Raw genomic sequence first — 144179 nt, 5'->3', positions numbered from 1 at the left:
GGCTCATACCTGTAATCCTAGCACTTTGGGAGGCCAAGGCAGGCGGATCACCTAAGGTCGGCAGTTTGAGACCAGCCTGACCAACATGGAGAAACACTATCTCTACTAAACATACAAAACATTAGCCAGGCATGGTAGTGCATGCCTGTAATCCCGGCTAGGATTAGGAGGCTAAGGCAGGAGAATTGCTTGAACCTGGGAGGCAGAGGTGGCAGTGAGCCAAGATCGCACCACTGCATTCCAGCCCGGGCAATAAGAACAAAACTCTTGTCTTAAAAAAAGTGCATATATGTAAGATATACAATGTGATGTGTTGGTATATGTATACATTATGAAATGATTACCACAATCAAGCTAATTAACATAGTCATCACCTCATATAGTTACGTGTGTGTGTGTGTGTGTGTATGTGGTGAGAACATTTCACATCTACTCTTCTAGCAACAACAAATACCAGTTAAATACATTCCATGGGTCAGGAGCTCTACAGATGATCTGGTGGCTCTAGAGATGCTTCTAGAACAACCACCCCTTCCAGAGTTCACAGTGCAGAGAAGGGGATGGCCATTAAGCCTCCAGTGGCAGAGGTCTGTGTTAAGTGTATCATCCAGGGACCCAGTAAGCCAGGCACAGAAGAGCAAGTACTGCATAATCTCACTTATGTGTGGAATCTAAAAAAAAAAAAAAAAGAGCTCATAGAATAGAAGGGTGGTTACCAGGGACTAGAGGGAAGGAAAAATAGGAAGATGTTGGCCAAAGGGCACAAAATTTCAGTTATAAAATGAATAAATTCTGGAGATCTGATGTACAGCATGGTGACTGTAGTTAATAATCTCTGCACTGTGAACTCTGGAAGGGGTGGTTGTTCTAGAAGCATCTCTAGAGCCACCAGATCATCTGTAGAGCTCCTGACCCATGGAATGTATTTAACTGGTATTTGTTGTTGCTTTATCCCTCTACAGTTTCTATGTTTACATTAGTAATGATATTTCATTTGGGTCAAACTGTATTTATTAATAAATATTTCCAATCTGCTAAGTGTTTTGAGAAAAGAAATAATAATATTGTTGTCCAAGGCCAGTTCATTTCAGTTCAGGCACCGTGATTAACGACTTAAGAAATGCCACGGAAGATCACCCAACTGTTTATGTAGTAGAGATGGAACTTTGGTAGGCATACGGCCTCTCTTAGGTCAGCAAAAGCCACAATGCATGAGTAAAGAAAGGCACACAGAAGAACACAGGATCTACTTCCAATGTTGTAACCGTTCCATTAACAAAGGGATCATCGGAAAGCATCTTTTAATCCAATGTATATTTCTATTTCTCAACCTGTAAAAATAAAGAACTGAAGTAAACTGAAAACTATCATATGTTAAACTAAATAAGTTGGAAATGTGTAAAGTCCATACCTGTGGCCTTCTAATTTTGTAATTTGTAATAACATTGTCAGTATTTGGTATGAATGTTGGCAAAATGTTTTAGTCTGAACACTGCTACACAAACTAAACAGCTGCCCTGCAGAGAAAAGTGGAACTTGAGAATACTTCAAAATGAATGGTGTGTATGTGGGGAGTTCCATCTTTTCCACCACAGTGAAATCCTGTTACCCAAGTTTAGAAACTGTTTACACAAAATGAAACGAAATCTTAGAACTCCTCAGATGTGCAAACCAAAAATTAAACAACACAAATAACACAAACTGAGGGAAAAGGCTGTTAACTTTTCTCTGAAATAGGCCTTTTCATGTAAATAAAATAGGTGACTTTTTCTGAGGTTAAAATTTGCTATATTTTAACTTTAGGTGGTGATTTGTTCCTAATGTTTATTCACCATTTTCCCAGCTACAACGTCATATCTTCAGAACCTTCTTAGAAACCAAAAACCGTCTTTGATTTCCACAATTGTGGGAATTCTAGTGAGGCTTCTTCGCTCTAGTGAGAAGACAAATCCAGAGTGGGGATTTTCCATGCCCAAACACAAAGTTTGAATTCTGGAAAGAAAGCCCCACAGCCTTCCTTTTCTTAAGACCTTATTAAGATCTTCTTAATCTGATCTTACATTTTCTAATCCCAGAACAATGCAGTTGACATGCGGTGAGAGCTGGCCGTGCAAATTTATTTAGTTCTGCTAACTTACTTGAAATTGGGGCCATTGGATAAAGGAAACGTTCACTCTCTCCTGTCTCTGATGATAATAAAATGTCGGGTACTGCTCTTGCTTTCTTGTCTCCTAAATGCCAGATATAGGTGATGGGGAGGAAGGCAGCACATCACGCTGCCATGTGTGTACCTGTGCAACAGGCTTGCATATTCTTCACATGTACCCCAAAACCTAAAATGCAATTAAAAAAACCCAACAAACAAAATTAATTAATTAATTAATTAATTAAAAAAAATAAAATGCCGGGTACTGCTCTTGCTTTCTCCTCTCCTAAACCGTTTGACGAAATCATCCATCCAGCCTTGCATAGGCCTTTCTACTTTCACCTCTCTGTCTTAGCCTATTTTTGTGAGCCTTCTCCTTCGCACCTTTGGAGCTAGTATAGCTCTTTGACTCTGGTCTTTAAGTGACTTGTGGATAATTACAAACCCTTGAACACATCATAACACATCATAACCTGATAAATGTCTTTTTTTTTTTTTTTTTTTTTTTTTTTGAGATGAAGCCTCACTCTGTCACCCAGGCTGGAGTGCAGTGGCGCAATCTTGACTCACTGCAACCTCCACCTCCCCGGCCGGCTCAAGCAATTCTCAGGCATCACCCTCCCAAGTAGCTGGGACTACAGGTGTGTGTCACCACGCCTGGGTAATTTTATTTTTTATTTATTTTATTATTTTTTATTTTTTGTATTTTTGGTAGAAATGGGGTTTCGCCACATTGACCAGGCTGGGCTGGAACTCCTGACCTCGAGTATCTGCGGGTTTCCGCCTCCCAAAGTGCTGGGATTACAGATGTGAGCCACCGTGCCCGACCTGATAAATGATAGCACAGCAGTGAAAGGGTGAGCTCTGGAGTGAGACTGCAGTGGACGCAAATCCCTGATGCCACTACTCAGCAGCAGTGTGACCTATGGCAGATTACTTCACCCTGCCCAGCTTCTGTTACATCAGCTCTAAACTGGAGATAGTAATCGAACTTATCTCTTAGGGTTGCCATGAGGCTAAATGAAATAATGTTTGAAGATAGCTTAGTACATTGTCCGCTAGACAGTTAGTACTCAGTAAATGCTACCTGTTGTTTATAAGTGGGTTACCATTTCTACACAGTCTTCTAATTTTTAAAATTCTATTGGGACTTCATCCGATCCAGCCTTCATTATCATCATAACTGGGTCATCCTAAGCTATCTCTGCCAGAGAGGTGCTTCAGGCCTCACCTTGCAAAGCACTGATATTAATTCATTTCTCTTTAATTTATCAAGGGACTTTCACTAGCTACTAATTTAGCAGAGCTCAGAGTCTCCCTGTATGTCCTTGAGCTGAGATGTAGGCGATCAAGTACAAAGAAAAAAAATACTAATTACTTAGCCTTCCAGCTGTACATTTTCTTGTTTTTCAAAATGGCCCTTAGCAGCAAGCAGGAGACAGGAAAAAGGTTGTTCTGAATTGGAGCTTGATTTAATGTGTTCTAGGCACAAAACTTTCACTTTCAGCCCTCTTCAAGCCCGAAATACACAAAATACAACCTGTAATGTATTTAGTAAATGATGAGTGGCTGAGAGGTCAAAGACAATCTGGCACTAGGGAAAAATCTGATCTTGTTCAAAAGTCTCTCTTGCAGCCTGGCTTTTGGCTGGGTGTGCTTGAGTGTTCCTCGGTTCTGGGAAGGCAGTAACAGTGAGGCTAATATTGTCCTCTTTCGAGCAGGTAGAGAGAATCCTTCCCTGATTCCTTTCTCTGTCTCTTAAAAGAAAGTAGGGAGAAAAGGCCAACTTCCATTCTACTTGGGGAAAAATTGTTTATCTGTCTTATTTTTCTCTGTTTTTAATTCACTGAGTTTTATTACAGTTAAGACTCATCAAGGGATAAAATCTGAAAAATTATAAAGGATACTTATTACAGAAAAAATTTAAGGATAAATGCTTTCTTCCCCACTGTCTTTATTCAGAAAACATTACAGGAAATGTACTTAAGTTGAAATAGAGATTTTAACTGCTGAGTTCATAATTATGATACTAAATAGCTGTTTTACTTGGTGCCTTAATATTTCTGGATGTCTGCTTCCTCAGATGGAAAATGAAAGGCTTAAAATACATGAGCTATAAAGCCCCTGTCATATTTGAAAACTTTATGGTTCTACTAGACGTTTAATTTATAAATACGCTGTTCTCCTCCCCAGACGGTTCCAGATAATGTGCCATTTTTCACAAACATTGCTGATATAGCATCTATTTTCAGTTTCCAGTGAAGTGAGGAACAATGTGACCCATTTAAAAGCTGGCTCATGAGAGAATATCAGCCACGAGTTATCAATCCTTTTATTTAATTTTCTTGATAAGGACTTTATGATAGAAACATTTATTTGCTGCAAAACTAATAGCAGTCTAGACTGTATTTGATAATACTATACATGCACTCTGTAATAGCTCTGAAAAATGGATTTTATATTTGTTGCCAATTCAATTTAGATGGGTTGAGAAAAAAGAGAAAATTCACTTTTGTGCTCATCTTTCCTGAATGACTAAACAGTTAAAAAGACATATGGTTCTCTAAATCATTAAAAAGCCATAACTGTTACTTTCTATGTGGATTGCTTCTCTGTGTAGGATCCAGAAATGATTGCTATTAAGATTATAAGAAATTTCTTTTTCGTTTTAAGAAAATATTCTTCTGTTTATATACATGCTTTGTGAGAATGAGTTAACAGATATTTACCAAGAAAGATGGGAGAATATCAATAAATGGGAAACCAAATTATTTCAATGAGGAAGCAGCATTATTTCAATGAATAACTCAGTTTGTGAATGTAGTTTCCTTATTTTCACCCATCTAACAACAATCTGGCTAATGTCTAGTTGTGGTAATTAAAACAGATTTTTACATTTTGTTTTTCATTCCATGCTCATGGATAGGAAGAATCAATATTGTGAAAATGTCCATGGTACTCAAAGTAATTTATAGATTCAATGCTTTTCCCATTAAACTACCATTGACATTCTTCACAATATTAGAAAAAACTATTTTGAAATTCATTTGAAACCAAAAAAAGGCCCCAAATAGCCAAGAATATCCTAAGCAAAAAGAACAAAGCTGGAGGCATCATGCTACCTGACTTCAAACTATACTACAAGGCTACAGTAACCAAAACAGCATGGTACTGGCACAAAAACAGACACATAGACCAATGGAACAGAATAGAGAACTCAGCAATAAGACCACACACCTAAAATTATCTGATCTTCGATAAACCTGACAAAAACAAGCAATGGGGAAATAAGTCCCTATTTAATAAATGGTGCTGGGAAAATCGGCTAGCCATATGTAGAAAATTAAAACTGGACCCCTTCCTTACACCATATACAAAAATTAACTTATGATGGATTAAAGACTTAAATGTAAAACCCAAATACTATAAAAACCCTAAAAGAAAATCTAGGCAATACCATTTAGGGCATAGGCACTGGCAAAGATTTCATGATGAAAATGCCAAAAGCAATTGCAACAAAACCAAAAATTGACAAATGGGATCCAATTAAACTAAAGAGCTTCTGCATAGCAAAAGAAACTATCATCAGAGCAAACAGACAACCTACAGAGTGAAAGAAAATTTTTGCCATCTATCCACCTGACAAAGGTAAGTATGGAGAGTAGAGAATGGAGTAAATGAGGGAAGAAAAACAACCAGAGTGAGATGGAGGCTGAAGAAGAGAAAGAGGAGGGCAGGAAGAAGGGACTCGAAGATTGGCTTGGCTTGGAGGAGGGTGACTACACATTTTGGTTTGCCTGTGATTGTGGTAGTTTTAGAGTGTCCCTTTATTCTAAAACTGTCCAGTACAGATGATAAATGGTCACCCAATATACACAAATGGCCCAAATGCCAGTAGCATACCTAATGGTAGGACACCTGTCCTGGCACGCTGACTGTCAAGTGGTGCATCCAGAAAGGAAAACTGCCCAGCATTAGCAGATATTGGACAACAAATGGTGCCTGCAGGAAGAAACGTCTCTGTGTTTTTATGGTATATTTGTATAATTTAATTGACAGACTGTGGCTTAGATATGTAGAAAGGGGTTTTGTATCAAACATCACCATCTACAGTTGGATGAGACTTTTTCTTCATCAAATCTCTGCTCCTGCTTCTATCTTCCTTTGCCTCGAAGGTGCCCCAAGGGTAACCATGCTCTTGTGCTCTCCTTGCCCCTTGAGTATAGGCTAACTTCTGTGACTTACTTCTAGCCAATAGAATGGGGAGAGGTGATGGGATGCCTCTTCCAAGATTAAGGCATAAAAAGACTCAGGATTTGTCTTGGTGCTCATCAACCCCCACTTTCTCTCTAAGGGAAACTGGTGCTTTATTGTGAGGGGTATACTATGGAGAGACCCATGTGAAAAGGAAATGAAGACTCCAGGCAGAAGTCACCGAGGATCGAGGCTGCTGACAGCTGTGTGTGAACTTGGAAGCAGATCGATCCTTTCCCAAGCCTACACCTTGTCTACAGCCTTCATGAGAGACCCTGAGTCAGGGGTGGACATCCAAGCTGTGCCAAAACTGTTGACCCATGGAAACTGTGAGATGATACATGTGTTTAAGCCCCCATATTGTGGAGTCATTTATTACACAGCAAAAGATGGCTAAGACGAGCACTATTTTTATCCCTTGTGGGTTCATGGCTTGGTTTCCCTACCTCCCACTGACTGAATGTGATGAAAGCAAAATCCTATAACTTAGCTGTCTCTGAGCAATATTAACTGAATGCTTACTGCTTACTAGCATGGCAGGAATTCAAGAGGTTATGAAGGAAATGGCCACAGTGAGGCAGAGGATTTACATGCAGGAAAGGCTTCATCCTGGCAAATTACCCAGGGCAGACTTTTCCTCCTTCACTATTTAAAATATCCAACTCTTATAGCTTAAAATCCCCATCTCTCATTGTCTGTCTTATAGAAACCAACCTAACCACAAAAACACAGCCACTCCATTCCTTATGAAGCTGCTCTTTAGAGATGGGGAATCTCTTCTAGTTTTCCACTTGACTCTGGTCTTCCTCCTAGTTCCCTTCCTTCCGGGCAGAGGCTGAGGCTAGGCACATAGTACCTTTGCTCTTACTGTGTTTGCAAAAACAGTGGTTGCATTTTCCTACAGCTGACTACTAAAACTCTTGGCTGACTCGTTAAACATTTTACTTTTGTTGGTTTCAAAGCACAGCTTACATATTAATGAGATCCACCATTTCTCTTTTTGATAAGGACTTTTCCAGTTTCATGACAATAGTTCACTCTTGAGAAACAACAAAATATGGTGGTTAAGAGCTTGGCTCTGGCTCCCAACTTCCCAGTATTAGGTCCTGGTTCTAAAATTTACGAGCTGTGTGATCTTGGGCAATTTGCTTCAACTCTCTGTGCTTCCATTTACACATAAAATATTGGATAATAATGACGTAGTTGTGAACCAAAGAACACGTGTCCCTATTTGGAATGACTAGAAATGGGTAGCTGTTTTAGAATGCCACACAATCAGGAAGACATGAGCAACAGTCCTGATGCTGCTTGGACACAAGGAAGTTAATACATGTAAAGTGCTTACAGCAAGGGCTGGCTCCAAGAGAGCACCTGTGAGCCTTAGCTCCTACAATATTATCACAGTATCATTTGGAGCAAATACAAAGCAATCATTTTTTAGATCAAAATGCTTTTCTGAGCTGGGACCATCTTCTTTGATTCAAATTTATGAAATTTTCCATGAATTGTGAAATAACCCACCGGCCTATACTGGCTTCTTAGAGAGAGTGATCCATGACTCAAATTCCTCAAAAGAAATAAGATGTCTTCCTCTCTGCAAAGGCTTAAGAAGTTATTTATAGGCAAATAATAGAGATAAGGCTTGTGTTACTCCTGGAAACAGAAAGGGGACCTATTTAACAGGCAAGATGAGGACACTATGGAATCATTTACCAAACTTTCAAGCAACTGTGGTTTGTAAAATAACTGAGACACCCTGAAAAGTCAAGTCTCTTAGTCAAAGGAGAATGCAATTTAAGTTTTAGTAATCCATGTAGAAGAAATGAATACCTGCCCAGGGATGATGCATAGATATTCACAAGGGCCTCATAGATGTTATTAATAGCAATCATTTCTAGTGGAATAAGAAACAGGTATGTATACAATACTTACTTTACGGAAGTGGACAATCTATTTTGGAATAACAACTCAGAAGGGGTTGTACACACACGCATACACACATCCTCACAGTTTTCCCAAAAAAAGTTGGTTGTTTCTGCTCCTAGACTTCTTTCTTTCTCCTGCTTCCCTGATTCTGTCCCCACTCTCTTGACTTCCTGCTTTCCCTAACCTCAACCAATCTTCCTCAATCCGATCCCTTGCTCTGTTCACATTCTTAATACAAATATATGCTGATGCTAGAGTGTGTTGGTTAGAGCCTCAAGTACTCAGGTGGTGATGAGAATGTGAAGTTTGTACATAATTTTCCCAGAAGAACAGGAATAGACATAGAGAGAAAAATCTGTGAATGAGCATATTTTATTAAAAAAAACACAAAACTATAGTAGATCCTAGACCCTTGACACTCAGAGTATGGTCCCTGGAACAATCGTATTCCAGGTGTCACTTGGAAGCTTGTTAGAAATGCAGGGCATCAGACCCCAAACCAGACCATTGAAACCTAATCTGCTTTTTAACAAGATCCTCAGGGATTTGCATGAATATTAAAGTTCTAGAAGCACTTCCCTAGAAACATATTGGGTTAAAACTCAAGCCCTTGTTAGCAGCATAGCATAGCAGTGAAAGGACGGTACCTGATAATAGAGTGTCTAGGTTTAAATCTTGTTTCTACCACATACCGTCTGAATTATACTTCCTTTTTCTTTTCTTTTCTTTTCTTTCTTTTTTTTTTTTGAGATGGAGTCTCACTCTGTCACTCAGGCTGGAGTGCAGTGGTGCTGTCTTGGCTTACTGCACGCTCTGCCTCCTGGTTTCAAACAATTCTTCTTCCTCAACCTCCCAAGTAGCTGGGATTTATGCACACACCACAATGCTTGGCTAATTTTAGTATTTTTTTAGTAGAGACAGGGTTTCACCATGTTGGCCAGGCTGGTCTCGAACTCCTGACCTCAGGTTATCCACCTACCTTGGCCTCCCAAAGTGCTGGGATTACAGGTGTGAGCCACCGCCCCCAGCCCTGAATCATACTTTCTTTCTTTTTTTTTTTTTCTTTTTTTTTTTTTCTTTTTTTTTTTTCCTGAGATGGAGATTCACTCTTGTTACCCAGGCTGGAGTGCAATGGCGCGATCTCGGCTCACCGCAACCTCCGCCTCCTGGGTTCAGGCAATTCTCCTGCCTCAGCCTCCTGAGTAGCTGGGATTACAGGCACGCGCCACCACGTCCAGCTAATTTTTTGTCTTTTTTTAGTAGAGACGGGGTTTCACCATGTTGACCAGGATGGTCTCGATCTCTTGACCTCGTGATCCGCCTGCCTCAGCCTCCCAAAGTGCTGGGATTACAGGCTTGAGCCACTGCGCCCAGCTTAGATTTACTTTCTAAATCTCTTAGAGACTCAGTTTTCTCATCTATAAAATGAGAATGATAACAATACTAACCCATTGGATTGTTAATTGAATTAATAGTTATAGAATGCTTAGAACAATGACTGGCACACAGTAGTTAAGCACCATATAAGCATTGGTCAAATATATTTTCCAAAGCTAAGGGTAACATAATTAATAAATCTTAGAATTTCTTTAAATAATTAATGGAAATAATCCCCAAAGCCCACTTGACCAATTTATCCACATTCTAATCCACTACTCTCTCAACTCCATTTCTATGCTGCCTCTGCGCTTTGCACATAAGTTTTGTGTTTATTAACTCTGAAATGCAATTATTTGTTTATTGTCTGGCATAGGAAGAAGATCAACAAATGCTTGTAAAGTAAATGAATAGATATTTGATTTATCATTATTTCCAAATCTTTCTCAAAGCCCAGGCATCTCTCTCCCTCTCTCTCTCTCTCTCTCTCTCTCTCTCTCTCTCTCTCTCTTTAAAGCATTTTCCCCTTTGTAGACCAGAATATGCCACTCCAATATGTAACTATCAAATAATTCAGGATGTGTCCCCTCAAATGTAATACGAAGGCACTTGAAAAACAGCAAATTCAGGGAGAGGCTTTCTCTTAACTCCCCTTATCTGCTTAAAGACAGATCTTCCAAAAGAAGCTAAATTGTCATAAATCTGCTCTCCAGGAAATTTTATTAACCAGAGAAGATTGACTCTTCTCACAGCAGAGGAGATGAGAAGTTGACACTAAAACCGGAAAAACTTTCTCCCAAACGATCATATCTCCCGTCTCTTCTTCTAATGCCCACTTATCTTTCCTAAATATCCTTTACTCTCTAAGTGATCTATGTCTCCCTCCCCTTCCCCTTTTAAGATAGTATATGATTTCAAATCTCACTGCTTTTAGAGTAATCACTTTCTTTTCCTGTGATGAGCCATGCATATAATATTTAAAATTAATACCATTGTATATCTTTAAGACATATTATTTTAGATTCAGGGGGAAGATGTGCAGGTTTGTCACATTGCATAATAGTGAGGTTTGAGCTCTTAGTATACCCATTGCTCAAATAGTGAGCACAGTACACAATAGATAATTTTCCAGCCCTCACTCCCTTCCTGCTCTGCCCACTTTAGGGGTCTGAAGCATCTATTATTTTCATCTTTATATCCATGTATACCATTGGTTAGCTTCTCCTTATAAGTGAGAACACGCAGTATTTGATTTTCTGTTTCTGAGTTACTTCACTTAGGATAATGGCCTCCAGGTCCGTCCCTGTTGCTGTAAAAAACATTATTCCATTCTTTTTTATGACTTTCTAGAATTCCATGGTGTACACATGCACATTTTCTTTATCCAGCTAACCATTGGTGGACACTTAGGTTGATTCCATGACTTAGCTCCTGTGAACAGTGCTGCAATAAACATATGAGTGTTGGTGTCTCTATACAAAATGATTTGTTTTCCTTTGGGTAGATAACCAGCAGTGGGATTGCTGGGTGGGATGCAGTTCTACTTTCAGTTCCCTGAGAAATCTCCATACTGTTTTTCCATAGAGGTCATACTGATTTAATATTTCTAACAACAGTGTATAAGCATTCTGTTTTCTCCACCTCCACACCAACATCTGTTGTTTTACTCTGGAAGAAATTCAAATAAATTTCAGGCGTCTGAAAATAGGTATTGTTAAAGAAAAAAAATTATGAAATGACACTTGTTACAGCGCAGTAAGGCAGACTTTATTCAGGTCCACCGCAGTAGTATGGGGTGCGGCAATGGGGTACTGCAGTGAAGGAGACAGACTGGGCTCAGCTCCCAGCACAGCATGAGCAAGTGGGACCGTAGAGCCAAGAAGCAGGGTTGGGGTCAGCAGATGGAAAAATTACTAAGAGGGAACCTCAGGGATAAGGTGAATGCTGGCTAAACTGATTTAGCAGGGGGCTTGCTAAAACTAGATTTTACATGGAAGTGCACGGATGGACGTAAAGAATATTCAGAAGTCTGAGTAGAGTTTGACCAAGCAAAGAATCTTTGTATCAATGAGGCATCTAAAAGGGAAAGCAGAATAAGCTCGGAATAATTTTTCAATGATTTTCAAAAAATGGGTGCATGGAGAGTAGAGTTTTTTAAAGGTCAATAGCTTTGAAAACTTCATTCTGTTGAAATAAAGATAATCATTTTCTCAAGCGATCTCTAAGAATATTATAAGAAATCATGGGGATGAATAACAATAATAGTTAAAAATAAGTGGTCACCCCTAAAAAGTAGGTGCATGGAGCTTGTACATACCTTTTGTAAAGAGGTGAGAGTCACAGAAATGAATGACATAAAAATTGTGAGATAGGCTGGGAATCAGCAGTCCCAGGTAATGAGGACGTTGTCTGTACTGGCAGACCTTCAGACAGACTTAACTGGGAAGCCAAAGAAGCTTAGGCTCAGGGCCCCTCATTGTCTTTTTTCTTTTCTTTCTTTCTTTTTTTTTTTTTGAGACAGAGTCTGGGTCTGTTGCCCAGGCTGGAGTGCAGTGGCACAATCTCGGCTCACTGCAACCTCTGCCTCCCGGGTTCAAGCAATTCTCCTGCCTCAGCCTCCTGAGTGAGTAGCTGGAACTACAGGCATGCACCACCGCTCCAAGCTAATTTTTGTATATATATATTTTTTTTTTCAGTAGAGGCGGGATTTCACCATGTTGGATAGGATGGTCTTGATCTCTTGACCTTTTGATCCACCCGCCTTGGCCTCCCAAAGTGTTGGGATTACAGGCTTGAGCCACTGTGCCTGGCCAGAGCCCCTCACTTTCACAGGGTAACTTGCAAGGCCCTTGGAGAGGCTCTAGCAATTTTATATTCTTAATTTTATATTCTTTTGAGGAGAGTAATTTTAGCGAAGTATGTATAACATTATATCAAGAAAAATTGAGCAAATGGGCTTGCTGTTTGATGTGCTTAGAAGCTGTGCTATGGCACCAGCTTTTGAGATAAGAAAGGATTTATTGAGAGGCTGACCAGCAAGGACACAAGAGGCAAGGCTGAAATCTTGTCTCCCAAATTTGAGTCCGGGCAAGTTTGAAGGGATTAGAAGGCAAGGTAAAGCATTTTGGTGTGGTAAAGTCTCATTGGAGAGCTTCAGATGTGACTGTTTTTGGTAAGGTACGTTGAGGCTGATTTTAGCCATGGATCTTCCTTCTTTCCTGGCCATCAGACCTCTCATTTTTGAAAGGGGTCTGGTGATCACATTTTGGTTGTGTCCTGGTCCTCCTGGTTCTGCGGGGAGGAATTGCTGGTCTTGGATGTCAGGGGTCAAATCTTTCCAATTGCACAAGCCTGAGCCATATGACTTGCAGTCTGGGCTCTGTTTTACCTGCAAGGTACTTAGACATTCTGTTATCAATAGGCCCAGTTTGTAACTGCTCCTGTGGTTACAGATCCTCCTGGAAAGGACTCCTCATCCCCCAGTTGTGCAAGTTTCCCACAAACCTGCACGAGCCTTGGCTGGATCGTGCTTCTGCAGAGAAACCCTTGCACTCCCTTCTCTCTCCCCAATCCCGGCGGTGGAAGCAGGTTCTGCCTACCAAAGGCCTCTGAGTTCTGAGCAGTTTTGAATTCTGGTTTGTTCTTTGATAAAGACATAAATGACATGACAATTGTTTCCTCAGGCTGGAATAATGAGCTCACATTTTCAACACTAAACTTAAAAGAAATAAATATTTAAAAAATCTAGCATTTGCGTTACAAAATAAAAGGTATAATATATGAGACACTTGGCTTACAGTATTATCTGTGAAGAAAAGAATTAAGTATTTTGTTTCACTCTGTACTCAAAGTGTCAGTAGTGCGAATGAGGTTATTAAAAAGCTCTTGAGTTACCGTGGGTAGAGTCACCAGGCAAGCACGAAGGGTCCACTGCATTTTGGGGATCCTGTTTCCTGAGGGTTAAAAGCATAATTTTCAAAAAGGTAAAAATCACAAAAATAAAATAAATATGGCACGTATTTTATTTAATCATTAATTAAAATCCAGTTAAAATGAGATTTTGATTTACAGAGATTTACATTCTCTGCCAAACAAAATTCATTTGCATTGTCATGCAAGGGAATCATTTGCATTGCTTTGGGCAGGAAACATTTGCATTGTTATCCATTTTCTATAACTTAAACCCTGTTCCTACAGAGTCGTAAAATAACCTAGTCAATCACAGGCAATCAAAAGTGCATGCCCTGTGGAATTAGAGAATCCCAGAGAGTCTGCTAACATTGTCCTGTCCTCTACTGAAAGGACACCAGGAATCACTTTGGTCTATTTGTAAGACTTGGACCATTTTTCCTACGTGAGATATATTATGAAGAGAAGAATGTTTATCAGAGTGTAACCAGGAGAGCAGAAGCTCTCGAAATCATGTATTAATGATTTCACATACTTGTGGACACATGATAGGACCAGGAATATTTTCAGCCTGGCAAAGATGAGACGTGTTGTGGACAGTGATCCAAGTTATCAAATACTAAAGAACTATCATGAAGCAAAGGGCTGTCTTTATTTTGTGTAATTCCAGAGGTTGGAACTAGGATGAATGGATTTGGGAGTAGAGGTAGGATGAGGGGAAGAGGCTACAGCAAGGCAGATCTTAACATACGAAAAACCTGTTAAGAAATGGAAGTTTTGGGCTGGGCACAGTGACTCAAGCCTGTAATCGCAGCACTTTGGGAGGCTGAGGTGGGAGGATCACTTGAGGTCAGAAGTTCGAGACCAGCTTGGCCAACATGGTGAAAACTTGTCTCTACTAAAAAAGTTAAAAATTAGCTGGGTGGAGTGCGCCTGTATTCCCAGCTACTTGAGAGGCCGAGGCAGGAGAATCACTTGAACCTGGAAGGTGGAGGTTGCAGTGAGCCTAGATCATGGCAAAACACTTTATCCTTGGCAACAGAGCCAGACTCTGTCTCAAAAAAAAAAAAAAAAAAAAAAAAAAAAGAAAGAAAGAAAAAGAAAAGAAAAACAAATAGTTTTGATTTGTGGTTTTTGTGTCATTGAAAATGTTCAAGCAGAAGTTATATAATCTTTTATAGGAATGTGAAAGGAGAATGCCTTGGACCCATGATGAAAGGCAGGTAACTACTTTATGGAGTTTATGCTCACTTCCAACAGGGAAGATGAGTTGTTTGTTTGTTCCTGCTTCTAGGATAGTAGAGAGCGGTCTTTAGCTTGAAACTCATTCCTAGGTAAGTAACTGAATTGGGGTTTGTCTTGGCTAAAGTTAAGATTAACAACCAGCTGGTCTAAATGTCAGAGGTGTTTCAGCCAGAACAACTCCATCATTGGTAAGGGCTGGATAAAATGAAGCTGAAACCTACTGAGCTGCATTTCAAGATGGTTGGGCATTCTAAGTCACAAGTTGAGATAGGTCAGCAAAAGATACAGGTCATAAAGACCTCACTGATAAAATAGATTGCAGTAAAGAAGCTTGCCAAATCCCACCAAAACCAAGATGGCAATTAAAGTGACCTCTGGTTGTCCTCAGTGCTATACTCACATCAGCACCCCGACAGTTCACAAATGCCATGGCAACGTCAGGAAGTTGCCCTATATGGTCTAAAAAGAGGATGAATAATCCACCCCTTGTTTAGCATTTTATCAAGAAATATCCATAAAAATGGGCTGCTCCGTCTATGGAGTAGCCACTCTTTTATTACTTTATTTTATTTATTTATTTATTTTTGAGGTGGGGTCTTGTTCTCTTGCCCAGGCTGGAGTGCAGTGGCATGATCTCAACTAACTGCAACCTTTGCCTCCCTGGTTCAAGCAGTTCTCCTGCCTCAGCCTCCTGAGTAGCTACAACCACAGGTGCGCACCATCACACCCAGCTAATTTATATATTTTTAGTAGAGATGGGGTTTCACTATATTGGCCAGGCTGGTCTCAAACTCCTGACCTGCCACCTCGGCCTCCCAAAGTGTTGGGATTATAGGCATCAGCCACTGTGCCCGGCTTATTCCTTTATTTTCTTAATAAACTTGCTTTTACTTTACTCTATTGCTTTTACTCCCAAATTTTTAATCTTAATTGAGTTTGTGTGTATTTGCATGAGGAACAGAACTGCTATTTTTATATGTTAATGAATACTGAGTTTTCTTAGCCCTGAAAAGAAAGGGCACTTTGCTCCTCCCAGCCAAAAGGCTCTTCTAGGTAACCAGGGGCCTCATGGGAGTGTCTGGGAATCTGATCCCCCCTATGATGTGCATACGCCTTGTAAGGGAATCGCCAACAAAAATTAATTTTAAAAATGGCTCATCCAAGTAATGCGTATAGGGCTAACCACCTGGCGTTTTGAGCCCTGTCTAAGGTCATGGACCTTTGGAGGTAGAAACTGGGACACCTAAAAGGGTGGAAACTACTCAGTGGTGACACATTGTGGGGTCCTGCCCACAAGCAGCACATATTGATAAACCACATAAAAACCCTAGACCATAGCTCAGTTTCTCCTTAAAAGAAAAGAAAAGAAAAGAAAAGTGGGAAACCATCTAAGAATGAGGAGAAAATAAGGAGAATGACCCCCCTTTTGGGGACTCTGTAGGTTTTATGGCGCCTCTACTTGCCAAAGGTTATGTAAAATGGAAATAATATGGTCTTTGTGCACATTTACATTAAGGAAAAAGCCCTAAGGTCAACTTGCAAACTATAGAGTTTTAAGTCCTCTTTTTCTCTACTTTTTCTTTTCTGTCTGCTCTAAATCTGCTGTTATTTTTCTTTTTGTTTCTTTTCTTTTCTTTCTTTCTTTTTTTTTTTTAAGACAGTCTTGCTCTATTGCCCAGGCTGGAGTGCAATGGCATGATCTCAGCTCACTGCAACCTCCCCCTCCTGAGTTCAACCAATTCTCCTGCCTCTTGAGTAGCTGGGATTACAGGCATGCGTCACCACATCTAGCTAATTTTTGTATTTTTAGTAGAGATGGGGTTTCATCATGTTGGCCAGGCTGGTCTCAAACTCCTGACCTCATGATCTGCCTGCCTCAGCCTCCCAAAGTGCTAGGATTATAGGAGTAACCCACAGCACCTGGCCCTATTTTTCTATTAAGATGAAAATCACTGTTTAGATCCAACAAGTTCTTTTTGCAAGCTGGTAAATTTGAATTATCTCATGGCTAAAAGTTCTGAAGTAAAAGCTATAGGATCTCTCTCTCTCTCTGTGTGTGTGTGTGTGTGTGTGTGTACGTGTGTGTATTTAAAAGGCCTGTATAATTTTATATTTAATTTACAATTAGATCAATTTTAATTTCCCTCTAGCACATCAAACTTTTTCTCTCTGCACCTTGTAAAATAAATTTTGCTATTTGACTTCAACTGAGGTGCTTCCTTTAACATGCAAATTTAAGGCTATTTAGCTGACAACTGCCCAGGATTGTAAAACAGGTTATCAAGAATCTGAACGCCTAAGAATTAAAAAAAAACTTTTTATAAATCTATAAAATGTACTTCTATTAGCATGCCTACGTATTTATGTGTTGTGTGCACAATGTTTCATTACTACAAATGTATAAAAGAGCGCTAGTTAATTGCTTAAATAAAAAATGTTTAAATCAGATACTAAAAAGGAAAAGACTAGTCAAATGGTTTTTCAAGTGTACGTAACTTAAGTAAAATCTTTAATGAATAAGCTAGCTTTAAAATTATTGATAAAGTACTATTAGAAATGTCTTAAGAATTGCCAGCATACTTTTTTGCTGGCATTTATTTATCAAGCAATTTCATACTTACCCCTGCCAAATACTTCAAAGTGTCAAATTTAGGCACAGGGGTTACAAAACTATAAACCCAGCCCAAAACAGAATAATTTTTCTTTTGTAATTTTTAATAAATGAAATATTGATATTGGTTTAAAAAAATAGTCGCACCTTAAATTTAGTAAGATTACCAAAACTTCTAATCTTGTAGCTTTAGGCAGTCTATCTAGTGCACAGGCAATAAGGAGGTTCATTTTGGGAAAGAATTGCTACTGTCTTTGTTTCAAAGCTGAATTATAAACTAAAGTCCCCCCAAAGTTAGTTTGGCCTATGCCAGGAATGAAGAACAACAGCTTGGAAGTTAAGAGCAAGATGGAGTCAGTTGGGTCAATTTTTTTTTTTACTGTCTCAGTTATAATTATGAAATAGTGGTTTCATAACTTTAAATCATGACTCTCACAGTTTTCCTGAATAATCTAAGTAAACACTTAATAAAATAAGTAAATTTAATAGGCTAAATATTAGTAGAGAAACTGGCCATAATTTAGAATATAAGGTTACATTAAATTAAATAATAGATATTTCATTATTTGGGTGATATGGTTTGGCTGTGTCCCCACCCAAGTTTCATCTTGAATTGTAACTCCCACAACTCCTGTGTGTCATGGGAGGAACCTGTTGGGAAGTAATTGAATCATGGGGGCGGGTCTTTTCTGTGCTGTTCTCACGATAATGAATAAGTCTCATGAGATCTGATGGCTTTAAAAATGGGAGTTTCCCTGCATGAGCTCTTTGGCTGTTGCCAAGCGTGTGAGACATGACTTGCTCCTCCTTACCTTCTACTATGATTGTGAGGCTTCACCACTCACGTGGAACTGTAAGTCCATTAAGCCTCTTTCTTTTGTAAATTACTGTCTCAGGTATGTCTTTATCAGCAGCATGAAAACGAACTAATACGTTGAGTGATTTCCAATAAATATATAGCAGAAAAACATTCTTGCTAAAAAACAAACTAACACCAACAAACAAACAAAAAACCTGTGTCCTTTTTAAGAAAAGGTGAACAAGTTTTATCTAATTCAAAGCTTATTTAAAGGTTATGTATTAAACAAGGTAAAATGAACCAGAAAATAAAAATGATATTTTTTGGTTGTTGTGGTAAGAAAGCTTAAAGAGAAATACTTTTATATGAGAAAGAATCTTGTATGTTAAATTTAGTCCTAAAATAAAATGACTTGTTGTTTAAGAAGCAGGGATGTTCAGGACAAACCAGAAATTCCAAGCATGTCATGAACAGTCAGTGTGAGTCACAATAAAAGGATTTATATTGGTGAAAAAAAAAAAAAAAAAAAAAAAAAAAACCAAAACTTTAATATGATCAAGTTGCCATATTATTATTAAGCTTAAGTTTGCTTAGGAAAATAAAAATTAAAAAAATTTTAAGGTTATTTCATGCATGGTATGTGCTTTTAAAATCCTGCAACATTGAGTTATAGGGCTTTGACTCCTGGATGTAGAAAGGACGCCAAGTCCTGATAAATCTTAAAGCCTCATCTTCAGGCCATGTAGAATATGCCAAACAAAATAAATTGCATTCCTGAGACACAGGGCAAGAAATTAAAGATATTCAACTCCTCAAGGTACAGGGACTATTGTGAAAGAGGTGGGCTTATAAGATTGTAAGGGCCAATTTTGAAAGATAAAATAAGTTCAATTTCTGTATAAATTAATTATTAATATCAAAGGCACACTGATGCCAGACCAGCACATGGGCCCCTGTGTCAACTTTCAGCTTAACAAGATTTTCTTTAAGCATTAACTAACTACTTTTTTTTTTTTTTTGAGGCGGAGTTTCACTCTTGTTACCCAGGCTGGAGTGCAATGGCGCGATCTCGGCTCACCGCAACCTCCGCCTCCTGGGTTCAGGCAATTCTCCTGCCTCAGCCTCCTGAGTAGCTGTGATTATAGGCACGCGCCACTATGCCCAGCTAATTTTTTGTATTTTTAGTAGAGACGGGGTTTCACCATGACCAGGTTGGTCTCAATCTCTCGACCTTGTGATCCACCCGCCTCGGCCTCCCAAAGTGCTGGGATTACAGGCTTGAGCCACCGCGCCTAACTAACTACTTAATAAAAATTATAAAAGGCTTATGGAAGCTATACCTTATGGTCAAGATTAAAGTTTTATAGATTGTTTGCAAAATTTTGGAAAACAAATTTAATTGTCTTCATGCTGTTTTTAATATTGTTTGGAAAATTAACTCTTCTCTCTCAAAAAATAAAGTTTTTCACCTTTCTTAAAAAAATCTTTGCGTTATCACTTTGGTTAAATGAATGACTTATTTTACAATGGCCTGTGATCCTGTTTTGTAATATCAAATGTTTAAAACCTTTGATATTTGACAAAATTTCCTAAATCAAATTATAAACTGTTTTTATTCTGACTTAATTAATCCTTTAAAATATTAGGTTCCCTAATGTCCAAAAAAATAACATAATGTGGCTTATTTGGTACAAAAATTATACAGGAAGCATTGTCAAATATGAAATGGTGTGGTGTTTTCTTTGAGTATATAGTATAAATATATTATTTGTATGTATTCCCAAATTATAGAAAACTCCCATAATTCTGATATAACAGAGTATATTATCTGTAACAATCATAAATGTTATGTTAAAATTATTGCATGCCACAGAGGTAACAAATCCCCTTGTCAATTGTGTCTTTGACTACAGTTACCCCAAAACTTTTGTCATCCATGGACAATTGTTGTCTACTTTTGTTACCTTTTTAGAAGGCAGTTTTATAATCAGCTACACAACTCTAACAGGTGCTCTTGAATGCAGGTTTCTGATAGCTTTGAAGATTGTAACATCAGAATAGAGAAGAAAACTTCAGGACTCATGGACAGCTAAAATGCTCATGAATATAAAGCAGAACAGGAATTAACTGCATGTACTAAACTAATCTTTTTGACTTTTTGCTTAAAACGTTTGCTGATCCTTTGTTTTATTTTTCAGAGTCTCAAAAAGTTTTCTTTTGAGCTATTGATAGCTTTTAACAATTTAGTAAACTCCCGTGAACAAAATTTGGAGCATATTTGTTGCTCTCTACATGATTTTTTCAGAATTTGGAAACTATTTGTGAGTATTCTTAAATTATGGCAATAAGTGCGACGAGAATCTGTTTTCTTTTGTAACAGGACACAACAGGAGAAACTGGTTATTTTACCAAGGCTTTGACTGGAGTGATGTGCTTTCCTTAAAGGGATCAACTTGACTTATGGAGTCAATAAAGCTCTTAGAAAAACTGGCCTCATATTTTGGGTACACAATCCGTGTACAGGATTTCTGACCTGTGGTTAGTAAAGAATGTCACTTACTGACAGGTCCAGAAGCCCAAGGTTCATCTTGGAACTTCAAGAGAAGAGGAAATTCACCCAACTCATAGATACTTGATGGCACAAATTCATGGCTGGGCTCAGCTTTAAAAAAGACTTACCTGAGGTTCCTTCTACAGAACGAAGTTCCATCAAAGCCGCTTTAAAACCCTATGTAAAAAAATTATTCTTGCTGCACTGTATACAAATAATTAGGACAAGCATGATAAAGCAAACTAGTCCTACCATGATTTGTCTTTAGTAAAAATGGGAAACCAGTGAGAGAAAAATTATTTTTCAAAACTATAGAACACCTATTGTTAGATTCTAGTCCTGCCTAATGCTTTTTTCATTTTTATTGTCTACATTTTGAACCAAATCCTATTTTTTCGTGGCTACAAGTCTTCAAAATAACGTTTTCAATTTTTTTCCTTTTTTTCCCCATGTTTCCTAATTTGAAGACAACTGTTAACCCCTGTGAACTGAAGCCAGACAACTTAAACTTTAAAAGAAAATAATAGCAACCTGTTTACATACATAAGCCACTTTGATACCTGCTTACTAGGAATTTGCATTTCTAACCATTTCTCAGGTGATGCCTATGTTGCTGGTCCAAGGACCACAGTGAAAAAATCTTGGGTTTAGACAAACAAAATACTTATCTTTACGATGGGTATACACTTTGGACATTTCTTATTATTATGAAACAATGGTCTTTGTGGAGTGAAGCTGAGACTTTCTGAATTGACTCCAAATGATCTTGACTTTCTCAGTTTTCATACAATGTTTCCCCCACATCATTATCTCATTACTGGGCTCCTAATGTTTATGCGCATTTCTCTGTTTCAGGCTAAGAAAGGGTATTATATGTTTCCTAACCCATCATAAGCATCACTGCCGATACTCCTATTACAAAAGACAGGTGAATGAGAGAAAAGCATTACAAATTAATCAAAGTTTTATATAGCAGGGGCTTTCAGAATGAAGACCCAAAGATCTGAGGGAAACTGTCCATTTTTATGCTTGGGTTCGATGAAAAATGGGGAATGGTGTAGAAATGTGACTGGACACAAGGGTATGACTTAATGGGAACAGACTGACGGGGAAACCCAGAAACGCCTGTCTGTTCCAAGTCTTCTTGGCCTCTCTATTTAGCATTTCTTTCTCTTGGGTATGGGACAGAACCTCTCTGGAATGAGCATCTTTCAGGGCGAAGACAGAGAGCCCTTTCTAGGTTTCATGGCTTGCTTTGGGGGACAGGGGTTCTACTTTCTATGCACCCCCTTGGGGAAGAGATTTCTGGTTTCCGTGACTCACTTTGGGGGAGAAAGAGGGACAGGAGACGAAAGGACAGAAGAAGGCTGGAGGGGGGCATTCCTTCTGAGGCCGCTTCTGAGGCATCTCAGTCTTCTTCTTCTTCTTTTTTTTTTTTTTTTTTGAGACGGAGTTTCGCTCTTGTTACCCAAGCTGGAGTGCAACGGCGCGATCTCGGCTCACCACAACCTCCGCCTCCTGGGTTCAAGCAATTCTCCTGTCTCAACCTCCCGAGTAGCTGGGATTACAGGCACGCGCCACCACGTCTGGCTAATTTTTTGCATTTTTAGTAGAGACGGGGTTTCACCATGTTGGTCAGGATGGTCTCGATCTCTTCACTTCGTGATCCACCCGCCTCGGCCTCCCAAAGTGCTGGGATTACAGGCGTGAGCCACTGTGTCCAGCCTCTCAGTCTTTTTTAGTTCAATGTACTCAGGAGGCAAAAGCGTCATATTTTGGGCTACTGTTTTCTAAGTCCCAGTGCTTTCAACAATGGTAATTTTACAAATTTTACTGAGAGTATATGAAAATTGACATAAGAATAAGTCAAAGGTGGTGTTTCTGATTCTTGTATTATTATAAAGGACATTTAGTGATGGGACAAAATTATCCAATGTGTTAGATCCCAGGGGCATACATATCCTTAAGCTTTCCTTTTACAATGTATCCACTGGCTACTGAACCCATGAATGTATCTAAATCTTTCTTGAAACTCTAAATTTGTCAACATATATCATAATTTTTCTAAGCTTCGTAATTGCGTAAAGTAGACCTTTTCATGTTTCCTAAAATTACATATTTTATTCTCCAAGAGAAGCTTTCTTAATTTTATTATTCTAGGATTTGGTAAACACATCTATATCTAATGTACAGACACCACATAATTTACCAACCAGAATGTGCCCGGATATCTCCTTGGAAACTTTAATTAGGGTCTGATTTCACTGGTGCTTATCAATTGGATTTATCTAACTATATCCACAAGGGATTCCTTTTCCAACTTATGCTATGAAACTCACATTCTTTGCACAAATTGGTTTGGTCTCTTAACAATCATCTGTTAGTACCAAAGCAGTTATGAAAAGAAAAAAAGGGGGTGGGAGGTAGAAATGCATTTCAGTCTACTGGAAAAGGAGACAGGCCTAGATATTCTTGGAAGCCAAGAAGACAAAAGTTTCTTTTCAATAGATACAAAGAAAGACAGTTCTTTATTTTTGTGTAACCAAGAAACAAAAGTTTCCTGTTGGTAAGATGTTCTGGAACACAGCAGGGGCCGTTTTCTCACAGCCCTCCCCAAGGCACGAGGTTTCTATCAACTCCAAATACAGACCGGCTTGGATGTGTATGTGAGTCAGGAACACAAGGTCCTCATCAGGCTTCCCTTAGAGGGGAAGGTTATCCAAGCCAGAGCAGTTCACAAGGAGGACAAAATTAATGGTTTAAAAATATAAAATATAAACAGTTTCAAAATGTAAATTAAAATTTTATACTGATGCTTTTCATAAAAAAGAATGAATTCAGATCTTTTGTGGTTTAGAGACGCTCTGTAACAATAGGACTTTAGACTTCAAAATAGGCAGCATATGAAATAATATATTTCAGTTATTTTTTTGCCTGAAAGCTTTTTTTTTTTTTTTTTTTTTTTTTTTTTTGAGACAGCCTTACTCTGTCGCCCCGGCTAGAGTGCACAGGTGTGATCTCGGCTTACAGCAACCTCCACCTCATGGGTTAAAGTCATTCTCCTTCCTCAGCTTCCCAAGTAGCTGGAACTAAAGGTAGGTGCCACCATGCCCAGCTAATTTTTGTATTTTTAGTAGAGACAGGGTTTTGCCATGTTGGCCAGGCTGGTCTCAAACTCCTGACATTAAGGGATCCATGTGCCTCGGCCTCCCAAAGTGCTGGGATCACAGGTGTGAGCCACTGTGCCTGCCCTGATAGCTTTCTAAATGGTTCTCAGTAGAGCCAGAATTTTCATTTTACAGAGTCAAACATATAGAGTTTCCAAAACATTTGTTACCAGTTATCTTTTTAAAGAGTAAGGTCTAGTTATGTGAATTAGTCAATAAGCATATGCTGAGTGCCTACTATGGGCCTGACTCTTAATAGGTCTTGGGGATTTAAGGATGAATAAAGTATAGTCACTGTCTTTGGGGAGCACATACTCAGGTGCCAGAGAAAGACATATAAACAATGATTATGAAGCAAATGCTTCAAGAATAGCAAGTACTTTATAAAGTGTGGGAATCAGGAAAGGCTTCATAAGGAGAAATATTTTGAGCAGTACTTTGTAGGCAATGAGGGATGAAGGTAAGCTGAGGAGGGTAAGAATGGGAAGAGGAGCGAAAGGTGTTTTGCATTTGGGCTGAGGGAACACTGTTGCAATTCACAGAATTAAAAATACACAATATATCTGGGGACATAGTTGCTGGCATTGGTTTACATAAGAGGTAGGTTTATTGGTTTATGTGAGTTTCTAGCATTGGTTTATATAAGAGGTAGGTTCAATCCAATTGAGGTAGATCCTGGGTGGAGGGCATGGGAGCTTTGAGACCATGAGATTTTGGGATGAAGAGAATTTCAAGGAAGGGAGACAGATTGGGAGGCAAATGCAGTAGTCAAGAATAGAAATGATAAGGTCATATGAGCTAGCATCCTCATTCTCTACTCTGTATATCAGCAGACATCTGAAACATGTTGAATGTCAAATTCATTTAAAAATATATTTTAGCTTGTCAGCAATCAATTGGCAACTATTTATTGATTGTTCATCATGTTCCTAGAGTCACAACATTCTATGATTGGAGTAATGGAAGTTCCCATCTTTGAAGCTAGCTATTTTGTGCATATACTAATTTTACCAATTCCTCTTCCTAATGTACTGAGAAAGTCACATAAACTCTCTGAGCCTCAGTTTCCTCATCACTAAAATGGAGAAAATGACATTTACATCACAGAGTGGTTCTGAGGGTTAAGTGAGTAAATAAACCCAGCAGAACCTGGTGCTGATGTGCTCACCCCTGCACCTGCCCTAACCCCGTGCCCTATGTGGGTGTGAAGTGTGTTTTTTTAAATGACTGATTATAGATTTTCATTGAATTTATTTAAATAACCTTTAAAATTTTGTGACATCTGGGGAAATGGGAAACATTTGTGGGATTGTGTAGTTGAGGTTTGCTCTATCTAGTTCAGTGATTTCTAGCCCAGTGACTCTTAGCCCTATTATATATTGACATCCATTCGAAGAGCTTTTAAAAATTATGATTCTTGGCTTTCACCACCTCCCACAGCTTAGAATCACTTCTAATTCATTTAAAGAAATTTTTCTGAAGAGTACACTGATTTGGGGCCATTGTGTTAATTTTTCACACAGAGTATAGTTACTTGTCTCAGAAAATCGGAATGAGGTCCGCAAGATGCCCTTTCATAATTGTGTTGAATTTGCAGTATCATGTTGAAAATTTGGAATAGCATTAAACTTGCCGTAAGACTGTTCCCCTAATACCTTTTGCTTAAGTCAGCTTCATTGTGAGAGATTTATTTTCTGGGTCATAAAATGAACTAAGTTTTTTTTTCCTAACAGAAATCACATACTACAATAATTTATTTTCATTCACTTGCAGTGACTTTAAGAATTAGTATAGATTAACTCCTGACCTCAAGTTATCTACTAGTCTTGGCTTCCCAAAGTGCTGGGATTACACATGTAAGCCATTTCACCCAGCTGAGATCACATCATTGCACTCCAGCCTGGGCGACAGAGCAAGACTCTATTAAAAAAAATAGTATAGATTAAAACACTCTCTATTTCTGGGCAAGACACAGCTCTGTAGATTTTAGTAAAACATGAGACTGTTAGGAAAAATAGATAGTGAAACTACTATCATCATTACTGGAAGTATTTGGATTTGACATTGTGTTACAAACATCTAGGGTAACTTCACCAATTACAAGAGAACTCTTATGGAGTCCCAGTTAAGAGTATACAAGACAGTGTATTGTCAGAATAAGCCTTGGAAACCCAGAAAGCATCAGTTAGAATAGGGAAGAGAACTTTGCCAAAATACAAGTTTGGGAATTTCTAGACTGGGAAATGCTGAATGGTTCTACAGAGAGCGGGAAAAATGTTAAGCATCAAAAAGGGACCTGAATCTGGTCTTGGCTTTCTACAGGGGTGTAAACTTGGGAAAATCACATGACTTTTCTCACCACTGCCTTTAAAATGAAGGGATCTTCAAAATCTCTTCTGTCAGGAAAGTCATGATAGACATTTGAAGTAGGCAAAAGAGATGCTTGGGTGTCCAAGTTGGGCATCGTCCAGGAGACCCTCCCAGGATAGTTTGATTATTTCAGGGGTGTGAACCACTGCTTGTTTTTGATCTATTTTGCAACCCTGTCGACAGATAGAAAGGGTGCCTTAAAGTCATTAGTTTGTAAATTTACTGAGTGGCTACTAGATCTTGGAAATGAGATAGGTTTGTGATCAGTAATACTCTAAAGGAGACACAGAGACTCATTAATACTGAGTCTTCCTGCATTGATTCCCCTATGATCCCCACTTCCTCAAACCCATCCAGGCAAAGGGAATGGGTCAAAGAAGGAGTATTATGCAAAAAGGCATGGTAGGCGTGAAGAGAACGTTGGATATTTTGTAGTTGGGTCACTTATAGACAACAAATTCAATGAAGCTAAATGGTAAGATTTAGCTGTCTTTTTTTAAGGCCCTTGCATTCTGTACTCAGGGGAGGGGATCTTGTATGTTGCTTGCGGCAGGAAGTCAGCAGGGATTTTTCAGCAGGAAAGAGACATGACCGGGCGCGGTGGCTCAAGCCTGTAATCCCAGCACTTTGGGAGGCCGAGGCGAGTGGATCATAAGGTCAAGAGATCGAGACCATCCTGGTCAACGTGGTGAAACCCCGTCTCTACTAAAAATACAAAAAATTAGCTGGGCATGGTGGCGTGTGCCTTTAATCTCCGCTACTCAGGAGGCTGAGGCAGGAGAATTGCCTGAACCCAGGAGGCGGAGGTTGCGGTGAGCCGAGATCGCGCCATTGCACTCCAGCCTGGGCAACAAGAGCGGAACTCCGTCTCAAAAAAAAAAAAAAAAAAAAAAGACATGATGTGAACTCTACCATTGATATCACAGATGAGCAACAGAGGACGGAGTGTGGGTGCACTCATCTATTTACTTGAGAGTGGACAGATTTTTAACTATGGCAGTAACTGTGAGGATAGGCAGTAACGAAGGCAGGGGTTGAGAGACACGTTTTGAAATGCAATTCACAGGGTTGAATTAGAGAGAAACACTGGAGTTGTGGGGGAAAGTAGTACAGGTTGATTCCCTGCTTTCCAGACTGGATGAACGGTAGCTTTCCTAACTGCAACAAAGAACATAAGAAAAGCAAGGTGTGAGGGCAAGTGGGGTGAGCTGGCAATGAGTTTAGCTTTAGATATGTGATTTGAGCAGCAACTTAGTTGTGAAACTAATTTGTATTTGCATAATTGTTTACAATTTTTAGGAACCCTCATATATATTGACTTTTATTTGTTTTATGACTGTGAGTTGATGAGAATGCTAACGTCTTAGTGCATGAATGTGGATGAAGCAACATGTGTGTGCAGTTCTCAGAGTAAGGGCACACAAGGTTGCTTTTTGATTTACGGTTAGGGCTTCCGTATATCAGGCTTTCCTTGCTGATGGCTCTGCGGGAAACCCAAAAGCCCCACCCACCCCCATCTGTGGGATCTTTTCCAATGGTTATACATGATTTCTAAATCCTGTTTCCCATGGTTATAACTTAGGCATTTCGAGTGTGGGTATACTATTTTCAAAGTTCTATGTTCTTTGAGCACAAAGGCCAATTCTATTCATCATAGTATCCCAAGCCTTAGGACAGTGTCTTCCAGAGGACCTAATCAATAAATATCACCTGGATGAATGAATGTATGATTGAGCTCGCTGAAATCAGCAAAGCTTAGGTAGAGCAGTACAATTATAGTATTGACAGACTGCCCAGAAGAATCCCAGGACTTAAGTGTTTGTATTCTCATTGTCTCCTTCAACGTGTAGAAAGCTCACATCCAAAAGATCTTCTTGCCTTCTTCCCATGATCTCAGTTCCATGACGGACTCGCTGATTACCTCCTTCATTCTTGAAATATAAATATCATCCCCTATGTATGTGATCATGGGTTAAGGAGGCTTATGGATAACTAGTCCCAAATACATGTGGGTGTCTAAAACCAGACTATCTTGATGTCAAATACCTAGAGCTATTGCTGATTACCAGTAGGTCCTATTTTTATCTGTGGTCTTGGAGGGATATAGTTATGTTACTAGGGCACTCAATGTGTTTGAAATCCTTAAGTGACACATGATTCGTCTATTATTTTATACACTTTGAGCAACCTCACAAATGTATGAATTATAAAGACATTCCTGAATATGAATATAACAATAACATGGACAGTACTCAAATTCATAATAAAAATGAACTCAGAAATGAAAAGATCTAAGAAAATATACAGGTAATATACACCAATTGTTTCTTATAATAGCTATGAAAATAATAATTACGTTATTTTAATGCCTGTCAGTCAGTTTTGCTATAATAATGTAATATATACACCCGAAAACTACTGCACTATGCAAAATCGGCAATAATAATGCCAGGGTTTATGGGGAAATGGGCTTAGGGGCACAACAGTCAAAAGCCTTACTCCTGACACGTTACAAACAACAACAAAGGAACATAATAAAATGGCAGTAGTTTGTTACACAGGTTCAATGGCTAAAAAATGCATAAATGCTGAAATAAGTGTACATTTTTAACTTGGAGAAGACCTGATGCTTGCCTGTGGAAGTGAGTATGAGAGGCTGTACCTTGTGAGTTTCTGTGAAGAGGTAGAAGGAGGGTTAGCTGAAATGTGACAGGAAGTTCTAGCACCTGATGAGGATGGGGACGGCTCAGAACATGCAGTGAACTGAGGTGGTTGGCAGGTGTTTGGGTGTGTGCATGTGTGCGTTTTGTGCATTCCCTGCATGGCCCACTTCAACTGGCTGCAGTTTTCTGTGTTTTCAACAAATGAAGGTGGCATAAACAAGCACGGAAGTCTCATTGTGCCCAAATTGTTCCCTAATAAATCAATTTCATTGGAACAAATTTGCATTTTCAAAACAAGCATTCTAGTAGAACTGACTGTTCTAATTCAACTGTTTTATCTATATTAACTCATTTAATACTCCCAACAGTTATTTTGGTTTGGTACTACTATGGTCCTCATTTAATTGATGAGGAAATTAAGGCAAAGAGAGGATAAATAACTTGATCAAAATAAAAACTTATTAAGTGACAAAACCAGTGTACTATTCTGCCTTCCAGTGTAGTATATTATGCTAATGACATTAATACATTTAATGAGATAAGCTTTTCTCCCAGACTTTTGAAGTTAGATTTATTTTGGAGAGGTCCACTTTAAATAATTCTTAATATCTGATAATTATCTCACTTAAATGTCTGATGTAGTTTTAGTACATTTTTCTGTTGTTATCTCCAGTCAAGGTGGGAAATATCAAACTATCATTTTGTGTTAATGTCCCTTAAATAATTGAGGACGAGCTGAAAGCAGTGTATTCAGTCTTGTTTAGTGCTCAGCATGTACTCAGCACCAAGCCTGACTATCTCTTTCATCATTGATAATTATGCTAAAAGTAATATTCAGTGAAGTCTAATCAATGGGGTTCCAATGATAATGTAAACATGCTGTGCTCCATTGGCATTAGAAATGTTTATTGCCTGTGTATTTCATTAGTGTCCCTGGTTCCTCCTCATTACACAAACTCTTTATGGAATAGAAATATTTAACATAAAACATCCTGAATGCTTTCTGTTTTTGAGAGTAGCTTTTTAGATTGCTAAGCAGGCACTTAACTATTCATATCCCATGGAGAGTTGGTTGCAAATGTGAATGGATGAATAACTAATGACACTTCGAATGGGATTTTTGGCATGATAGTGACTAAAAGCTGACTCCTAAAAAGGTGCGATGTGGGAAAGGACTATGGATCTCTTGCTTTAGAGCTGGTTAGACCTAGGTTCAAGTCTTAACTCCTCCATTTGTTAGCTGTATGAGCATGGGAAAAACACTTCTCTGGGGTTCAGTTTCATCTACAAAAATATCTTTGTCATATTATTCTGAATTAATGAACTAAATCACATTACACATATAATATATAATAGATAATTGGTAAATCAACCCGCAGTAATAGAGGACTCTGCAGCCCATCAACAGACATCAAATACTGGGTTGTTGGTCTGAGCAGTACAAGCCTGAGGTACTGAGGTTGAAGGTAAGTGGTGGACATGGAGTCATGAGACTCAAGGCAGCAAAGCTAGTGAATGTACTAAAAGCGACGGGCCACAACGGTGGAGTGGGGAGAGGCCAGGCTTGCAGCATGCAGAGATGGACAAAGGCGTGCTGGACAGGAGGGCTAGTTTAGGAGCAAATCTCTGCAACACGCGATTCCAGCCACTGATTTGCTTTTCTTTACCTATGCAGAGAATGTACAACACAGGATAATCTTTGATCTTGCGATCCACCTTCCTTGGCATCCCAAAGTGCTGGGATTACAGGTGTGGCCAATGTGGTGAAACCCTGACCCTACCAAAATACAAAAAATTAGCCAGGTGTTACGGTGTGCACCTGTAGTCCCAGGTACTTGGGAGGCTGATGCGGGGGAATTGCTTGAACCAGAGAGGTGGAGGTTGCAGTGAGCCAAGATCGTGCCACTGCATTCCAGCCTGGTGACAGAGTGAGACTCCATATCAAAAAAAAAAAAAAAAAAAAAAAGTACAACACAAACAGTGATCTCTAATGTAAGCTATGGACTTCTGTTAATAATAATATATCAAGATTTGTTATATCAATTGTAACAAATGTACCACACTAATGTTAATAATAGGGGAAATGGGTGGGGTGAGGGGGTGTATGAAAACCCTGTACTTTCCACTCAATTTTTCTTTAACAAATAACTGCTCAAAAAAAGAAAGTTGGCTGGGCATGGTGGCTCATGCCAATAATCCCAGCACTTTGGGAGACTGAGGTAGGCGAATCACCTGAGGTCAAAAGTTTGAGACTAGCCTGGCCAACATGGTGAAACCCCATCTCTACTAAAAATACAAAAATTAGCTGGGTGTGATGGCATGCACCTGTAATTCCAGCTACTCAGGAGGCTGAGACAGAAAAACCCGGGAGGCGAAGGTTGCAGAGAGCCAAGATGGCACCACTGTAGTACAGCGTGGGCAACAGAGCAAGACTGTGTTTCAAATAATAATAATAATAATAATAATAATAAAGTTTCTCTTGTATTTTTCTAACCTAGCTTCTTTATTCCTCCTTGTTGGACCCTTCTAACCACAGCAACCAAGAGTGGTCCAACATATCTCGTGGCTTACCCAGAGAAGAATGCAGTTGGGCTGGAGTGTGCATGTGAGTTGGTGTTTGATCCCCAGCAGCGTTCAGTGGAGACGAGATGTGTTGGCTGAATTCACCTCTCTGAAAGCAGTAGGATTTGGTGCCAGGAGCAGAGATTCTGGAGTGAGACAGATCTCTCAAGATTACTCACTGCCTCTGTCTGTGGTGGTGGGCACGTCTAAACCTTAATTTTCTCATCTGAATATAGCATATTATAGAGCCTCTTACAAGAATTAAAGAGATTAATCTGTGGGAAGTGTCTGGCATGGTATCTGGTTTATAGTAAATGTTGCTTCCAATATCTGTGCTGCATAATAAGCCACTCCAAAGCTTAGTAGCTTAAAACACTGATTTATTATTTCTCATGATTCTGTGGGCCAGGAATTCAGGCAGCACTCTGACGGACATGTATCTGCTCCATATAGTGTCAGCTGCATTCAGCCCGTGGCTAAACTGGGTTGGAGGATCTGAGAGAGCTTAACTCACAGGTTTGCGCCTCCATGCTCCTCCACGTGTCTTCTCACTCCCTGTGGCTGGCTTGGGTTGGGCTTTCTCACAGCATAGTGGTCTCAGGATTTCTTACATGATGACTGGTGTTTGAGAGCAAAGAGAAATTGGCCGGCTCTCTTAAAGGCTCAGCCCCAAACTCGCATAGTGCCACTCTATGATAGTACAATGGAGAGGAAACAAGCCATAAAAGCAGCCCTGGTTCAACTTCAAGGGGAAATAGTCTCCCCTGTAAATGGATGAACAGCACATGCCTACTGAGGGTGGGAATTATGGCAGCCATCTTTGGAGGTGATCACAGTGCTCAAGCTTTTATTTTCCTGTGATTTGGTTTGCTGTGTTGCCTAACAGGCGTAGCAGCATCTTTGACAGCCAACAGCATGATGTAGGGCAGAGTGAGCTGTGGGAACAAAAGTATAGGTGTGGCCTTGAGGCTGCTCTAACTTGGCCATTGTACTTTCTCTTAAAGTCAACAAGGGTCCAATACATTTTCAGTATTGCTGTTCTGCCAACAATGGGCACTGACTCATTCATTCCATCTGCTTTGTATTTTATCTCATGTCATTACTGTTTTGAAACATGTTAAAAAACACTAAAACAAACATAGACATGCTATTTCAGTATGTCGTTTGCTCTTCTATTAATACCACGGAAAAAACAAAATTAACTTCATCAAAAAAGGGAACCCATACTGGCTTCTATATGTGAGTTTTTGTTTTTTCTTTTATTGGAAAGCCTTTCTCTCTTTTTTTCCTTCTTTTTTCTTATCAGTCTATATCATGCTTTGAGGAATTTTTTTTTTTTTTTTTTTACCTCCTCCCCTTCCCGCTTCTGAGGGAAAGCAGCACTTACTTATCTTCCAAGGCCCAGCTTCCTTGTGTCTTCCTTTATGAAGCCCCTGTTGACACACCTGCCACCTGCCACCAGGTAAACTTGATCACTCCCTTTTTTGTGGCTCTACTGTACCCTGAAAGCTTCCACCTTAGTAACCATAATTTTTATTGCGCTAATATGTTTATTCAGGCTAATCAGGTCACTGTATGGCTGATGACACAGGAAATGAATTCCTAAGTGCCTACCATGTGCTACGCGGGGCACACAAAGCAGCATCGCTGTTCACACCTGGAATGTTCTTTGCTCATGCACTGCCTATTACCTTTAGTTTTTCTCAAATGCCATCTTTTCCAAAAAACTTTTCTAAATCATTCCCAGAAGTATGAAAATCCTATCTTCCTTAGATGTAGAGGTACCTGCATTTCTATTTAACATATTTCATATTGCCTTGTATTACAGTTATAATTATCTACTTGTATTATAGTGATAATAATTATAATTATTTACTCCTCTCCTCCCCCAGAGAACTGTAAATTTCTTGAGAGCAAAAGTAGTATTTTATTTATTTATTTTTGTTGTTCCCCCCACAGTGCCCAGTGCCTTGCTCTTTGGGAGCTCATTATCTAGAGGAGAAGGTCATAAAATACATATTTAAAATATAATCTTAACTTCAGGGTTGGAGACCTATACAGGGCATCATGAAAGCACTAAGAAGAAGTACTTCAACCTCTGTGGTAGGGGGTTTTGTTTGGCAGAAGGCGCCCTAGAGATTTTGGTGACTTAGGAGTCACCAATGTAATTATCTTAAACATCCCAATTTCAGCATAAGTCAGTTTGATGTTGAATTGATGTAGGGCCTCAGGCATAATTGACATGGTCTGAGAGAGGAGAAGAGAGCTGAGGTCTATGTTCCTTAGAGAAGATGGGGATTTTCTATGGACAAAGGCTTTTTCATTCGGCCATGAAGTTGTGAGGGCCCTTGTTAGGGATAGGGCAACTAGGAAATTTCCAAGGTGAAGATATGGGCACTGTACCAGACTGTTTGGTTTCTTTGCAGACCAGAGAGGTACTTTGTTTCTTCTTTGAAAAAAAAGATAAAGGCAAAAACAGCGTTTGAGCAAATAAAAATTACCCTTGAACTCACCTTTACCTGATGGGCTACTATGTCTGCTTTTGATAATGCCTAAATCTTTCTTCTAGGAAATGGCACATGCTACCTGTACTCATATTTAATTGGTCAAAGAAGTCACATGGCCAAGCAGTGAAGGGGCAGCAAATCATAGAGACAACGATGTCCTCTCCAATGACTAATTGGAGCCCTACTCATTTGTTTCTGAAGATAAAAGACCAAGAGAGGTCAAACAAAAAGGAGACTTATAAATGTAACTTTAAGCAGGCGAAATAAAAGATTATTCAGCTGAAAAAAGTAATTTAAAAGAAAGAATTAAATTTTTTATCAAATAGTTTGAAATCTTCATAAATCAAAATATATATAATGAAGAAAATTTTGCTGTCTTTCCTGACAAAACAAAAACTAGACCTAAGGAACTGAACAACCATAGGACAAAGTGCCTTACTTGAGACATAAGCCTAGAGAAGTGCATATTTTTAGTGTATCTCAATCGGTTTTGGCAGTCATAGAAGATATTTAAGGGAGCAAATAAATGGACCTGCAACAAGCACTTCCGTGATTGGGAGTCACTGATCACACCTGGAATGTTATTTGCTCACATACTGCCCATCCAAACTCTACCCATTTCCTTCAGTTTGCCTCAAGTGCCATCTTTTCCAAGAAACTTTCTGAATCATTCCCATTAGTATGGAAATCCCATCTTCCTTAGATGTAGTGGTACCTGCATTTCTATTTGACATATTAATATTGCATGTTGCCTTGTATCATAGTTAACTATTTACTCTTCTCCTCCCCCACAGAACCGTGAAGTCTTTAAGAAGCAGTATTGTATTTTTACTTTTGGTTCTCCCACAGTGCCTAGTACAGAGCAGTGCACATGAAGGAACCCAATTCATTAGTGTTGAAGTTCATGAATTATAGTTTTTATAGGAGCCATGTGACATGCATATGTTAGCTGTACCCTTGAGGTGATCCCATAGCACAAGGAGCACATAAGAGGAGGTCATCTTTATGATGACTCTAGGACCTAGACTCAGGAATACAGTAAGAAAGCCTTGGTATGGTAGACAAGCAGTGAGAAAGAGAGGAGAGGGCTGTCTAAGTTCTGGACTCTGGGACACGACCTTAGTACTTTGGTTCCTCTGACATCTAGATTAGTTTGTCTCTTTTATATATTTCTATTTATAATTCCTCAGTATCAAATGGTAGTTATATAGGTCTTAGTTTTAATAAATTGTTCTACGAATATGGTTTGGCCTTAGTTATGCAAGTATCAAAAGCAAGCAGTATAAAGTTAATTTAAGGGATCAAATATAATATTAGGCTGAAAGCCTATTAAAATTATAGAGAAATATGTGGAGGACTTATGTTCGTAATATAGAGTATGAATATTTTTAGATTCTCTGGCATTGAATTTAGATGTGCTTGTTCTATTTTGTAAACCGAAGAATTGGCCTATATCTTTAATCTGTGTTTAGATTTTTTTTAGTGACAGACAATAATAACTAGAAATAGAAATTCCATCTTTGGCGGTAATATAGTGCAGGGACCTGAGAAGAGAAGGTCTTAAGGTGCTGTTAATTAGCAAAAATCTGAAGCCCACGGTCTCAAAGCAATTAAGGCTGTTAATTGAATATTTGGATGCCCAGAGGAATGGCTCATATGTGGCAGGACAGGGAACCCTAGGCTTGCATACAGGAGTTACATTCTATAAATGATCCTGAACAATTCAGAAAGAGCAAATATGGGCCAATGTACGTTTGTCTAGTAGCCAACTGCAATTTTGAATAGTAATACATTGCTGGCTATATGCAAAATTGTCTTTTTACTGTAAAGTTAAACACTAACAATTCGATCTTTCAGCCTATCTTTTGTAAATATGGCACACCATTCATAGAAATTTCAGATTTTTTTTTTACCATGGTGATTGTCCTCTGGTTTGATATATATGTTTATGATTCAACTGATACTTTAAATGCAGTTGGTAGTCACACATGGCTGCAGTGTCACACTTAGGCACATTTGGGGGACAGAGGAGAGTGGACACTGCTGATGAGCTCAGAGTGGCAGTGATTTTTACTATCCAAGTCTTTCATAGCCTTTGTATGGGCTTAATTAGCTGTGGCATTTGATTAGCCTGTGAACATACTTCTTAAAAGAAACTTTAAACAAATGGAAGATTACAAAAGAATTTTCAAGGAAGAAAAAAATAAATGTTCCTTTTAGGAGACTTTCAGTGAAAAGTGGTTAATATTTTCAGTAGTGCCTATTATTTTTCATAGCTCTGGTTTGGGGTAGGCTTCTGCCTCTGCCAGTCCCAGGCTTGCAAAGATGCAAACGAGTGTCCACTCAAGAACAGCCACAATGCAGTGAGTGAAGAATGAATTTAGTTTCTCACACTGGTTCAGTCCTCTGAACAGTGTGATCAACTTTCTGGTCTCTGTGTTAATGAAAAGAGAAATTATATGAATGCTTAAAATCCACCGGTTATCCTCCAAGCTAAAGTTGGCCAGTAGTTTTCCATCTATTTGGTTAAACCTTCCAGAGAGTTGCAGAATTGAGTGAGTTGAGGGTTCCCCCCACTTCTTTCCATCTCAGTGTGGTTTCTGGACAGTTTGTAATAGCTTTAGCTTTTTAAAAAGTCTATGAAGTGGCTTTTAAAAAAAGTGGAGGTGCTGAGCCGGCAGTAAAGGATATGAGCACAGAACCTAAAAATTCCCAAACGGATAATTTCCATCCTTATTTGAGGAATTATGCATTCATAAGGTTGGTGTGATTTAGGAACAGGACATTCAAACTGCAAATAGACACCTTCATATATGACCAGAGCATATAAAAAACAAATTGTACTTAAGGTCCTAACCCGCGTTTATTGTGCACATATATCTTCTAAAAATATGGAGTTAACCTACTTAGGGGTTACTGACCAGGGCTTTTAAAAGGTGCAGGAATAGAGGGCTGAGGCCATTAACAATAGACTGGGAAGCATGTTTAAGAGGTAACAATGCCACCTCTTTGGATCAGAAGAGTTCCTGTTTGTTATGCAATGTGTGCACTTCATTGTTTACACGATTTCACTAGGTGACTCGGAGCTGTGTACACAGCCAGGTGAGCCTGCAGCAGCGCCCCAGACTCTGAAACTAACACTAACACCCTCTGTCTACTGCCTTCTGTTAGCCCTGCCTTTGAAGTAATATCACTTTCCGGAAAAAAAAAAAAAAAAAAATTCCCTAAATCATATCTACTTCCCTGGATTACAACGCTTTTTTTTTTTTTTTCATAAACGTTTTTAGGAATTAATTAGAAGTTTCTTGGAAAAATTTCCATACTCGTTTCCACTGTGCTGAACTGACGATTTACAAAGTAACTACTCAGAAGATACTAAGCAGCTTCGGCTGGAGAGCCTCTTTTTACTGTTACGGGGTCTCCCAGCCTTCTTTCTCCTACCCATGGCAGCCCATCTCTCTCCTCCAGGAGCCCCTTCTTTTCGGTATTTCCAGGATTACGGATGAAAATAAACAGGGGAGCAGCCCCTGGCCTAGGCCAGGCACACAGGGGTCCCCAGGGCTGACCTTGGAGACCTGCGGGCTTCTGGGAGGAACGCGCGGGAGGCCCAGCAGGAGTCGCCGGCGCCAGGAAGCGCCAGGGGCGGCGGGGCGACCCCGCGGAAAGGGCGGGCAGGGATGCGTCGACTGTTTCCGTGACTTGGGACCCGTCGCCCGGTTCTAGCTGTCGGCTCCCCTGGTCCCAGCGGCCGCGGAGAGAAGGGGGCGGATCCTCGCGTGCCAGACACGCCCAGGCCGGGTTTTAAATTCGCCAGGCGCTCGCTCCCCGAGCCGCCGCCGCTCCCTCGCTCCGCCGAGGCCTCCGGACGCGCTCCCCGCGCCGGCCTCCGCAACACTCGGGCCGAACGCCCGCCCGCTCGCACTCACACCGCGGTTCGCACCCGCACGCGCGCTCGCACCCGCACTGCCGCTCCCGCGCGCTCCGCTCCCGCTCCAGCCCCGCGCCCCGCGGAGGCGCAGGACCGCCGCCGAGAGCGCAGAGGGGCGCCGCGGCCTTCCCATGGCGGACCTGAGCTTCATCGAGGATACCGTAGCCTTCCCCGAGAAGGAAGACGATGAGGAGGAAGAGGAGGAGGGTGTGGAGTGGGGCTACGAGGAAGGTAAGCGGCCGCGAGTCGCGGTGTCCGGGGTCCCGGGGCGGCGTCCGTGTCTCGCCGAGCGTGGGACTCGTGTCCTGCCGCTGCCGCGCGCTCCGACGACCCGCACGACCCTTCTTTCCCACGGGGGTCTCCGCCCCTTTTCCTCTCCCCTGGCGCGTTTCGGGGCGGGAGGCGTGCTCGCCGCCTGCGTTCTCCCGCCGCCTGCGCTCGCTCACGGGAGCCTTCCGCGGGGCTGGCGTTCGCACCTGCTGCGGTCCGGAGGGCGGGCCAGCCTCCAAGCCGTGGCTGTACCTTTTGTCTTCTGAGGAGCCAAGAAGAGCAGCGGCAGCTTCTACTCAACGCTTGAGGAAGACAGTGTTAACAATCCGTTTTTGGCTTGAAGACTTTGGGGAGAAAGTGTTTCTGCCTCTGGTCTTTTCGTGAAGCTTTCTAGCAACGCTCAGGTCTTTCTAAAACACGTCCTAAATTTCAGACTCAATCACTGGGTTTGGCCAGAAGCGGTTGACTTTCTGAAAAACTTGAGATTCCTAATGTATTCCTGAAGACCTAGGGCTCGTGTTAGAGCCAACCAGTAGTGCTGATGTTTACTACATATGTTGAAACCAATATAGAATATATAATTTTAATTATAAAAGATTTGGAAAGAGTATGTGAATATGTATGTGTGTAGGTGTATACATATGCACACTTTAAAATACTGCACTTGGGTTTCTGATAACGGCGTTTATTCACTAGCATGAGAGTTAGGGTTTTCAGCTGTCACTAAATGTTGAAAGTTACAGCTGTTTCCCAAGTACTGAACGTAATTGAACTAATGAGCAGAGGAAATTGTTCCGGTATTCTTTTTTCTAATCACTTAAAGATGACCCAGATTTCCCAGTCATAAATTATTATGTCTTTGTTGACAAATACAAATACAATATTTTGTTAGTCCGGGATTTTGTATGTGGTATTTGATAATATCAGATCATTCAAATAATGAATGCAAAAACACACGGATTTATCATAGTTGATCTCTGTAATCATTGTATCATTACTCTCTTCATAATGTCAAGGATCATTAGTGTCTACACTAGTTTTTACATGTTAAATTTTACTGTACCATATTTTTTAACCTGTTTTTAATTTATTTCATTTTGTCCTTAGGTGTTGAGTGGGGTCTGGTGTTTCCTGATGCTAATGGAGAATACCAGTCTCCTATTAACCTAAACTCGAGAGAGGCTAGGTATGACCCCTCACTGCTGGATGTCCGCCTCTCCCCAAATTATGTGGTCTGCCGAGACTGTGAAGTCACCAACGATGGACATACAATTCAGGTTATCCTGAAGTCAAAATCAGGTATCTTAGAAAACATGTGTATGTGCTCTTTTAAACTAGAAGTCAGCATAGAGTTATTGAAATATGATTTAACTGATATAATTTAAAAGGTACAACTGACGTATCTCTATTTTCAGGATACCTTTGAACTATAATATAAAGCATTTTGGGGAATTACCTTCTGAAACAATTTTGAAAGGATGAAAGCGTGAAATGATGAAGATTATCAGTTGGTTGTTCTGCTTCTTACGATGCTACTGGAACAACCTTAGTTTGATCATCTTATACCTTGTGAAATATGAGGACAGGTACATGCAGGTGCACTGATATGAATTTTGTCCCAAAATTGTTGATTAGTTTAAATCACTTATCTAAGTTTAAGCTAATCATAATTCTCTGTCTTGCTACTTTGTGAAACCAAAGAATAGAATTTATTGACATAATATGGCATTCCAGGTAGACTTCTCAGGTGAATTTTCTCTACTGTATTAATATGCCCAAAATAATTTTAACTGATAACAATAAAAAACACCCTCTAAACTCAGCCAGAGATTTAAATGGTGAATAAACCTCTTTATTTATTTATTTATTTATTTATTTATTCATTTATTTACGTTCCATCCTGTGAAACCTCCCCTACCCCTTGCAAACCTATTTGAGATGGATCTGAAATGTTCTGTGGAAAAGGTGTTAAGTAATTACCAAGGAAATAAGTTGTTGGCTTTCTTGTAGGAAAGAGGAAATCAGATTAAAAAAAAGTAGCATTAATAGCATGCATTTCATGGTGAATAATAACTATCTTTTGGGAAAAATTAAAGTATGTAGAAATATTAGGACATACTTGATAAATAGAGACTGTGCTCAAAACTTAATTCCAAGTCGAGAAAGCTGATATTTCACACTATAAAATCTTTAGTTTTATTATTAAGCAAGGCAGTGATTGATTTCCAACTATGGACTTATTTTATTCATTGTAAATGTTTCTAAGCTTTAATTTAGAATCCATGAGATAGTCATAGATTTACATAGTCTTCCTCACTGTTCTGAGTTTAGTCCACATGTGAGCATTACCCAGAAGAGTTTCTGGGTTTATGTGTACTTAGACTCAGTTTAAGATGTAAATTTCAACTTGAATTACAATTTTTTGGGGGATGTGGGTTTAGCATTGATGGGTCATTATGTATTATTTTTTAAAGGAGTTTGTAAAATTATTGAATACTGACTGTTCTGGCATATAAAAAGCAATTTAAGGAAGTACATGTATGTTGATATGTTGAGGTGCCTTTGAACTTCCAGAAATAAATGTTTATATATCCACACAGCAAAAATACATTTCATATCAGGTGCTATGATGAGTGTTGGTGCATACAAATGGATAAGGCAGTTCTTGAGGATTCATAGTCTAGTGGAAACCCAGTTTTTTAAGGTACTGGTGTACACATGACGTGGCAAGTGTTACAGAGGTTTGTGGGAGCAGAGAGGAATGACTGAGTACATACACTCCACTGTGTCCGTGTGTGCCCACTCTGCTCTGAGATCAGATTTACTTCCATCATACTGAATTTACCATTTTCTTCCGCTACCTTCTCAGACACTCACAATTTTCTTTCATCTTCTGCCTCACTCTAAAACAGAGACTGTGGATCAACTTCTGGGCCCTCTCACCATGAAGTGTGTTTCTTCCTCAACTAGCCTTTTGTGCTTCTCTTTTCCTCCTCCTTGCACTCCTGCCCACTGAAGAACTGCCTGCATTTCTGTCTAGGCCTGATTTGGGTACACATGATCCAGAGCCTTTTCTTCCTGCCTCCCTGGTGACCTTCCTTCTTCAGAGGCCCCTTCTCCTCTCTATCATTGTAATAATTTCCTCCTTATTGTTCCTTCCCTTCCAATATTTCTGCAAACTCAAGTAACCAAAATACCACGGCTTGAGTAGGTGGTTTTTCCCTTAGGATATTTAAGCTCCTCAGAGGAATAGTTTGTAAGCTCTAAATACCCTGTCATTTGTTTATTTAAATAAGGTTTTATCTTTATGGAAATGGAATATGAACATAATTAAAATGGCTGAATAGTACTCTTTCTGTCTCTGGTTATACCCTATTCTTGCCCACCTATGACTGCTGTTCCCTAGTGACAAGTACTTTGAAACTTTCTGTTTCTCCTGTGGTGATCTCCAAGAATGCAAGACTATACTAAGGCTTTCATGCTTTGATATGTAAGCTATGTATGAACCCTCTACTATAAAAGATGAGGCCAGTTTTCCTTTTTTTTTTTCTGAGACAGAATCTCATCCTGTCACCCTGGCTGAAGTTCAATGGTGCCATCTCAGTTCACTGCAATCTCTGCCTTCTGGGTTCAAGAAATTCTCATGCCTCAGTCTCTTGAGTGACTGGGATTACAGGCGCCTACCACCTCGTCCAGCTTATTTTTGTATTTTTGGTAGTGGTGGGGTTTCACCATGTTGGTCAGGCTGGTTTCGAACTCCTGACCTTAGGTGATCCACCTGCCTCGGCCTCCCAAAGTACTAGGATGACAGGCATGAGCCACAGCGCCCAGCTGAGGCCAGTTTTCTTATTACTGTCTTTCTTATGATTTCACTCTCTTATTCTTGTATACTTAAATTAATTTTTAAAATCTGTATAGATTTAGGGTTTGCAAATGCGGTTTTGTTACTTGGATATGTTGCATAGTGGTGGAGTCTGGGCTTTTAGCGTAACTGTCACCCAAATAGTGTACATTCTATCCGTTAAGTAATTTCTCATGCCTCATTCCCTTGGAGTCTACTTAATTTAATTTCTATTTAAATTAATGCTCAGCATTTTTATTACTGCAACTACAACTATTGTTTCCAGCTGAGATTATATTTGTCTCACTTATTAAACAATGTTTTGTATTTTCCTGGAGTTAATGCATTTTATTAATTGAATTTTTTGTTTTGTTTATCTGTCACTAATTTCATTTCCAAACTCTCCGACATATGATGGATCTTCTCTTAGGACATTCACGTGCAACCTCCTTCCCTCCCTCGTTCTTCCTCGTTCTTTCTTTTTCCCTGTGGAGGATGCTCTTCCTTTCTGCTCTCCAGGCCTCCTTACAGCCTCCTCCTGCAGCTCCTTGGACCTTACGCCTGGGAAGTCTCCGTGTTTGTCTCTTGTGTTGGATTGGATTGTTTCCTGGATGCCATGGCATGCTCTTTTTTGGAGTTGCTCCCTCATCTCAGGGAATTTCTTGGTTTATTCACTTCTATAGTTAGTCTTCCAGGAACTTGAAAAGGGACAAGTGAGGGCTGCATGCTTTGACGCCTGTGTAGTGTTTTTATTATACTTCACACTTGATTGAAGTTAGCCTGGAGTAGCAGTCTGGGTTGGAAGTATTCTTGACATTGTTTGATGTTTGACATCATGACTGTATTGCTTCCAACTTCCATTGTTGCAGTTGAAAGATCTAGTGCCCCTTCTCAACCCCCTCCATGTGTCTTTTCTCTTTTTTCCTTTCTGGAACCTTTTTCAGTGTTCTCTTGACTGCTGTTGTTTTGAAATGTTACAACCATATGCCTTGGTGAGATTGTTTCTTCACTGTGTGCTAGACGCTTGGTAGGTCTTTTTCAATCAAGATGATTGTGTCTTTCATTTACCAGAAGATTTCTTACGTTTCTCATATTATTTTATTGATAGATTTCATATTTTTATTCCCCCCCCCCCTTTTGGTAACTACCACTTTCTTCTCTTTCTCTTCTACTTTCTAGTAGATTTCCTCATTTTTTAATTGTTCTGTCTTTTCTTTTTTTAACTATAGATTGGAATGTATTTCTTTTATTTTCTGTATCTTATACTTTGACTTTTTAAAAAAATTTATATTTGATTGCACTTTAGGTTCTGGGATACATGTGCAGAACATGCAGGATTGCTGCACAGGTACATATATGGCAATGTGGTTTGCTGCCTCCATCTCCCTGTCACCTATATCTGGCATTTCTCCCCATGTTATCCCTCCCTAGTCTCCCTACCCCCCGCTGTCCCTCCCCTATTTCCCCACAACAGACCCCAGTGTGTGATACTCCCCTCCCTGTGTCCCTGTGTTCTCATTGTTCAACACCTGCCTGTGAGTAAGAACATGTGGTGTTTGTTTTTCTGTTCTTGAATCAGTTTGCTGAGAATAATGGTTTCCAGATTCATCCATGTCCCCACAAAGGACATAAACTCATTGTTTTTTATGGCTGCATAGTATTCCATAGTGTCTATACCTAGTTTATTGAGAGTTTTTAGCATAAAGGGCTGTTGAATTTTGTTGAAGGCCTTCTCTGAATCTATTTAGATAATCATGTGGTTTTTGTCTTTGGTTCTGTTTATGCGGTGAATTACGTTTATAGACTTGCGTATGTTGAGCCAGCTTTGCATCCCGGGATGAAACCTACTTGATTGTGATGGATAAGCTTTTTGATGTGCTCTTGCAATGGGTTTGCCAGTATTTTATTGAAGATTTTTGCGTCTATATCCATCATGGATATTGGCCTGAAGTTTTCTTTTTTTGTTGAGTCTCTGCCAGGTTTTGGTATCAGGATGATGTTGGTTTCAGAAAATGATGTGGGAAGGATTTCCTCCTTTTGGATTGTTTGGAATAGTTTCAGAAGGAGTGGTACCAACTCCTCTTTGTATGTCTGGTAGAATTCGGCTGTGAATCCATCTGGACCTGGGCTTTTTTTGGTAGATAGGCTATTAATTGCTGCCTCAACTTCAGCCCTTGTTATTAGTCTATTCAGGGCTTCAACTTGTTTCTGGTTTAGGCTTGGGAGGGTGCAAGTGTCCAGGAATTTATCCATTTCTTCCAGGTTTACTGGTTTATGTGCATAGAATTGTTTGTAGTAATCTCTGATGGTAGTTTGTATTTCTGTGGAATCAGTGGTGGTATCCCCTTTATCGTTTTTTTAATTGCATCTATTTGATTATTCTCTCTTTTCTTTTTTATTAATCTGGCTAGTGGTCTATTTTGTCGATCTTTTCAAAAAACCAGCTTCTGGATTTATTGATTTTTTTGAAGGGTTTTTTTGTGTCTCTCTCTCCTTCAGTTCTGCTCTGATCTTAATTATTTCTTGTCTTCTGCTAGCTTTTGAGTTTTTTTGATCTTGCTCCTCTAGCTCTTTCAATTTCGATGATAGGGTGTTGATTTTTGATCTTTCCTTGCTTCTCATGTGGGCATTTATTGCTATAAATTTTTCTCTAGACATTGCTTTTAATGTGTTCCAGAGATTCTGGTACATTGTCTTTTTGTTCTCATTGGTTTCGAAGAACATCTTTATTTCTGCCTTCATTTCATTGTTTATCCAGTCAACATTCAAGAGCCAGTTGTTCAGTTTCTATGAAGTTGTGCAGTTCTGAGTTAGTTTCTTAATCCTTTGTTCTAATTTGATTGCACTGTGGTCTGAGAGACTGTTTGTTATGATTTCAGTTCTTTTGCATTTGCTGAGGAGTGATTTACTTCCAATTATGTGGTCAGTTTTAGAGTAGATGTGATGTGGTGCTGAGAAGAATGTATATTCTGTGGATTTGGAGTGGAGAGTTCCGTATATGTCTTTTAGGTTTGCTTGGTCCAGATCTGTGTTCAAGTCCTGGATATCCTTGTTAATTTTCTGTCTCGTTGATCTGTCTAATATTGACAGTGGAGTGTTAAAGTCTCCCACTATTATTGAGTGGGAGTCTGTCTCTTTGTAGATCGTTAAGAACTTGCTTTACGTATCTGGGTGCTCCTGTATTGGGTGTGTATATATTTAGGATCATTAGCTCTTCTTGTTGCATTGATTCTTTTACCATTATGTAATGCCCTTCTTTGTCTTTTTTGATCTTTGTTGGCTTAAAGTTTATTTTATCAGGGAGAAGGATTGCCACTCCTGCTTTTTTTTTGCTCTCCATTTGCTTGGTAGATGTTTCTCTATCCCTTTATTTTGAGCCTGTATGTATCCTTGCATGTGAGATGGGTTTCCTGGATCCAGCATACCGATGGCTTTTGACTTGTTATTCAATTTGCTAGTTTGATTGGGGCATTTAGCCCATTTATATTTAAGTTTAATATTGTTATGTGTGAATTTGATCCTGCCATTTTGATGCTAGCTGGTTGTTTTGCCCATTAGTTGATGCAGTTTCTTAATTTTGTCAATATGTTTTACAGTTGTTTAGTCTTTCGATTGAACTCTTACTTTCTGCTTTCTTGTTTTTAATTTCTAAAACATTGAACTTATGCTGCAATTAAAAACTTTTTTTTTTTAAAGAACATCCACTTTTTATTTCATGAGTGTACCATCTTTCTTCATTCTTTTCTATATCGCTTCTTTTCTATCCCTGCATGTCTCTGTTTACCCTTGGTTCCTTTTTCTATTTATTTTGGTATCCCTCTTTTATTTTGGAGGTTCTCCTCAAATGTCCGGTGATCTTTGACTCTTTTTTCATATTTAAGACTGAGTTGCGCCGGGCGTGCTGGCTCAAACCTGTAATCCCAGCACTTTGGGAGGCTGAGATGGGTGGATCACAAAGTCAAGAGATCGAGACCATCCTGGTCAACATGGTGAAACCCCGTCTCTACTAAAAATACAAAAAAATTAGCTGGGCATGGTGGCATGTGCCTGTAATCCCAGCTACTCAGGAGGCTGAGGCAGGAGAATTGCCTGAACCCAGGAGGCGGAGGTTGCGGTGAGCCGAGATCGCGCCATTGCACTCCAGCCTGGGTAACAAGAGCGAAACTCCGTCTCAAAAAAAAAAAAAAAAAAAAAAGACTGAGTCGCAGATCAGAAGCTCTGTGCACCTGGGTAGGGTTTGAGGACTGTTGGGCTTCACAGTACCACGATCAAGGAAGGACCTGGCCATGTTGCTGGTGGAGTCTTCATAGCTTATATCAGTTTATCTGGAGTATGCTTATTTCCTGTTTGTGTTTTTGTTTTGGTGTTGGGGGTGGCTCAAGTTGGCCCCCAGCTTTCTGGTTGTTGGCACAGACAGGAGACTGTTACCATTTAGTGTGTCTACATTCCTTTCATCTTCTGCCGGAGATCTCATCATCATGCCTGACCATGTGTGATGGGGTTTAACTGTTCCTTTTAAACACTTTAAATCTGCTTTTCTGTTTTCAGTTTCCTACTCTGCACTGCCACATTCAGTAGTATCTCTAATGCCCCCACCTCCTGAGTCTTTCCTGGTGTCTTAGTCTGTTTGGCTGCTATTAAAAAAATACCTTGCAGTGGGTAATTTATAAGTAATAGAAGTGTATTTCTCGTAGTTCTGGAGGCTCGGAAGTCCAAGATCAAGGTGCTGACAGATCTGGTGTTTGTTGAGGGCTCTTCCTCTGCTCTGTACATGGCGCTTCGGTGCTGTATTCTTACATGGTCTGAGACAGAGGGTCAAACAGGCTCCCTGGAGCCCTTAAGAGCCTCATCTCTTCCTTAGAGCAGAGCCCTCATCCCATTTACCTGATGACCTCTTAGACATCTTATACTGTTGCACTGGGGATTCAGTTTCAACATGAACTTTGGAGGGGGATGCAGGCACTCAAACCATAGCATCTAGGTTCTGTGGTAGAAGTTGTCTGCCTCTTGCGGCCTTCTTCCTGTAGTTATTTAGCTTTTAGCTTTGTCTGTTTTGCTGAATCACTACCCCACCTTTCAGTCTGCTTTCCACCACCGCCCAGTTTTTTGGGCATTTCTCTTTTGCTGTTGATCTCCGGTCTTGTTCGTTTTGCTCCAGCAAATTATGCCCTTTTCATTTAGTGAGAATTGAGAAGGGATGGCAGATAAATGTTTGAGTGCAGTCTTCCTTGTGTAACTGGAGGGTACCCCCTGGAAATACAGCATACTGTCTTCGTAAATTAAAAAAGAATCCATACAAGAAAGACAGTTCTTTTTAGAAATTAATGCTGACTTCACAATACCACTGTGCTAAAACTTCAGCCCTACCTGAAGCTGTGTTTGGCCTGGGTGATTGTGTTTTTTATTTTTGCTCTTTTTATATTAACAAATCATAAAGAATTGCCAAAAAAGTTTAGAACAATTGTAGTATAATTTGAATGTTTAGACTTATCAAACTAAAACTTTTAACATAATCACAATGGTATTGTTCCTGTATATATAATCCCATCTGGGGTTATAGCCTTAATTTAAATTTGAGGCTTTTCAGGGCCATGAGCCCCTCCCTTCATCCCTCTCTGCTGGCACTTCTCAAGCAAAAGTCACTGATGAACTCATCATCCTCTAAATCCAATGGGCATTTTCATATTCTTACTGAACTTTAACTCTACTGCATTTGAAATGGAATTTCTGGAATTTCTCTCTCCTGTTAGTCTCTGGGCCACACAGTTGCCTGACATGTCTTCTTGATTTTGACTGCCTTTTCTCTGCTGGTGCTTCATGTTCCAGTGTGCTTACATAGCAGCGTTTCTCAAGGTTTCCTCCTGAACTCACTTCTCCTGCATGTACCCTGTAAGCAGTGCATCTGTATAGACTGTGTGCCCCTTTGTTCAATGTTCTGTTTCCCCATAGACAGCAGAGGAGCTTAGGAAAGGGGCTGTAGTGACAGGCTCTCTGAGTGGCATGGACCAGTGCAGCCTCTCATCTCAGACTCCCTGACAGGTGGTGGGCAGCCTCAGCTTGAATAGCTCAGGGAAGGAAGTCCATTTCTCACAAGAAAATCCATTTTGCTTTTGAGCAGTTCCTAAAGTCAAAAGGTTCTATGGTCTGTGTCATCGTTTGTCTTTTAGGTCTCTGGACTTCTTTAGAACAAATATAATTATATTTCCACACTGATGTTCTTTCAAATACTACAGTCATCATAACAAGCAATTGCCATTTTTCTTTTCAGACATTAGTGCTTTCAGCTGTTGCTCACGTGACAGTCCTCCATCCCTCAATACTTACTTATTGATTATTTACAATGGGAGGTACAGAGTCACTTGTCTTTTAGACCCAGGAAGATATAATACTATATATGAGAGCAACCAGGAGAGGAAAAGATTGTAAATAGCTACTGACCCTCTGCTTCATCTGCATTGTCAGCAGACAAGACAATAGGGGTGGTGGGGACTGCAGGAACTGACGAGCTGCAGAGAGCAGCCCTAGCTTGCCAGATGTTTAATGTGTGAGGAGAAGCTGGAGATGTGCACCTGTGACCTAAACATATATGTTCACCGGTTTCATCTGGCCTGCAGGGTGTGGTTGGCAATCTTGGTTTCATCTTTTACAAGCAGTAACATGCTTTGGATAAGGTAAGTGTAAATCAGATCCAAAGCCTGCCCTCAAGGAGGATTCAGTGGTAGGTCATAGAATGTATTATAGCTATACAGGGAGAGATTATTTTTGGTGGAAATTCTTTGGGAAGGATTTTGGTGGAAATTCTTAAGGATTCCTCTTAGTGGAGGAAATAGCATTTGAAATAATCCTTGAAGGATGAATAGCCTTTGGATATGGGGAGCCTGGGGTGGGTGGGAAGAAGGGACAGCTTGCAAAAAGGGTACAGATATGGGAAGTTCTAGAGGTTGTATAAGGAAAGGCTAATCCTTCAATATGCCTGGAAGAGAAGATTTGTTCATGATAAAGGGGGTTAACAGGAAATATAATAGAGAGGGTATGTTGGAGCAAATTCATGAGGGACCCTGCGCAGACGCTAAAAAGTAGAATCTTAATTTTTTTTAATGATAAAGTCATAATTAGAACATTGCTTAAAGAAAAGCTGACAGCACTGAATGAGATGGGCTCTGGGAGAGAGTGTGAGGCAGTTTGAAAGTTAGTACAAGAGACTCAACCAAAACTGCAGGCATTGCAGTATCAGTGGAAAAGGAGGGAAGACACAGGAGTGAACTCTGTGATGCAGTCTATGGAATCGCATGGGTTAGTTATGTGGAGCAGGGGAGTGGAGGGGATCAGTGAAGAGATGGCCAGGATGGACCCCCATAACTGCACCTGGTTTCAGATTCTGTCACTATATTTCTACCTCTGCCCTGGGCAGATTTCAAGGTAGCAGAGTCCCTCCCTCCTAACATGGAGTCGAAGCAAGCATCACATTTCAGGGTGATCTGACCAGTCTATTGATCCTGTTATCTTCTGGAGTATGGAGAATTTTATTAAGGCTGCCACATGTATCATTTAGCTTCTCAGCAGGACAAATGGGTCACTGTCCCTTAGGAATATTAACATTTAAGGTACACAGGCAAATTATAATTAAACATCTTTGCAGTGGTATAAAGAGGAGTGTAAGCACACACACAAAAATTCTAGATTTCTAGCTTGAGTGGTTTGATACTGAGGTAGTGAGGAAATGTGTGAGGCTGCCCATTCTTGTGCAATAGTGTCACTCCAGCTTACTATAAGCGATGTCTTAAGGGTAATGACAGTTTTAATGGACCATCATTATGGGAGAAATTGCTAATCAAGATAGGTCATGTGTGCCCTTTGCTGTAACTTATTATAGAAACTTTAATTAGAAGGTTTTACTTCTGGGTCTCTTACAATTCTCAATACCAATTTTAGGATAGATGATGATGATTATTAATCCTAGTTCCCCCCCCCCCCCCGGAAACATGACAACTTTTTACAATATTTCTTAGCAACCGTGCTGATTTAAAGATGAAATTGTCAAAAATATCTTAAAAATTATTTTCACTGAAGAAGAGGCTCTTTTTTATTTATAGGAAATGTCAGGGCGAAATTTCTTTTTCCTTCTTTTTTTTCTTTTTCTTTTTATAGACGGGGTCTTATTCTGTTGCCCAAGCTGGAGTGCAGTCATAGCTCACTTCAAGTCCTGGGCTCAAGTAATCCGCCCGCCTCAGCCTCTCTGGTAGCTGGGACTACAGGCCTGCCACCATGCCCAGCTAATTTTTCAATTTTTAGTAGAGACAGGGGTTTTGCTATGTTACCCAAGCTGGTCATGAACTCCTGGGCTCAAGTGATTCTCCTGCCTCAGCCTCCCTTAGTGCTGGGATTACAGGTGTGAGCCCCTGTACCTGGTTGAGTTAATGACTGTCTTTGTTATTGGCTAATTTCGTTGCATTTGAATTACTGGTTAGTTGCTGTCATCTGTATCGCTTTGCTCCTGCTTCACTTTGCCTGGCCCACTCTCTGTGCTATTGTTGTGATCTTTACCCTTAAGAGCTGAAGATGTTTAATAGAACCATAGGTTAAAAGCCAAAAACACTTTAAAAATATTGAAAATTTTTTGCTTTTAAGGCTTCAAATGTTAAAAAAGAACCAATTAATACTATTTTGAGGGAAGTTTTAGAGATAGAGTTGGAATTCCTTCAAAGTTACTCTGAGGTTATGAAGTCTTTAAACCCATTAAAAATGAAGCCTTTGGGGGTGGGCATGGTGGTTTATACCTGTAATCCCAGCACTTTGGGAGACTGAGGCAGGCAGATCACTTGAGGTCAGGAGTTCACGACCAGTCTGGCCAACATGGTGAAACTTCATCTCTACTAAAAATATAAAAATTAGCCGGCCATGGTGGGGCACACCTGCAATCCTAGCTACTAGGGAAACTGAAACAGGAGAATTACTTGAACCCGGGAGGCAGAGGTTGCAGTGAGCCAGGATCGCACCACTGCACTCCAGCCTGGGTGACAGTGAGACACATCTCAAAAATAAATAAATAAATAAATAGCAATAAATAAAATAAGAATGAACCCTTTAGATTCTTTGGGTGGTGCACCAGGGACCCTCTGCTGTGGGGGTTCCTCTGTGTTGGAGGTATGGCTCTGCAGGCTCCATCTCCTGGCCTCACCATCTGTGACTGGGCATGATAGCAGCTTTCTAACTGGATAGGCTTCCCTTTTGTTATTCTGTCATCTGTGCAGATCCTGCACGAATAACACTTAAAATACTTTAAATTAAATAGTATTTTAAATACTGCAAGTATGATCATGTTAGTCCCCTGGTTAAAAGCCCTCCATGGTTCCGGGCAGGAGAAACTCCAGCTCCTAAGCATAGGCATGTCTCCTCATGGCCACCTTTGACTCACTCACTTCTGATTTTGTTCTTCCAGAACACACTTAAGTGGCTTCATGTCTGAGAGCCTTTCTCAGGCTCCTTGCTCTACTCTGCATGTACTTTTCACCTCTCAGCTTATTCAAAACTCAGCTGGGCTGGCATCTTCTTGGGAACGTCTTCTCGGACTTGATGATTCACGCTTGTTACTGGCTTGTCCCCTCGCTGGTTGGCCTGCTACCCTTTCCCGTTCTTGATGTGTTCTATATAGAGTATTCAGTTTAGTCCCTTAAGCACTGAGACTGCCTGGTCAACACCGAGGCTGGATCTTTCTCGCTTATGCACTCAGTAATCAACACAGGTCCAGGCATCGAGTTGGTCTCAAAACTTAGTGTTGAAGTCAAATTAAAAGAGAAGGAATAAAGCTTGAGCACTAGCCTTTGAATTATCTGGTAAATTTGTTTTCAGCAAAGGATTGTAGAATCTTAGATAGATTTAGATAAAGGTATATATTTCAAATCTCTATGGGGTTTTCAAATCTTGCAGAAGCTTCCTCAGGGAACTCTTTTTTATGTCTTATAAATGCAATTGCCAAGTTTTTATTGAAGAGCATTAAAGAAAATGGAGGCTGTGGCAATGGTGTCAGTTTGTTTTATATTCTTTTCACAAGTTCCTTTTCTAAAAAAATTCAGCATGTCATCAGTAGGAGTTTCGTGTTTTTTCATTGTAACTTTATTGAACCAGATGACATCATAATTAATACACCTGCCGTGTAGTGACCCAATATTACTCAGCAAAATTTGATTTTCATAAATGTAGGAAAAAGCTGCCCCTTCTGATATGATTCATTTCTTTACTAGAAAGAAAAATGTAAGCCGTGAAAAGGGAGAATAATGTCTGAAGAGGATGTGGCCAGAAGGATAAAACAGAGCCGCTATTTATTTTCAGTCCATAAACACAATCATTCTTGGGGGATGAACGGGTAATGCTCTTACCTGGAACCTCATAAAACTCTGAATTCAGAATTTGGTCATTTTTTATGGCATTGTGTGGCCATGTGACTTTAGTGTGGTTTAACTTTGGGTTATTCATCTGCAGCAACAATGAAAGGTTCCCAGAGCCTGTTTCCTGGCTGACAGCCTCCTCTTCATCACCTCTCCCTGGAGAACCAGGCTGGGGCAAAACGCTTCCCTTCTCAGTGTTCCCTTCACTTCATAGAATATAACTATTTTATTGTAGTTTTATTGAGTATCATGACATCACAGTTAATAAACCTGCCATGTAGTAACCAGATATGACCCAGAAAAAATATGATCTTGACAAATACATGAATTTACACTTTAACCTAATAGAATGTAAGATCTACAAGGCCAGGGAATTTTGTCTGTTTTGTCAAAATCAATGTATCCTAAATACTTAACGCAGTACCTGATACATGTAGTAGAAGACCAAAAAAAATACCAGTTGGAAGGATAAGTAAATTCTCCTGGATTTTGAAGTTCTTCCTATCAAAACATGGGTCTCTGCAGTTTGAATTTCCACGGTGTTTCATTTAAACCGTTTCCAAGTTTAAGTGAAAGGCTTCATTGCTGTTAAGAAAATTTTGAGCATTAGTCATGTGGGGAGTATATTTTTGAAGCATGGATCTCTTTATGGTCCTTTGAAATCACTGTCAAGACCAGCTACAAGCTGTATCATTTATTTCCATATGACAGTACTAGTAGATGGCTGTTGACTAGTACAACTAGTAAACTGCTCTGTAACAGAACAGTTTTTAGAAATACCATGTGCCTTTGTGTGTGTGCATTCTGAGTATATGTGATAAAGGGGTTTTGGGGAAGGAGTTTTAAAAATCCTCTTTCCCATTTCACATGTGCTTCATTTCATGATACTCCTCTTTCTCTTTCCTTAGCCACGTAGAGCTGAGCCTTTTCTAGGACGGTTTTATCGCTTTGTTTTAGAAGTGGCATTGTAGAGTTCACCTGCTGGGGCCTTGGGTCCCACTGTTGTTGGGGGTAACGAGGGGTTTATTTTCTGTTTTTTTTTTTTTTCTTTTTGGTTTGGGAGGTGGGGTCCACAGTGGGTAGACTCCTGGTCTCCTTCCTGGTATTTCTTAAGACCAAATTTGGACAGCCAAGAGAAAGGAATGAGTTGTGAGGTTATTTAGAAACATTTCATACATTCTTAAATCCACAGAATGGATGTTTATTGAAGAGGAAGGTGAAGTGAGCTTGCACTGTGCTTCTGAATATCTATAAACCTTTCTGAGCCACGTATTAAAATGTTTTAGATTGTTCTGGGAAATAGGATGAAGTGCAGTTCTCCAAGGAGCAACTTCAGTTTATAAATCTAGACTTAGATAATTCATTGTTTTGTGGTTCATGCTCACAGATACCGAAATTTGGCTTTCCCTGTTCTGCCTCACCCGTGGTGCATGGGTCAGAAGGTTCGAGTTCCAGGCGCTGTCCTGGAGCCTGCTCGGAGTCTGACTGTGGCAGGTCACACTCAGTCCCTCTCATACGCTCTTCTGCCCTATCTGTGGAGTTGATGATAACCCTCTCCCCTTGGATTTGTTGTGTGACCTAAATCAGACCAGACATGAGGGCAAACACTAAAATCTAAAATCATGCATGACGATCTTATACTAAAGGTCACGAATCTCACTTTCCCTTCCCCTTGATGTGACATGTATCCAGTTGAAAAATTAAAGTTACTTCTTGCTCTGGATGTTCCTTGTCTTCATTATTTGAGTTTGTAGAAAGCTTGGGAGCAGATTTGTAGGGTATGTTTAGCTAGGACTCCATGACCTCCCTTGTGTCCTATAGCCTCATTTCTCTGTCTGTTTTCTGCCTCTTTCTTTGTTTCTCTTTGTTCTTCTTCCTAATTTACTCTGTCTGACTCTATTGTATGTACCTTGACCTAAGCAGCCTTAAATCCTTTTTTGGAACAAGTCGTTAGATGAAGAACCAACCAAACATGTAAATATTGTTGCCCCAATTGGCCTTCTTCTCTTTTGAGTTTTAGGGTAAGGATGAATGACAGAACTCTTCCTCGAGAGAGGTGTGGAATCTTCTGGGTCCTCCTTAAGGCAACCCAAGTGTGAAGGATGATCTGTTTCAAAACATCTGCTTCTAGGAAAGGGAAGGTGTTGAATTTTGTTAGCTAAATAACATGAAGTTCTTAGTTGATACTGTTCAGAATTGGGAGTTGCCAGAGGAAAAATGACCTGAGTTAAACAACTTTTATTTGTGTTGAAATTGACCATTTTTTTTTGTAAGAAACTTTATTTCAAGTTGGTACATATGCTGTCAGGGAGGTTTTAACTAAAGAATTTTATTGCTTTAAGACAGGTTCTCATGCAAATGTATTTTTCATCATCCTTTAGCGTGTCCTTGTTGGGGATAAAGTTCTTGATCATATCCAGCAAAGAGAAAGAGACACATGGTCCTGTGGGACCGATGCTAGTACTTTGAGTGTCGTCCATATTTTATCGCAATTTTATTTAGTGTCGTTTGTGCTAATGAATGTCCATCAGCTATTAAAGTGTGATTTCACTGTTGATTAACTTAGTGCTGATCAGTCCTCTTCACGAATAATTTTGTCAGTCCACACACCTGTTGTCTAGATTGAAAGCCTACTAGTGCAAGTGGATGATTTGCAAATGTGATTTAATTTATTTATGTGTCTACAGAATATTACTGGTCAGAGTCAAGCCATATATTTGTCTCTTGATCAGTGCCAAGCTTAAGTCTCTAAGGGAGGAATTTGTTTTCCTTGTCTACTAATCAACTGAAAACACACAGGAAATTTAAATATATGTGTGTGTGTGTATATATATATATATATATATATATATATATATATATATGTCATTACGAGTTTTTCAGAGTATTTGAACTTCTGCTATGTCTGAATGGCCAATACAAGAATATCAGCCAAGCCTAAATAGTTTAAATTCACCTCACAATTGTGATACATTTCTCATTTGGCTTTATGAATTTAATCTGTAGAGCCTGTGAGAGCATTTTGGTGAAAAAAAAAAGTTTCTAATGTTTATAATGCTGAGCTAATAAATGTGTGATGTAACTCAATAACATTTATCTTCTTTTTCAGTTCTCTCGGGAGGACCATTGCCTCAAGGGCATGAATTTGAACTGTACGAAGTGAGATTTCACTGGGGAAGAGAAAACCAGCGTGGTTCTGAGCACACGGTTAATTTCAAAGCTTTTCCCATGGAGGTAAGAAGAACGAATTGGCTTGTAGAAATCTCGTTTTCTGAATAAAGTATTCAGTGACTTACTGAAATGGTTTAGTTTAAAAGTAGATGCATAGCCCTTGAATTTTGTCAGTTTATGCTAAAATGTACAAAGCGCTTAATGCAACGGAAGCCTAGCGCAGCACGTGAAGCTTCCTGTCTACTCTCATGGCTTGGTGTGTGCGCATGAGCACGTGACCAGAAAGGCAATCTACAGGATTACATTTCACCCTAGTGTTACTAATCTTGTAAAAATTCTGCCTCTGCAGATTCAGTAGTTTGCTTTTATAGATGTTATGAATAGGTGACGAGCTGAAGACAGACAACCGTTGGAGAAACCACAACAGTAGTGAAAAGTCTAGGTTAGCTAGTTTAAAATCCTGGGTTGGTTTTATTCACTCCAAACCACTGGGGAAGGGAGGGGGGAAGAGATTTTTCAAGAGGGATTCTTTTGTCCGAAGAATTCCCTCCCTGACTTATGTTCTTATTTAACTCCTGCTCTTCCTTTGATACCCGATTGAAATCTTAGGTCTTCCGCGGGACTTTTTCTAGTTGCCTTCCTAGGCAGAATTCATTTCTCTCTCTCTTTGCTCCTTGCATGCTTGATATTTCTCTCTCTCTCTGCTCCCTGTATGCTCCCTGTAAGCGGTGGCCCCATGCGTTGTACCATTTAGTATCCACGGCGTCTTTCTCACTGCCTGTGAGCTCCTGGGGACTGGAGCCCCCTCTCCTCCCCTTTTTACTCCCATCATTTGCCCAGGGCCAGGCACAGTTGAGACAGACAGTTTACGCTGGTGAAAGTGAGAGGATGTTGGGTTCAGTCCAGGCCTTGATGATATTTCTAGAAGGAACCTCAGTTTACCCCAGAAAATAGCCCTGTGGTGGCATATAGGAGCATGTTTTAGGGGGTTACTGGACTGCCAGTCTTTTCTCTGACATTCCCAACTGTGCATGGGCTTGACATTAAATATAAAATTGCTCATGACCAGATGTGACATTCAGTGCCACTTCAGTGGCTGTAAATCATGGCTGTATAATTTTGTCAGTAATACATGTATTTTAGAGGATTCTGTTGAAGTGTTTCTCAGCATTACTTTAATTATAATTTAAAAAAATATATCTCTGGAAGCTCAGGATATCTCTTTCATGAAAAAAAGACCTGAACCTTGTATTGAAATGTTCCATATTTTAAGGCTGGAGAGGAAAAAACCCAAACCAGTATATTGAAGAGTGGAAGAGGTGTGCAGTGATGCGGACAGTAAGGAGAAGCATCTTCTCAGAAGCACTGATGGTGAAGGCCTTCAGCACTTACCTCTCTAGGAGCTGTTTGCCCAGTGCTTATAGACATCCTCTCCTTGCTACTGTCTATGATGCTTCTGTGTCCCTTCTGGCTCCTGTCCCATCATCAGCCAACCTGACAAGGAAAAATTCACACCAGAAAGCATCAAAAAGGAACGAAGACACAAAATCCAAGACAGTTAATGCCATTGGGTGGTGGGGTACAAAGTGAGGGGCAGGACCACCCTAGACTGTCAGGGACTTTGCCCTGCCTCATTCTTTGGGTTTGAAAAGCCACTGAGTGCGTTTCATCTCAGCTCCCAAAGACAGACTCTAGTAACAAAAGTTCTGGGGAGAGGTAGCTGCAAATGGGGAGGCAAGAACTTCTGGATGAGAATTCCGTGGTTTTGCTTGTGTCATGCAGAACTTACAGCCATGGAAAATGTAATTAGCGAGCTGTTCTCTTTATACTCAGATAGCATTTCCAGACCAAACATCCAGATTGGGCTGGTTTCTTTGTGGGGTTTCAACAGCTCTGGTCCATTAAGCACAGGTAATGGTTTGTTTTGATGAAGATTAAACCCTGGTAGTAAGGCTTTGTTTCTGCAGAAATATTTATATTTAGGATAATGGAATTGCTGACTATGATTTTTCCAAAATACGCAGTGAATAATATTTATATTCTTTTTTATCCCAGATTATCCGTGATCCAATCCCAGAGAAAATACTTGTATCAGTCATCCGATGTGTGCTTAGTGCTCTATCCCATTGAGTGCGTAAATGCTATGGGTGTGTAAAATTAGAAGGAGATGTCTGCAAGCCAGGGTTATTTGTTTATTGATTTATTTTTGTGGAAGCTATGAAAACTGAGGTGGGTTTTGAGAAGGAGAGGGCTCTCATGGTGTGGGAAAAGAGAGGAGAGAGGGTTTCCATGTGGAATAATATCCTGGGAGTGGGGGTGAGTTGGCTCATACAGAATTAGGTAGATAACTTACTACAGGTCCCCTGGTCCTGAACTGCCACCAAGAGCCACTTGAAGCACAGGCCATGGCCAGCGGCTCAGTGGAGAGTAAGACCAGATACCCTTTTGGGTACATGATTTTTTTTCCGGTTTTTTTTTTTTTTTTTTTTTTGAGGTCACTTTCCATATTTTGCTTACATTTTAAGTCTGACTTTTTTTTCCCCCTCAAAATCACATATCTATGCATCTATTTCTTTTTTGTTGATCTTATTGAAAATTAAATGGCTGGCTTGTTAAACAGACACCATAAGCAAATACTCTGTCTCTTCTTACATGGAACACTTAGGAATGGCCTTTTTTCTTTTGAGATGAAGTCTTGCTTTGTCGCCCACATTGGAGTGCAGTGGCTTGCTCTCAGCTCACTGCAGCCTCCGCCTCCCAGTTTCAAGTGATTCTGTGCCTCAGCCTTCAGGGTAGCTGGGATTACAGGTGCCCACCACCATGCCCTGCTAATTTTTGTATTTTTAGTAAAGACGGGGTTCCATCATGTTGGCCAGGCTGGTCTTGAACTCCTGACCTCAGACGATCCACCCGCCTCGGCCTTCCAAAGTGCTGGGATTACAGGTGTGAGCCACTGTGCCCAGCAGGAAGGGCTTTTAACAGAAATTCATCTACCTGTCTTCCTTCACCTTTTAGAAATTATAAATATAACAACAGCTCTAAAGAGATTTTTGATACTCTCAGTAGTCAGCACTGACGGGATTTCAAAAGTTAACACAATTTGGTACTCTAAACAGTTTAAACTGCAGCTCTTCACTAAGCAAGGTGTATAAGGCATGCCATTTGTGTTTTTCCTTCTTGAGACCTGTAGATTTTGGAAACACGCATCCTTCCACAGCCATCTGACACTGCTTACTGTGCTCTAATCTGGTAAACCTGAATTCTATTGTGAATACTCCAGGTTTATACTTAAATGACAGTGCCTTAACAAGAGAAAAATGTAATCATGCTGCATTTTTCCTCCTGTTACCTGAAAGGGTTTCCCTATGTTTCCCAGGGTAGATTTGAGCTGGTCTCAAGGGATCCTCCTGCCTCAGCTTTCTGAGTAGCTGGGACTATAGGTGTGCACCACTGCGCCCAGCTCCAGATAGAATCCTTTTACATAATGTGTGAGTGTTTTGCATTGTGATATTCAATCAAGACATTAATGTGAGTATAAGATTTTTGGTTTAAGACAAGTTTGAGATCAACTAAAATTAATTATCGTGTGTTTGTTCTTCTGGTGGCTATGGAAGTTCCTTATTTTCTTTGGATTTTGTTGGATGTCTTAGCTTGTGAAGTCCAACTTCAATGCTATATGAATTTTTTGCCATTTTGCTAACACACTGCTACACTCCATGCATTCAGCGTTCTACTGGAACTGTTTATTTCCTTCACATTAACTTTTGTTACAGATATCAGGCTCCTGGGTATTGAGGGTCACAGGTTCACGTTCTACTTTCAGACTGTGTGTTCTATTTGGGTCATTTGTCTGTGGACACTGCCATCTTTGCTGCTTCAAAGCAGCCTGACTCTGTGGTCTGTGTGATTTTTGGTAAATTCTGATGAATTTTTACACATGAATAGCTACTCTCATAATTCCAGGGAGGAAAGCTCAGGCAGTTAGATTTTATTCTGAATCAATACAAATTTTTAAAAAAGTGATTGGGAGACCAACAGTATGTCAAGTTTTAATTTTTCCAATTAAGAACATTACTCTCTGCTGTCCTTACCATGTTTTTTTTTTTTTTTTTTTTAGATGGAGTTTCGCTCTTGTTACCCAGGCTGGGGTGCAATGGCGGGATCTTGGCTCACTGCAAACTCCGCCTCCTGGGTTCAGGCAATTCTCCTGCCTCAGCCTCCTGAGTAGCTGGGATTACAGGCACACACCACCATGCCCAGCTAATTTTCTGTATTTTTAGTAGAGATGGGGTTTTACCATGTTGACCAGGGTGGTCTCGATCTCTTGACCTCATGATCCACCTGCCTCGGCCTCCCAAAGTGCTGGGATTACAGGCTTGAGCCACCGCGCCCAGCCCCTCATCATTTTATAAAGAGAGAATCTTTAATAGCCAAAGGCATGTACCCATAAATTGTATAGACTTAGATTTTTAAAAACATATGTTATTTCGATTTTTCTTGCATCATTGCAGGTGAATGATAGTTTTGTCAGAGATAGGCACTGATCTGGCCCACTGACGAGCAGGAGATCATGTATGCTGAGCCTGACTTTCTTGCCTTTTGGGCCTAAAAGTCTATGGTTTAAGAATGAATTGCTAAGAAGGAGTTCCAACCATATTGAGGCTGGACACTTATCTTCCTTTATATTGTGTTTAAAGAGCAGCGATTGCTCTGTGTATTGTGGAAGGACTTAGTGATGATTGTGCCACATACCAGCTGTTGGTAGAAGGTTGAGTGCATTAGTTAAATAGAAAAAAAAATTATTATACAGAGCAGGATGCTTTAATTGTAAAGAGTCTAGGCCTTGGTTGCAAAATAGACCAACAAAAATATTCTGAAGACTGTATCTCATAATATAGTGCTAATCCTTAATACTACATTTGGGCCCTGGATCAGGTCTCCAGATAGCCCACATTTCTTCTTCTCTTTCCAGGTAAGTGGTAGCATTTGGTAGTTAGTGTTTTCTTAGTAAAAGTAAATGGTCTTTAAGGTTGCTGCTTCCCAAGTTATTTGCATGTTCACCTCACAGAAAGATTTATTTTTATCCACTTATTTTACTATTCTAAGGAGATCCCAGGAAGAGTTTGCCTGGTTAATAGTGAAATCATGACCTTTCAAGTTATTTTACTTTGAGGAACATCTCAACTAGAGCTTCACGTTTGTTGAACCTCTTCTAAAATAGGGACTTCCATTGATTTTCCAAACAAGTGAAATGGGATGACTTTATTTGTGAGTGAACATTCTGAAGATTGGATACAAGATATAACACTAAAGAAATAGAGATTTAAAAGGAAATTTTGTGGTCATCTAGTCCAAACTCTTACATAACATGGAAGAAATCTGTCTTACAGGCTGTGAAGTTTGAGTGGCTTTGTGACAGCAGAGGAGGTGTGTGTGTTGCAAAGGTGGAATCCCTGCTACCTCCAAGAACAGGGATAAGGGAGGCAGCAAATTTAGTAGAGAGCCTACTCCTGCCCCCTTTACAGAGGTGCTCACTGAGGTCTGGGGAGGAGGAGGAGGGAGGTTAGCTCAGGGCCACAACCTCAGAAATGGCCCATGAACTGACTTCTGCTCTAGGCAGTGCTTTCTTCACTTTCCAAAGCCAGTTACCAGGAAAATCAACTCTAGTTTGAGATTTCATTTGTAGCTGTAGTTAATACTTTGGATTGAGGTTGCTTTGGGAATAAAAAGAAAGGTTTGTATTAAGAGGAGTTAGGACTGACACTCAAGGAATGATTTGAAATTTGAATGTTCAGCTTTTCTGGGAAGTCTTATTATTTTGACCAGAAAAAAGGAATAACTTGTCTCTAAATATAATAATTATTATGATGATTATTATTTGGTATCCTGGACTCTCCCAAGGAGTTAGCAGATTGAGCCTGTGTATAAATAGATGAAGGAGTTAGAGCCTTGTGCAGTGGCCTCTCCAGAAGTCGTGACTGCAGAAAAAACAGCAAAAAAAATGTTATGTTTCCTGAATTCTAATGAACGCTTGCATTTTACTTCATAAAAATCATGGTTTCTGCTTTGATTCAGCATATTTATTTTTACATTTCATGTAGAAACCTCACAGTTTACTGTGTAGAAAATGAATTACAGTGTTGAACAAATGTTCTTTTAACTGTATTCCCACTCAGAAGTGTGTAAGACCAACTTGACCTTTGAGAAGTCACTTTGAAGCTACTTTTGATTTTATATTTTTTAGTATTTCTTTTAGTAGCTCATTCTTTGTTGTTTGAGGATGTACAAAAGGTTGTTTTGGCAAACTAAATTTGAAAACGAGCATTTATATTACAACTGATTTTATGAAATTTGTAGAAAAACTAAAAATTAGTTCCTATAAATGAGTATAATATATAATTAATGAGCGAATAAGGTTATACATACTACAGGTAGAAAATATTTTAAATTGGGCTCTGAAAGATTAAATTCTACAGAAAATATATTTCCTGTCAATATGTTTTCAGATAATAAATAGCCTGAGATTTGAATATGTAGTTCATAACTGGGGTGTCCATCTAAATAACACATAATCATCCATTCATTCTTTTGTTTATCCATCCATCCGTCCGTCCATCAGTCTGTCCATCTGTCTGTCCGTCCATCCATCCATCCGTCCATCCATCCATCCATCTGTCTGTCTGTCCGTCCATCCATCCATCCATCCATCCATCCATCCATCCATCCGTCCAAAGTATTTCATGTTCAGGCCCTGGACTAAGTGCTAAGGAGACAGCTATGAGTACAACAGACACTGCAGTTTTCAGACAGTGGGGGAGTTCGAATGCAGTTTGCTGTTTGTCTCCTATTTGTTTTTTTTCTAAATGGGCAAGTCTTTAGAACAGGGATCCTCAAGCCCTGGGCCATGGACTGGAACCTGGCCTGTTAGGAACCTGGCTGCAAGCAGAAGGTGACTGGTGGGCCAGTGAGCATTATCTCTTGAGTCTGCCTTCTGTCCGATCAGTGGTGGCATTAAATTCTCATAGGAGCATGAGACTGTGAACTGTGCATGTGAAGGATCTAGGTTGCACACTCCTAATGAGAATCTAATGCCTGATCATCTATTACTGTCTCCCATCACCCCCAGATGGGACCATCAAGTTGCAGGAAAACAAGCTCAGGGCTCTCACTGATTCTACATTATGGCGAGTTGTATAATTATTTCCTTACATATTACAATATAGTAATAATAGAAATCAGTGTATAATAAATGTAATGTGCTTGAATCATCCCCAAACCATCCCCTGTCCCCAGGCTGTGGAAAAATTGTCTTCCACGAAACTGGTCTCGGGTGCCAAAAAGGTTGGAGACTGCTGCTTTGGAAGATACAGTAGTCCCCTCCTTGTGGAGGATACATTTCCAGACTCCCAATAGGTACCTGAAACTGTAGCTAGTACCAAACCTACATATATTAATACTTGGTTTCTTCCTATACATACATGTCTGTGATAAAGTTTAATTTATATATTAGACACAGTAAGAAATTAACAAGAACAATAATAAAATTATAACAATATGCCAACATCACTACTTTTACACTTTAAGACTTTGTTAAGTAAAATAAGGGTTACTTGAACCACGAGCACTGCAGTACCATGACACTGAATCTGATCTCTGAGAGGACTCTTAAGTGGCCGATGGGCAGGGAGCGTGCACAGTGTGGAGATGCTGGACAGAGGGAGGATTCACACCCTGGGTGAGATGCAGCAGCATGGTGTGAGATTTCATCACACTACCCAGAATTTAAATTGTATGAACTGTTTATTTCTGCAATTTTCCTTTTAATATTTTTGGACCACAGTTAACTGAAACCATGGAAAGCAAAACTGTGTCTCTGCCACATTCCCCTAGCTGCCTGTGCAGTATGCAAATTCAGGCCATCAGAAGCTAGTTAGAGGAAGATTTTGAAGACATTTCTTAGGACGCAAATATGTTGTTTGAGACGTGAATGACTGTCAACCACACAAAATATTTATCAACCAGTATGTGAAAGGCATTGTGCTAGGTATAACCAGTCATGGGTCATTGTAGGCTAGACTAACTTCAGTAACCCAACAAAATTAGAATCAGTGGGATACAGGGGAGGAAATGTTCTTGATGGGAAAGAGTTAAGGAAGGAGTAGGTTCTGAAGAGCCGCTAGAGAACCTGGTACCCCTGTGGCTTCCTCCCTCAGGACTATGGCAATGTGGGAGGAAGTACGCATGATGTAGTTGGTGAGTTTAGGCTCCTAAGTTGAAAGAAACCTAGGTTTACGTCTAACCTCTGCAATCGTAGACAAGCTAGTAAACCCCTTCCAACCTGTCTGTAAAACTCATCTATGAAAAAGGGCTAATCATTAGCTCAGAGGTCAGCAAAGAGTAAACCCTGCTGTGTTTCCTATTTTTAGGAAGAGATGGAACATCAGAGTGGGATTGTGATTGTGATGATAAAAACCTTGTCAAAGCATCCTGAGGGGGATACAAAAAGCTTTTTGGGCTGGGCGCAGTGGCTCATACCTGTAATCCCAGCACTTTGGGAGGCTGAGGCAGGCGGATCACCTGAGGGCAGGAGTTCGAAACTAGCCTGGCCAATATGGTGAAACTCTGTCTCTATTAAAAATACAAAAATTAGCTGGTCGTGGTGGTGGGCGCCTATAGTCCCAGCTACTCGGGAGATGAAGGCATGAGAGTCGTTTGAACCTAGGAGGTGGAGGTTGCAGTGCGCCAATATTGAACCACTGCAGTCCAGCCTGGGTGACAGAATGAGATTCTGTGTCTCAAAAAATAAATTAATTAAATAAATTAAAAATAAATAAATGAAATAAAAAACCTTTTTGTTACTGTTAACAAATGCAGAGGATATAAATGGATAAAATAATGTAAAGTCTTTTTTTGTTTGAAACTTCTTCCCTGTTTAGTTGAATGTATTGTCTTTTGTAAGTCTAATCAATTATGACATTTCCGGGTCGTTTTTCCTGACACATCTTTTTATTATGATGATTATGCATATATATCCAGAAAAAATTGTGTTATCACTTTATTTTGTAAGGGAAATAAATATTGCCTTGAGAAAGATAACTGGGCAACAGTATGATAAAACTTCTCTTTGAGTCAAAGAGTGTTAGGAGATTTTAACTCTGTAAGTTTTTAAACGATATAAAAACCGTATGTTTTACTTTTGTTGTTTTTCCTGGTATTTAAGAATGACAGTTTAAAATGGCACAGGGATGTTAGTAAGATAATTGCGTCCCTGCTACTGCTTTGCTGCGCTTGAATATATTTTCTCTGAGCTTTGTAGGGCTCCATACAACAAAAATTTGTTATGGAAGCCTAGAACAGCATACCGTGACCCCTCTGAGATGGTGAAGCTTTTTGTGACATGGTTTGTTCCCTAGGCAGCAGCCCGCTCTGGCAATGTAAATTCTTAGTCAGGGAGACTGCATTTTGTTTGCAGTTCACCATGAAATTTGTTTTCTGACTGTTCAACCTCAATTCCTTCATTAGTACATAAGCATAATAAAATTCTACCTAACCTTATACGACTCAGGGAGAGACTGTAAAAATTAATAGTGTAGGCTGGGTGTAGTGGCTGACTCCTATAATCCCAGCACTTTGAGAGGCTGTGGTGGTGGATCACCTGAGGTCAGGAGTTCGAAACCAGCCTGATCAACATGGTGAAACCTGTCTCTACTAAAAAATACAAAAAAATTAGCTGAGGCATACAAGCACATGCCTGTAATCCCAGCTACTAGGAAGGCTGAGGCAGGAGAGAATCTCTTGAACCCAGGAGGCCGAGGTTGTAGTGAACCGAGATTGCGCCATTGCTCTCCAGCTTGAGCAACAAGAGTGAAATTCTGTCTCAAAAAAAAAAAAAAAAAGGAAATTAATTGTGATGTTGGAAGCATCTTGCACTGAATTTCTCATGTAGTGGTGGAAAATGTTAAACAAAATCTGATACTCACTTGAAGTGCTTTCTAAAAATAATTTAAGAGCATTATGAGGTATGTTAGATGTAAATGTTGTACCGTAGGGCAATATAGTTTTGTTCTTTAAGAAACCCGAAATGAATAGAACTGGATTTTAAGTCATTGCATATAAACATTAAGTACAGAAGGAAGACATTTATTCTAAGACCTGACAAGTGAAAGGTACACCCATTCATCAATTAATGTCTTCACTTGGGAACCCAAAGGCAAGTAAATTCTCTAAACTCAGCTTAATGAATCACTTAAACCTCTGGATGATAGAGTTTATTCAGTGGAACCAATTTATTTGGCTCCAGAGTTAATGCATTTCCCAGGAATATTCCTTAGGAACTATAAATTGGTGAGTTCTCAGAGGAGATCCAACAGAGAGATGCCTTCTCCCTAGCCTGTGTTCTGAACAAATTAGGAAATAAGGTATTCTTAAGAGTCATCATCAGATAGAGAACAAAACATCACTTCTATGTGTATAGAACTACACTGGAAACATAGCTTAATGTGAGAGAAGAGTGTCTCCCAGAATTAGTCAGGGACAGGGAGGGTAGGATGGGGAGTGGGGATGTTCCGGGTAGGATTTATGAGTCTGCTCCCTAGGAGTAGTTCAGATTTCACAAGAGTTAAAACAGAAAAAAGGAGGAGGAGTTGGTTGAGGATTAGAGAGGAAAGCCACCTTTGTTCAGGGAAAACCCCTCCTTACAGAAATCAGGAACAGGGAAGCAGCATTCCCGTTAGTAAGACTGATGGCTCTCTCAAATTCTCCCACTTAGCCTTTAGAGCTCATTGGCACTAGACACTAGCAAGAGGACAAAGCTCTGGGAATCAACAAAGGAAACCCGTTTCCTTTCACTGCAGGTTTGTTCATTTTAGCCATCTGGGATTATATATATCCCTTTTTGCCTGCTCCGTTGTATCTAAGAGTAGCACAGTTTTCTACTTTCTAAAAGGATTTAGGGGTAGGGTAGGGTAAGCAGAGATTTTGAATCATCCAAGGTTTATTAGTTTAGTTTTTTTTTTTTTTTTTTCTAATTTACTTGGGTGGGTTTTTGTGCAATTTATTGTCTTAGCCTGAGCTGATCCTGTTGGAACCATGGATATAATGAAAGGTGGTTTTGGATGATTCACTTTTCAAAGACTGTGACCCTGGTCCAGGGCTTAACTCACTAATCCTCTTTCAAATTTGGGTTGTACAGCACTGGAAATATTTTGTAGTGAGTTTTAAAAACAAATATCACTTATCCAACTTGTTATGGAGAACAAATATTACAGATTTTTATCAGTGGGCATTGTTCCTAATTAGCTTACCAGCTCTGACGTGGTTTGTTCAACTGTGTTCCCAATGTTACTGTTTTCGAATCTAGCTGATCCAGAGCTTGACTGTATTAAAGGCGTCTACATACAGGCAATGGCGTGGGTCACAGCGGAATCAAGGCTGTACTGTTGGCCATGGTCTGTCACTTGCTCCTCAGCTGAGCTGCGATGGATGCTCTGTGGTAGCTCTTTCTCTTCCAGAGGCTGTTCACTGAGTTTTGAGTCTGTTAGGGAGGCGAGATGGTAGAGTGGCATATGCTATTCAACAAATAAATGTTTAAGTGTCTTGTGTTTAAAGCCAAACCCTGTGAGAAAGACAGAATGTAAAAAAACAACGTTTGTGCTTAATGATTCTATGGTCTGGTTTAGAGAGGTGGCAGTAAGACAGAAACATGTGAAAAGATAGCGATTAAAGGGATAAGTGACAATGTAAGTCAGTTCAAAACACAATCAGGAAGCCACTGATACGTATTTACCTCTGTGGCTGGTGCTGAGGTTATGACCATGAGGGAGAATCCAGGCCAGCAGTTCACATTCCCTTGGTGTGGCAGGCCTACTCAGAAGCTACTGTGACTACTATGTAGGAAGAAAGCCCTGGGGAATGGGATATAAAGAACACAGATCAGAGAATAACTGGTTTTTGCTGGGCTCACAGAATACTCTAGAAAGGAATGGATGTTGGAGCTGGGCTTTGATGACTAAGTAGGAGTTCTCTGGGTAAACAAGGCTGGGGAGTCCCTTTTAGGATGGGAAAGTAGCATGAGGCAGGGCAGAAATGCTGGGCTCCTCACGGTGCATGGGAAAGGGCACTAGAGGTAACCACCGAGACTTCTGCAGTCAAGTTGAGGAGGGCCTGACTCCTTCCTGAGAATGAGATGCTGCCTTCATGAGGCAACTGAGAACCACTAGCACTTTTGAGTAGGTAGATGATGTCAACAAGTGGCCTAGGGTGGTGGAATGCGAATGGGAAAACAAGACATGGCTGGCAAAAGAAGAGGTGGCATGAGAGACGCAGTTGAGGATAAATGGATTCAACCTGAGGAGTGTTTGGAAAAAGCCAAAAGGATGCTGAGAAATGAAACTTGAGAAATGGAATATCCTTGGAATGAAATTATTGGAATAATTCAGGTACACTTAATATGAAAAAAGAGGAGTCAGAAAGTGAGATACCATTGTGAAGGAAAATGATAAATTTTAACTATTTTAACGATAGTGTCACTTTCATTGCTATCCATATTGCTTTTATTTATTTATTTATTTTTTAGATAGGGTCCCACTCTGTCACTCAAACTGGAGTACAGTGAAGCGATCTTGGTTCACTATAGCCTCCTGGGCTCAAGCCATCCTCCCTCTTCAGTCTCCTGAGTAGCTGAGACTATTGGTGTGTGGCATGGCTATGCACTTATGGCTAATTTTTTGATTATTATTATTATTATTATTATTATTATTTTTAGAGAGGGTTTTTGCTGTGTTGTCCAGGCTGATCTTGAACCCTTGACCTGAAATGATCTGCCTGCCTCAGCCTCCCAAAGTGCTGGGATTACAGGCATGAGCCACCACCCTCAGCCATGTTGCTTTTAATTCTATCCACTTTCAAATTAGTTAAAGAACATTATAGGTTGAGTATCCCTTATCTGGAATGCTTGGGACCAGAAGTATTTTGAATTTTGAATTTTTTTTTCAGATTTTGGAACATTTGCAATATATTCATATATTCACTAGTTCAGCATCTGAAATCTGAAAATCTGAACTCTAGAAAGCTCCGAAATCTAAAACATTTTGAGTGCTAAGATGATACTCAAAAGAAATGCTCACTTGAATATTTTGGAGTAGAGATTTTTGGATTTGGAATGCTCAGCCTGTAGTAGTCAGGGTTGCAGTTCCTTGAAAAGTTATAAAGATGTCCTTAGCTCTAGGTAGGGTGAGGAGATTAAAAATGTTTGAAGCTATGCTATGCCTTAAAGAATTTGAGTCTTACTCAGAACAGTGCTGATCTCTTTCCCCAGAACAGAAGAGTGACTTAAGCTAAGGATTAGTAGATTCTAGCTTTTATTTATTGCTAATTGGTGTTGGTTTGTATTCTCAAGGGAAAGAATTCAGCTTTGGAATTTCTATCCCCATTTAAAGTCTGAGGATCTTAATGTATTGATGTTCACAGGGTAGTATATGCTTCTGCCTGAGTTTCCTAGGCAATACCAGCAGAACCTCCCTTTTTGGCCATGTCTTTTTGAGGGACTTTATCTTGATATCTGCACTCCTTGGAATCACTACAGCTTGCTGTTGTCAATTGATGGTCTTGGAATCTCTCCCTTTCTGTCATACCCTTCTCATTATTCATCTTATTTTTCAATGTAAATGTACATATCCCATCAGTGCACCCGGGGGTTCTCATAACTTTCTATATCTTTATAAATTTTTTTATAATAGCAGAAAATATAGATAAGTAATATTGAATATGAAAGCTGCAAATGAAGATGCATCAGATTACATGGATATTTTACATTTACTCACATCAGAATTTTAATAGAGACTTAACTTTGACTTTGATGTGAAAGCCAGTATTGTATAAGCACTATGTAATTCTATTTTAGATTGTTAGAATTTGTCCTACTGGCATTACTGATTTGAAATGAGCTAAAAAGCCTTGGGACAACTAGACTTTTGCTTCTTGATTCTATTTATATTTGAGCCTTCCTTGTAGAAAAATTATACTTGATTGTTCTCGTCTAATTTCAGAAGCATTTTGAATGTATTATTGAATAAATATTGAGTTTTATGGGAGGAGTTGGGCAAAAATTTGAAACAATGGCAGATGACTTTGCCCCTCTCTTCCAACCTTCTTTGGAGTAAAAAAGTTAGGAGATACGGAATTGGGATGACCAAATATAGTGAGCTGTTTTTCAGAATAATAGTCAGTGAGCATGTACATAGTATTGTGCATGAACTGAGATTTTGAGCATGAGGCTCGGGAGCCCTGTGTGTTGTTAAATGACATGGCAGGAAAGGGAATTGGGAGAAAGTTGTCAAGGTCAAATATGGGCATGCTGAGTGTGCCAGTGGTTGAGGTTTTTATGTAATTAAACTCAAGGCTACATTCTAGGAATTTTCATATTTGAAAGTTTGGTTTAATTTCTAATAGAATTTTAGTTCCTGGCATATGGTGGGCTATACATAAGGTGGGCAGAAGAATAGATGAGAAGATTGTCAGCATAGTGACAGGTGCTGAGAATGTAGAGGACAGAGACTTCCTTCTCCCACCTAGGGGGCTTTGCCTTTGCTGTGTCTTCCATCTAGAGGATTTCCTCCCCACCGCCCTGACCCCAGATAGCCTCATGGCTTGCTTCTTTAGCATCTTTGAATCTGCTCAAATGCCAGATAATCTGTGAAGCCAACCTGAGCTTTCCTTAATCTACTTGGAACGTGTGTCCACCTTCTTTAATTTGTGTTTCTCCATAGCATTTTATAGTAATTTAATGGCATATCAATATATATAGCTATGTTTACATATATACTATATATGTATAAAATTAAATATAACTGTTTTATAATAATTTACTTTGGCTGGAGTTTGGAGGATCTAGAAATTAAGTAATTAGAGATAAATTTAGAATGGTAGGCTGGGGGCAAAGAATGGAAGCTCCTGAATGTAGTTTCCATAGAGAAGCTATGCTTTGGTCAGATGTATGATGTACATGTCTTATTCAACCAAGAACAGTGGAACCTCACTGTTCAACATTGCACAGTTACGAACTTTTTATTTGTTCACTAAATATTTATTGAGTACCTTCTGTGTGTGCTCTAGATAGTTAGGTATTAGGATAACACATTAGTGAAAAAATATGCAGAAATTACTTCCCTTACAAACCCTTCCTTCGAATGAAGTGAAGTGTAGTCAATTACTTTGGTCATAATAGGTGATGCCCTTTAGGAAATCATTGCTAAAAACCAGATCTGATGTTAAGATGACTTGAAATGGGATGATGGGCTTGACAAAAAGAGAAAGAATGAGTGTTAGAACCGATGTGGGGACAGAAGACTGTAGAGAGCTTACTGAGCTTTGATGGTTTGTTTGGAGATCAGTGAAAAGATCTACTGCTTAATTATTAGGAAATATTGAGGTGAATATAAGAGATGGGGGATTAGGTTTAGACTACTAAAATTGCTTTAGCTGGTATTACATTTTATGGTCATTCATAGTTGGTTTAGATTCTTCATGTCTTTATTTTTGGGGATATTATAAAATGATGATACAGAAAATGCTTTTTAGATTTTTTTTAATATGAAAATCTCTAAATCAGAGCAAAAAGCTCAATTGTCCTTGGACACAATTTTATTTTTAAGAAACATTACCTTTCTATCAGAAGCCAACGTTTGGATTGTAATGAAAATACACAATGTAAATTTTATTTTATTTATTTAGGTTTGCTAGGCATACATTTAAAGGATTTGATATAAGTAACTAATGGGGTGTTTTTGCTCAGCATCATGTGTGAGTGCATTGGTCTAGGGCAAACAATGGAAGATACAACTAAGAAATAATAGGAAATATTTCCTCTCACATTACAGGAATTCCTGAAGGGTGGTGCCAGTGTTGGTTTATGTGGCCGTTCAGCCGTATTTCCAAGGGCCAATTTCTTTCTGTATTTCTGCTAAGCTATTTCAGCATTTTAGCTTTTCCTGTTTGCTTTGTTTACTCATGATTATCAGGTGGCTGTGTTACCTCTAAGCATCCATCCTTACGAATTAATGTTAAATGTAAGTGAGGGATTTTACTCTCTTGCATTAAAAAAAATAGCTTTATTGAGATAAAATTTACCATAACATTTACTCGTTTAAAGTATGGTAGTCAATGGTTTTATAATATTAACAATGTTGTGCTACCATCACTATAATCTCATTTTAGAATACTTTCCTCATCCCAAAAAGAAACAGTAATTCTGCATCCCCTCTCTTCTCAACCCCAGATAACCAGTAATCTGCTCGTTACCTCTGTAGATTTGTCTGTTCTGGACATTTCATATACATGGAATCACACAATATGCGGCATTTTCTGACTGACTCTGTCACATAAAGTTATCATGTTGTAACATGTATTGTGCATACTTCATTCCTTCATATTGCTTGAGTGTTCTGTTACATGGGATGGCTATGCCATGTCTTGTTTAGCTCTTCTTCAGTTGTTGAATATTTGCTTTTTACCTTTTCACTGGTATGAATAATGTGGCTATGAACATTTGTGTGCAAGTTTTTGTATGGTTATGTGTTTTCATTTCTCTTGGGTATATTCCTAGGAGTGGAATTGTTGGGTTACATGGTTACCCTGTGTTTTACATGTTAGAAATTGCTCATCCATTTTCCAAAGTGGCTGTACCATTTTACAATTTCACCAGCAATGTATAAGGGTTCCAGTTTCTTTACGTCCTGGCCAACACTCATACATTGCTGATGGGAATATAGAATGTGTATATGTTGAAAATACTGCATGTGTTCTTTTGTTCATTCAACATGTTTTTTTCATTCAACATCATTAGAGAATTATTTGTATGTCATGTATAATTTTCATTTGTTAATTTTATGTGAAATATGTGAATTTTCCGCAGTCTGTTTATTCTGCTGTTGATAGGTATTTAGCTTGCATTTAACTCTAGTCTGTTAGAATAGAGCTTCTTTGAATACTCTGGCCTTTTGGTGAACATACACCTAGAATTGAAGCCTAGGTTATGGGTTAGGCATAGTTCAGTTCTAGTGGATACTGCCAAATAGTTACCAAAGTGGTTGCACCAATCCATGTTGCTACCAGTTTCATGAATCTCTTTTTAAGAATTAGGAAACATTTTCCTAGAAGTCCTCCTTACCCCAACCCTCTAGCAGAATCCCCCTTATATATAATTCACCAGAATTTCTGTATTTGCAGGATCTTAAAATGGCTATTTCACGGGAAATGACAAGGTCGTAACTATCTAGTTTAATCAAGATTTACCCTGTAGGACTGAGCAGGAGGTCTAACATTCTGTAAGCTTTGAGCCTCCTGATGTATAAATGCACATGCGGTTCTGCTAGCATGGAGGAATCAGGAGAGGGAACTGGATGGTGGGTAGCAGTCAATTTTGTGTTCCAGAATATTTAAGAATATCCAATTAGACCAATTAGATGCCAGTCTGAAAAAGCAATTTTTTTTATTCCACAAGATATTTCTTATGCTATTAATTTGAAAAGTACCTGGAATTTTAGTTTCAGAGTAGCTAAATGTAGTGGGTGCTTAATACATATTTTCAATGGGCATTATAGTTTTTAAATTTTAATTTGGATTTTTCTAGCATTATATTTTCCTTAGACATGCCTTTATAAATTGAATATCTGCCTTTGCATAGTATAGCTGGTCCTCACTTTTGTCTTCTTCACCATGCCATACTGAAAATTTGCTATGAGGCAGCAATCTTTGCTGTTCTGCATCATCCACTGGTGATACCCAGGGGAACAGGGTCTGGAGCTGACCCCCAGCAAACTGCAGCAGACCTGCAGAAGAGGGGCTTGACTGTTAGAAGAAAAACTAACCAACAGAAAGCAACAACACCATCAACAAAAAAGACTCCCCCTCCACCAAAAAAAATACCCATCCAAGGGTCATCAACCTCAAAGACCAAAGGTAAATCAATCCATGAAGATGTGGAAAAACCAATTTAAAAATGCTGAAAATTCCAAAAGCCGGAATGCCTTTTCTCCTCCAAATGATTGCCACACTTTTTCAGCAAGGATGCAGAACTGAACGAATGATGAGTTGGACAAATTGACAGAAGTAGGCTTCAGAAGGTGGATAATAACAAACTCCACTGAGCTAAAGGAGTGTGTTCTAACCCAATGCAAAGAAGGTAAGAACCTTGATAAAAGGTTACAGGAGCTGCTAATTAGAATAACCAGTTTAGAGAGGAACATAAGGGACTTGATGGAGCTGAAAAACACAGATTGAGAACTTTGTGAAACATACACAGTATCAACAGCTCAGGTGATCAAGCAGAAGAAAGTACATCAGTTTGAAGTCCATCTTACTGAAATAAGTATCAGTAACTCAGTCAATCAATCAGAAGAAAGCACATCAGTTTGAAGGCCGTCTTGCTAAAATAAGGCATGCAGACAAGACCCCACAGAAGTCCAAACTACCATCAGAGGATACTATAAACACCTTTACACAAATAAACTAGAAAATCTAGAAGAAATGGAGAAATTGCTGGACACATACACCTTCCCAAGACTAAACCGGGAAGAAGTTGAATCCCTGAATAGACCAATAACAAGTTCTGAAATTGAGGTAGTAATTAATAGCCTACCAACCAAAAAAAGAAAAAAAAAAGCCCAGGACTAGACGAATTTAGGGCTGAATTCTACCAGAGGTACAAAGAGGAGCTGGTACCATTCCTTCTGGAATGTTTCCAAACAATTGAAAAGGAGGGACTCCTCCCTAACTCATCGTATGAGGCCAACACCATCCTGATACCAAAACCATCCTGATACCAAAACCTGGCAGAGACACAACAACAACGACAACAACAAAAACTTCAGGCTAGTATCCCTGATGAACATTTCTGTGAAAATCCTCAGTAAAATACGGTCAAATCAAACCCAGCAGCACATCAAAAAACTTATCCAACATGATCAAGTCAGCTTCATTTCTGGGATGTCAGACTAGTTCAACATATATACATCAATCAAAGAGAACTACAAACCACTGCTCAAGGAAATGAGAGGACACAAGCAAATGGACAAACATTTCATCCTCTTGGATAGAAAGAATCAACATTGTGAAAATGGCCATACTGCCCAAAGTAATTAATAGATACAATGCTATTCCAATTAAACTACCATTGACATTCTTCACAGAATTAGAAAAAACTGCTTTAAATTTCGTATGCAACCAAAAAAGAGTCCGTATAGACAAGACGGTTCCTAAGCAAAAAGAAGAAAGCTGAAGGCATCACACTACCTGACTTCAAAATGTGCTACCAGACTGCAGTAACCAAAGCAGTATGGTACTGTTACCAAACAGACATACAGACCGGTGGAGCAGAACAGTTACCTCAGAAGTAACACCACACATCTACAACTATCTGATCTTTGACAAACCTGACAAAAACAAGCAATAGGGAAAGGATTCTCTATTTAGTAAATGGTATTGGGAAAACTGGCTAGCCATATGCAGAAAACTGAAACTGGACCCTTTTCCTTACACCTTATACAAAATTAACTCAAGTTGAATGAAAGACTTAGACACTGAAAACCATAAAAACCCTATAGAAGAAAATCTAGGCAATACCATTTAGGACATAGGCATAGGTAAAGATTTTATGATGAAAACACCCAAAGTAATTGCAACAAAAGCCAAAATTGACAAATGGCATCTAATCAAACTAAAGAGCTTCTGCACAGCAAAAGAAACTATCATCAGAGTGAACAGGCAGCCTCCAGAATGGGAGAAAATTTTTGCAATCTACCTATCTGACAAAGGTCTAATATCCAGAATCTACAAGGAACTTAAATTTACGAGAAAAAAATCAAAAACTCCATCAAAAAGTGGGCAAAGTATACAGACAGACACTTTTCAAAAGAAGACATTTATGCAGCCAACAAACACATGAAAAAAATCTCAACAGCACTGATCATTAGAGATATGAAAATCAAAACCATTATTAGATACCATCTCACACCAGTCAGAATGGCTATCATTAAAAAGTCAAGAAACAATGATGCTGGTGAGGCTGTGGAGAAACGGGAATGCTTTTACACTGCTGGTGGGAATACAAATTAGTTCAACCATTGTGGAAGACAGTGTGGCAATTCGTCAAGTATCTAGAACCAGAAATACCATTTGACACAGCAATCCCATTACTGGGTATATACCTAAAGAAATATAAATCATTCGGCTATAAAGGCACATGCACACATTTGTTTATTGAAGCACTATTTACAAGCGCAAAGACATGGAACCAACACAAATGCCCATCTTTATCCATGGTAGACTGGATAAAGAAAATGCGGTATGTATACACCATGGAACACTATGCAGCCATGAAAAAGAATGAGATCCTGTTCTCTGCAGCGACATGGATGAAGCTGGAAACCATCATTCTCAGCAGAGTAACTCAAGAAGGGAAAACCAAACGATGCATGTTCTCACTCAGTGGGATTTGAACAATGAGAACATATGGACACAGAGAGGGGAACAACACGCACCAGGGCCTGTCGGTGGGTGGAGAAGGAGAGGGATAGCATTAGGACAAATACCTAATGCATGGGGGGCTTGAAACCTAGATGATGGGTTGATAGGTGCAGCAAACCACCATGTATACCTATGTAACAATCCTGCACATTCTGCACACGAATCCCAGAACTTAAAAGAAAAACAAAATGTGCCATGAAGTCACCATTGTACAGTGGTTATTATTTGTCTCCCAGAAAGTGTTTTTATTATGATTTCTATTCTTTTAAACGCATAACAGGAAATTAATTAAAAATATCAAATACTTTTATATAAAATATATAATTAAAAAATTAAAAATATCAAATACTTTTATATAAAATATCCAATACTTTTATATAAAAGGAAAGATAAGTGTACCTAAGTAAAATTTTCTTCTGAGTTACATTATGTACAGCAAAAATAGTACTTGGATTTTTAAGGGGCCTTTCTCAGTAAGTATGTATACATACACAAATACAGTTTTTTAAGTGATAATATTTCTGTTTAAAACAAATGTGTGGCCGAGCGCAGTGGCTCACACCTGCAATCCCAGCATTTTGGGAGGTCAAAGCAGGTGAATCACTTGAAACCAGGAGTTCGAGACCAGCCTGAGCAACATGGCGAAACCCTATCTCTACTGAAAATACAAAAAAAAAAAAAAAAAAAAAAAAGCTAGACATGGCACACACCTATAATCTCATCTGCTAAGGTGCCTGAGGTACAATAATTGCTTGAACCGGAGATGTGGAGATTACAGTGAGCCGAGATCATGCCACTGCATTCCAGCCTGAGCAACAGAGCAAGACTCTGTCTCCAAACAAAACAAAACAACCCCCAAACCCCCAACACATGCATTATTCATAATACAAATTTTTAGAAAAAATACTTTTGTTTCTGTTATTTGAATTTACATAGGTTTTTGAGAATGCTTTGGATGGCTAGGATGATAAAGACATTTAGTAGTGCAGTGTATGTGCTTGCTAGAGCAGGAGAATGAGCAGTGCTGGGAAGTCCAGCCTCTAGTCAGTGCTGGAGAAGGAGGCTCAGGGTTAGGTAACAATGGGTATAAGGGAAGCCCTCACTGCCTAACTGCTGCTCCCATATCTGCTCTCTGAGCTTTTAAAATAGTTTGGCCATTGATGATTGTTCACTTTGGATTATGTTAAAAAATGTGAGAATCTTGTTTTAAAAATCCCCTCCCCCAGCCCTGGTCAGTATGAGCTGTACTGAACTGAAGTGCTCTGCCATCTAAACATAGGTAAAATTTCCTATCTGAATTGTTGCACTTTTTTGGTTCACACCCATTGATGCCTTTCCTGTTCCTAATTGACCTTTTTAAAAAACTCACAAGCTGTTTTGGTACAAGTTCCACCTCAATCAAGGAAAGTGATACTTCACCTTGTTACAACATTGAAAGGGAACCTGGGCTCTGTATTTCAGGTCACTAGTGTGTTAAAAGTCAGTTTTCTAGAATGTCCTTTAAAATAAGTTGATTGCTTATAGCATTGCTATTGTATTAACAGGAGAGTTATACAAATCACAGCAAAGCATGATTCCCTTTAATTAGCACTAGAAATAATGTGGTTTATTGATGAGTTTGCTAAAGAATGGTTCTTTGTGCAACTGCCTTGACCAACAAGTGAGTTGGATTAGTTTGTTATGATTTTAAATTACATTACAAAACTTATATAAATAAGGAAGTACTTTGGGAAAAGCATAGGTGTAGATTTTCACAGGGCTGTTTGTCTTTCAGATTAGGGCAGTTTCATTTAGTTGTAGAGCAAGAAAAATTCTTCCATTTTGGATAATGTTTTTTGTAGAATTCTGGCTACATGTGCCTCTATGTACATATTTATTTTGTTTTGTTTTTTTTTTTTTTAGCCTGTAAAATTTACTTTTCTCACAGTATTTTGAAGACATAGGGTGTTTAGATTGTTGGAAAGTTTCGTGTTCTTTGCATTTTCTCATAGTCGTGGAGTTCATAGAAGATACATTGTATGTATATATTTGTGTTTTTTTTTTTTTAGCCGGTAAAAATTTACTTTTCTCACAGTATTTTGAAGACATAGGGTGTTTATATTGTTGGAAAGTTTTGTGTTTTTTGCATTTTCTCATAGCCGTGGAGTTAATAGAAGATGCGTTTTACCGTAATCCCCAGGGAATGGTGGGAATGCTTATGAAGGCTGTGTTTGCCAGATGCATGACATATCTTATTTCATTATTAAAATACTCCTTAGAGGTAGATGTTATGTATGTTTTTCAGCTGAATAATCATGTCATGAGACATTAAGTAGTTGCTGAAGGGATTTAGCTAATGGCTGAGACTTGGACCAACTACCATTCTCTTCCCTATACACTGTACGCCTTCCCCTATTTCTAATAATCAGGTTCTGATTTTTGCTTTATTTGATTGCAATTCAAAACGTGAAAGACTCTGAGTAAGCAGTGTTAACAGGTAAGTACCTTTCCAGGTGTAGTGGGAATTAGAGTGATTTTTAAAAACATTTTCAGATAAATGCATTTTATTATAAATTTTAATATTTTGAATTGTAATTGGATTTAAAAAATACTCTTTCTGAAAACCAGGTTATTAGAAAATCTATTAGCTATGTAAAGTTGGAATGTGAATATTGAGAGTGGTATTTCATAGAGAAATGAAAGAGAAATGAAATAGTCCTGAATTTTAAACCCAACTAAAATTGTTGTATATGTGTGCTTATTACTAAAAAGAGCTTATTACTCTGATTATCACCAACACAGCTGAAATAGGTAATACATAATAAACCAAATTTACTATATTCACCAAGATTATAAAAAGATATATTTATTTAGTGAGTACATTGTGTGCAAAGGAGGTTGGACTGTACCCCGTGGACAGTAAGGAGCACCTGACAAGGAGATGTGCAGCGTATGATTGCAGGGTAGAGAATGAATTGAAGCCAGCTTTGGAGGTGTGGAGACAGTTAAGAGATGGGCATAAGTCTAGTGGTGGATTATGGATCTTGAAACTTAAGGCACTGATGATGGCAGTCAGCCAGGTGGATGCATTTGGGAGATTTTTGAGAGGTGGAAATGGTAGGACATACCTCTTGGTTGTTTGTAAGGGAAGAGGGTGACAGAAGAGATTTCTGGCTTGGGCTCCATCACCAGAGGTGGGAAGTGAAGACAAAGACACAGTCTCAGGGGCGGTGGAGGGAACTCAGCTGTGAAATGCTAACTTTAAAATATTACACTAGAGATATTTCACTGGGTAGTTTAAAAAGGGATATAGTCTTAGGACAGATTGTGATTAAAAATGCTGATTTTGGAGTCATGGGCATCCAGGTGATGATTGAAGACGTGTGAGTGGATAAGAACAGCCAACAAAAACATGCTCAAAGAGAAGAGGTGTGAGGGCGGAGCCCTGTCAGGGGAAGAGAACCAGTAACGGAGTGATGGGACTCCTGTTGGAGGAGGAGACCCGGAGAGTGTGGCACTGTGAAACCCACCGAGGGGGCAATGTGAGAAGGACAGGTAAGACTATTATTGGCTGCTGCAGAGCAGGTGATCTGGTCTCCCGGGCCAAAAATGTGGTTTAGTCGTGAACATGGTGAGCAGTTTCACTAAACTGATGGGGACGATAGACAGCCTTGAGTGGATTGTAGAGGAAAGAGGCAGGGAGGAGGTGGTGATGGGAGTGGCTATAAGTTTTTGAAACAGTTTGCTGTGAAGAGAAAGTAATAGGAGGGTATGTGAGGTCAAGGAAGCTTTTTTTTTTTTTTTTTTTTTTAAGATGAGAAAAATCTATGCCTATCTGAATGGTGTTGAGAAGGAGCTAAGGAGAGAGGCTAAAGGCTCAGAAAAGAGCTGGTGGTTGAAAGACTCTTGAGGGGTAGTAGCAAAAAGAAGCAGATGTTTACTCCTGGAAGAGGAGGGAGGAAAGACTGGCAGGAGGTCCCAGAAGGAAGCGGAGACCATTCCTTCTGATGGTTTTATTTTCTCGGGGAGGCAGGTGACCTTGGTGTTAGAGTATTAATGATGTGTATGCAGGGATGCCGACTGGTGAGCCTTGGGGCTAGATTTAAGGACAGCTCCAGCTGGCACTGTGTCTTGTAAATTGTGGAGTTTAAACACTTGGAGACATGGCCCCAGTTCTTCAGTTTTTCATAGCTCTGCTGTCCTCACTTCTGGAGACATTTGAAGTTGTGGCTCTATGGCGGTGATCTGGCTTTCTATGATGGAAAGTGTTATTAGTTATCTTTAAACTGAAAGTAAGTAAGTGAGTTCAGGCAGCAGAGTGAGAAGACAGTCCTGCCGAAGTGACCACACCTGTGTTTTCCAGGCTGAGGCTCTAGACCAGGCGTCCCCAAACTGCGGCCCGCAGGCTGCATGCGGCCCCCTGAGGCCATTTTTCCAGCCCCCTGCCGCACTTCAGGAAGGGGCACCTCTTTCATTGGTGGTCAGTGAGAAGAGCATAGTATGTGGCGGCCCTCCAACGGTCTGAGGGACAGTGAACTGGCCCCCTGTGTAAAAAGTCTGGGGACGCCTGCCCTAGACCATTCAGTGTTGCTGACCTTTCTGTCGCCACCTCCCACTTCTCCGACTCGGATTCTGCTCTAGCCAGCAATTTCCAGAGACTGTTCCTTGCCCTTGTAATGGCCTCACATGATAGACAGTCTGGTTCCCATTTTACAGAGGAGACTCAGCTCAAGTAGCTTTCCCAGGTGCTGGAGTGAGAGTGCTCACTAACACCAGGTATGTGTCTGGCGTGCTAGCAGTGTTTTGGGTTACACTCTCCCTTCCTTTCCCTGGTATTTGTTGTCTCTGCAGAGAACGTTGCCATTCCTCCATGCTTTGTGTGAACACTCACACTGTGCATTCTACCCTGTTTAGTCTTCTCCAGCCCCCACTCTTGGGATTGGAGGTGACATAGATGGTGGAGCCATACTGCCTGTGTCCACAGCCTGCCTCCGTCACTTGTTTGCTGTGTAATCATGGGCAGGTTACTTCACCTTCTGTCCCTCCATTTCCTTCTTGTTAAATTGGGGTGTTGATGATGGTCATAGAATCTACCATTATAAAGATGCTGATGAGGATGGAATGAGGTAATATTTGTAAAGAACAGTGCTTGGCAGAAATTTTAATATCAGTGTTTATTAAATCAATAAAAATAACCACAGCATCCTCTAACGTTTTTATTGTGCACTAATCCTTTTCAGTCATCTTGAAATTTCTTTGATTAGGCTATAAATTTTATATTTTTATTTATTTATCTTCTGGATTTTTTTAATAACAAGATTGGAGGTCTTTGCTGTGTCAGAGCAGTGAACACTAAAACTCTAGATACTGTCAGTGCTCCATAAATGTTGAGATGAATGCTGCCATTGTTTCAGAACTCTTTCATCATTGTGGCTCTCATTCCGGGATGAGCGGGGTGAGGATTGCAGCCTGATTCATTGTATAGAATGAATAGATCCAATCTATAAATGACTTACATTCCTAAACAAGACCTGTTGACAGTCTCTTTACTTGGCCTTCCTTATTTTACAAAATAATAAATGAGGTATAGGGAAGTTATAGCAATTTAATTGCAGCTATAGCCTGCAATTCAGGTGTTTTTTTTTTTTTTTTTAAGAAAAAAAGTGTAGGATATTTCCTGGAAATCAAGAAACCAATTCTGAAGAATCAATTTTAATTGCTTCTGATTTTACATTAAATATAAAACTTAAAAATGATGCAGTTTTTCTTTTCTTTGATGCAAGACTACACCAACAAGCTTTTCTCAACCTTTTATTGTGAATTTCATAAAGGAGGCATCATTTTTGGGAGGAGAGTCCAATGGGCTTATGACACCCTGTTCCTTAGAAGGCAGATAACCAGTCAGCATTTCAAGAGGGGGTCATTCTGCTTTAAATTAAGACATTCTTTTTATAAATTACATAGGACTAGTGCCTTTTTAATAGAAGATTCTGAACCCTAAGAACACTATAAATACATTTTGATATTAATATCTTCATGGGGGAAGTTGCTCTGAAGCCCTCTGTCACATTCTCCTGTTTCTCTTCCACCTATCTATATGACATGACATAGTTAGGTTTTGGCAGACATAACAAGTAGGTGATGGCTAGAGATAGAATTTTTGGAATAATTTATTTTCCATTCCATGCTTTACAGTACTTTTTCACTGTTATATCTGTCTACACCTTGAATGTCCTTCTCTGAATAATGGCCACATAATACATTGACAATGATGACTTAAAGCGTAGCCACATCCAAAAATAATACACACTAAATCTTGATTTATAATCTGCTGATGAATGGGTTGCTTCATACAATTATGAGTGGATATGGAGAGACATGGTGCCTTCTCTGTTAACTATTTTTCAGTTATCTAATGATCCATTTTGTGACTCAGATGCTTCACTTTCATTTCCTTTTCACCTTTTTCCTTCTTTTTCCAGTGCTTACTATCTTCTATATTCTTTTTTCCAATTCCCAGTATCATAAGAACAGCTGAGATATAACTCTGCCCCCTTTTTTTTTCCTCTTTTTTTAAGTTTTATAGCTCCCTCTGAGTGCTCTGAGAAGGGCTGTTTTGAGTGTGGTAGAGCATGGGTGAGTGAGATACTTGGCTTCTGGAACTCAGAATCTATTGACACTGCTACAGTTTTCTATAGTTGGGTTTCTTTGGGGCTGAGGAAGGCAATTAAGCAAAATCAGGACACAGAAACGAAAATCTGCTCTTGATGATTTTTTTTTTCCTCTGTGAATCTATGCTCTATAGTGGCCTAGCTTGGAGGAAAGTTCTTAATGGCTACAGATTCAGTAGAAAGTGGTTTTCAGGTCCAGTTACATCTGAGTTCATGGGTTACATCGAGTATTTATTATTCATAGAAACTTAACAGCAGCCTGTGACTTCTCCCAGGCTTTACTTTTAACCATTAGGAAAATAGATAAGAAGAATATTAAAAAGTCAAGGGTGACCTTTGCTCACTCACAAAACAGTGGTTTCAACTGCCTTCCAGTGTCTGTTTTCTGATAGTTCTGCCCACCTTACAGGCTGATTGGCCTTGCTCCACTTGTTTTATCCTCATGCCTCTACGTTCTGCCTCTGTGCCTTTCACTGTATTGAAACTGTCAGCTCAGTAATCTAAACAATCAGTCCAAAGTCTCTTTCCATCCTCACTTTTCCTTGTTTCTTTGCAGCTGTCATAGCTTCGCTGCTAGTGTCTCCTTGATGCTAGCGATGCCCACACTGTCTTCTAGAAAGTCTGTTCTCTTTTAACAGCACTGGGGAATTTTCTGAGTTTCCTCCTGCATGTTTGATAGTCCCTCTTTCGTTATCTCACTGTTTTCCAAAACTCAGTCTTTGGCCCTGCATCAGTTTCTCTCAAGACCATGTATTAGTTTGATTTTATGCTGCTGCTAAAAACATACCCAACACTGGGTAATTTATAAAGAAAAAGAGGTTTAATGGACTCATGGTTCCACGTGGCTGAGGAGGCCTTACAATCACAGTGGAAGGTGAAAGGCACGTCTTGCATGGTGGCAGCCAAGAGAGAATGAGAGACAAGCGAAAGAAGAAACCCCTTATAAAATCATCAGATCTTGCGAGATTTATTCACTATCATGATGACAGTATGGGGGAAACTGCCCTATGATTTGGTTATCTCCCACAGGGTCCCTTCCACAACGTGTAGGAATTATGGGAGCTATAATTCAAGATGAGATTTGGGTGGGGACACAGCCAAACCATATCAATCCATGAATGAAACAACTCTGCAAGGTCACATTTCTCTAGGGCAAGCTTGTTCAACTGATGGTCCGTGGGCCACATGCAGCCCAGGACGGCTTTGAATGTTGCCCAACACAAATTTGTAAACTTTTTAAAAGCATCATGAGATTTTCTTGTAATTCTTTTTTTCTCATCAGCTGTCGTTAGTGTTGGTATATTTTATATGTGGCCCAAGATAGTTCTTCTTCTTCCAGTGTGGCCCAGGGAAGTCAAAAGATTGAACACCCCTGCTCTAGGGGTATCTGCTCCCTGTACCTTTAGCTCTTTCTCAAGGAAGCAGGAGTTCTGCACATCTCATTAATGGGGCACTAGTTTGATTGTTCTGATGTGGGTTTACACTCCTATCTAAATCTGAATTCAGTTGTGACTTGCACCTGTAATTCCAGCTCCTCTGGAGGCTGAGGTGAGAGGATTACTTGAGTCCAGGAGTTCAAGGCTATGGCAAGCTATGATTTTGCTACTGCACACCAGCCTGGATGACAGAGCCAGACCCCGTCTCTTTCAAAAACCAAACCCTCAAAATGCCCCTGAAGTTATCTCACCTTTGATACGATGATTTTGGTGGAAATCCTGGTTATCTCCCCTCTTTCTCTCTTCCTTTTCCTTCCTATCTGCTGGTCAGAGTTCTCAGTGTCTCTCTCCCTTCCCACTGTCCCCCCCTCATCCCCACACCTTTTATTGCTGTCATCTCCAGATTCCCATCTGTCTATCAAATGTCCATCAGGGCCTAGGAGGACAGGTAGGATATGGGTGGCTGTCAGGGCAGATTGGGGAAAGGCTTCCAGATGAGTCGGCATAAGGAGAATGGGGAGGCTGTTGTGAGGAGTCAGGGTCATGCTTGCTTTGAGCATGTGGGGAGAGTTAGGGTGGGAAGGATGTGGTTGGAGAAATGTAAGCCTGGTATGGATAGGAAATAAAGGAAATCAGAAATTTTCAACAGAGGAAATGTGGTGAGAGTTGTGTTAAAAAGAGATTAGTTGGGCTTTGTAATGTAAATGCCAGTGGCCAGGAGAGGTCTAGATGGCTCTGGAGATAAAGGAGCAGGGGCCCCAGGTCTCAAGCTTGGCAGGTGGGGTGGGAGGGGGAGTTCTATGAAGAGTGTGTGGGTGGGAAGCTCCTTTGAAGAGAGTTGATGTCGGTTCTAGAAATATTCATCTTGAGATGGCGAGAAATCTGAAAGGAAAGGTCCCCGCATTTGCAGATAGAAGATGCCACAGAACTTGTATGGGTGCCCAGGGCTGGGGAAAAGGGAATTTGTGAATCATAATTGCCTTTTCAGTTTTTACTACTTTTTCCATTCCTCATGATTCATTCTTTGGTACTTTACTGCTGTCGTGTTATTTATGTTAATAATAAACCTCATTTATCTTGCAGATACTTTCCTGTTAAGCTGCCATGAAATCTTCAGACTTATTTTTCTCAGTGACAAATGATGATAAGGCTATGGCATGTCATGGTTTCATAACTTTGGACAAACTTACCTGTTCTCTGTGTTAAATACATTAAGAGAGACGTTTTGAACGTTTCACAGGTGCTAATGGTAAGGCAGCATCATCAGTTGCAGGGAATGTGAAATTATGAGTCCTGGAGCAAAACCTCAGTCCAGGATTTTACCTGAAGCTGTGAAAGGACACATTATTCTTGTTTTCCTGTGGTCCAGTTTTTTAACAGAAGACGTAGTGCTCATCAGGCTGCCAGAGTAATAATGGATCTTGGCTGTTTTATGTCTTTGTGACACTTGCTTCCTGTTGGTGGGTTGGGAGGAAGAGTGATGAGGAGTGAAGAAAGACTTAGTTTTAACTGTTACAGAAAACCACTTTCTTCTACCCTGACATGCTCAAGTGTAGAAGGAGGCCAAACCTTTTGCCTTTTGAAGGAGAATGGCTGACGGGAGGCTGAAGGCAGATTCTTTCAGCAGGAGGGATTCTGCTATTGTTGTTGGTAGCCATAGTAGGCCTTGGGTTCAGGCTGAAAGAGGCAGCCCCTCAGCCCCCTGCTGTGGGCGTGTTTACAAGGCAGAGCAGGTCTAGGCTCCCGAAGGCCTGTGGGGCAGGGTCCTGCCTGGGGCCATGTTTAGTCCAGTAGACCCTGGAGGAGTAAGTGACCCTATGCAGTGGATCATCTACCTCTAAACAACAGGTGCAGTGCTAATGCCACCAACCCTTGCTCTCCTTAGAAATGGTAAGTGGCATTTACGTACTTCATCTAAACTGTAATCCAGTTGGCTGCTCTTCGTTGTCAAAATCTTATCATCCTGCTTCCCTGCCTTTGCTGGCTATGTATGACTAAAGCTAATAACAGCAAAATGTGGTAAGAATATAGGAAAAAGAGTACTATGGGAAGACAGAGGAAGGCGTGAATAATGCAAGCTTTTAAGATACAGTCTCCTATGTTAGAGAGAGACTGATGCTGAAAGAAGTTAGTGACGAGTGAAGTTCACAGAGCTAAAGAGTTGCGGAACTGAAACAAGAATCTAAGAGGAGATTCCTAGCTGAGGTCTTTTATGAGAGCACACTGCCTCTCAGAATTTATCAGTGGAGTTGGAGAAGTGCACAGAGTTGCCGCCTCTGTATCCTGCCCTCTCCATAGACCAGACACACCCCAGGGCACATCTGGGCTATTAGGCTTTGAGGTGAGTCTTGTGAGTCCTCTCTGCCGATAATAGCTGTCTACTTGGACCTTAATAAGCTGGTTCATAAGATGCACTGTGGGCTGCCTCACCATTTCCTATGCTGTATCTGTAGTATCATATGCTTTTCCATTCAGACCTGTTTGTCCCCAGATGTCTTTAACCATTGCATTAGAACAAACTTTGGAGCATGTATCCCATAACATGTGTATATTTGTTAATAAATTATATTGATGCATTAATATGTATTTATGTTATATATTTTATGAAGCATAGAAAAAGGAAAATAAAAAGGCATTTGATAAAAATAAGTAGAAGTTTTAATATGTTCTTTCTGATCATCAGAGGATTGTTCTGTCACTTCATCCCCCTTCCCCAAAGGGACCATGTTTTGTCTTAGAAGAATAAATCAAACGTTGTCACTTTGTTAGGGTCATTTTTCTTTATTCCCATTGGTATGAGTCGTCTTCAGATGCAAACTTATATTGGTTGCCATACTTTGCTTTTTGTTCGCATGATCTGTATTCGTCAGGGTTCTCCAGAGAAACAGGGAGAGGGAGAGGAGGGAGGTAGAGAGAGAAACAGAGGGACAAAGAAGAGATTGGGATTCAGTTTAAGGGATTGGATTATGTGGTTGTGGGGGCTGGCAAATCTGAAATTCAAAAGGTAGGCTGAAAGCTGGAAATTCATGCAAGAGTTGATGTTACAGCTGGAGTTTGAAGGCTGGAAACTCAGGCCAACTTTTATCCAGAGCTCTGGAGGCAGAATTTCTTCTCCTTTGGGGGACCTCAGTCTGTGACCTTAAGCACTTTAACTGATTTTATGACACCTACTCACATGGTGGAGGGCATTCAGCTTTACTTAAAGTCTGTTTATTTAAATATTAATCACATGTAAAAAGTACCCTCACTGCAACATCTAGACTGGTGTTTGATCAAACAGTTGGGTACCACCAGTAGCCTAGCCAAGTTGACACTTAAGATTTACTGCCCTACATTTCTGTCATAATTTTTTAGCTGGGACGTTTGTGGTAGCCTCCTAGCTTATATTCCAGCTTTCAATGTCTGCTACTTCCACTTCAGCTCCTATACTATCAAAGAGACCTTTGAAAGAAAGAGAGTATTATGGGGGAGTTTGATTCCAGACTGCATACATAATAATGATACTCACTGCAATAACATATTGCTTTAGTATTTTCTAGAATACAGCTATGGTAACATTTAAAGCTCTCTGCAGTCTGACCCCTCTACCTCTCTAGCTTCACCTCTTATCATTGCCAGACTTATGTATCCTCTAGCTACCCACCAATGTACTGTTAGTCCTTCAAATGCACTTATAATTTTCCTGCCTCTATGGCTTTGTTTTGCAGAACAGGACCAGCACTAAGTAATACAAAGCACAATATGATACAATTATAGGAATAAAGAAGGGACAGTGGCAGAACAGATGTCAATGTGAATAATTGAAGCTTTTTGGATTTGAAATTACTTTCTTACGGTGAGCAGAAAGAAAAGGGTGAGTTAGATGGTGTCATGGGCAGCTTTGTGTCTCTGCCAAATTCCTCTTCAAGTGCCAGTTCTCAGCATATCAGACCGTGACCATATTTGGACATAGGGTCATTACAGAGCGAATTAGGTTAAAGGAGGTCGTTAGGCAGGCCCTAATCCACTATGACTGGTATCCTTATAAGAAGAGGAAGTTTGGACACAGACTTCTAGAGAGGTAAGACCATGTGAAGACAGAGGGAGAAGGCGGCCATCTACCGGCCAAGGAGACAGGGCTCCAAAGGAACCAGCCCTGCTCACACCTTGATCGCAGACTTCCACCCTCCAGAAACATGAGAAAATAAGTGTCTGTTGTTTAAGCCACCCAGGCAGTGCCACTTTGTGATGACAGCCCTGGCAGACCCATAGAGATGGAGAGGAGAGGCGCATGGGGAGCAGAGTGAGCTAACGAGAGGCAGTGCGGGTGCAGAGTGCTGTGCCTGTGGGCCACGCATCTGGGTTCCCACTGCTAGGTTATAGCTGAAGGTTGGCCGAGTTCCAGAATGGGTTGGACATTTGCCTGGTACTTGAATTAGCCAGCCTCTACTGGTGTGGAAAGGGGGTCTGTCATGATCTGTTTGGTCTGAAAATGAGAGAAAGGACCTTCAGAGAAGAAGGTTTATCAGAAGCAAGACAGAGCTTTGTTATTTAAAGCTTGGATCCCTTGTTAATTGTGAGGGAACAATCTCTCCTGCTCTGGAACCGCCAAGACTCGGGTGATTACTGAAGGCCCAGAAGGTGGAGTTAAGGATGCCTGGGAGAGCTGCTGTTGCTGCTTTCATTTCATGTTATTTTGCTAGACACGTGGGGGTCATAGCGACCTTCTGTTATCCTTGTTAGCTTGGGTTGACTGAGGTGCCAGCATTTCTCTTAATTTTTCTTATCTTTTTAATTAAAAAGAATATTTTTAGAGCAGTTTAACATTTATAGAAAAATTATAAAGACAGTACAGAAAATTCCCATATACCTCAAACGCAGTTTCTTTAACGAGTAACACTTTACATTATCATGGTTACATTTGTTACAATTAATGGATCAATGCTGATATGTTACTAATCCACATTTTGTTTAGATTTCCTTAGCCTTTACCTAATGCCCTTCTTCTGTTCTGGGATCTCACCTGTAACACCATATTACATTTAGTTCTCATGTCTCCTTAGGCTTCTTTTGGCTGTGACATTTTTCTCAGGCTTTCCTTGTTCCTGATGACCTTGACAGTTTTGAGGATTACTTACTGGTTAGGTATTTTGTGGAGTGTCTCTCACTGAGATTTGTCTGATGTTTTTCTTGTGGCTAGATTGGGTTATGGGTCATTGGGAGAAAATGCAGCAGTAAAGTGCCATTTTCATCACGTGTAAGGTGACGTGCACCCTATCAACATGACTAATCACTATTGATGTTGACCTTGATCAGGTAGTGTTTGTTAGTTTTATCCACTGTAAAGTCACTATCTTTGTCCCGTTTCCACACTTCACTCTTTGAAACAAAGTCAACACCCACAGTATGCACTTAAGGAGTGGGAACCATCAGCTTTTTAAACATACAAAAATTGTGCAGCAGTTTTTGAAGAGCAGGTGTGAGTGAAGGTGTTGCTGAATTGTGAGGAATGGGGAAAAAGAAAAACCCATGCTTTTGTGGTTTATTGTTATTATTTTTAAAGCCCCAAAATATTGCTGTGAGAAGGAAGAAAAATGTCAGTGGGAATTTTGTAATTTGTGGAGTAAAAATGTAGTTCAACCTTGGGCCTAGACCTTCTTCGTTGGTTTAGTTAAGACAATCAGTTCTTACCTCTTCCACCAGGACTCTATGCTGTTGTTGCAGCCAGAGAAGGAAAGATTAAAATTGTCTTTTGTTATTGAGAGATTATAGAACATAGTTTTCTTAAAAGCAGTGCCTTTCAGTTGCATTTACTGGGTGATCACAGTCTCTGTGAGTTTTTCACAGCCTGTCCTGGCTGCATGGACCATGGGTACTGTCTTCTCCTAGGTTCAGTTGTGTTATTGGTAGAGGATTTCTTGCCTCCCTCTAGTGGTCAGTTTTATAATCTCAGATTCTACTTGGATAAATTCAGCAGTGGAAAAATCAAATTTGTGGCAATCCTTATGATAATTTTTCTGGATATTTTAATATAGATGCCAAAATAGATAGTGGTTGAATTTTAGCTATGTCTTTTGGTGTTAGAACTAATTTTAAAATAAGGCAGGATTCTAAGGTGGTGAGTAATTATAACTTGATGAAAAGCTATAGTGATGAAGATTGTATTCTAGGCAGAAGGTTTACCTACCTACTATTATACTAAGAACCTCAGTGGACATTTTATTTTTAATCAGGAATTGAATTTGGCTTCTTTCAAGGGTTTTATCAGTGCTGTAGGAGCAGTGCATATTCTGTATAAACTTGAAAGCTGCAAAGCTTTATGAGGCTAGGAGTGAGGGAGGCCTCTGAGCATTGCTCGTCATTTCTTCACCGATAAAATTTTATCTCCAGTGCAGGAAATAACCTTCTTTAAGAGATTTACATCAGCATTCATTATTTTACTAGGGCTTTAAAAATGCAGCATTTTTTTTTTTCAGGTTGCTATCTATGGATATTCTTAGAAAGTTGAAGTAATTTACTAGAACTAGGGACTGACTTTGTACACTTCCTGATGGAAATACTGGGTGATGCAGTATTTGGCTATGCAAGTATTCATCCTTTGAATGAGTTCTAGTATTTGTTCCCAGACCTGGAGTTTTGCTTTATTGAGATCCAGAAGGATGACATCCAAGGAAAGATAACTGAATCCATGTGAAGTCTGCGAGTCCCTCTGGTTGTCTTCCTCCACATCAGGACTAAAACTTGACTTAAGGGGCAGCGATCCACTAAGCACGGCTACTGTTCAGAAATAGGAAGGAAAGACGTCATACAGATAACTCGTATTAAGCCAGTAGTTTATTTGTGTCTACTTGTGAGCCTCCTGTTGTGTGAAACACCATATAGAAATAGTGAAGAAATGGCTGTATCTTTGCACATTAAATGATGTGGTCTGTCTGTTGCCACTCACCCAGCTCCATCTGATCCACTGGAACTCCACTCTGTTTGGCAGCATCGATGAGGCTGTGGGGAAGCCGCATGGAATCGCCATCATTGCTCTGTTTGTTCAGGTAAACCGTCTGCTGTGATTCTCGTGTTGTTTAGAGATGCTAATTTCTAAATCGTTTTGTAAAATATTTTTTATTCTCAATTTTATTGCTTACAGATGAAATTAGACACGTACAGAGAACACTTGATAAAAATAGATAACTTGATCCTTATGGTTCATGAAAGTTCAGCCATATTCATTGGTAGAAAATAGTTCCCTTTATTTATTATAAATTTTCTTCAGAGTGGCATTCAAGGTCTTCCAAGGAATGATTTAGGAACTGTCTCCTGAAGGTAGAGTTTATTTTATTTATGAAAAAGGATTTCAGAAAATGTTTTTAGACCCTGGTTTACAGAAAAATCTACGAAAAATCAATAATAGATTACTTCACCCCTTCTTTATTAACAATTTTACGCCGAGATTACTCGAAATGCCCTGAAGGAAAACATTGATAAAAATCAGACTGGCAAAGACCTTGGCAGATATAGACAATATAACATTTAGACTTGAGCTCTGTGGTAGGCAAAGGATAGTATATAAATTTACCCAAACATATGAAAGCAGGCCACGTGCTTTCAGAGGTAAAAACTTAATCCAGTTTTTAAGGCAAATCTTCTAAATTTTGTTTTATTATATATTTGACATCATAAAAGATTTAAGAGGTGAAAGAGTGCCTGAACATTTTAGCTCTAAAGCTGCCATCAGGACCAGAAAGCAGAGTGCCAGCTCTGCATGGCTCTGGGCTCCCTCTTGGGTAACCTGGGAATAGAGCATGTTAGCACAGTGTTCTTCAGAAACTTTATTTTCCAAAGAGAGTTCCATAATGGGCCCCTTTAAACTTGTTTTTTTATGGCATATATATCAAAACTAATTGCAATAATTTTAATACATATCTCCTACATATTTCTTTATTGCTGTTTGCAAGTAGCCATCCAAATTAGACTCTTAATATTTTTAAATAAGCATCTTGCAAATATGACACATGCCACAGAATTGAAAAGGAAATCCTTATATTTTTCAGTGAGCCCTCTTCTGACTGTTTATTTCATGGCTTTGTCATAGGCAGGGACTTATATTCCTTGTATTTTATAACTGGATTATATAAATTACAAAAAGAAAGAAAAAAATCACAAAATGTTAATGAAAAACTTTTTATTATACAAATATATTTTGATAATTTTTAGTGTATTGAAGTAACAATTATGAAAGACTAACCCAGAAAAGTTAATAAAGCATCCAAATCTGAGGAATTAAGACAAGGTACTATCTCATTATTAAAAGCAAGAATAAAAAATAGGAAGATAAAGTAAACATAAGAATACAAGTAACTACATAGTCATATATAGAGGGGAAAGGAACATGTCATTTTCATCTTTGGAATTGTTAATAAATATTTGTGGGCGGAATTAGGTGTGATAACTTAGTATTTTCACTTCCCTGATTCTTAGCATGTAACAGGTGACCTGGATTTGTAGAGCCCCAGACTGAAATCCCAGCCCCTTAGAACTAATGTGAGTGTTTCCAAGAAGAAGCTACGTTATTGCAGGCAAGGGGAAGCCTGGTTAACAAGCACACTTTTTCTAACTTTCTATAAGTTTCTGTGGGGAAAAATTCAGGTTATCTGTATGCAAATTCTCAGGAGAGAGTAAAATCGCAGAACCGAGAGCAAAATTTTCATGAAGGAAGGAAGGGATGGATGGAGGGAGGGAAGATGGGCTGAAATCCATGCGTGGAGGGGTCTGGCCCTTGGACTGGAGGAGAGAAATGGGAGGGAGGAAGTCGGAGACATTGAATAGATTTTCCTTCCAAGAAGCTTGGCTGAAGGAAGGACAGATGGGGCAATAACTAGTGATGATGTCCAGTGACTCTTTTGGGCTCTGAGATCTGCCTGTTCCCCCCCGCCCCGCCCCCCCCACCACCGCCTGCTGAGCAGTAAGAGCTATCACAGACATAGAGATTAAAAATACTGGTAGAGAGGGTGTCACTGAGGTGGAAAAGTCCTGGAGGAGGCAGGAGGGCACGGGATGGAGAGCTTATGTAGATGGACTAATCTCAGATAGGAGGAAACCCAGCCCTTCTCCAAAATAGAGGGCCAGGAGGAAAGGATGGGCACAAATGGGGCCGATTCATGGGTGGAGAAAGGCAGGATGTGAAGAAAGTTCATGCTGATGACCTTTATGATCTCTGAGACACACAAAGCAGAATTATTTATAGAGCAAAGAAAGCCTGGATGTGGGATTGAGTCTTGAAATAGCTCAGGAGGGGATGATAATAGACTGGGCAGTCACTGAGGGAACCCCCCCTTGGGATTGGACACCGTAGATCATACAGGACAGGGTATGGTGGGTTGTTCTTTATCCAGGTAAAGGAGTAGAGGGTTCTAGTAAGTTGTTGTGTTGATCCATCACAGAGCAGATGACGTAGGAAGTAAAAGGATTAAAGAATGGCGAGTGGTTGGAGAGATCTCGTTCTGTTTAGCCAGTCCCACTTCTAGGCAGGAGGGGGAAGGAGAAGCAGCCACAGGGACATGTAAGTCTTGGCTCCTGGTGATCAGAGAACGGGAGAGAGGAAAGAGCTGGGGAGCTGACTGGCCTGGGGCATCTGGTCAGAGAGGCCAGTCTTTCAGAGTTGAAGTTTTCGGAATGAGAGCACATACCAGGAGTCCCCTCAGAGTTGGTTTGCTGAGGTGAATGGGGCAGAAGGCCACAGACTGAGGGGTGAGACTTAGGCCAGGGAGGAGATGGGTCACCCCCTGGATGCTGAAGTTGTCCAGGGTGGCAGCAGGAGGTGATGCTTGGGAAGGATGGTCTAGTGGGTCAGTAAGGGAGAAGGAGGGCATGGTAGCCTCAGAGGATGGTCCCCTCGGGAGGATGGCTCGAGCACATGGGTCAGATTCACACTGAAGAGAGCAGGAATGCACTGACTGTGGCTTTCAGTCTGTCTTCCTCCTGGGGGACTGCACGACATCCACTTGAAAGGCCTGCAAAAGAGCTGTGGCCTTGGGCAGACCTGAGGGGTTCAGGTAGATTGGGAGGTGGTGGGAGAGGCTGGCAGAAATGCAGAGTTGTTCTGTTCCAGAAAGTGCAGTGGAAGGTAAGGAGAGATTGAGTTAGAAGTGAAAAAAAAATGGGAGGTTCGGGGCTGAGATGCCAGGCAAGGAGAACAGACCAAAGTGGTTTGCATTTCCGGTGGTGGTAAAGGATGGCAAAGGTGAGAGGTGAGAAATGAGTTCTTCTCAAGGTTTCTGGTGGGCTCTTGGTATCTGAACAGTTGCTTGCACAATTTTAGCAGTTGGGGTGTGGAGATTATCATCAGTACTTACTTTTTGCTGGTTATAATTTCTTCATACAAAAATTTGACAAGGAAGGAAAGGAAAGAGATGGAGTAAGAACAGAGGTTATAGAGTTTTCAGGATATAAAGTTTTGCCCATAAAATAGTCTTTATAGTTAAAAGGCGCTAGTAATAGTCATTAAGTGCTATTATATGGAAAAACTATATTTGATGCTGTAGGGCATCTAGATTAAGATTAATAATGGATATGAAGTGAATAATGATGACCCAAGCTCTACCGTCTTGGTTTGATTTAATCTTATATTCAACCCTATCATTTTTATCCTCCCCATGAGGATTTTATTCCTCCACAGGAGGATTTTATTCCTCCCTATGAGGAAGTGGAAGGATGTAAAGGTTAAATACACTTGCTTAAGGTCAACAGCTAAGAGGTGGCAGAGTAAAGATTGGAATCCAGGCAGTCCATGTGCAAAGTGAGCCTGCTCCCCAGCTGCCACATTGAGTGGCCTTAGTGTTCACATGCGGATGCTTCAAAGAGTTTACAGCCCGACAGGAGATGCCTGAGATGAAAACACACCTCAAGTGCAGACGTAGGCCTCCCAGTGCCATAGGATGGTTAAACCAGTGAGACAGAGAGGTCCATTTCTCCTGAAGAATGGGTAATGACTTCTGCCTAAAATTCCAGGCTGCTGCACCCATAGGTACATATGCATTAGGTTTTTAATTTTTTTTAACTTTAGAAAATTTATTTTCTGTTTTTAGAGCCTAACTCAGGAATAATTGTCGATGCCTGGAAAATAGTTCATGTCTTGATTGTTTAGAGCTGACAGGCTATCATAGGTAGAGCATCCTTTTCTCATCTCTCTCCTTTCCCTTTGGATGCTCTTTCAGCTGGCATGTTTTGCAATTGGTTAACGTCAAGAGAAACAGAGAATGTGAACATATTGACAGCTATTCTGGCTTCTCTTAGTTCGTTCTCCAAATATCTATGTGGAAGGAGAAAAGCTGACAAAAGCAGTGATTGCTTATTTGAGATTCTGAGTGATCTCCATTATTCTCCTCTATTATCATGGACCATTGGAAATTGGTCAGATTTCACTTAAAATTTTTAAAGGCGAAGTCAAGAATATTAAATATTAGAATTTTTGGGGGGAGCATTTTATACGCTAATAATATATAGTGATACGTTTTTGAAAAGAAGGCTATGAAAAGCATATTCTTATTTATTTAAGAATCGAAAGGTAGGCCAGGCGCGGTGGCTGAAGCCTGTAATCCCAGCACTTTGGAAGGCCGAGGCGGGTGGATCACAAGGTCAAGAGATTGAGACCATCCTGGTCAACATGGTGAAAATCCTGTCTCTACTAAAAATACAAAACATTAGCTGGGCATGGTGGCACGTGCCTGTAATCCCAGCTACTCAGGAGGCTGAGGCAGGAGAATTGCCTGAACCCAGGAGGCGGAGGTTGTGGTGAGCCGAGATCACGCCATTGCACTCCAGCCTGTGTAATGAGCGAAACTCCATCTCAAAAAAAAAAAGGTAGTTATATTTTTATGTCTAGTAGTAAACACAAAAGATCTTGATTTTGGTGAATTTAACAGCAAAATCACCTATCTGCTTTGTAAGTTAATATAATTTTTCAGTATTGTTAAAACCTTTATAGCAGTGATCTATACCTGCCAAAAGTTAAACATGGAAGGGTTTGAACATGTACTGAGTAGTTTTAGTTCAAAAATATCCTCGGTCTTTTTATATAACAGCATTTTATAATTTGATATGTATAGCAAAGTGAGTGAGTCCTATACATAGTAAGAAGAATTTAGAATGAGTTTCTGGACATTTACATATCTAATACTTTATTATACTAGCTTCCTTTACAACTTTAATTACCTTTAGTAGATACTGACCTAGTTATTAATAAAAGGCCATTTAATTAGTCCTCAGAAAGGACATTCAGATGGACTGGAGCCAAGTTCTGTTCATTTTTTTGAGTTTAAGCTAAACACTTAAAAATGCCGTGGTTATGGTTTATGCTTTATATTTTTCAGATAGGAAAGGAGCATGTTGGCTTGAAGGCTGTGACTGAAATCCTCCAGGATATTCAATATAAGGTAAGTCAATATTTAAAATAATACAAAAACGCTGCCTGTGTAGGAGGTCCCTCTGACCACCTGTGGGCTCAGTGCTGTGTTAGAAGGACTCACAGACCTCAGAAAAGCTGCTGTCCTTGTGGTTATGGTTTATTACGGTGGAAAGAAACAGATTAAAAAGCAGAGGGAAAAGGCGCATAGAATGAAATGCGGGGGAAACCAGGCACAAGCTTCCAGGTGTTGCCTCCCTGGGGAATCACATGAGGATGCCCCTGATTGCCCTAGCAGTGATTGGCCACAACATGTGTAAAGTGTTGCCAACTACGGAAGCTTACTCTAGCCTTGGTGTCCAGAGATTTATTGGGGTCAGTCATGTGAGCACAAAATGCCTGCAACATAACTGACCTCAGCTGCTCAACCTCTAGCAGCAACCCTCTCCCTGCCCTCTTCACCGTAAGTCACATTGTCAGCACCAGCTTCTCTGTTCCAGTTGGTACAGTATGTCTCAAGGCTGCAGGCATGTAACAACAGGAGTTCATCATAAATACAGCATGGCCCAAGGCTGCAGGTGCACAGAAACACTTTTATCGGGTAGAATATTCCAAACTCAGAGGTTATATTCCAGGAGCCAAGAGTTAGTCCTGAAGATAGGCCTTGATCTGGGATGTTCAGGGTTTGAGCAACTCAGGCCTGCTGGGTTAACCCTTTCCTACCTGCATGCTATAGGAAAGTTGTATCAATGAAACAAATACAAATTTGGGGAATCATATGTCAAAGCATTTATGTTAAATAAATTTTAAAAAGAAATCAAGTACACCTATGTGGTAAGTTAATATACAAGAGAAGCTTCTGTGATCAACATGCCCCTGCAATGAAACGGCCCAGCATTGCTAGGAAGCCAAGGCCAATCTCTCTTACAAGCAGTTCCTTTTTGCCTTATGCTTAGTGTCAGTTGAATGTGAGTGATCTTGGGGACGGGAGTAGTCTAGTCTTGTAGGGCTGCTGGAGATACAGAGCAGGAATTGAACTTGATTGCAGGAGATCCAGAGACCCAAATTCACTTCTAAGAAAGATCAGTTTGGGAATCAAGTTGGATTAGTTTTACACTGACACAACCCAGGGTATACTGAACCAGGCAGAACCTTCACTGAAGGTCTCCTGAGTAGGTTTTTAATGAATCCAAGGGAAGCCCAGTCCAGACAAAAGAAGCCAAGAAGAAGATGGTTGAGGGCACGTTTTGACTTGTATTTGTATAATTGCAATGGGCTGAGAAAATTTATTATATCATCTAACCACACCAATCACTGTGGAACTCAGGAGGATTGGGGAGGCAAGTAAGCTAGAGTCTTTAATGTGTAAAATGGTCCCAGGAAATCAGGAAGGGACTTGGAGGTGATGCAGTAACTTTCCCTGTTGCATCTGTATTAATACAGTAATCTTTTTTTCCCCTGTCACTTCACAATTCTTTTATGACTGATCAATACAGTAATCTTTTAAGAAAAATCCGATTCACTTGATAGGACCAATTGCCTCTAAAGTCTAGGCAATTTAAACGACATGATTTAAAATGATGATATTAAATGTCAATTGTTGAATAAGGGTACAGATGATTCCCCTGAAATTTAAATTTAGCTTTGATAAACATTGACTGGAACAGAATATTTCCATGTGTTTTAGATCTCCCTTTCCAGGTGAGGAGAGCATCTAGCATAGATCCCAGAGCTGAAGTACCAGATCCAAATAAGACAAAACAGGAAGCTGGAAGCCAGGTTGTGATGCCGAAAAGGTGAGGAGATGCAATGAAATTAAGCAGGAGGAAAGGCAATTTGAAAATTCCCCCACCCAGGGTTCAGGCATTTTACGGTAAGAATTTAGCCCAGATCTCTGCTATGAATTGTGCTCAGAGCAGAAAAAGTAACTGACGTGGGGGCAGATGGGCACCAATTGTAGGTTCCTCACCAGGACTTACAGGGAGAATTGAACTATGGTAGCAAAGAAAATAGCCATAGAATCAGAGCAGGAACCAGGCGGTATTACTTGAATGAGTAGGTAGAAGGAGACACCCACAAATCTGTGGGACCTCATGAGGCCATTCATAACAGACTTGATTCTATATTTTTTCTAATACTTTTTTTTAATTCTAAAATCTAGAAATACTACATTAACATTGGGTACATATTTTTTTTTTCTTTTTCAGGGGAAGTCTAAAACAATACCTTGTTTTAATCCTAACACTTTATTACCAGGTGAGTATTTATCTGATTCATTAAAATGAATTTTAACTGTGGCTATAGTCACATTGTTTTCTGTAGGCTATATAAAACTATATATATTTAGTTAATAAAATTTATTTGCAATTTATATTCTCTTTAGCAGATACCATTTCCAGATTACTCTTAAATGTGGAAGTAAACCGTTTGAAGTAATAAAGAGACACTTTGCCACTAGTTCCATTGACCCATCAAGAACTTTCTTAGGATTGTCATTTGTAAGAATTGCTACCTCTGTATAAAGCACCAGTATAATAAAATAACTGGCTTGGTGTGGTGGCTCACCTTTGTAATCCCAGCTACTCAGGAGGCTGAAGCAAGAGAATTGCTTGAACCCAGGAGGTGGAGGTTGCAGTGAGCCGAGATCACATGATTGCACTCCAGCCTGGCTGATAAAGTAAAACTCTGGCTCAAACAAACAAGAAACCCTGATGTACTTCTAAGATTGCTCAGTAGAGTTCTTAATCTTTACAGTAAAATGAACTTTGTATCTAATTTTATAAGATTACCTCTCTGCAGTAACACTATTATTATTCTAACTGTATATGTGTGCAGGTAACAATTATACATAAAATACTCAGAATATGATTTAAAGGTTGTTGTATATAAAATTTTGGTCTTCACATTTCTCTCCCCAAATTATGTGTTGTCTTGTAGTGTTTCAAAAAAAACCAAATAGGTTGATGCATTGTATCTCCTGTTTTCTACATTTAATTGCTATACAACAAACCAATTTCTATGATATGGTAAACATTTATTATTATTTAATCATAAATCCCTCTAATGCAGAGCTAAAGGATTTAATAAGAATTATTCATTTTGTTCTTTTGTAATATGATTTTGATATTTTGCTGTTGAAGAAGTAGTATAGAGGTAGCTAGTACTGAATGGTTAAAAATACAGGCTTTCAGACAGATGTGGTGGCCCCCACCTATGTAATCTCAACACTTTTGGAGACTGATGTGGGAGGATTGCTTGAGGCCAAGAGTTTGAGGCTAGCCTAGGCAACATAGCCAGACCACGCTCTAAAGAAAGGAAAAAAAAAAAATGCTGGCTGTGGTGGTGTGCACCCATAGTCCCTGCTTGGGAGGCTGAGGTGAGATGATTGCTTGAGCCCAGCAGTTTGAGGATGCAGTGGGTCATGATCACACCACTGCACTCCAGCAGCCTGGGTGACAGAGCCAGACCCTGTCTCTTAAAAAAAAAAATACAGGCTATGAAACCAGACTGCCCAAGTTCGAATCCTGACTGCCAGTGATTATTAGCTGAGTGACCTTAGGCAAACTACTGATGTTATTATTCCCCATCTGAAAAATAACATTAATAATACTACCTATCTCACTGGTTTGTTGTGAAGGTTAAATAAATTAATGTAAATTGCTGGCACATTGTAAACATTCAATAAATATTAGCTATCAATTAGGTAAATCCTTTAATAAAGTGAAAAAACTCAAAATATACGTACGCTTCTAAAGTGCTTAAACTTGACAGTATATACCATAATCCATTGATAGAAATCACTGTAAATAATAGAGAATTCATCATGTTTTTTATCCATTACTTTCTCCAAATGAGTAGTTTAATATTGTGGGGCTCTAATTTGAAAATGACTTCCATCTTTGAAGTGTCATTTGGACAGTTTGTAATTTTGAAAATTGTTGTTGGAGTCATCAGGATTGTTACTGATTCACTTGCCTTTTCATGACACGTCCATGTGGCCGTGTAGACCCTCTGCTGCGGGATTACTGGGTGTATGAAGGCTCTCTCACCATCCCACCTTGCAGTGAAGGTGTCACCTGGATATTATTCCGATATCCTTTAACTATATCCCAGCTACAGGTGAGTGTGTTACCTTGAATCTTTCAGAGTGAAGTTCTGAGTTAAACATTGTTTCTGAGAAAGGAAAATGCCTATTTATGTTTTAGCTGCCTTTAGATCAGTCATACCTTTCCAGATGAAAGTTAAATGGCTTGAACTAGTGAAAGTGATTGAAAGGTCAAGGATGGACAGAACCCAACACTCATTTATGTTTTGTATTTCAAAAGTTAGTTTTTAGAGAGTTAATAGAAATCACTGAAGGAGGAAAACTTTTGATTAGTCTAGTTATTTCTTTATGTGAATTTCCCCAGGTGTGGAGAAGAGAAAGCCTGGAAGTTAAGTGGGGATGCTGGTTATTTCTGTAAGTCACACATAGGCTTTGTCATAGTTTTGCCTTGGTGTGTACAGGAAAATTCTGCCTATGTAGGGGTGAAGGACCCAGAAGGAATGCGCTGGAAAATTCTGGATTGTTTTCTAGCTCCACTTTTGGTCACTCACTCCCTGCCTTGGGCTCTTCATAGGGGCCCTAAATGCTACTGTGCGGTGGGTAGGAACACTGGAGTGAACTGTCACTGGGATGTTAGCTGGTGGAGCATGAGGCAGCATCACTCTAATGTATTTAAACCATAATTTTGATATTGCAAAAGGGGCTTTAAATATCTTCTGTCTTTCAGGGATCTCTCTAGGGCATTGATACATTCTGGAGAGCTATATTGTTCTTTCATGATCAAACTCAAAAGGCTTGGGAAATACTCTCAGCAAACCAACTTTTCTTTGGTAGCTTTTAAATATTCCCCATTATTTCTTACTTCTCAGTAAAGCTTTCTTTAGTTTGTCCTTAAATATTAAAAAAATCCTTCTTCCAACATTTAATAATTTCTCTTAATTTCTGTTTTGCTAGGGATTAATTAAAAAATTTCCCCCCTCAGCCTCTCCTCCCCATAGCCCTTATTATTTTATGAACTCTGATCATATCACCTTTGAACCTTCATATTTTTATATGACAAATCCTTGTTCTTACATTTAGTCATTCATCTATTTGTTCTTTTATGAGACTATGCTTCACCTGGTTAGACTTGGTATACGGGTTTGAGAAAAACAACTGTTGAGACAAAGGGCTCTTTTCATCAATTCCAATAGGGGTATATGCTACCAACACCAGTTATCACTAGGGATGTGTTCTTGCTTTTTTAGTACCACTAAATACACATTGCTTTTAATTTAAAAATGAAGGACACAAACCCTTCCTGAATGCCAGCTGGACACAGAGGTTGACAAGAGTAAAACACATTCTTTACCCTCAAAAAGTTCATAGAGTTGGAGAGGCAGATGACTAGACAATTAAAATGCTAATAAATAGCGTGCTCTGGAAATGCATATGGAAGAAACACAACCAAGTCCAAGAGGTGTAGGGAATAATTCCTGCAAAATATTAGAAGTTAGTCTGGTGAAGGAGAGGAAGGAAGTTAGAAATTTGGGTCTGTTAAGCCTAGAGTTTTGGACTCACGATTTCTAGATTTGTGACTTAACAGTGAAGATGATGGCGGCTACACCAGATAAACCTCAAAATGTCAGTGACTTAACACAGTAGAAATTTATTTCATACTCACATAAAATCCAACATATGTGTGTCTGATTCGCAGCGATGGCTTTTCTCTGTGTAGTCTTTCAGGGAACCAGGTTGAAAGAAATGCTTTCATCTGCACTGCCTTCCTCCTACAGTCGCCCTCGGTGAGAATAGTGCAAAGGTTCTCAACAGGGATCTTTTGAGGTCCAGGGGTGGAAGCAGTGAGCTCCACTTATCCTTACTTTCTGTTGGCTACAACTGGTCACATGACTACCCTCACTGCAGGGGAAGGTGGGAAGTGCATTCTAGCTTCAAGACCAAGTAGAAGAAGAAAACAGATTCAGTGATCAGATGAGCTAGCAATTCTTGGTGCTATAGCTCACGCTGCGTAGGAAGACAGGAAGATAGTTCCCGCTGACTGTGACACTGCAGTGGAGATGGGGGAGGTGATGCCTCCTTAGGAACTAAGGACCAAGGGTCTTGAGAAGAACAGGGGGGCAGGGTTGCCAAGATGTGGAGGAGAAGGGGTTAATACTGAGAAACGCCCTGGAGAATTTCAGTAGGACAAGTGCTGCCCACCCAAGCATCAAATAGCTACAGGACCTTTTAAAAATGGGCCCAGGTGATTGGAGTTTCTTGACTCTGAACTTCTGCCTTTCATCTGGCTTAAATTCCGGATCTTGACTTGTTCTTGTCCTTTGATACCTAATGTTTTCCCTGGCCAGGCATGCTCACTGCTTGATTCTGGTTTTAGTAGCCTCTTTTGCGGACCTTTGGTTTCCCTTCTCCAATACCATTCTTCCTCCATCCCTTCCACTGCACTGTTTCTGGTTTCTCCAGGTAAGTAAACACCTTTGGCCATCCAAGCAGTTTGCTTTTAGGCTCCTACCGCGGTGAAAGCCTTCTTTTCTTTTCTGATTTGCCTCATCATTGCAAACAAGATGCATGAACAAGAGCTGTAATCACCAGTTAGGCCACTGTTAACCCAAAGGAGATGTTTGTATAGAATGTAGAGCTGAACGTAGAGGGACCAAGCATAAACATGGACCATATAGACCATCTTTCTAGAAGTTGAAAGGGAAAGGAAAGGAGGGATTTAGGGACAACGTTTAGAGAGTAGTCAAGTGTTTTTTTGTTTTGTTTTGTTTTTAAGATTTAGGAAACACTAGAGGTTTTGTAGACATATTGAAAATAATCTGTGAATAGGACAGTTGTTCCCATGATATGGTGACTTCCATTATCATTCCCAGATTTCAGATGGGGTGATTGAGTCCTAGGGAAATTCAGAAACTTTTGCCTGCAGGAAACAGGCAGTAAGGGTAGATTTGGAGATCCAGCCAGTCATGTGTGATGTCAGCGCTGGGTGCTTAACTACTGCCCACTTTTGGTGTGCCCTTTTCAACATTGTACTTCCTTTGAGACCTTCAGTCCCCAGCAGTGTTACAGAGGTGTCTGCCTTTTCCTGTGTTATGTTCTGTATCCCCAGTTGGAGGAGTTTTGTTTCCCTCAGACAGCTGGAAACACATAATGAGGACTTCAGCAGCTGAGGCCTGACGTGCAGGTTTAGGGATCTTTAGCATCAAAAAAAGAGCGGAATAACAAAACAAATGAGACACCCAAGAAAAGAATGTGGACAGAGAAGAATCACGTAGTGAGGATGGGAGCAGACACACTGGGACACTTTCCTGAGGCTGATACTTTCTGAGGTATCCTTCCTAAAACTCTTCTAAACTGGTAGGACCCCGTGTAATTCACTCCTGTTTGCCATCTGGTCACTCCAGGTCACTTCTCTTGCTGACTTTGTATTTCTGAAGCAGAGAAGGAATCTGGAATTCACAGGCACGTGAGGGCCATGATGACTGCCAGACACCACATCCAGGTCAGACTCAGGGCCTGCAACCTGTGCAGGGGCCGTGGGTCATACAGGTGTTGTTGTTCTGTGAATGACACGTGTAAAACATCAAACTTCCTCTACATTTGCTTTTCCTGCAGTTTGACTCAAGGATACATACACATTTCTTTGTTGTTGTTGCAGATAGCCCAAAATCATAGATACCCAAATTTCAAAGCCCCGAGGCTTAACATACAGTGTGTTTTATGATACTAGGACACATTCATTTGCCTTTACTTGTCATTGACCCTGTAAATAAAAGCAATTCATTGGTATAGTAAGGTAATTATGTCGTAGTTTGAGCTTCCATTTCTTTATCCTTCTCATAGGTAGTTGTTAGCATGTGAAATTGCTCCTTTGAGACTGATTTGGATAACTTGTTCATTGATTCATGCATTCCTTCATTTATTTGTCAATTATTTGACATTTGCTCTGTGACAATTACTGTAATGAGTACTGACAAGAGGAGATCAATAAGATACTCTCAAAATAATTCACTATCTAGGGTGAAAGGCCGGCTGATACATAGGTGCACATGAAAAGAAAAACCCAGTCCAGCACTGTGGGATGGTATGGTTGTAGTCTTGAGGTAGCACATAGGAAAGGTGCCTGGATGAGAGTTAGTTATCTAGAGTTCTTCCCCAAGCCAAGTAAGGAGGTGTTGCCTGAGTATTTGTGAGGATTGCCAACAGGGTAAAAGTGTCTGTATGCTTGTGTCTGGCAGGGAGGCCAGAGAACACAGAGTGCATTTTGGAAACGCTTGCAGTACGTGTAGAGAGCCTGTGATGTGAGGAGGTCGGAGAGGGGAGCAGGCGCCTTCCTCAGTGAGCCTCAGGGCTGTGCCGTGGGGACTGGCTTTCTCCTGAAGGTGGTAGAGAATCACAGGAATGTTGTAAGGAGGAGAGAGATAGGACCAAATTTGAATTCAAGAAGCATGCTCTGTAGCTGCAGTGTAAAGATGTGGATCATGTGGCAGTGGGACAGAGGGAAGGGAGTGACTTTAGAAATAATAAGGAAGTTGAAGCAGAACCTTGTGGCTGATGACATAGGAAGGAAAGACCCCCTTGTCCCTGGACGTCCCCTGGATTTGGCTTGGTTGACTGGCAGATGTAAGCTGTTGCTTTCTTCCGTGATAAGGAATCAAGAAGAAAGAGTAGCCTTCATGGAGAAGATGCCAAGTTTATGGTTGCAAATATGGAGAGTTTGAGATACCTTTAAGACATCCAAGAAAGGGGTATGGTGTACAAGTGGTGGGTGAAGCAGTTAGTGTAGAAGAGGAGCTCCTTCAGAGAATGAGGGAGTGGACTCTAATCAGGGGTGTGCACTGTAAGAGTGTCCCCAGGGAATGGCTTGACAAGTGGAAAAACACAGGAGACTTCGTAATGGTTAGAGAAGCTATGGAGAGGTGAGTTTCAAGAAGGAGTGGAGAGATCGTGAGTGTCAGATTCTTTTTTTGTTGTTGTTGTTGAGACGGAGTTTCGCTCTTGTTACCCAGGCTGGAGTGCAATGGTGCGATCTCGGCTCACTGCAACCTCCACCTCCTGGATTCAGGCAATTCTCCTGCCTCAGCCTCCTGAGTAGCTGGGATTACAGGCACGTGCCACCATGCCCAGCTAATTTTTTGTATTTTTAGTAGAGACGGGGTTTCACCATGTTGACCAGGATGGTCTCGATCTCTTGACCTCGTGATCCACCTGCCTCAGCCTCCCAAAGTGCTGGGATTAAAGGCTTGAGCCACCGCGCCCAGCCTTGAGTGTCAGATTCTGCACACACATTCAGTTAAGGACTAAAAAGTATTAATTGGATTTAGCCACAAGGAGAGATTATAGACTTGAGAATGAAGTAGATGAGCTAAATGTCTGTAGTCATATTTGTTCAGCATTACTTTATTGGGGGATAATTTCCTAAAAGTACATCAGATCTTTCAGTGAGTGAACATTTTTCCTTTGCAGGGTGCAGTAATCTGAGTACTTAGGGAAGCTGAGGTGGACAGATCACCTGAGGTCAGGAGTTCGAGACCAGCCTGGCCAACTTGGTGAAACCCCTGTCTCTCCTAAAAAATACAAAAATTAGCTGGGCCTGGTGGTGGGCTCCTGTGATCCCAGCTGCTTGGGAGGCTGAGGCAGGAGAATTGCTTTGAACCTGGGTGGTGAAGATTGCAGTGAGCCGAGATTGAGCCATTGCATGCACTCCAGCCTGGGCAATAGGAACGAAACTCCATCTAACAATTTTTTTTTTTTCTTTATAATCACAGCAAATTTTAATTGATTGAAAGGTGTAGCCTTGTTGTGTGCTCCAAATTCTCATTTCCACCTAGAATTCCATTAAGGATTCCGTTGCCAGCATTTGCCATCTTAAAGCTGAACTATATTGAGTGTTAACTGATCCTCTAGATATACAATATTGTACTATTGTACTGGCCGTGTGTTATGTTAAGATCCAGAGAGAGACCATTGTGCCTTAGGCTCTCTGGCTTCAAAGGGAACCTAGCTTTGTATTTTTCCTTGAAATAGGCCAGTGAAAAAGTCTAATTCTAACCTACTAGAGTCATGCTCCCTGATTATTGGGAGGTAAAACCATATCTTCCCACATGAAAGCCAAATGGAAGAATGCATATTGGAAGGAATAATCTCAACTGCCCTTGAAAATAGATGACTTTTTGATTAGCTGTACTTCTCAAGGAAAAGATTTAGTTGCTATTAGCATGGAGCTCCATCACAGCATCTGTTCAGAGGGCAGCAGAGTTAAAACATAGACACACAAAGACACACATTTACGTATATTAAAATGCAATTTAGAGTGATTTAGAAAAAAATTATAATCTTAGAAGAATATAAATCAGTCTGTCCTTGAATGTTTTACTTGGTGCTGCTCATGGAATTTCACAGGAAGCAGAGCAAAAAATGAAAAAGGTCCAAATAAGGCAACAAAAGTGAGAGGAGTCAAGGGAAGAGGATGTGATTCTGTGAGTTATGCCAAGAAAAATCGAGAAGTCTCAAAAATCGAGAAGTGGAGGAGAGAGATGCTTGACGTATAAATAGCAAAAGGAATAATGAATGACAGGTGGCGTTTCCACATAGCTGATTATATTGATAAATTTGAAAATTTGCATTGAATTAAAGAACATTGTTTCCTTTGATATCATAAAGTTTATGTATGTAATTAAGCTGCTGAATATTGTTATGGAAAGAATCGGTATCTTGACGTGTATCACCTGCCGTAGGGTAATCGTATTGGCCCTAGTAACATTGAAGACGTTCTCAGTCATAATGGTTTACTATTAAATGCGTAATAGCTGTGATTCAGGGAGGTGTAGACTTCAGCTGAAGTATAGTGTAGACTGTTAAGCCCATCATACATTGTCTTGAGTGCTATTAATAAGAATTCTAGTATATGGGTCTGGAAGCCCCTTCTTAGCTGAATTTTTCATATTATTCCTGGTTGGCATGCCTTATTGTAGGGAGATAAAACACAATTGGATGGATCTGAATGAGTATAATTTTCTTTTTAAAAAATGATCTCTAATGATTAAATAACCTTATTTTTATTAATTAAAAAAATTTCCATAGGTTTTTAGGGAACAGGTGGTATTTGGTTACACAAGTAAGTTCTTCAGTGGTGATTTGTGAGATTTTGGTGCACCCATCACCCGAGCAGTATACACTGAACCCAATTTGTCATCTTTTATCCCTCACCCCCTTCCCACACTTTCTCCCTGAGTACCCAAAGTCTATTTTGTCATTCTGTGCCTTTGAATCCTCATCACTTAGCTCCTACTTATGAGTGAGAACATACAGTGTTTGGTTTTCCGTTCCTGAGTTACTTCACTTAGAATAATAGTTCCCAATTCCACCCAGGTTGCTGCAAATGCTATTAGTTTATTCCTCTTTATGGCTGAGTAGTATTCAATCACGCGAGTATGTGTGTGCGTGTACACACACCACAGTTTCTTTATCCACTCATGGATTATGGGCATTTTCACTGTTATATAACGTTAATATAAATGATGGTCTAAGCATTAGGTTACCAAAATAAAAAAAAATTTTTTTTCAGCTGAATTGTTGTGTTTGGAAATGAGATACCGAGAAACGAATGCAAATACCAAAACTTTACCAAATTTAACACCAGAAATTGTAAGACATATTCTGATTTCACAGAGTCATTAAAATGTGAACACATATTAATCTTAGAACTGATGAAATGGGGTATTACGGTATAGTGGCATCTGTACAAGTATGTATGTACACATACAGAAATGGGTTGAGAATTAAGTTTTACTCTCCTTTTCCTGCCTTTTTCTTCCTTCTTTTTCTTCATTCCGTCCCTGCTTATCTCTTAGCTTATCTACATTCTCTTATTAAATGTCTTTGTTTTTTCCTTTCTCTTTCAACTTGAAGTAACACTGGTGAAATGAAGGAATATGAATGTGCTTATTGTTCATTCACCCTGTGTTTACATGACATGTCTTCTAGAATGCTGAAAACTGTTCTAAATTTTTTCTTCAGTCGTTCCTCCTCTTCATTCCTTCTGCACTCCATGTTTCCTGTGGGTTGGAAAGTAGGACTCTTTACATCCTGACAGCCCGAGTTAGTGCCTGGCATGTGCTCAGCCTATGGGATCTAGAAGCCCGTCTGGCCCTGGACAACGGAGGAAGTCTGACTTCACCCACAAAGCAGCGGGCCTTTCTCAGGGGTCTTCATGCTCCATAGGGAATCGGAGCTGTTTTCCTAAAGTCCAGGTTGCTGTAGGGCCATAGCATGGTCATGTTTGAAACTAATTTCAAATGATTGGAGATTTTCTTCTATGCCCATCTCTATGGTTTGAATGTGACAACACCTCCAAAACTCAGGTGTTGCCAATGTGATGTATTAGAAGGTGGGACCATTAAGAGGTGTTCAGGCCATGAGGGCCCTTCCCTTGTTAATGGATTAAAACCCTTAAGAAAGAGGCTTCACATAGCATTCCCTGGCTGGCTCGCTTGCCTTTCTGCCTTCTGCCACATGAGGATGCATCAAGAATGCCCTCGCCAAATACCAAATGCCAAATGCTTTGATCTTGGGCTTCCAGCCTCCAGAACTGTGAGAAAATACATTTCTGTTCTTTATAATTCATCCAGTTTCAGCTATTCTGTTACAGCCGCACAGAACAGACGAAGACATCCATGGTTCTCAGACTTGAGTGTGTGTCAGAATCCCCTGAGGGCTTGCTAAAGGGATTGCTGGGTTCCACCCTTGAGTTGCTGATTGTGTAGGCCTGGGGTAGTTGCTGACAACTTACACTTTTATTCTGGGAGGATACTTTGAGAACCACTGTTTCATATCTACCTGCGTTCGTCTCTACATGTAGTTGAGATCAGCGCTCTAACCCGAGAATGCTGAGGTCCTGAAGGTGAGTGTGAATGGCAGTGCTAGGTGAGTCCTGTCCAGTGGAAACATGATGTGATCCACATACTAAACTTTTTAGTAGCCATGGTTAAAAAAAAAAAAGCCAAAAGAAACAGATAAAATTAAGAAACTAATTCAAATAGTGTACTTAACCCAGTATGTGTAAAATACTATCATTTAAACATGTAAAGGTAAAAAGTCATTGGTGAGATTTCTTCCATTCTTACTTTATACTGAGTCTTCGGCTTGCAGTGTGTATTCTGCACTGCCAGCACATCTCAAATTGGACAGGCCACATTTCAAATGCTTGGTGGCCACGTGGGCCTAGTGGCTGCCATCCTGAACAGTACAAATCAAGGTTCTCACTGGGGAGACTGTTTCTTCACTTTCTTAAAATGTGTTATTTTAAATTGCTTGTAGAGATTTTTTATATGTATTTTCTTAGTGACCTTAGTGATAGACAGCACTTTCCCTGTGATTGTGAGCTCTCTAATCTGTAATTCTTGAGTATGTTTAAATCTGTGTGGCTCAGAAACTCTTGAGGTGATGAGAGCAGACAGCATCTGGGGTTGGGGCTCCTTTAGGCTGGGGATGGCATCAGGACCGTTGACGTTGGTGTCACTGGGGAGTGAGTGTTCTTCCTACTCTCTTCCTCAAAAAAATTAAAAAAGATCAGATTAAGGAGTCATGATAGGGTGAGCGCTGGTTTATGAATGAGAGGTCGGTAAGGAAGAGGAAGCATCGGTCTTATATGGAACATTATATAATTGGTCGAAGAGAAATGAGGCAAGAACAAGGCTGTAGTATGTGAAAGGTGCAGAGTCCTCTCTGTGTTTGTATCTCTCTCTGTATACACGTATGGAGTGTTTCAGTACAATTTGCTTTTGACTTTTTAATTTGATTAGTAGCATAAGGAATCATATTATTCTTACTCTTGTATTGTTATTGATAAAAGAAAAGGCAAGCACCACTTTTATAAAGAACTATTTATCGAAACCGTAAAATATCTGTCACCTCCCAAATCTTCCTCCCATGTCCTTTGTTGTTGTAATATTTTGTTGGCTAAGAACACTTAACATAAGATCTACCATCTTAGCAATTTAAAGTATACAATGCAGTGTTGTTAACTGTAGGCACTCTGCTGTATAGGAGACCTCAAGGACTTATTTATCTTGCATAACTGCAACTTTGTACCCTTTAACCATTACATCCCCGTTTCTGCTTCCTGCCAGCTCTTGACAGCTGCCATTCTTCTCTTTGCTTCTAAGAGTTCGACTGAGTGAGTTCATATAATACTTATGTTTTCATGTCTGGCGGATTTTGTCTTCCGGATATAGACTGAAAGGAATTAAAGTCAGTGTCTTGAAGAGATATCTGCAGTCCTATGTTCATTACAGTCAAGACAGGGAAAACATATAAGTGCCCATGGATGGGTTACTGGAGAGAGCATACTGACTTTTATGTGTTATATTTCTCTTTTAACATGATGACACATGAAATGTAAGTAAAAAAAAAAAATCTGTTAGAACTTGGGAACTCCTGAAAGTTACGTAGCACTAAACTGCAAACCCTGGAAATTAGCCTTTTGAATGCATTAATAAAGAAGCAGTGTTAAAGCTGAACTTCTAGTGGATAATTTGGTTTGTGAGGCAGTGAAGATTGGAATAAATGTCTTAGACCAATTGCAGTGCATCTGTAGTTCAAAGGACAGTGGCTTTTCAATCTAATGCCTTTGGAAGATGGAGACTTATCCGTGAAATGTTCAGTGTCAGTGCCCTGAATTCAGTTTTCTCTTAAATTGGTTAAAAATAAATAACCATATTAAAGTGAAATAGCATTAACAGTGGATTCACTTATACATTCAGATATATGTTATAATGATGGTTTCTGGAAGGCCCTGACATTTGAGTTTTGTTAAAGATTTCTATCCCGAAATATTATTCTGTTCATTTATCACAATCTCTCATTTCAGTGTGGCTGATTCAGAATGCACTTGAAACCATTTGAAGTGACTAAAGGGTTTTGGGGGTGGTTGCTTTGGAAAAATTGGCATTTCAGAAAGATGCATATTCCCCTCCATCTCTGTTGATGTTTGAATTCTTCAAAGCACTGCTGTGATCAGAGAAAAACATTGCTTGTGAAATAGTTTTCTCTGAGAGTATAGTCATTTGGGACTGGCTGGCTGTTGATTCAGATCATCTCTTCTGGAAGAAGTTGTTTTCACAGAATGTGCTTCAGGGTGAGGCCTGGGGCTTGAAAGATTTGTCTCCAGTTCAGAATACATAAATATAAAATTAACCCAGCTTTAAAATAATCTTCAAAGCCAATAAAAAATGGAGTCTTTCATATGTTGAGGCAGTAAAGTTTCTAGCCCACGTTGCTCCTCAGTGACCTGTGCATGCCTCATTGGTTCAGGTTGCAGATATCAATTATGATTACATGGAAAAATGAATGCTAGGAGAGATGACTTTAAATTTCCTCAGTGAGTTTTTGGTTTATTATAAATACTTTCTGCATATAAAACTGTAGCTAAATATTTATCTCAAAATGCTAAAGGTTCGACTTCAAAAGAAGTTGCAAAATAGAAGTGCTAGTATTTGGCAGACACGTCCTGTGTGCCTGGAACTATGCTGAGTGATTTTCAAGAATATTCTTTCTTATTTCGTAGACTATCCTTGTGAATACTGTTATCATCTCTGTTATACACATGTGGAAACTGAGGCTTGAAGAAGTGAAGTCCTTGGGTTGTTTGGGTCTTAGATGGCAAAGCAGGCAAGAATTGGCTTTTGGGTGCAGAGTCCAGTGCTCTCACTGTCATATTCTTCTTTTTGAAAAAGCATAAGATTCTCTCAAACTGACCAGCTTTCTTTTCACTCTGTACTTAGGGAAAACTTTAAGGTGAAAGCAAATAATAAGAGATTCTGAGGGATCTTCACTTCTAGAAGTTTTTCAGATGCAGCAAGCAATAGGTGCTACTCGGATTTTCATTCTAATACCTGAAGAAGATCTAGTGAAAAACCATCAAGCAGATTAAACAACTGATTGCTTTTCCGACTGGCTCCTCTATGTAAATACAACGTATAGGTATTATAAAAAACTAAACAGGACAATCCCAGTTGGGTCAGACTTAATTTCATTAAGGTAAATCAATCAGTGTTCAGTGACATGGACATGGAAAAATAAGACATTTGAAGTCATCTTTCTTTGCATGCATATAAGTGCAGAGAAAAAAAAAAACACCCAAAAAAACAACAGAAAGGAAGCTGGCTTTCTGACCCAGGTTCTAATCAAACTAGCTGTTTAATTTTTCTCCAACTCTGTGTGTGAATGTATTGAATTCGAATGTTGTGGGGTTTGACTCTTGGAGTCAGGGAGCCTCTTCTGAGGAAAATTCCCATGTAAACATTTGCGTATCATTCAGGGCTTTTGTGGGCCCCCTAAGTCTCTAGGTGTTTCTCGACTTTTGCTGGAGCTCCTGAATTAGTTGCTCTCTTGCATTTTATTTCTCTTTATGAATGGCAGAATTCTATGGCTGGGTCATATTAAGGATCTTTGTAGATGTAATCCCTTAATACACAGATGGTGAACTTTTGGTGAATTGATATTACCCAAATCACATTTGCTCAATACCCTGGGATATATGCAGGAGATAGATTATACTGAGTTGCCTAGAATTCCTAAAGAGGTGGCTGTGGAAATGAGGAAACAGCAGATAGATTTGGAATTGTCAGACTTCTCCGCTAGCTAATATGGAAACTTGAAAACTGTTCCAGTCTCAGTTTCCCCTTCTGTATAAGAAATGAAGAATGTGTCATGTGACTATGTGGCACTTAAATGAATTAATAGATGATGAACCCTGTAGGTAAATTAGTTCATAGATGAGAATGAGCCTGGGGAATGCTCATCACTTTTGCTTGTTGCTTAAATATTAATACTTCCCAGAGAGTCATGTCTGGCAGGCTCTGGGTTCTTAGAGAAACTGCAGGGAGGCTTGTGGGCAAGGTCCCTGAGGACTCTGAGAACCTCTTCAGTTATAATGGGGAAGCCATGGGACCTGGAGAGGCCACCCAAGAAAGGGAAATGAACTTGAAAATCAGTATTGTGAAGACCGGAAGTTGGACTCAGACTTTTGGAAAATCAAAGATATTTTTTAGACTCATGCTTTCCAGAGGGCTGAAAAAGTGGCAGAAGTCTTTTGATGAAAGGAAACCTTGAATCCATCTTATGAATCTAAGATCTAATCAGTGTTTACATACAGTAACATAAGAATCTGTTAATTAAGATATACTTGGGAAGCATTTAAGAACACATTCATTTGTTCATTCTTACTATGTTATAGATAGGCATAAGACCTTTTTGAGAGAGGTGTGTGTCATTTTTACATTAACAAATGCAGCAGATTTCTGTGTCTGTTGGAGTTGTTCAGAGACCTTGATATGTCTGCTTCTGTTGTCATCTCTTCAAAGTGTCCTAATGTCTTAGGTCTGGAAGAATGAAGTCTGCTTTTTTTCTCTTTGTAGCTTAATTTTAATTTTCTCTTTTAAAATTGTAATTTATGCACATTTTATGCATGTCCTTTATGAAACTCCAATCTTTTTAATGTATTAATCTGTTTTCTTCTGCTTTTATTTTCAGATAGAAGAATTTCGAAGGCTGAGGACGCATGTTAAGGGGGCAGAACTTGTGGAAGGCTGTGATGGGATTTTGGGAGACAACTTTCGACCCACTCAGCCTCTTAGTGACAGAGTCATTAGAGCTGCATTTCAGTAGCCAAAGAGGACAGGAACAAGTCTATCTTCATGAGGGTATGTCCAGATTATGTAAGGAAAATGAGGTGCACAGCTACTTAAACCTAGCATCCCAAAGGTAACACTTAATGGTGATCCTGGTAATTTAATAATAAAGCATATTTACTTCATCTTGATAAATTTTATGACACATTCTTGAGCTCTTAATTATAGGTCAGGTTGTTATATTAATTTTATGCAGTATTAAAGAAAAACTATGATTATGTTTTCCTATCAGAGTAGCCCTAAATTCCAAATTTTGCTGGCTTTCATAAGGAAAGACACCCTGAGGCCCAGAAACAGTGACATGCAAGGAACTCTTTAGTAACTTACCATGTTGTCCAGCACCAGTCATGTCCCAGTGACCCAGGAGCACACAGGAAGGGGCTTGGGGAGGGTGTGAGCCTCACTGTGGACCCTACTTGTCTTCTGCAGAATTGATTCTCTTTTTTTTCAGGGTAGGGAGCCTATCTGGCATGCATTGAAATACTTGTTCTGTGGAAGGGCTGTTGATTTGATAAAGTGAGAAGTACTTATTAATTATCTGAATATGGTGAAACATAATCTATATATTTTAATATATCAAATTCACTGTATGTATTCCTTACTCTTAAGCCTCTAACAAAATAAAATACCACAAACATGGAAGAGATAAAATATAAAAACGACTATATATTGGATTGTTTCTTTACCTTGTTGGTTGCCAAAGAGTGCATCAGTCATTGTGCATCACTGGCAAACCACAGCTTCCCAAGGGGAAAGCATCTGTTGGAATAGATCCTAGGGAAGCAGCGAAATCTCTTCTCTATAGACAGATTTAAAAATTAGCTGGGCGTGGTGGCATCCACTTGTAGTCCCAGCTATTCAGGAAGCTGAGATGGGAGGCTCACTTGAGCCCGGAAGGTGGAGGCTGCAGTCAGCTGAAATGGCACCACTGCACTGCAGCCTGGGTGACAGAGTCAGACCCTGTCTCAAACAAAAATAAAACAAAACAGAAAAACAAAGAAGTCTGCTGGGTAACCAAGGCGACAGACGTGGAGGCTTGGACACTAGAATAAGAGCAATGGAGGTGGAGAGAAGCTGATGTATGTGAAATAGAAATTGCAGGTTATAGCTAATGATGAACTGGATGAGGGGTAGAGGGAGATGGAAGTGTCAGAGATAACTTCTGGGGATTTACATTTTGGGAACCCTAGATGGAGTGCCACTGAGTGGCAGTAGGAAGGCTGCAGGGAGGCCCTGTTTGGTTGAAGATAAAGAGTTGAGCTGTAGCTCAGTGAGTGAGAGATGCCTGTCAACCACAAACTCCAGTAGTGGATTCTGGTCATGAAGGTCATTAGAATTTCAAGAGTGGAGATCAGAAAACAGGATGGGTCGAAATATGGGAGTATTGGACAAGGACTTTGTATATGTACATGTTCATATAATGTTCTGACTTCACTAGTGTGCATGAAATCTTGTGGGAAGTTTTACGCACAAGTTAGGCAAGACACAGAGAAGTCAGGTCACAGCCCAATATAATGCATTTGTTGAGCAGCGGAGCTGAAAGATCCAGGAACCTTGACTGGCAGGGCTCTTTTTCTTTACCATGATATGGGCAGAGGTTAAAGAGAGTAGCCACACTGGTGGTCGAGTGGTACATCAAGGAGGGACGCAGTTGCAGCAGGCCAAAGACCACAGAAAGGTAGGAGCTGGAGACTCCGGGTCACAGCCACCTTGGTGGGCTGGACTGGGTGGGGCAGGAGGCCTCAGCAACAGAGAGGGGGTAGGATTGAGGAAATCTTTTTTTTTTTTTTTTTTCTTTAATTGTACTTTAAGTTCTGGGGTATATGTGCAGATCTTGTGGGATTGTTGCACAGGTACCTACCTGCCGTGGTGGTTTGCTGTCTTCATCCCCCACGTCACCTACGTCAGGCATTTCTCCCAGTGTTATCCTTCTCCAACCTCCCTACCTGCTGCTGTCCCTCCCCAGCTCACCCCTCCCAACAGACCCTAGTGTGTGATGTTCGCTTCCCTGTGCCCATGTGTTCTCATTGTAAAACACCTGCCTATGAGTGAGAACATGTGATGTTTGGTTTTCTGTTCTTGTGTCAGTTTGCTGAGAATGATGGTTTCCAGATTCATCCATGTTCCTACAAAGGACACAAACTCATCGTTTTTTATGGCTGCATAGTGTTCTGTGGTGTATATATGCCACATTTTCTTTGTCCAGTCTATCACTGATGGACATTTGGGTTGGTTCCAGGTCTTTGCTATTGTAAACAGTGCCACAGTGAACATACATGTGCATGTGTCTTTATAATAGAACAATTTATAATCTTTTGGGTATATACTCAGTAATGGGATTGCTGGGTCAAATGGAATTTCTATTTCTAGATCCTTAAGGAATCGCCACACTGTCTTCCACAATGGTTGAACTAATTTACACTCCCACCAATAGTGTAAAAGTGTTCCTATGTCTCCACATCCTCTCCAGCGTCTGTTGTCTCCAGATTTTTAACTTTATATACTGGGGCGTGGGGAAGGAGCAAATAGATGGAGAGAGGCTGAAGGTGCTGCTTCTGGGAGGAGCTCAAGCAGTGAAGTCTAAAAAGTTGAAAGGGTTGAAATCCTAAGCACACAGGGAGACTGGCTTTTGCTGAGAGGATCGGCACTCTTTGTGCTGCAATGGGAAGGAAGAAAGAAGGAGGTGGTGATTTAGAGCTGCTGTGTACCCATGACTTGCTCTTATCATTTAATGATGAATGGGGCAGGAACTAGGATCGGGAGGGCAGCAGGGAAGATGGCATAGGAGCAGAGGGAGGGGAAGGATGGATTCACAGGAGAAGCCAAGAGGCAACGGGGGTGGGATGAGGGTTGCAAAACATGAGTTTATGCATTTCTACAGTATAGGTTTAGTTAGTATATTCCCTGTGAATGTCAATAACTGTAAATGACACTTTTAATAAAGGAATATTATTCCCTTGAATGTTTGGTTTGTATCTGATCCTAGACCAGAGTTGCCGTTCTCTAAATATCTAAATAGCAATTATTATTATTTTTTCTTTTTCTTATGCATACACACACACACACACACACACACACACACACACACAGAGAGAGAGAGAGAGAGAGAGAGAGAGAAATGTTTATGAGATTTTGCGTATTTCACATACTCCATATTCTTTATATGATAGATGAATATTGTGTAGTTTTTCAAAAATTTGAGTTAATTTAGGTACTATTTTTAAAAGGAAGACGGATTTGTGTTCTTTTTGTGTTCTCATCTTGGTGGCTGAGATTTCTTAAAGGGGGTAATTTGCTTCCAAATTCCTAAGAATGGTACAGGAATTATAAGGTGACTCTAATTCTGATTTCATTTTTTTAATGAATACATTTCTTATCATTTTATCTTGAAATGTATAATACAAATCTAGTCAGAGTTCCATATAAAACTTATATTGGGAATCAGGCTTATGTGTGTGTACTTTTTATTTGATATTTGATAATGCCCTAAGGCATGTAATTCAAATTTTTATTAAAGTGAAATGATTTGACAGTCAGACTTTGAATTTAATGCATGAATGTTTCATTTAAGCTATTGGAACTAAAAAGGAAAAGACATTTCTCTGGTAGTTAGTTGTTCTCTAAGAAATGTTTAAAATAATTCACATTTATTTTAGTTATATTTTACTGAAATAACTTTAGTTTTTGGACTTAAAATGACAAATTTTTGAAAAATGACATATCCGGGCACCTGGAAGACTTTGATAACCAAGCCTTATTATTCCCATGAGTAATCTGTGACTTTTTATATTACCATTTCAGAAGTATGAACTATGATTTTGTATTATACTTGTTTAAAGAATTAGCACATAACTCACCCAGGTGCTGGAAGTTCTTTGGTTCAGTGGTGCTAGTTCAGATTTATGGGGGCCTATGGATATGAAATGATCATTTACCGGTTGAATTTTCTATATGATGCAAGAGAACTAAATGTATTTTGATAAGAATGAACAAATGATATAACAACAAGTTTAAGGTCAGTTTACTTGTTGCCTTTGTTATCATGACATTGGTACTACTCTTCCAACAAAGTGATTATATAATTATTTGCCTTTTTATTTCATTAAGTGTTAGCCCATTTTTAAAAGGCTATTCTGACTGCTCAAAGAGTGTCTTGCTTGTGACCTAAATATTGTTAAGCTGTATACATGTTTACAGTAACTATAATGAATTATAATTATTTTCTATAAGAAGCAATGTCACATGGCCCTTTAAATAGTTTCTCTTTATTTCCCCCTTAGTGGTGGAAAAATAAGTATGCCCTAAATAGATTAGGAAAGAAACAAAGCCAGAAAAATGGGATCATTCAGCAGGCATCTCCAAATAGTCCCATTGTCAAACTTGCCTTTATTTTTCTTTTGGGATCTTTGATGTTATCCTTGACTCTGTTGAACTCTTCCCTACTTGTACTTTTGCAATTAGTAATATTGTCTTCTTAGCTTTAATAAAACTGTAGCTAGTATCAATTTCCTATCAGTCTTCTTTGATATCTGAAGAGTTATAGGTTAGAAAAGGATAAGGCATTATAGAGAAAACTGGTGCTTGTGTAAGGGAAGTGAGAATGTTGACGCTGAATGACCAAGTAGGTGAAAGCTATTATCCTTCCAGATTAAATGGAAAGCTCAAAGCCGTATTTTCAGCCAGTAGAACTTGGACTCTCCTCACTCTGATAATTTAACATGGTGCACAGCATTAGGGTGAGAATTGGAGGCTCTGTAGATATTAACTGTTTTCTATTTATTATATCTCATAGAATTTCCTCCAACTGGAATGGATTTCCTACCAGATCTCAAAATGATTTCAGTAAAATGCCAAAACACCAAGGATGCTCAAAATATCTTACCTTTTGACTATGTGATATAAAAATTAACCCACCAATGAAAAATACAAGAGCTCTATGAGCTCTCTTCAGGATTACTGAATAAGAATAATTCCTGCTTCAAAATATGTCTGTTTTCCTATTTATGTTTTAGAAATCTTAATAATTTATCATGTATAAAAATTTTAGTGTGATTTTTTTTCCCTCCCACTATGAATTCAAGCACAGTTGTGTTTGGGAGGAAGAATGCTTTGCTGTCATGGGCCAACTCGTGTGTTGAATGTTAGTATGTTCTGACATCCTAAATAGAGTAGATTTCATGATTTTAAACCTAAAGAATATATTTTTCCATAAGGAAATCACTGTGACCATGATTTTAAACCTAAAGAATATATTTTTCCATAAGGAAATCACTATTTTTCCATAAGGAAACCTAAAGAATATATTTTTCCATAAGGAAATCTAAACATGTCTTTCATGCCTTTTACCTCATGGATACTCAAAAGGTGGAAGTGGACATTAAAAAAATGTCTTTTAAGTATCAGCAAAAGGCTTTGGATTAGCTCAGGAAAGAATTTATTTCTAGAGGCTACAAGAAAGACTTCCTGTAGGTAGGTGGTTTAAATCTTGGAGTGAGTTTTCAAGGAAGACTAAGGCATTAGACTTGAGGTTCCTAGGTGGCTTATGTAGGAACCTGCCTGGACGGGGGTTGGGAAGATGTTCCAATAGACCTCACAAGGTCTCTTCGAGCACCGGATATTATAGTTCCCTGGTTTTGTGATGAATATGCTTTCCTAAGTCTCTATTAACTGTATCATGGAAAAGAGAAACCAGAGAGAACAGGCAGCGGGTAAATGAGGAGGAAAATGAAATGAATGCTTCTTTATGAATGAGGTTTTGTTAGTAAATCTCCAACTGGAAACAAAGCTTAAAAATTTATCCGAGGAAATTACTAAAAATGCTGAAAAAACCAAGTGCAGAAAGAATTGGAAATCATCTATACTTTTATCAGGAGTATAAGGAGATACTCTTAAAAAAGCATTGAATAAATTTGTTTATATATTTTCTGTACCTCATAAAGAGGGTATTATAGAAGCAATAGTATCAAATAAAACTTTTATGCAAGAATTTCATTATAATTAATAAGTCTTAGAAAATAGAATCAAAATAGGATTTTTACTGAGATTAATATTTTTTTCAATTGGAAAAAACTCAGAAAATTGCCTAAAAATCTGCCTCAGTCAGATTGAAGTAAGACATTAAGGAATTGAACCTGTATTAAAAACTAGATTGTTACTAGGTAGATACAGAGAGTTCATGTTAGACTGTTTCAGAGTAGTGACTATTGCGGAAATTATCCTTTTCTTTCAGTAAAATTTTACCTGACCTTCAGCTTTCTGTTTGTAAGCATCTCATTTTTCTTTTTTATATCTCTAATCTTGGACAATTTGTTTTAGCTGTCTGCCTTTTTTGGATCTCTCCTAGAAATCTACCGACTTAAAGTTTACAATGTTTTTCTCTCTGGTCTCTATTTAAATGCTGTTGATATTTGAAGACCAGGGTTTAACCGCATGAAGTCTTTTTCCAAAGTAAACTGGCCTTACTAATCTTCCTTTGCTTTCTGAGTTGAGTATCATGTTAGTTTAGTTTTTTAATTATTTTTTGTTTTCTAATGCACTTAGCAGTGTTAGTTTCACTTACTCCCCAAGACTATAAATGTGTATGTAGTAGAATCAAGTAACTTTGTAACATACTGCGTTAAACAGGTTTTCTTAATGCAAGACTTCTGAGAACCTTTAATATGAAGGTTCTATGTGAATCTCCAAGAGGGTATGATATAGTATACAGCATTTCACAAATTTATCTAACCAGAGGACAATATGAGACTGCAGAATATGTTTTGGTAAGTGCTTTGGGATGATTCAAAGCATTTGTTATGATCTTGAATCTACCTGAAATAGGGAATATGGTGGAGCCTACTGATGGGGGCCAGAGCCCAGAGATGCCCTAGCCTCTCCTCCACATGCCATGGAGGGATGGAAGGTCAGATCCTGGATGTGTCCTGAGATCTTGTTAGGCTATCTTACATGCAACATGAAGTAAGAATAAATTAAAATATATTTTTAAAATTTTATATTTGAGTTTACGGCTGACGAACCCTTCATGGAAACTCTCCAGTAGTAATAATAATTTGTTTTAAATAAATTATAGTCGTCTGTGTCAAGCATTATGACAGGAGGTTCATGTATGTCTCATTTCACCTCAGAACAACTCTTCAAGACGGACATTGCTTTTTGAAAATTTTATCAATAAAGAAACTGAATCCCAGAAATTTTGTCTTGTCCAAGTATATAAAGCTATTAAACCATGCAATGAAACGGATGGAAATAGTCATTTAAAAATAATGCCCTTAAAAATTTAGGCAGATATTTATTTTGTTAGTCAATTCTGATTCTGAACAGCTTTCAGCTTTCAAGGAGATGATTATAATTGCGTTAAAGTACAAAATGAAATTTAAAACTTCTAGGTTGAAAATAATGAAGTAAACCTAGTTGACCAATCTAGAGCCTCATCTAGTACCTTACAAATAAATATTTGTCAATTAAATGAAAGTATTTACTTTCTTCTGTGAACTTCAGATTTAGCTTGGAATTATTTGGAAATTATGAAAGTGTGGCTGTTCATGTGTTGTCTTTTACATATTTTAGATATTTTTGTTTAATGATGCGACAAAAGGAATGTTCATTTTTTTTCTCACCTAAAAATGATAACTTTTTGAAGGGCAGTAAGTTTTAAGGGGCATTTTCAGAACTCATTTTACTGGATCTCTTAGCATCTTCTGAAACTGCCTGGCTTCTTGCCAGACTCTTATTTTGGTGTCTATATACACAGTTTTCTTTCTACCTGCATCGCCTTTTATCCTCTGCATGCTGCATAAATGTCCTTTTAGGGGGCTACTTAATGTTGCAGTCCTCACAGTTCAGCCTTTGGGGCTGTCTCGAGGTGAACTCATCCATACTCACAGCTTGTCACCACTAACTACATGTGATTCATTTACATTCCTGGGCTAGGTCTCTCAATTGACTTCTAGAGTTGAATGCCCAACTGTTTGTAGAACTTTCCTTTTGGATGTGTCAAAGACATCTCAAACTTAACATGTACAAGATTGAATTTATGGTCTTCCTTCACAGATCTGCCTCTCTTTCAGTTTTCTTTGAAACCTGAGTCACGCATGACACTTCTCTTCTTTACCTAACCCCATATTTCCAATTGATGATCTAGTTCTGAGGATTGGCTTCTGATAGCTCTCAAAGCCATCTATGTGTTTCCATCTTTGTCATCACAACCCATAAAGTTGGCATCTTCTCCTCTTGATTGTTGCGAGAACATCTCCCCTCTCTTCTACATAGGACTGTTACGGCAAGATTTATAAAATACAAAAAAAAAATAATAAAATGGTAATAAAATAGAAGACAAGATGGCATACAGCCCTCAAACTTGGATACCAGCTCTGGTTGATTGGTACAAGCTGTCTGGAGAGTGTTGAGAAGGATTCTGAATTCACATCTGAGCACAGTAGGAGTGATGTGATTGATAGGAAGCAGTGTTGTGGTTTGTTATTGTCATTCACAAAATAAGGTAGTATTATTGCCATTTGATTTAAATATCTGAGCTATTTAGTATGAAGTCTTTTAAAATGGGCCCTGGAAAATTGATCCACATTAGATCTACTGACATGTAGCTAGGTGTTAGCAATTATCAAGGAACTATAGAAACATGATAAAGTTACTGACATCTCCTGATTTTCCTTCTTGTTAATATTTTTATCTCATTTACATATACGTTATGGTTCTGAAGCTCATGTATAGCAGATTGCTTACATACAACAAAAGCTAGAGAATCTAAAATCTCAGCATGGACATGAAATTGCATAAGGGATTATGGTAGTGTGGAGTAATTTACCCTGATCCCCTTATTTGGGATGGCAGCCATCTCCTGAAAAAGGGAAAGGGTCACATGTCTTCCATTTGGGCTTCTATAAACTAACGTCTAAACAACAGAAATTTGTTTCTTGCAGTTCTAGAGGCTAGGAATTCCAAGATCGAGGCACCAGCAGGTTTGATGTCTGGTGAGGGCCTCCTTGGTTTGTAGAATCGTGCCTTCTCATTATGTCCTCACGTGGTAGAAGGGGCCCACTAGTTTTCTGGGGTCTCTTTTATAAGGGCAGTAATCTGAATCACAAGGGCTCTGCCCACATGATCAATCTAATCACCTCTCTAAGGCCTCACCTCATCACCTTAGTGGTTAAGATTTCAACATAGGAGTTTTGGTTAGAGAAGAAATCATGTAAGAGAAAGGTAAACACTGACAACCCTCAGAAGGGTGAGAAACATGCTATTTTAAAATATTCTTAACAAAAATATACTAAGAACAAAAAATTTCATTTTAACTGAAGGTCTTTATACATATACAGTGCAGTTAAAACTTGTTTTCATTACATACAAAGCTAAAATCATCTAGATAATGCCCAGATTATCTAAAATAATCTAGGTAATGTCCAGAATCTGAAATATTTGTTGGATAATATGGAAGCTTCTCCAGTCAAGAAGTTTGCCATCAGGTAACACCAGGTAATAAATTAATTGTTAAAACTATAAAACTGCACTGGTTTCAGATGGATCTGTTCTCCATTTCAGTGCTTCTTAAAACCCCTTCAGAATTTCTGAGATCTTATTGCTTTTATTGCTTTGAATTCTTATTGCTCATTCTTTTATGAGTTTTATTAGAAACTCATAAATGTCTTTAGGGCTTGTCCAGAGAACATATTTTCAGAGACATCTTAGGTGCATGGAGTTGAATTGTATCTCAAGAAGTTCTTTAATCTAGTTTTTGCCTGAAGAGATCTTCAACTAAATTATTCCAGATGGTTACTCCATATACCTAGAAAAAAACTGAAGCAATAAACCTTTGTTGTCTGATAATATCTCCTTCAGCATTGTTTTACTCCTGCATAATGCCCAAAGGGGAAAAAATCTATATGAGATATTCTACCTGTAAAGTGTTAACTGAATTGGAATACTATTTTGTTGGTAATATTTTTAGTTTTTTTTTTGTAAATAAATATTTTTTCATGAATATAAATGGTTATATTTGCAGCATTCCAAGATTTTTGTTTTCCTTTTGTTAGCAGCCTGTGAAAATTCCTACAACCTTTATGTTGCAGAGAAACTTAGGCAGTTTTTTGCAGATAAGAATGTTTGTTTGGATTTTAGTATGGGTACAAACAATGGTTCTCTAAAGGCATCTTTTCTTTAAAGAATGATTATATTTAGTGAATCTTAGCAATAAAATCACTGTAATGAGGAATAAAGGATGGTAAATAAGAATAACAGTGTTATTAATCCTCTAAATTAGTTGTGTATGGAACATTCCTGTACCTGAAATATTTCCATAGGAAATAAGGCTAAAACACACATTTATTTATAATTAGATATAATACAGTACAAACCTTCTCTCATTATAATAGTTGCCCAAATCCCAATTCAACTTAATTTCATTGACTTTGATTTCTGGAGTAAAAACATTAAGCTTGAACTAGTGAAAAATGTATAATATGTGCATTCAATTAAGAAGTAATTAGATAGTCAATCACCCTTACAACACACCAGGGATTAGAGAAGAAGGAAGAAAAATGTGACTCACTGTAGTGTGTAAAACAGTTTTGCTAATTAGTGCTAATTGAGATGGAGAAAGTGTCAAAGTATCATCACACAGGTTTACTTTTGAATAACTTTAAAAGCTAAGTTTAGTGTTTTACAATATTACAAACTTCTATGACTGAGTTTTGATCAAAGCTTATTTATTCATTCTAAGTTACACATATTAGTGAGTGATGAGACAAAAAGAACAAATGCTTTTTTGTATTTCAGACATGATGCTGTATTTTGTCTCATTTAATCTTCACAACAGTCCTGTGAGGCCCCTATTTTTATTTTCATTTTAGAGATAAAGAAACTGAGGCTGAGAGGCATTGAGTGACTTGCTGAAGGTCGCAGCCAGTAAAGTGCAGAGCAAGAATTCAGACCAAAGTGAGCCCCACTCCCAACGCTGGGCTCTTCCCTACACCACATTTCATAACAGCAAAGTGCAGAACATTACGTGCTTTGTTTATCTTTGCTTTCTTGTCTCTTGTAGATAAATTCCTGGGAAGAAAGAACATAAGTTTTCATATCTTGGTAACATATTGCTGAAGTACCCTCTACAAGGGTTATGGTGATTTATGCTTGCACTGTTGATTGGGTATTTTATAGATGGTATTTTTGCCGTTTTTTTATCAATCGTTCAGTGTACTCTGCACCTCTTTCTCATCTTTTTACTTTTCAGTTTATTGAAATGTGTTCGTCTCCTTCTGCCTACTGAAATAGCCATGTCAAAGGTCACCTTTGACTTCTCTATTTGCTTTTTATTTCCTTGTCTCCACAATAGCACATGTTCATGGTAGAATATTCAAACAGTGTAGAATAAAATGGAGCAGCAGCAAACATCTCCCAAACTCTCCTCTTAGTAATAGAATCCTCAGCACTGGGGGTTGTGGTGCATATGGAGGCCCTGGAGCTCAGGGGGATGGCCAGGTTCCATTCTGACTCCACCAGTAATTAGTTGTGTGATCTTGAATAGTTTAACTAATATCTGTCTCTTGTTTTATCACTTAAAGAAGGCTATTATGGCATTTACCTCATAGGGTGGTTGTGACAGTAACAATGAGGTAGTGCAATTAAAGAGCTTAACATTTGTTTTTTGTTTACAATATAGGAATTCAAAAATGTTACCTTTATCCTTATGGTTGTCCACTGATGTCTCTTTATGTATGTGTCTCATATGGTTATGTAGATCTGTAGTGTTCCTTATGAGATTATACTGTGCATGCTGTTTTTCAGTCAGCTTGATGATATATCTTTTCATGTCATTGAATAGTCATTTTTAAAATGGTTTTACGGCTGGGCATGGTGGCTCATGCCTGTAATCCCAGCACTTTGGGAGGCTGAGGCTGGCAGATCATTGAGGTCAAGAGATTGAGACCATCCTGGCCAACACAGTTAAACCCCATCTCTACTAAAATACAGAAACTATCTGGGTGTGGTGGTGTGCGCCTATAGTCCCACTACTTGGGAGGCTGAGTCAGGAGAATTGCTTGAAGCTGGGAGGTGGAGGTTGCAGTGAGCCGAGATCACACCACTGCACTCCAGCCTGGTGCCTGGCAAAAGAGTGAGACTCTGTCTCAAAAAAAAAAAAAAAAAAAAAAAAAAAAAAAGGTTTTACATACATTGCTTTTAAGTATATACCAAACTTTGATGAGCTGTAATCAATAATACTGTGGTTAACTTACCTATTTCCTTAAAAAATTCTTAGAAATGACATAACTGGGTCAAAGAGTTTTATTGTAATACATATCCAGATTGTTTTCCCCAAGAGTTGTATGTTTATGTTCCCAGTAGCTATGTGTCAGACTCTACCTTTCACCTTCACCAGTGTTGAATATTTTAAATTTTTTATCCTTGCCGATCTCATTAAAAATGGCTCCTTCCATTCTTTCACATTCTTTAAATACTTGGTTTTATTCCTGATTTCCCTATTCTGTTCCATTAATCTGTCTGTTCATGTGCAACAACCACAGTGTAGGTGGCATTAGTGTATATTTCAGTGTTTGGTCAGAAGACATTTATGAATGTCTTCTGCAGGATTTTTCTAGCTGTTTTTACATGTTAATTTTTCCAGATAAACCATAAAATCTTTTTATCAGAAGAATGGAAATAAAGAGCAAAATAGAGGTTGAGAAAAAGACAATGAAAGACAAAAATAAAGAAAAGAGGAAAAGGAATCGTATTAGGATTTTTAATCTGCATTATATTTATAGAGTGATTAAGGAGAATTAATACCTTGCAATATTGAATCTCTGTATTAAGGAAAAATGCGTATGTCTATGCTTATTAAAGTTTTTTATGTCTGTCATACATATAATTCTCTCTTCTCACGGTATTTACTCCAAGTTGCATATTTGGGCTTTGGAGTCAGCTGGAGTATGGCTTGATGAGAACACAGCACCTCTGTTTTCTGCTCCACAACTTGGGCAAACTATTGATTCTCTTTTAGCCCTAGTTTCCTCATCCAAGAAGTGGATATGCTGAGTTATAACCCCCAAGGGATGCTGTAAGGATTTCCTGAGCTATGGCAAAATGTGCATCACAGTGCTTTGTAGAGGATTAGTATTAAATGTGAGCAATTGCTATTATTATCATTATAGATTTTGACTAGTTATAGATTTTTCTATTTTTTAGAAAATGGAAAAACTATTTTTAGTCAGTTTTTTAAATTGATAAAATAATGACTTGCTTATTAACCTTTAGATAGTTTTCAGTAAGATTTCCACTGATTATTTCGAGTTTTCTCTATAGACATTGATAACATCCATCAATAATGACAGTTTTATCTTCTTTCTGATTTTAATTCTTATTTCATTACATTATCTAGTACTCCAGAATAGTGTTAAATAATTAACAGCGATATCTGGCACCCTTTTACAAATGTCTGGTATGCTTGGATTTCTATTTCCAAATCCAGTGGCGTGTTTCTCTTTTCTCTTTTGGATCTCAAAAGCATTTGACACTCCTGACCTCTTCCTCTTTCTCCTTTCTCTATTTTCTTCTCATGACCTAATGCTATCATGAGTGAGAATATTGAAAAAGAAGGTGTCTATATGCCCTGGCTTGTAATGGAAGAGCATTTATTTTTAACCTTCTGTTTGGTGTATGGCAATATTCTAGGGGCTAAGTGAAAATATAACCAGAGGTCAGCTCTCCCCTGAAACAGCTCACAGCCTGGTGTCAGGGGTAAATCAGGCACACAGCTAACTCCAGGTCAGAGCAGTATGTGCACACTGCCGGAGGAAGTGTTCCACTTGTTTACAGGAGAAAGAGTCCCTTTTGAAGAAGAGAGTTTTTATTTCTAGCATATTGCTGTTTCTTAAAAGACCCTATTTCGGAGATTTTACACTGAATTATTGTACTTAACGAGGGCTAAAGATTGATAACTCACTTTGGTGAGTTACCAATGAGCTGAGCCAAAATCACTGGAACTTACATCAGCACTGTGACCTGCAGGGGCCTCTGAGGAGTAAGATGTGTGTGTACACGTGCTTTTTTATTTTTGGTAGCTTTTCAGGAAATTCTCCAGTAGTGATTTGGTTTGCACTCATTCCCTTGGGCTTCTTCATAAAAGATAATTCAAGGTTCAGAAAAAGTCATGTGAAAGATAGCATCTGCTGTAATTATATTGAAATTAATTATATTGAAATAGTTGACTATTTAGAAAACTCCTTAGGACATGGCCATACTTTGAGGTCATCGTTATGAACAATGATCACTGTATAATAGAAAATTTCTCTTTATAAGTAAGCTACCTTATTATTTACATGTAAATAAATGAGTATTTAGAGAAAATTCCAGTGGAAGAAGGACAGCCTTACCTTGATATATTTAAAGTGTTGCTTCTTTAGATTGTTTTACCAAATAAATTTATATTCTGATTACTAAGTAATATAGTTATTGTAGGAACCTTATAAAATACACAAAGACATAAAAATGAACTTCTGTTTCAAAGAATGACCATCAATTGAAGATAGGCAATTAATTTTTTTTCTACCACAGACTGCATTAAAATAACAGGAAAGAGATTCTTTTTAAGTGCATTGACTCACAAGGATACAGAAAGCAAGAGAGGAGACAACAGCCACAATATTTTGGAAGCTGGAAGCAGATGGTCTTGTAACAGATTTAGCAGATGTGAGGAACAAACCCATTTACATGAAAGATTTCTCAAATTCCCAGGAATAGCTGGCAACAGACATTATCTGGAAGGTGGAGTAAAAGGAAGCTGAAGTCATCTGTGTTGGTTGAAAGCTATTTGAGAAGTAATTATCTCTAAGTCCTCTCCAAAGCCTTGGTGGATTGGAGATACTTGTCTTCTGGAGATAATGAAGAGAGAGACTCTGTACTAGGGGTAATAGGCACAACTGAGTGAGTAAGTAACATCCTCAGACCTCATGTCATCTTCCCATATACTGGCAGAAAGGCCCCTATTCTCCAGATAAGCTGGAAGTGTCTTCTGGGAAGGGTCTCACAAGCACAGGTGACTTCACTGCAGAAGTGGACCAGTGGGCTCATCCAGTGGTGAGCGTATAATAAAGAGGCCTCCACTGTGCCTTCAGCCTCCACTCTGGTTTTGTTGTGGTGGTTGTTTCCCAGTCCTAGATATGAACAATTAAAGATATTTGAAGAAGAACTGTAAATCAAAGAACCCCACAACAGACAATAAGGTGAGTTAAAAGTTATAAATACTTTGTAAAAGAGAAAAACTGTAAAAAAGTTGTCATTCATGTATTTGGAGAGGTAAGGAAAGAAATTGCATCCACAAAAAAAAAACAGGGTGCTATTAAGAAAAGGAATATTTAGAAAATGAAGAGCTTTTGTAAACTGAAAACATGATAGCAGAAATGAGAACTTCTACAGAAGAATCAGAAGGCAGAACTGAAGAAACTTCTCAGAAATTAGAGAAAAAGGGAAACTGATGAAAAATACAATAATGTCAGCAGATTAGAGAACCAGTCTAAGATGTCCATCATCCACATGAAAAGCTAGAGAGAGAACAGAGAAAGTGGAGGAGAGGAATCAGGCAACAAAATTCCCCAAAGCATTTCCCTAGAACTCATGAGCGTAAGTTACAAATTAAAAGAACCCACTGAATTCCCAGCACAGTAGATTAAAACACACACCAAGACACCATCATTATGAAACTTCAGAACATGGAGGGAGAAATTCCAGAATGGCAAAATCCAAAGCAACAAACAGGTCAAAATCAAGGAATCTGGAATTCTAATATCAGACTTCACAAAAGCAACACTGGAAGCTAAAGCAGTGAGCACGATCTTCAAAATTCTGAGGGAAAATTATAACCCACGAAAATCCTCACCTCATCAAACGTTGTATGCAATGTGTGGTTATAGTAGTCATTTTTAGATATCAAAACCATCAAAAATTTATTTCCCAGAAGCTACTTGATATGCCACACCAAAATGGAATAAGCCAAGGAAAAAGATGTGGGATCCAGGAAACAGGAGAGCCAGCAAAATAGAAAAACCAGGGGAATGAATGAATGCCCAGAATGGCAGTGGAATGAGTTCATAGGCAAACCAGGCAGTCAGTCCAGATGTGAGCAGGTGAGAAGGTTCTAGATGAGCTTTCTTCAGGAATGGTGAAGTTGATAGAATCATATCTTCCCTTCTTGCCTTCTTGAGAGGAGGTTAGGGAATAGGTAGGTATTTGTGCATTGAATTGGTTATGAGCACACAGAACGCTTAGGTGGAAAAACCCAAGGTATTTATCATTCCGAAGAAAACAAAATGTTGTGCAGGAAAGAAAAATTAACATATGTAGTTCTCCTCTGAATACTTCTACATCATTATGGTAATAGAAGCTGCATATTGATCCAACCAAATTTACTGTATACACATATTTGGAGGATGGGGTGATGGGAAGATGGGAAGCGTTCATATGGGGTGGTGTGTGTGTGTGTGTGTGTGCATGCATGTGTGTGTGCATGATGTTGACAGGAGGAAAGAGGGTCAAATCTTCATTCTCTGCAGGAAAAAATTGATACATAATACTGAAGGAGAAAATTGAAAGGTAGCAATACAATCATGCCATTTAAGTCTTTAAGTGTTAAAATAATCAGCTAAAAAAGTGAAGGAGAAGAAAATTGGTGGCAAGTGACAGTTTCATAACATTTAAAAACTTTAAATCTTTATATGCATGTACAATTTTGATACAAATAGAATTAGCAATTGCTACTGTCATTTTGCACTTTCTTATGCATGCACACACACATTCTGAGTGCTTTGGGTCTGGTGTATGGCTGGAGCTTAGGAATACAGAAAAAAATGAGACCAAGCATGACTTTATCCTATGAAAACTTTCTCTAAAACACTGAAAAGTAAACTTCTGACACATTCTATGAAAATAATGGGCCATACATCACACTTATGTTGGGGCACAGTATTGTAGTTTAATTTTCAGCTGGTGAGATATTTTTAAAATCACCCAAAATTATTACTCCTAGTACTATGCTCAGCACATGATATCTGACATCATTACAGTCCTACACATTCCCTAAGAAGTAGATATTATTATCTGAGTCTCAGAAGGGGCGAGTAAGCTGCCTAAAATCTTAGAGCAATTGGGTAGAAGAGGTGGGATTTGGACTAGGGTATCCCTCATTCCAAATCCAAACCCCAGGTTGTGATTGATTGAAACCTTTTTTTTTCAGTTAGTCTTGTATTTGCAGTAAACATGATCAGGTGTACATTTCTGAGGCTGGGAAAGCTAATTTAAAGATCATCTTCAGAGAGCCTTGGCACAGGGAGGTGTCATTTCTTTGAAAAATATTATAAGAAAGAAAAGCTCAATAGCACAGGGTGTTGAGTTTCCTCTGTGAGGGGTATTTTAGCTGAGGGAGTGTGCAAATTCACCAAGAGATTCTTCTACACATAGGTAAATTAGAATTCATTGAGCATTTACCAAGAACCCCCTGAATCATGCCCTGAGAGTTTCAAAAATGAATAGGACACCAACATATATGTGCATCTGTTGCACTGTAGATGTATGCTAAATACTGAAAGTGTTCTGCTTTGACTTGAGAGCTGACCTCATATGATTAGAATGACTGTGTATTTGCCTACCCATCTTTTATTTGATGTTTTGGACCATCGGAGCTTGATATTTAGAAGGTTGGCTGTGTTCTTATAATGAAATTTCAAACTTAGGATACATGCCTCTAGACCAGCCTCTCCCTATTGAGTTCTGCGGTGCACTGGTCCTCCAACATGCATGTTAAATCAAGAGGTGACTGTTCACACATATCTGGAGAATTCTGGATGTAATATTCTCCTTTTGGAGATTTGTAGTGCACATCAGCATATGAGAGCCTCTGAGATGGTTTTGAATTAAAGAACCGTAGTTTAACAGAGTTGATACAATAGTTTTTAACATGGATTCATTTTTTCAACCAGCTTGTAGTGTTTTATGGAACACAGTTTGGGAAACACTGGACCCCAGGTTGTGTCCTTTTGTAGAAAATCCATGCATTGTCACCTGTAGGCCCCATTAAATCTGAATTGCTGTGATTTTCTAGTTGATTATCAGTTTCATGTCACTTTCTTGAAAAGTGCTGAAAGAGTAAATTTTTAACTATGTGAGGTAATATACATGTTAATTAGCTTGATTTAGCCATTGCACAAGGTGTATATATTTTAAAACATTTTGTTGACATGATAAATATCTACAATTTTATCTGTCAATTTAAAAAAATGAAAAAATTTAGAAATACTTTATTGTGACTATCGTATTGGAAATGTAGTTTGGTCCTGGTAGAGTGGGAGAAAAAAAAAATATATATATATATATGCATAGTTTGCAAATGTATAACCCAGCATTATAAATATTTTCTAATAAATTGTTCCAGACATTCTATATATGTATCTATGTTTCTATATATGCATATGTAGACATGTATATGTATGTATATGTGTGTGCAGGTAATACTATAGATACGTATATACTATATATGAATAATTCTGAAATATTCCATTGAAATATAATTTATTAAGGAAAGGAGGCCATTTATTTTGTTGTTTTATTTTTTTCTTTTTTCCAAAGGACATTGCCCAGAAGGAGGCCATTTAGTTTGTTGCCAGTTTCATTTTGCAGTGAATATCCTTATACTAGGCTCTTTGTATGATAGGATAATTATATGTCTATTGTAAGTTCTTAGGAGTATAATTCCAGGTCAAAAAAATATATGCATTCTAAATTTTAATAGATATTTATTACCTACCTTAGGCAACTAATGAGATGGCCAGTTTCCCACTGCCATTGCTGGAAATGCTAGTTCAACATCAAAAAGTTCAATATCGCCGGGCGCGGTGGCTCAAGCCTGTAATCCCAGCACTTTGGGAGGCTGAGGCGGGTGGATCACTAGGTCAAGAGATCGAGACCATCCTGGTCAACACGGTGAAACCCCGTCTCTACTAAAAATACAAAAAAAAACATTAGCTGGGCATGGTGGTGCGTGCCTGTAATCCCAGCTACCCAGGAGGCTGAGACAGGAGAATTGCCTGAACCCAGGAGGTGTAGGTTGTGGTGAGCCGAGATTGTGCCATTGCACTCCAGCCTGGTAACAAGAGCAAAATTCCATCTCAAAAAAAAAAAAAAAAAAAAAACTTCAATATCATTGAACTAAAATCTTAACTGATGTTGTTTACCTGTATGAGAAGCACATTATTTGTTATCTCAAAAAAGTACTCTTGTCACATATATGTTCTGCATTATATATCTATTTAATAGAATTGTAAGTCATTTGGGAATTAGGAGTAAGGGATCTGTGTTCTCTTAAGTTACCATCCATCTGTTATTATACTTGAAATGATGACAGGAGCTTAAAGCTTTGTTTTTATTTATTATTTGACATGATGTACACATTTTTTTGTTCGTAAAATAGTTCAAGCTTATTTTAGCTGAAAGTATTTATGTGAAAGTTTGCATTAATAGTTTCTGCCATAGAAATAAAATTATGGTAGACTTTGTGGAAAAATTGCAGAAATAACAAACTTGAGTATGATGATATTTTTGAAATTTTCATGTTTTCTTATGAAATTTTTAGTTTTTACTATCTTTTGTACTGTAAGAAGACTTTTTAGTCTGCTGTGGAAGAATATCAGTAACATAACTGATTCATTCTTTTTGCCTAAAGGAGGAAGATAATGATCCTATGGTGCCTGTGGATGAGAAGAGAAAACTTTTGAGCTGCAGCTTCAGTTTATCCTCAAAGCCTGCATTGTTTGTCTTCATCTAATCCAGCCTTGATGGACATCTGTGATGGTTGCCTATACACTTGCTGAAACGAAATATTAGAAATGGCTGTATATTCCAAAGAAACCCTATATTATATATCCACATTACTGCTGCTAGGATTCATATTTGCACATGCTGTTTATTGCTTATGTGTAGAAGGAATGAAACTAGTTTCCAGAGTTGTTATTAATATGAATATATATCATGTGTTAATACTGAGAAAGAAAAACACATTCCCAGTGTTAATAGTTCTTCATTTCCTGTTTCCAACAGAAAATTCACTCACTTTAGAGACTAGTGTAATTCTTGATAATAAAATAAGAGTTTTGATTAAGAACAGCATTGAGCTTCAAAATGCAAAGTGAATGATGAGTAAAATTACGTCTCATTTTATTTTTTTCAGCACCCATACCACAATTATTGTTAGGATGGATTGCCATGGAAAACATTTTTGGCATTAATGCAGCAACATAATACTTTATGTATTACTACATAGTTAAAGGATTTAACTGAATGTATGGTTCACGTTATATTTATTTGACATTTTCAAAGCTGTGGTTTATAGGAATTTGAGAAAGGTATAAGAAATAGGATAAAAAGATCAGCATCATGTACCAGGAATAGCTTTGTGTTCCATAAATAGAAATTAAATGGTATCCTATATTACTTTAGTGTTGTACACTTTGTAAGACTTAAAGATATCTTATTCTGTTGATTCCACTTCTTTGATATGTTAAGACATTTCTTTCAAAAATAACCAACAATATCCTTATTTTAGGTGCCACTAGCAAATGTAAGCAGCTACTTAGTTGCAGTTAGATGTGACAGAATGAGATAATTTATGTAAAGCAGTAGGGTGCCTGGCACAAAGCAAATAATAAATGTTATTGTTGTTATAATTGTAAAATGAATGACTTCAATGACATAGTCCTAGTTTGGAGGGATTTTGTGATGCAGAATAAGTTATAGAAATAGAAGACAGGTGGAATAAGTATATGTTCAGAGTTTTTAGATGTGCTGAGTAGAGGTGATAATAATGGAAGCATTAAATACAAATGAAAATCACACCAGATATCCCTAAAATGGTAGCAAAGGAGGTTCGTTGTCTAGTCTTGGGCAGTGAGAGAAAGGGCTAGGGCTAGGCAGTGTGAGGAAAAGTGGGGGCTTGCTAAAGGTTGAGATCTATTGGTAGCCCTGGATCACATGGGAGCAGCACCAGGGAATGCCTCTCAAAGTGGAAAGACGTCCTGGATACTTCCCTTGTGTATAATCGTTTCTAGTGTCCAACAGTGAGGAAATGGCAAAGCGTGGTTACAAAACTGTGACAAAAATATTTACATCTAGCAGCGTTACCATTCATATGCCAAACATTGGCTGCACAGGAGTAGCCTTATTTTTAATTAACATCGAAAGACTAGATCTGAAGCCTTCCATGAATGAGAGGCTATTCATATGGCATTCCTGGAACAAAACACTGCACAGGTCCCCAGCCTTTCCACTCCTGACTGGGCTGGTGCTGAACAGTCAGGGATTGTTCTTGGACTAACCTTCTGATGCTTCTTGCAGGCTCCTTTCATCTGTCCCTGAAATACACACATAAACAAATATAATAACAAATAGTAATTAAATGACTTTCAGGATAACATCTAGTTGTTCAAATTTCACCCTTCACAGGTTTGTGTGTGTGGGTGAGAGAGTTTGTGTGTGTATGTTTATGTCTGTATATTGAAGCAATTTGAATTTATTTACTATCTATTTTCTGAGTAAAAAACTGAAATGACCTACTTGGTTCAGATCATGGTGTTCATTGGTGAGACTCTGTGGAGGCTTAATATTCTATATATGGAAAATCCTTTCATTCCACAGCTAGTTGCCTCAGATTCAGAATATGAATACTGTTTATAGTATGCTTTTGTAGGAATGAATTTGAAAGGTAGTTTGTCAGCAAACAAAAGTACAACAACTAATCTCAAATCTGTTTTGATGGTGTGATAAGAAAGAAAAGTAAAACCTATGTGATGGACCCTGTAATTGGGGAAGGAATCTCCCAAAAGGAAAAGCAGGGAATAATTAACAAATTTCATACATCTTGAAATTTAATTTAGAGTGAAATGCTTTTTCATGTAGCTTATACACACGTAAGTGCCTCTGATTCATTGTAATGAATGTACCTATGGTGTGTAAAGTAATATTGTTGTCAGAAGGTTTGCCAATTAAGATAATTCAAGTCTACTCTTTTTTTTTTGGTTGGTCAGTTTAGCTAAAGGGTTGTCAATTTTATTGACCTTTTCAAGGAACCAAAGTGGAATTTTGGATTTTCTCTATTGTGTTTCTAATCTCTATGTCATTAATCTCTTCTCTAATCTTATTATTTTCTAACTTCTGCTTGCTTTGTATTTAGTTTATGTCCTTTCCAGTATCACAAGGTGGAAGGTTAGGTTATTGATTTGAATTTGGTTTTGAATAAAGGCATTAACTGTTATAAAATTTCCTCTGAGCATTGCTTTAGCTGCATCTAATAAGTTTTGGTACGCCATGTTTTTGTTTTCATTCATTTCAAAGTATTAGAAAATACTTTGCCTTATAATTACTTTTTGATGCAATGGTTATTTAGGAGTGCATTGTTTAATTTCCACATATTTATGAATTCCCAAGTTTGTTACTGATTTGTAATTTTTTCTGTTGTGGTCAGAAAACACACTTTATATGATCTCAGTCTTAAATTTATTGAGGCTTGCTTTCTGGCTTGGCATATGGTTTATCCTGCAGAATATTTCATGCATACTTAAGAATATTTGTTGTATTATTGTTGGATTATGTGTGTTGTAGATGGCTGTTAGGTCTATAGTGCTGGCAAATAGTGTTGTTCAAGTCTTCTGTTTCCTTGTTGATCTGCCCATTTCTGTCTATTATGAAAGTAGTGTATTGAATTCTCTGAATATTGTTGAATGATGTCTTCAATTCTGTCAGTTTTTTTTTTCTGCATTAACTTTGGGACTTTTGTCCTCCTATATCTCTAGTAACATTTTTTATTTTAATCTATTATACTTTGTCAGAGATTAGTTTAGCTACTCCAGCTTTCTTATAGTCGTGGTTTGTATGATGTATCTTTTTCCATCTTTTCACTTTCAATTTATTTATATTATTGAATCTAAAATGCGTCTTCTGTAGACAGCTTATAGTTGGATCTTTTTGTTTTTTTTGAAATCCATCCTGACAGTCTCTCTGCCTGTTAATTGGGTGATTTGACCTATTTGCATTTAATGCTGTTGTTGACGTAGTTGGATTTATGTCTGCCATATTACTTTTTGTTTCCTACGTGTCTTGTGTCTTTTTGTTGTCATTCCTCTGTTCCTCCTCTATTGCTTTCTTTTGAATTAAGTGAATATTTTCTAGTACATTTCAATTGCTTTAATGATTTTTTTCACTTTTTTGAGTTTATTTTCTTAGTGGTTGCTAAAGTGCATATCATATACTTGTTAATTTATCAGAATATTTCAGATTTATAGTAACTTTATTATAGTGAGCTATTTAGTTACTAGTAAATAGCTCTGAACTCTCTTCTCCCTTTTTGTGCTATTATTGTTAAACATTTTACATCTATACATGCTATAAGCCCAACAATACATTGTTACAGTTTTTACTTTATAGAATTGTATGTATATTAAAGAAGCAAGTGAAGAAAGGAGAACAAATTATATTTATAGAGTTTCTTCTAGTAAGCTTTTAGTTTACCATTTCTGGTTCTGTTCATTTTGTCCTGTAAATTTGAGTTATCATCTGGTATCATTTCTTACTCCAGTACTTTTTTGTTCTTATTCATCTCCATTGTGTTGTCATTTTAAATATGTCACATTTGTATATGTTTTGGGTCTATAGTGCAATTACATGATATTTTATACAATTGCTCTTTAAGTAAGTTGAGAGAAGGAAGAAATGTGTATTTATACTGTCTTTTATAATTACACAATTACATTTACCAGTGGCCTTCGTTTTTTTTTTTTTGGATTGGATTCAAATTAGTACCTGTGGTCACTTGGCTCCAGTCAGAGGACACTTTTAAGTATATTTTTATATAAGGCAAATCTGATACGAACAAATCTTTAGTTTTTGTTTATATGGACTATCTTTATTTCACCTATATTTGAGATAATTTTGCTAAATACAGAACTCCTGGTTAAAAGTTCCTGTTTTTGTTTTTCCAGCATTTGGGCTATGACATTCAGGCTTATTGAGGTTTCCTACTGTAAGACAAATCCTTTTTCTGTTTCTGCTTTCAAAAAAAGATTTTCCCCCCAGAATTTGTACTATGATGTATCTGGGTGTGAGTTTGTGTTTATTCTGCTTGGAATTTGTTGAGCTTCTTGAGTATGTAGATGAATTTTTTTTTTTTTTAGAAAAAACTAAATTTCAGATGTTTGAGCCATTATTTCCTTGAATATTCATTTCTACTTCTTTCTCTCCTTTTCTGGTATTCCCATTATGCATATATTAATGCACTTAATAGAGTCTCATCATCTTACACTACCCCTCTTGGGCTTTTGTTGTTTGGTTATTTGTTCAGCGACTTGGCTGTACTATTTTAATTGAGTCTGTTACTCTTGTAGTGTGAATCCTGTAATGTGGTTCCTCAAGAGAGCACTGCCTTGGGCATGTGCAGTCACTCTGGGATGACAGTACTCTGTCTCTTTCCTTGATTTCTCTGCCTCTTTGCTTCCGCTGATGTTACACCTACCCGTTCGGTTTCACTAGTTGTTAGCTAATTATTATTTTTGGCAATGCCTTGGGACATGAATCACTGCACAACTGATTCAGTAATACTTGGGCTTTTCTGCAGAATTAGTTTTGAGATTCATCTTTAAGGTTTATTCTGACCCTAGGGGGATTCTTCTTAGTTGTAGGTTTCCTTAGTTATCTCTGATAAACTACCTGGCCTACAGGTTAACTTGTTGCTCTTACGGCTAATAGCCTCTTCTTAATTACTTGCCTCAGAAATCCTCATTGTTTTCCAGAGCACCCATGGACTTAAACGTTCCATACTCTATTACTGATAAAGTCAGTTCTTTTGAATAGAGCTTTGGTGCTCTTTTTAACTGTCTGCCTCTTGTCCTTGGCAAAATCTTTGAGCCACCCCTTGAGAGATGTGGTTGGAATAGTGGCTTGATTCTCATGGAGTGACATTACTCTGCAAATAGGACTCTGAGTATCTACCACCTTGGATCTTATCCTCCACTGTATGGGTTAGTCAGGGTCAGGTGATCAAGGTCCCAATATTCTTAGCCTGTTCTGCACAGTCATTCTGGGATGAGGGTAAGCTAAGGATTCTCTTTGTCTCTGTCCTTGATTTCTCTACTGAGCTCTTTGCTTCCATTGGTATTACTTCTCAGGTTCCACTAATTGTTAGCTAATTGTTTTTGGCAATGTTTGGAGGCATAAATTGCCCCACATCTGATTGAATTATATTTGGGTCCTTTTGCAGGATTAGGCCTATAAATTCTGCTTTCTTAGTGGGGACTGGGTAAAGGAAAGGGGCTCATGACCTCTCGCTCATAACCCCAGGAGATTTAGCGTCTGCAACCTGTTAACATCCCTTGACTGGGAGCTGAGGGAAGAGGGAATCCCATCTTCTTGATCATACTTCCTAAAGAGTGGAATTTTAATCATGCTAAGCTGGGGTAGAAGAAGGGAGGCAGTGAATTTGTGGTTCAAATTTCAAATCAAATAATCTCAATCTTCCTACTGAGATTTAGTAGATTTTCTTGAGTAAATATTTTTCCATTTGCTCTATACCCTTAGGAAAGTTTTCATACACTTTTTTTTTTTTTTTTAATTTCTGTGAGTTTCAGTTTTTTTCACTGGGGAGCAAATCTGTGGAGATGTTCACATAGCTATCCTGGATGTAATTTTCTGTCATTTAAGATAGTACATTACTCAAAATGTCAGGCTCTCATTCCTTTTTTGGAATTTTCTGTTGAATAAGCATATTTCTCAAAATTTTATATCATATTATAATTAAGGGTGGGCTCATGCTTTTTCATAGCTTAAAGTTTAAAAGGGAATATTTCTTAATATGAATATGAAGTTGACATAACCTAATATTAGTCATCAACTTACTGAGTTGATTACTCTAAAACTTTATTTCTATAACTAATTAAAAATGATTAATTAGAATGTGTCAATTAATGATTTTTAAGTCTTCGCAAACAACTCCAAGATGGCATAGGTATAAATAGACACACAGAAAAACCTCATTTTCTTTATAATGCTGTACACTTACTTCTGTTAAAACATATTAATATAGCAGATATTGATTGATGAAAAGCAGGCTATTAAATATAGTTTGTAATCTTGGGTCGTAAAGTATTATGAAGAAGATGATGCATTATCCACTAATGACGTAATGCAGACCTAAGGATATGTACAAGGAAATAGTCTTTCCTTTTTTTTTATGTTTCCTTCCTTTGTGTGGAGCTGTTTTCCTGTATTACTTTTGTGTGAAACTCTTACCTGGCACTCACTGAGGATGTGAGGTGGTGAGATGTGATTGACCCTTCAAACATTTTTAGGAAGCAAAAACAACACAGAAGCAAAGGTTTTAATTGGAAATCTTGTGCTATGTCAGATTTAGATCATGTTTTAATAAAGCATGCTAGCAGTTTTGTACCACTTCAGATTATACAGGAATGCCCATTTGGAAAGGATGCTGTTGAATTTGAAGAAACTTTTCCATTTCTGAAACTCGAGTGGCGCCTGCGATAGAGCTTTTTCCTGCACTGGAACAGTGGCTGTAGTGGGTTGGTAGAACTTAAGAAAATTCTTAGAGCTATTCCAAAGATCTAGACCAGCTTGTTTTACACTCGTTGGATCTGATTCATTTCCAGGATAACTGTACTGCCATTCCTTTGATGGACTTTAATTGCTTTCAAATTATACTGGAATTCAGTCAGCCTCAATGGGAATTTTCCTGTGACAGTATATTAGAATCTGGCCCAAAGGGACTTTTCAAAAATACAGATCGAAGTCTATACATTGCATGAAAACATTTTACCTTTTATAACTTGAAGATCCTTCTTTATGGCATATAGGAAATCTATTATTATAGCACAAGATTGGGATGAAAGCTGACCCCTTGCAATTTTAGTCATATTAAATAAATTTTCTTGCAAATGCTTTTTGAACAAATCTCAATTTAATGAAATAATCTATTAATATAAAACTATAATATACCTAATTTCTTTTTCATTTTTTTGCTTACTTATGGAAATTATCTTCATATGAAATACTTCCAGATACTCAAGAAAAATATTTGGAACTCTATTTAAAAAAATTACACTCAAGTCCAGTGAAGTCTTTTATGATGGTTTTGCAGAAAGGGAACTGCCTCCATCTTGAGGAGGAGTCGTGTAGTCAGTAGTTGTGATGGCCAAGCTCAGCCCCATACATACTCAGAAACAGGAAGAAGTTTAAGAAAAACAGAGAGGAAGCAAGTATGAAGCCTATAATTCCAAAGATTATTTTCTAAGTCCACAGAAAGGAAATGTGAGCACAGTTCTTGTGGGTAATTGGTCTTCCCAGGAAGAGGAATTAATGCTTCTAGTGTACAAGGAGATTGTTTTCCCTTTTTTTGAATTTTTATTTTTAGAATTGGCATCTTGCTTTGTCTCCCACACTACAGTGTAGTGGTACAGTCATAGCTTCTGGCAGCCTGGGTTCAAGAGATCCTTCATCTCAGCTTCCCAAGCAGCTGGGGCTATAGGCATGTGTTACCACACCTGGCTACATTTTTTAAAGTTTTTTTTTGGAACAGGGTCTTGCTATGTTGCCCAGGCTGGTCTTGAACTCCTGTCCTCAAGTAATCCTCCCTCTCCAGTCTTCCAAATTGCTGGGATTACAGGTGTGAGCCACCACCCCTGTCTGGCTTTCTCATATATACAAATATAAGGTAATGTCCTAAGTGGCACTCTGCTGGAAAAACAAGTAGCAGGTGAGCAGTTAACTCCAAGAAACAGTACATCTCACCTACATTAGAATTGGTATTACTGGTATTGCTTGCAAAAAACTATGTATTTGAATCATTTCATGGATATTGATTACACTTGTTATGTCTCAATGCAGATCCGACCCTCTGGCTCCAGCCTTGTGTCCTCTGTTATCGCAGCCTCCCTGAGAAAACTATTAAGTCCTTTGCTAACTTAGATATCTTTGACAAGACAACACATATTTTCAGTACCACCCTCAGAGATCTTATTTATGTTTACCATCACATGCATTTGTATTTGTCAAATACATGCTTATTGAATTATTACACTGTAGAAATGAGTTCAAAGGAGACAGACAATGTTTCAGCAAGATTTTTTTTTTCTTTCTAACTTATCTTTTAAAAACTGGCCAAATAAGATGACAGAATTGATATCTGGGTTTCTTTTCTTCAACTTTTAAGTTCAGGGGTACGTATGCAGGAAGTGCAGGTTTGTTGCATAGGTAAATGTGTGCCATGGTGGTTTGCTGCACAGATTATGGCATCACCGTTATGAAGCCCCACATCCATTAGCTGTTCTTCCTGATGTTCTCCCCATGTGCCCACAGGCCCCAGTGTGTGTTGTTCCCCACCCCTGTGTCCATGTGTTCTCATCACTTAGCTCCCACTTGTAAGTAAGAACATGTGGTGTTTGGTTTTCCAGTCCTGTGTGTGTTTGCTGAGAATAATGGCTTCTGACTCCATCTGAGTCCCTGCAAAGGACACGATCTCATTCCTTTTTATGACTGACTAGTATTCTGTGGTATATATGTAGCACATTTTCTTTATCCAGTCTATCATTGATGGACATTTAGGCTGATTCTGTGTCTTTGCTATTGTGAATAGTGCTGCAATGAACATGCATACATGTATGTGTGTCTTTATAATAGAATGATTTATATTCCTTTGGATATATACCCAGTAATGGGATTGCTGGGTCAAATGGTATTTCTGCCTCTCGGTCTTTGAGGAATTGCCACACCGTCTTCCACAATGGGTACACCAACAGTGTAAAATCAGTCCTTTTTCTCCACAACCTCATCAGTATCTGTTGTTTTGGGCTTTTTAATAATAGCCATTCTGACTGGTGTGAGATGATATCTCATTGTGGTATTGATTTGCATTTCTCTAATGGATATATGGATTTCTTAATTCTGTACTCCCTCTCATTGAGCCAAAGGAAATCTACTTCTTTGGACCAGAAAGAAAAATGTGTTAAATGAGTCTGTGGTGAAAGAACAATTGTTTAGATTTTTAATTCATTTAGGATCTTTCCTATGACTTGCACAATACCGTTTAAAAAAAACAAACAAACTTCCCCCAGTATCACCAGTTCCCCCATCACCTTGAGAGGCAGGAAAACCAGTAACAGGAAGCTGTGGCTGTGGCACATCTCCTCCAGCTGAAATGTGAAAGGGGTGCCTCAGCACAACCACGTGGAGGGCAAAGAGTGCCTCTAAGCAGGAGCTGGTGTATTATTAGAGAATGTGCCTGGTGTAGGTGCAGAAATTAAAGATCCATGAGCAATGAGAGATGTCACAAAAGGAGTATTTCAATGCAGCCAGATCCCCAGTGGAGTAACAACTAGGGAAGATACAGGTCAGTACTTCAGATGAATGCAGTTGATATTTGTAACTGTTCTCTGGACACAGTCTTGTGCCTAACTCCAGGTAATGCAGTCATGCGGTCACACCATGTCATACGGTCCTATGGGCAGGCAATACAGAGGTTCACGGCATAGATTAGAGCCAAACTTCTTGCTTTAAATCCTGGCTCTGAGTCCTCCCAGCAATGTGTGCCTTGGGCAATATACTTAATTTCATTGGGCCTCAGTTTCTTCATCTTTAACCTCAAGACGTGAATCTTAAGATGTTTTTATTTTAGTGCTCATGGGAATACATTTGAATAGGTGTTGCTATTATTACTCCATCACCCGTAGGAATCTCTAAA

The 144179-nt window shown here is 39.1% G+C and overlaps 1 protein-coding gene across 2 annotated transcripts; it reads left to right on the top strand.

The window, feature by feature from the left end:
• The first annotated feature begins 37800 nt into the window (after positions 1-37800).
• On the top strand, positions 37801-136699 carry CA8 (carbonic anhydrase 8). Of its 2 annotated transcripts, XM_003935519.4 has the most exons (9): positions 37901-38246; positions 39393-39584; positions 55621-55745; positions 91218-91313; positions 96630-96692; positions 98869-98917; positions 100668-100780; positions 114237-114406; positions 134112-136699. In XM_003935519.4, exons 1-8 carry the CDS (start codon positions 38147-38149, stop codon positions 114369-114371), a joined length of 873 nt encoding a protein of 290 aa, XP_003935568.1. In that variant the 5' UTR covers positions 37901-38146; the 3' UTR covers positions 114372-114406; positions 134112-136699. The 2 variants fall into 2 exon arrangements, with proteins under 2 accessions (XP_074242776.1, XP_003935568.1); XM_074386675.1 differs by lacking the exons at positions 114237-114406; positions 134112-136699 and adding an exon at positions 101071-114228 and having other exon boundaries at positions 37801-38246.
• Positions 136700-144179: the final 7480 nt, after the last annotated feature.

The sequence above is a fragment of the Saimiri boliviensis genome, chromosome 15 (genome assembly GCF_048565385.1).
Source record: "Saimiri boliviensis isolate mSaiBol1 chromosome 15, mSaiBol1.pri, whole genome shotgun sequence".
NCBI lineage: Eukaryota > Metazoa > Chordata > Mammalia > Primates > Cebidae > Saimiri > Saimiri boliviensis.
This window is presented reverse-complemented; position numbering and strand designations above follow the sequence as displayed.

Excerpts from the sequence above, each read along its gene's own strand:
- CA8 (XM_003935519.4), top strand. The coding sequence starts at position 38,147 with ATGGCGGACCTGAGCTTCATCGAGGATACCGTAGCCTTCCCCGAGAAG. Across the intron at positions 38,247-39,392 it reads GGAGTGGGGCTACGAGGAAG|GTGTTGAGTGGGGTCTGGTG; the intron begins GTAAGCGGCCGC and ends TTTTGTCCTTAG. Across the intron at positions 98,918-100,667 it reads TCCTAACACTTTATTACCAG|ACCCTCTGCTGCGGGATTAC; the intron begins GTGAGTATTTAT and ends GTGGCCGTGTAG.